Genomic DNA, 122,270 nt, shown 5'->3' on the forward strand with positions numbered 1-122,270 from the left:
TTATTCATCTCATATGCATACGTATATACTGTACTCTATATCATCGACTGTATCCTTATGTAATACATGTATCACTAGCCACTTTAACTATGCCACTTTGTTTACATACTCATCTCATATGTATATACTGTACTCGATACCATCTACTGTATCTTGCCTATGCTGCTCTGTACCATCACTCATTCATATATCCTTATGTACATATTCTTTATCCCCTTACACTGTGTAGAAGACAGTAGTTTTGGAATTGTTAGTTAGATTACTTGTTGGTTATTACTGCATTGTCGGAACTAGAAGCACAAGCATTTCGCTACACTCGCATTAACATCTGCTAACCATGTGTATGTGACAAATAAAATTTGATTTCATTTGATTTGCCCGTCGATCCAGAAGAAAAAGAACAATAGTGCAAATCCTGTCTCTAACAGATGGTTCACAAGTTAGAATATTTACTCAGAGAATTTAGCATGGTTAGAGTGAATAGAATGTCAATATGACCGTGGTCAAAGTGGTCGCTGCTTAATGGAACTCTGATACTGCTCTGCGGCCAGAACAGTGCTAACTTCAAAAAGCAACTGACAAGCTAACTAGTGGCTGCAGGTTCCTGTGTGATAACATTGGGTTTTTCTAAATTAAATCTGCAGAATACAAAACAAATTGGGTCTATGTAATTGATTTATAAAGCTAAACAGAATGAATTTCCATATCTACCCTCCCCGAAGACAATCGGTCTAGTTGATTGGTCCAAACTGTGGAAACGCCTCATAATGTTACTACCTCCCAATGCCGAAAATGGAAGAGATACAACCAAGAGCAGGGCAGTTTAAACTACCAACGGTCACAACAAACTTAGGTTCTTATTTCACTCAACACTCTTAAGTACAAGCATATTAAGGTTATAAAATGGTAGAGAAGAATCTAATGACTAGTTGAATGTGATTCATAATGACATAGGGCAATGAAAACTACGTTTAGACATTCATTTATTAGCACCCTCTTGAATTTACCAGTATTTCACTACATTCTAAAGCAGTGAGTGAACTCCTTTTATATTCATATTTCTAAAGGAAGTAGATGAAGAGCCAAAGTCGACTCTCAGTTCCTGGTAAGGTCAGGCGATTTTCTGTGGAACTAGGGCAAAGAGAGACGTGGAGGTGAGGACAAAGTTGGAGAAGAAACCTCAGAGGGGGGCTAGAGGTGTCCATCCCAACAATACTCAAACTGAGGTATTCTCATACACACATCCCTGCCCATGAAGGTTCTGGACTCAGGTTGGCCCACGATAACACCAATAGGAGGAACAGACTCAGTTCTTGCCTACCAACAGAGACTGATTGTTTATCCTAGAAATACAAGGTGACTCCGCCACATTGGAAGGTATAAATATATGCTTGTGTGAATTGTATGTGTGTTTTTGCAGCTGCAAAACCCAGTGTGGCGAATAAATCTATACTGAACCAAAACGATTTAACTGAGTTACAGTTCACGTAAGGAAATCAGTCAATTGAATTAAATTAATTTATGGATTTCACATGACTGGGAATAGCGATATGAATCTGTTGGTCAAAGTTACCTTAGAAAAAAGGTCAATGGATCAGAAAACCAGACAGTTTCTGGTGTGATCACCATTTGCCTCATGCAGTGTGACATCTCCTTTAAACAGAGTTGATTAGGCTGTTGATTGTGTCCTCTGGAATGTCATCCAACTCCTCTTCAACGGCTATGCGAAGTTGCTGGATATTGCCGGGAACTGGAACACGCTGTCGTACACATCGATCCAGAGCATCCCAAACATGCTTAATGGGTGACATGTCTGGTGAGTATGCGGGCCATGGAAGAACTGGGACATTTTCAGCTTCGAGGAATTGTGTACACATCTTTGCTACATGGAGCCGTGCATGCGACCGTGCATTATCATGCTGTCCTTGTGTTATGTAGAAATCTGGGAATCGTCTCTGGAAAGACAACAATGGCACATCATATGGACCAAAAGATTATCTGAATTACACAATGGGACAGTGACATTGAGAATCATGCAGCTACTTACATCATTGAAACCCATGTGCATCCCACAATCAAGCATAATATTTTTCCCCCAATCGAGACAAGGATGCAGCCGCGGCCAACATCTTGTCCAGCACCTGAGTAGGGGCAGATGGACAAGGTACAAACATCTCATCCATAATGTTACTGATTTCTTAAACGTGATGGCTACTGACCTTTAAGCTTGAAAGCCCAGAGCACATGCATCGGATAATCTGCACTACGAACCAAAATTAACAGTTATTGCATTTTAGTACACCAGAGGTACATTCATTTCCAATGGAACGGTGCATTTGCCTTGCAGCATTGCATTGCAGAGGCAGGTGCATTGCGTTCTGTGTGGTGCATACGTTGGATTTGTTGAATGTATGCGAAAACCTGCACTTGAATGTTGAACTTCTGTTGCACTTATCCAGATAATGCTGCGTACCATTTTGCGCAAGACACTGTAGGTGTGATCAAGGCGAAAGGAATGTAAACTGCATGTGCATCCAATGCATGCGTAAGGACCAAAGCTAGCGAGCTCTAGCCAGAGAGGAAGAGGCTTCAAGCTTCACGCCTCGATCACACCGACAGTGTTTTTGCGGAAAGTGGTACACAGCATCTGTATGTGTGCAAGAAAAGTTACACATTCACCTTCTGCTACCATTTCTGTCAAGCCATCTATGCATATGTTCAATACAGCCAATCTGTGCACCACACAAGACGTGCTGCAACTGCCTCTGCAACATTCAATTGGAAATGGATGTACTTCTGGTGTAACAAAATGCAATAACACTGTCGGTACTTAAGTAAAAAAAATATTTTAAAGTACTCGTTTTTTGGGGGGGTATTTATTATTGACTACTTTTACTTCACTACATTTCTGAAGAAAAGGTGTATATTGAACTTTTGTTGCACACATATATAGATTATGCAAAGTACTCTTTTGCGAAAAGACACTGCTGGCATGGTGTAACTGGATCCACAATTGGTCTTCTCCAGCAGGTTGCGTTTTTTTTCCGCACACCAAGTTTTTGTATGGAGCTCAATGAGAGTTGTTTGGATGTTAAATGACGAGACAAGAGTCTGAAAGATTAGTGGAATCTGTGTGGGTAGCTGGACAGGTAGGATGAATGACAGTGAAAGTGAACAGGTGGTCACGTGTCAGGACTGGATGAGACTGAGGCAGGAACTCCTTTAACCATAAAGTTGTATATTTACTGAGTAGTAAAAAAAAATGTATCCAATCAAATTCAAAATCAAAGATCAAAATCATATCATTCATTATTACCATAATTTAGGGAGTTCAACAGTCCAGTTCATTAAGAAGTCAATAGTAATCATCCGTGAGTCATTTAGGCTCGTAACTATTTATCATAAATCATGAAACACAAGCAGTGAATGGTTATTCAATCTATAATCCCCATTATCAGTTAGCAAACAATGACGTTTCTCATTTCACTCTTTCAATTGTCTTCGTGTACATATATTTAATTTCAATACATATGAACTATATCGATTGCATAATTGGCCTATGAGGATCCGTAGGGCCGTGATCATTGACAATTCACATTACACAATGTTTGAAGCGTGCGCTCCAAGCCGCGGTAATAACTATAAACAATAACTGATGGCCCATCTCCGGATCGCAGCAGATAGTTCAGATGAAGGTAACAGAGTCGGTGGACTTACGTGGATTAATGGACGCACAGAACTTCTGGATCAGATGGAATTAAGGAAGAGAAGGCAACGAGATCAGGCGATGGCAATTTCCTCCTTTTATGGAGTTGAGATCTGTCGGCCATTTCCACCTGACCTAATTAAAGCGCCCCTGGCCCAGCTGAGTAAATGGCAATGAATTAAAGGATTATTCCACCAACTCCATGGGCCTTTCTACAGAGTTATTGATGACAGTAACCAGTCTTGTTCGTGCCATCTTACACCCATAACAAGTGTCTAATTTAGTTTAAAAAAATATGGAATGGCTTATTTGCTCGAATATAACTTTTGTAACGATTTGGTTGTTAGGAGTGTACCGATATAAGTAGGACACGCCTCTCGTCGGCTAGAATGGTCCCACCTGATCTGTTTTTGAAGAAATGTATTTCCATTGTTAGAGCGGCCTCTGGGACTGCATGAAGCGAGACGGTGGATGGAAGAGCGCGCTTTGAAATGGAAAAGTGTTGCGGTAGCTTTTGATAAAGAATAACATCAAGCGTGATGCAGTGTTGAGCGCCACATCCCGAGGGGTTCGAGCTGATTGTGACAGACTGTTAAATGGCGTCCCTCGAGAAGACAATAACAATATGTATGTCAGAAGTGCAGTATAATCATAAGGAGAAGTATACTTGGATTACGGAGGAGGAATGGAGGTCTAAGAGAGAGAGGGGGAGTATGAGTCTGTTAAAAATGGCAGAAAAAAGGGAGATGGTTTGTTAAAATAGAATGGTAGAAAGCCTTCTTTCTTATTTCTCGCATGGAATAGACTTCATTCCTCAGCACAAGAATAGACTGATGAGTTTCAGAAGAAAGGTCTTTGTTTCTGGCCATTTTGAGCATGTAATCGAACCCACAAATGCTGATGCTCCAGATACTCAACTAGTCTAAAGAAGGCCAGTTTTATTGCTTCTTTAATCAGGACAACAGTTTTCAGCTATGATAACATAATTGTAAAGGGTTTTCTAATGATCAATTAGCCTTTTAAAATTATAAACTTGGATTAGCTAACACAATGTGCCATTGGAACAAAGGAGTGATGGTTGCTGATAATGGACCTCTGTATGCCCACCTGACTAGCACCATTAACCTGGACGGCTCTGACTTAGAATATGTGGACAACTACAAATACCTAGGTGTCTGGCTAGACTGTAAACTCTCCTTCCAGACTCATATTAAACATCTCCAATCCAAAATTAAATCTAGAATCGGCTTCCTATTTCGCAAACAAAGCCTCCTTCACTCACGCCGCCAAACATACCCTCGTAAAACTGACTATCCTATCGATCCTTGACTTCAGCGATGTCATTTACAAAATAGCTTCCAATACTCTACTCAGGAAACTGGATGCAATCTATCACAATGCCATCTTTTTTGTCACCAAAGCCCCTTATACCACCCACCACTGTGACCTGTATGCTCTAGTCGACTGGCCCTCGCTACATATTCGTCGCCACTGGCTCCACCCACTGGCTCCAGGTCATCTATAAATCTATGCTAGGTAAAGCTCCGCCTTATCTCAGCTCACTGGTCATGATAACAACACCGCCCTGTAGCACGCGCTCTAGCAGGTATATCTCACTGGTCATCCCCAAAGCCAGCCTTTCCTTCCAGTTCTCTGCTGCCAATGACTGGAACGAATTGCAAAAATTGCTGAAGCTGGAGACTTATATTTCCCTCACTAACTTTAAACATCAGCTATCTGAGCACTAACCGATCGCTGCAGCTGTACATTGCCCATCTGTAAATAGCCCACCCAATCTACCTACCTCATCCCCATATTGTTTTTATTTACTTTTCTGTTCTTTTGCACACCAGTATTTCTACTTGCACATCACCATCTGCTCATCTATCACCCCAGTGTTCATTTGCTAAATTGTAATTACTTCGCTACTATGGCCTATTTATTGCCTTACCTCCTCAAGCCATTTGCACACACTGTATATAGACTTTCTTTTTTCTATTGTGTTGTGTACGCTTGTTTATTCCATGTGTAACTTTGTGTTGTTTGTGTCGCACTGCTTTGCTTTATCTTGGCCAGGTGGCAGTTGTAAATGAGAACTTGTTCTAAACTAGCTTACCTGGTTAAATAAAGAATAACTAAAAATGTAGATATTCCATTAAAAAATCAGCTGTTTCCAGCTACAATAGTAATTTACAACATTAACAATGTATACACTCTATTTCTGATCAATTTGATGTTATTTTGATGGACAAAATTTGCTTTTCTTTCAAAAACAAGGACATTTCTAAGTGACCCCAAACTTTTGAACGGTGGTGTATGTTTCAGTAAGATTGGATTTTTAGCATTTATAGCAATGGTTATCAACTGTAATGCAAGGATGGAACATTAGTCGTAGAACATTGAGGTTGTGGTGGGAGCTGCCGAGAGGTATTTGGTCATGTGAGACTTCACATCAGAAGACTTACAGGGTGTGTTAATTGGTGGTCCCATCCTTTCAGGTTGTTGGCCTGAGGTAGGACTAAATATATTTAAATAGTGTAGTAGGGTGGTGTAATTTTGTATTTTTTTGTGAGTAGTGTTAGATGGTAGGGTATTTACTTATTTTTTCATTCAAAGTATAAGGGAGTTGTACTCCAGTCTAGCAGGTGGCGGTAATGCAACATTTTATTGGATGCCAACCGCTGTTAAACCTCAGCTAAGAAGTAGAGAGCGGCCACTAGAGTATCTGGTCAATATAAAATATTATCTGTGTTGTAGCAGATGTCTCTTTCGAATGAGTGTGAAATCAAAGACGGCTTAGAAACGCTGGTGGAATCACAGGCTATAGGAGAGTTAGCTAATCTAGCGGTAAACAACGTGCTCCAAAGTTCGTAGTTAGCTACATTTCTGTATTTTGAAGAATTTTCGATTTACCCAGTGGTGTCACTTATCTTAGGCATCCTGGCTGGGTGTTCAAACTAGAATGGGTCGAAAAGTAGCTGACTAGCTAGCTAATGTAGACTGATTTGCCAGCTAGTAGTTAACCCTAGCGGCTAAATTATGATGGACAAAGCTTTCCCTGCAAAAAAAGTATTTAGCTCGCTAGATGGCTGCAAAGCAGTTTTGTTTTAGAAAGATGGGTTAGCAGCGTGTGTTGTTGCTAGCTAGCAGTGGCCCTTACACCAAAGATGGTCTCATTAGCTTATCTGTGTTTATACTGTTTGTTCCAACGCGCTTTACCCATCATTATCGACACCAATTGACGAGGATGTGCAACTGCACTGTAGTACTCACGAACTTCGGACCTGCGCAGGGCCGTTCGCAGTGTTTTAGTCTTCAATAGCTTCATAAACCCCGCAAATTATTACAATTTCTCTTTTTTAAATGTGATTTTAATCCTAACCCTAAACACACTGCTAACCGTATACTTTGTTTTTTTATTGCATTTTTTGGCTGTGGAATCTGACTTTGTTGCTAGAAGCTAGTGGAAACCTAGCTAGTAACGTTACTTCCGTGGGACGACAGAGTTCGCAAGTACGATATTATCAGAATGCAGTTAATTTGTTAGCAATTCTAATAATAACAGGTTATTAAGGATGCCCACAGGTTGAATATAAAACATTCATATGAAGATCTGTATTAGCAAGTAAACAATATTGTAGAATTGCTGCACTCATTCATATCATTTTTCGACGTATAGTACTTCCGTGTAGCCATGGCCGATTCTGTAGCAGTAGAGGACCCGAAATTCACTTTACAAGAGGTTCTTGACACCTTTAAGTCATGCCTATCTGAAAACAAAGAAGTATTCCTCGAACATTATGTAGCAGGATGGCTTGGTCTTGTAAGGTAAGTCGTTTAAATCTATGCTAGCCTAGATTCTTAGCTAACTAGGTAGCCCTGGGCTAACATTAAACAAACAGCTGGCAAATCATTGAGTGCACATAATCTAGTTATATGTACTAAAAACAAATCTGCTATGTACATTACAGGGATTAACATTAAAGTTGGAATATTTAGTTGAAACAATAACAAAGCGTTACCCCACCTTTGTTTTGATAAAAAGCTGAGAGATTGGCCTGGAGAAATGTTACCACAATCAAATTCGTAGAAAGAGCTATTTATGCAAGGACTGACCATCCCTGATATCAAAATTATAGTTTGAACTATGTTTTGGGCCTATAGCTACAGTGTACAGTGTACAGTTCTTCAAGAATCAATGGGTATATATCGTAAATTAATTATATATTTACAAAAAAATGGATGTAGCAACTAAGGACTCTAGCTTTAAGTGTTGCCCTATTGCCTGGGGCAAGTGAAGGGAGTAGTCGCACAAGTTGAGCCTGCTCTGAGATTGCACCATTGTGCATGTTAATTTTTAAAAAGACAAAATTCCATTAGCCTAAAACTGATCTCTCTGGACCCTCACCATTGTTTAAGTGAAAGACAGACAATGTATGGTATTTGTAGACAGGTTGGTTGTAACAGACGGGGTTGGCGTAGACTTGATAACATGTAAACTGTATTTAGTCTCCAAATGTTTATTGAAAACACACATTTTGACAATGAGCAGTTGTTTCTCAAATATATCTTTACAGTTGTTGGTTAGCTGGCTAGCAAATTTGAGCCATATTGGCATATACATGACATCAGTCAAAACAAGACATGGTATCAATAATAAGCTACGAGCTGAAATGAGCCATCTACGATTTCCCACATGGCAGCTTTTTGTCATTGATGCTTGCTATCTGACCATTCAGAATCATAAGAACGCATGCCACATCAATGTGCACGCATCATTTTTGTGATGTCAGCCAACCCGGGCAAGTTGAGCCTGCACTGAGATTTTTTTTATTTACTGATAGCAACACAAATACAACATCCCAGTACTGATCTTAATGGTTCCTTGATGTCAACCCCTGAAATTATTCTGGTTGTCTCAATATGAGGATAGGAAACACTGTCACCACTGATAAATCCACTATAATTGAGAATTTCAATAAGCATTTTACTACGGCTGGCCATGCTTTCCACCTGACTACCCCTACCCCGGTCAACAGCACTGCACCCCCCACAGCAACTCACCCAAGCCTTCTCCCAAATCCAGTCAGCTAATGTTCTGAAAGAGCTGAACAATCTGGACACCTACAAATCAGCCGGGCTAGACAATCTGGACCCTTTCTTTCTAAAAATGATCTGCCGAAATTGTTGCAACCCCTATTTACTAGCCTGTTCAACCTCTCTTTCGTGTCTGAGATTCCCAAAGATTGGAAAGCAGCTGCGGTCATCCCCCTCTTCAAAGGGGGGGACACTCTTGACCAAAACTGCTACAGACCTATATCTATCCTACCCTGCCTTTCTAAGGTCCTCGAAAGCCAAGTCAACAAACAGATTACCGACCATTTCGAATCCCACCATACCTTCTATGCTATGCAATCTGGTTTCAGAGCTGGTCATGGGTGCACCTCAGCCACGCTCAAGGTCCTAAACGATATCTTAACCGCCATAGATAAGAAACAATACTGTGCAGCTGTATTCATTGACCTGGCCAAGGCTTTCGACTCTGTCAATCACCACATCCTCATCGGCAGACTCGATAGCCTTGGTTTCTCAAATGATTGCCTCGCCTGGTTCACCAACTACTTCTCTGATAGAGTTCAGTGTGTCAAGTCGGAGGGCCTGTTGTCCGGGCCTCTGGCAGTTTCTATGGGGGTACCACAGGGTTCAATTTTTGGACCGACTCTTCTCTGTATACATCAATGATGTTGCTCTTGCTGCTGGTGAGTCTCTGATCCACCTCTACGCAGATGACACCATTCTGTATACTTCTGGCCATTCTTTGGACTCTGTGTTAACAACCCTCCAGATGAGCTTCAATGCCATACAACTCTCCTTCCGTGGCCTCCAATTGCTCTTAAATACAAGTAAAACTATGTGCATGCTCTTCAACCAATCGCTGCCTGCACCTGCCCGCCCGTCCAACATCACTACTCTGGATGGTTCTGACTTAGAATATGTGGACAACTACAAATACCTAGGTGTCTGGTTAGACTGGTTAGTCCTTCCAGACTCACATCAAACATCTCCAATCCAAAGTTAAATCTAGAATTGGCTTAATATTTCGCAACAAAGCCTCCTTCACTCATGCTGCCAAACATACCCTTGTAAAACTGACCATCCTACCGATCCTCGACTTCGGCGACGTCATTTACAAAATAGCCTCCAATACCCTACTCAATAAATTGGATGCAGTCTATCACAGTGCCATCTGTTTTGTCACCAAAGCCCCATATACTACCCACCACTGCGACCTGTACGCTCTCGTTGGCTGGCCCTCGCTTCATACTTGTCGCCAAACCCAGTGGCTCCAGGTCATCTACAAGACCCTGCTAGGTGAAGTCCCCCCTTATCTCACCTCGCTGGTCACCATAGCAGCACCCACCTGTAGCACGCGCTCCAGCAGGTATATCTCTCTGGTCACTCCCAAAACCAATTCTTACTTTGGCCGCCTCTCCTTCCAGTTCTCTGCTGGAACGAACTGAAAAAATCTCTGAAACTGGAAACACTTATCCCCCTCACTAGCTTTAAGCACCAGCTGTCAGAGCAGCTCACAGATTACTGCACCTGTACATAGCCCATCTATAATTTAGCCCAAACAACTATTACTCCCCCTACTGTATTGATTTATTTTGTCCTTTGCACCCCATTATTTCTATCTCTACTTTGCACATTCTTCCAATGCAAATCTACGAATTTGTGTTTATTTATTTTTTTACTTGCTACATTGTATTTACTACGCCACCATGGCCTTTTTTGCCTTTACCTCCCTTATCTCACCTCATTTGCTCACATTGTATATAGACTTATTTTTCTACTGTATTATTGACTGTATGTTTGTTTTACTCCATGTGTAACTCTGTGTTGTTGTACCTGTCAAACTGCTTTGCTTTATCTTGGCCAGGTTGCAATTGTAAATGAGAACTTGTTCTCAACTTGCCTACCTGGTTAAATAAAGGTCAAATAAAAAAATATATAGAGCCATTTAGTATAATGAAATATTTGAAGACTCTTCCAATAAAAAAAACTTGTGTTGTATTAAATGTGTTTATTGTCCTTTGTATCCAGATTCATGAACAGCCTGGGGAGTGTGTTCTCCTTCATCGCCAAGGATGCTGTCAACAAGATCCAAATCCTGATCAACCATCTGAATGGTGAGAATGGGGCCCACTACGTCACCGTCCAGTCTATGGTCAAATACGAACTGGACAACCAACTGGTGGACCTGACTAAGAGAGGCAGCTTCCCCGAGTCCGGCTGCCGCACCCTTCTGAGGCTGCACCGTGCCCTGCGCTGGCTGGAGCTCTTTCTCGAACGGCTGCGCACCAGCACTGAGGAAAGCAAGACCTCTGTCATGTGCTCTGAGGCCTATAATGAGTCCCTCTCCCAACACCATGCATGGATCATCCGCAAGGCTGCCGGTACAGCTTTCTGGGCTCTCCCAGGGCGTGCTACGTTCTTTGATGTGATGAATGTAGGTACCCCAGAGCAGGTAGTGGCCATGCTAGGGGATGCCCTGCCGCTCATCTCTGAGGTGTACCAAGTGACAGAGGACCTCTATGCCCAGAACAATATATTGGACTTGCCCTAGTAGGCAGGAAGTACTGTAGTAGTAGTTGCCTGGTGGTCCCAGATCTGTGTGTGTCATCTTGCCAACTCCAATGGAATTGTTTATGTGAGTTGGCAAGACAGCATAAATAGATTGGAGACCACCAGGCTACTGTAGGCCTCGTAGTCCAACCAGCACATCAATGCTGGCAAGCCGTGCTGCTCTTTATTGTTTCTTGGTGACAATTTCTGGTGTATAGAGATGGGTGTATTTACTATATGTACATTACATTATTATGTAATAAGGCAGCATTACCCATATATTTATTTTTCATTAGAATTGTGAAATGGGATTTCAATGGCATTCAGTGCTGTTTTTGTGCAACACATCTCTTTGCATTTCAGTCTCTCCTTAATTTGTTTAAGCATGCATCAGTTTTTAGCGCTCAAAGTAGGTTTTGTATTACGGGAAGAGTATGATTTCATTGCAAATGCAATAGCATATTTTTAGGTTGTATGTCGGTCTTGTCTAATCTAAAGATATACATGTCCTTAATTGTCCCCCCACAATGAAATTGGGGAGGGGACAGTGGATCTGTCTCTGTCCGTTAGTACGTTCGTTCGTCACACGTGATATCTCGGACCGCACTGGCCCAATTTTGACAAATCGACAGCAATTTTGTGGAATGATGCGTCTTGCCATAGAAATCAGGCATTTACAAAATTACACTGATTATCCAGATGGCGTGTGACAAAGGAACTGCAGCCCATTGTTCAAATGGGTTAAATGGAAACTGAAAACCTGAGACTGACTGTAGGTCTATAACCTTTCACGTAGTCTTTATATTAACCCCTGCAGAATGAAGCATTTCTTGAAGTAAACTGATACACCAAGTGTACACTTTGACTCGGGAACAGGAGTGGAGAAATATGATTGGTTTAGTTCAGCATCTTGAGAGAATGCAAATGTGAAGTCTGTAGAGGTGCCATCTTTATCAGCATCATAAAAGCTGATGGATGTATATTTTATGTGGTTGAAATACTAAGTCGAATGGAAATCTTATCAGAAACATGTTGGGTTGTTTTCACAGCTTTCTATTTCCGTACAACTGGTTAAACTGATGTCATTTGGACATTCTGCACAGTAAATCTTTCCCATTTTCTTTGTTCTTGCATTTTCTCCCCGGTCCCTAAATGTCTTTGCTTTGTGAAAGAAGCAGAGATGACAGGGAGAACTTTACCGTTGTCAACTAAAGTCCCGAACGGGAGTTGTAGCGATGAGACAAGATAGTAGCTACTACAACAATTGGATACCACGAAATTGGGGAGAAAAAGGGGTAAAATTCAAAAAAAAAAAAAAATTCGGCACACAAAAAAATCCTCCACCTCCTGTCAAAAACGTATTCTGCGGTCTCTGTAGCCTACTATATTTGCTGCTTAGGGTCGGGTGCGGGCCTCAGATTTTCACTTTAACACACATAGCCAGTGGTTGCAGATGGGTTATTAGCAATTGTGGGTAGGTACGTAAACAGGTGAACAAACTTCTGAATCGTGCACCACTATCAGTGCCACTGGCTGATTTTTGAGGAAATTTGGGTGAATGATGAGTCTTTCCCAGTGGCGGTCAGTGCCGTTTAAGATGAGGGAGTACAAATGTTTTTCATGAGCATGGCCTTATTTCTATTACAGGATATTGGATGACTAATTCATATTCCATTCACCTAGTTCAATGTAACAGCGATAGGTTTAGACTACTACATGATACTCAAATTGTCCCTATACCATCATGAGGTTGCTACAACCTAGCCTATGAATGAAAGTTTACAAAGTAGGTGCACACAGGTCGAGAGACATAGGGTGTTATTATTAGTCCAACAGTTGCAAACGAGTTTCTATTGGACAAACTCAGGTATGTTTATCCCTGTTTGTTCCATTTGCTTCCATTTAAGAAACGTTTTTCAACAGAATTGGCTGAATGAATACACCCCTGATAATGTGTAAACACTTCACTTTCATAACAGCCACGTTGTATTCCTTCTCGCATCTCCTCCTCTCACCTCTTCTCTTTGTTGTGGACTTCAATGCACAACACATCAGCTGTATGTGACCAGGCGGAAAAATACCTTTCCAAGCCAAACCGCTACACACAGCCTACATCATTGTCACCATATTAGCTGAAGTAATGTCATAGTCTGCATAGATAATAGAACTAATGCGTTAGTAAACCCGCTAGAGTCAGGCAGTAACGCTACACTGTACGGTCAGTGAGCAGTTACGTCAACGAGGCCCCGATGGCAATAAATTAGTAATACCAAAAGCTTACCTTGGAGAAAAAATAATAAAAACAACTTGGAGGAGTTCCAGTGTTAGGTTGGAAAGTCATAGCCAGCTAGCTAACATAGCATCACTCTGTTTGAGCAGGGTGTTTCAGTAGGCTAAACTAGCCTGCTGCATTTGCTAGCTAAGTAAGTGATTCTGAAAGTGGGGAAAAATAACAATCTCTGTTTCTCTCTTGCTTCCCCTTAATTTGATCAAAACTGTTCCAACTATTGTCTTTCTCTCTCTTTGAGTTAATTACTCACCCATTGTATACCCTGCAGTGCTAGCTAGCTGTAGCTTATGCTTTCAGTACTAGATTAATTCTCTGATCCTTTGATTGGTTGGACAACATGTCAGTTCATGCTGCAAGAGCTCTGATAGGCTGGTGGACGTCCTCTGGGAGTTGTCATAATTACTGTGTAAATCTATGGAAGGGGATGAGAACCATGAGCCTCCTAGGTTTTGTACTGAAGTCAATGTACCCCGAGGAGCACGGAAGCTAGCTGTCCCCCGGCTACACCACGGTACTATCCTACAGAGTACTGTTGAGGCTACTGTAGACCTTTGCAAAATAATGTTTTAATCAATTATTTGGTGATGTGATTATATTTAGTATAGTTTAATCTAAAAATGATAACTTTTTAAATGTTTTACAATTTACATTTTTCTGAAATTCACTGAGGAGGATGGTCCTCCTGTTCATCCACTGAGGAGCCTCCTCTGGTTTTGCCTTATAAGTCTGTTATTTACACTGATTGGCCCAGGGGGGCTGCATCATTCCTGGTGGATGACATGTTTACTGTTGCCTTGTTTATTGTTTCAAATATGTACCACTTAATCTTACAGTTTTGCATTTTTTCTGTTGACTCTGAATGAAATTATAAATTAAACATGGACACCTGATAAGTCTAGACTGTCTTTGTTCTATTTCTGCAATGATTTATGTATCTTCATAATTGTGTCATGGTGTTATATAACCTAAGAATGAAGATGGATATTAGCGTTAAATCTGGTGCAATGTTTCAAATACAATTTGCATAATGCAAAACATCTCTGTCTGGAGTACAGTTCCAAAATTACAGGAACTTTCAATAAATTATCTGGTATTTCCAAAGTCTCGGTTGGAGGATTCCCTGAATCAGGAGGGAATAAACAGGAAATACGGAATCAGGATCGTCTACTCAGGATTTACGAGAACCAGGGAATTTATTGAAAGTTCCTGAAATCTTGCAACCCTAGTCTGGAGCAGTGTGATTAGAAATGGATAAGATACGACTGATGCTGCACGCTCCTTGACTTGCACCAGGGGGCAGCTTTGTTGCTGTGTGAGGCTAGCAGCGTTGTCAAGGTAACCATAGCTGTATCAGTAACTTGAGTTACGCTGCCTGCTGAAAAAGCTTGAAAACTTCCCTCGAGTGTTGACAAGCAAAAAAGAGACTGATCTATCAGCTGAAATGCAAGGTATGCTGCATATGCTTGTTAGTATTCTTATCGTGCACTATCTGTAATTCTAGTGGCAAGTATGTCCCCTCTTTGTCACCTACTTGGATCGTACAGCTTAGTTACCTAACGTTAATTTGGTAACGTTAAATGGTCAACAAGGAAATCAAATGGAAGACATTTTCTGTCATTGGCATGTCAAGATTAGTAATCTTTCAAGCTGGCCAGTGCTCTCAAAAAGGGTTAACAGCTACTGGGCATGAAGACTTTTGAGCCAACCCTGATGAGCAGACAGTAACAGAACTTTCAGCGGGGATGTAACAAAAGCCTGCACACCCAAAGGCTCTCAGCAAGAATGCCATTCACAGTGTGACTATGATGAGACAGAGAATGTCACAGAATAGCTATTACATTTATATTTCAGTTCTCTCTTATCTCCCATCTTTTAGAGTTGAGTCACATCTAAAACATTCGACTGCTGTGGAGAATGCATTTGACCAGGCCAAAGTCCTCGAAAGGGCGTAGTCGACCCAACCTGAGTCACACGCCAAACATGGATGTGGCTGACAGCTTCCACAACACACCACTGATACCGAAGCCTCCTTCAATGGGCTACGACAGGTCAGATCGTTGCCTCCGCTCCCGCTCTCAATCCCTCTTCAGGCAGAGCAGCCAGCTGAGCGTGAAACAAGACCCAGACTACCTAGATACTGTTCCCAAGGTACCCTCTCTTCCCTTCCCTTGGAACAAATACAAGCCCCTCCCCTCTATTGAGAAGAAGACGTCAGAGGAGGGTGTCTCTTTGAGGGGCATGGAGGAGAAGACATCCAAGCTCAGTCTGTCTGACAGCCTCATTGTCCAGGCTCGGCAAGGGCACGGGGAGCATCAGCTGTCCTCAGTGAGGACCCGAGCAGAATCCCGGAGCAACCCGGAGATAGGCAACGTGTCAGAGGTGCTTTGCAAGGTCTGCCCCACTCCCAACCTCAGCGTGATGGCCACAACCCCAGAGGCAGAAAGCCCACCATTATTCTCCCCTGGCACTCCTGATCCTTTGAGCTTACTCCTTGCCATCCGGGCTCCGTGTGGTAGGAGGTTTGAGTACCACTTCCTACCCACAGACACCCTACTGACGGTGCTTGCCAGTGCAGAGGCCAGGTATGAGGCCAGATATGAGCATGGTTATATTGAGATCGTGGATGGCTACGTTAAGAGTGTTGTGGATAGACCCCTCCGAAGGACATTCACAGACCTGAACATGACTTTGGCCCAATGTGGCATCTTAAATAGATCAGTACTGTGCATCTTTCAGGAGGATATGGACTCTGCCTGAACTCAAGATGGATGACACAGTATAACAAACATTAAAGTTATGACAAGTAGGCCTATATATTATATTAACAATGAAGCCATATGTTTTTAGAGGAAAGAGTGCTTGTTTCCATTGTAAAGAGGAGCTTAGGAAGGTGTGTTTTGCATTTAAGGTACAACAAAAAAACTAGCCTTTTCTCACAGCCACTGTGCCACAGAATAAGCCCAGACAGACATACTTTAGGTAAGTAATCTTTATTACATCCACCATTTAGAAATGACAAAACCAAAAAAAGTGCAGAAAGTATAAGAGAAGAGATTCAGCAGAGGCTATTTTAGCTTTCATAGCCAAGGTAAACTCTAAACTCTGTTTAGTTCAAGCAGTCCAAATATAAATCATATTCACTGGAGGTAGAAAATAAAACAATTCAATGGTGTTTTGCTCAATAAAGCTTTTCCTCTTGAAATAGATCTAATATTTATTCCTAACAATTTAGGTATATTCCATACAATATTATTTTACTTGGTAAAAGTGACCAACTTCTGTCAGGTGACAGAATAAGCTTGAATGTGACTGAACAAAACTTGTTTCCACTGAAACAACCTCCCGCAATAGAGATTTCAGAACCTATTGGGGAAAAAAATAAAATAGAGGGAGCAACTGCTCCAATACTTGCAGTATTACTACAATGGAATCTTTGGATTATTGTGAGGCACACATCTAAACAATCAAGAATGTATTTAGTGTTGTGATCCTGAAATGCTTTATATCACTTGAGGATTGTTAGTCTAGACTGATCATGAGTTGCCTGCCTTCTCATTAATAAGGAATGGACATTTCTCCAGTTGGGGTACTACTTCCCATTTGCTCAACTTCAAATCACATTACCTTCCACTAGTATTATTCTATAAGAAAAGGGTTTTTAAGACCAATCAGCACAGCAAACTTCACCCATTCTAACAATTGCAAAGTCTTGTTTGATTCAATATATTGTATATTGCTAACAATCAATGGCTACCTATACATGCCTCAGAGAGACTTCAAGATCTAGAGGGTAAAATATTAGTTTAGTGCAACCACTCAATAAAAAAAATATATATATATCTATATATAGCAACTGAACACCAACCATAATGCTAATAGTATCAATGAAGGTATCCTGCTTTGTCAGATGTTACTTTTCATTGCAGGTTATGAGAATTAGGTTAAGGTTAGGAAAAGGGTTAGGGTTCGCTAAAATACAAAAAAATTCAACTTTTGACATCCCTCCTAGCCATGACCTCTCTTTGGTATGAACTATTGTCCTGAAAATGCTTTGCATTTAAGGCATGGCTAACATCTGTAATTTAATGTAAACATTCAAATAAATCCTTAAAGTGACAAGTCCAAAAGCCCAAATGAGTTAGTCCAAACTGCATAAATAGTTGCATTAAATTATTAAGTGATCAAGGTTAGCAGCATCTAGTTGCTGATTTTCTCGATTTCATCAAGATCATCAGTGTCAAGCTTGTTGATCTTCTTATCTATGGAAAAAAAACAGGAAATTATTAGAACATTGTCTTATAGATCAAAATGTGCAACCTTGTGAAGACTTCTAGAAACAGAGTGACGTACTGAAATGTTCCTCGATTTGGTTGAGAATGTTCATGCTGTGTTTGCTGTCAATCATATTGACTGCAAGGCCCCTCTTGCCGAAACGTCCTGTGCGACCAATCCGGTGAAGGTATGTCTCGTTGTCAGCGTTTCCGTCTTTGTCCATGGGCAGGTCAAAATTTATCACCACAGAAACTTGCTCAACATCAATGCCTATCAATAGAAAAAGAGAGAAAAAACATGCCTGCCCTTAGGCCTATTCAATGTAAAAAATATATATATATAATTAAAAATGAATTAAACACTCATCCTCACCCTCCTACTTGGGATAAATGGTACCATTAATCTAGCTTTCAATGACAGTCTTTATACCTCTGGAGCATACGTTGGTGGTCACCAGGACTTTCTCCTTGCCCTCCCTGAAGCGTTCGATGATGGTCGCTCTCTGTTCCACAGTCATCTCCCCACTCAGCAGCGCCACCACATGGCCCTCCTTGGTCAGCTCTGCAGCCAGCCAGCCAGCTGTCCTTCGGGTCTAGAGGCAAAGAAGTCTACTTTATTTATTTACTTCATTAGTTTATGTACCGTATCAAATCAAATCCCTCAGAGAATTCCTTCAATCCTAGGATATGTTGAGGATACTCACGTGACAGAAGATCATAGCTTGGGCGATGGTGATGGCGCCGTAGATATTACAGAGTGCTGTAAACTTTTCCTCCTTGTCGCTGCAAAGCACGTAATACTGCTTGATGGTGTCCAGAGTCTCCTCTTCACGTTTCAGCTTGATGATGTTGGGGTCTGGCACAACCCTCTCAGCAAACTTCCACACAGAGTCCTCAAAGGTGGCAGAGAACAGCAGCATCTGACATTCCTTTGGCAACATTCTGAATGGGGGAAAGAAATGTCCTTAGATAACTGGACTGTTACGCTGTTATTGAGTCGAATAGCATCTGAAAATCATCAGCGGTCATTAAGAGCCCTTTTACAGGTGTCTGTAAACAAAGTTAAATGGCAGCACTCGTGATTACTGGCCTGCAAGACGAACTTGTCTCGCATCACTTAAGTTCTGCTAGATGAGAGTACTGTGCATTTACAACTTTCTATATGGAGAACTCACCTTTGGATCCGGATGCTCTGGTCCTGGTGACCCTGTGTGGCGATCATGACATCAGCCTCGTCCAGGACAAAGACGCTGATCTTCTTGGGATTGATGATCTTCAGTTTGGAGCACCAGTCCAAGACCGTGCCAGGTGTCCCGATGACAATCTGCTCCTGAAGCTTCGCCCCTCGGTCCACTGCTCAACACCCAGAGACAAACAGGACAGTTAATGATATTGTTACAATGATGCTTTTCATCAGCATCTTATATTTACAGAACATCAACTCTATAATACACGTGTGGCATTTTCTTCATTGACAGTTATGCTTTCGACATGAAATTTGTGAGAGCACTGGCAGTGACAGCATAGGCCTACCATTTCCCCAGTGAAATTAGGCACCCAAACATTACAGGTTGTATTCAAAATAAATACAAAGTAGGAATGTTTTGAGACTTACATTTATTGCCACGAATGGCATATGCCAATTTGACCTCAGGATAGAATTTCCCCATCTGCTCAATGACTTTACCAGTCTGCAAAGCTAGCTCGTACGTTGGGGCAATGCAAAGACACTGAGGGGGCAAAATAAGACGTTTCAGTAATAAGAGGCTTCCATCTACAAAATCAACAAAAGCAACACATTGTGATAGATGTTCTCTAAACTAAGACAATTTCCTGTAACTCTGATCTGTAGGTGCTCTTAATAAAACAACCCATAAACATCCACCTAAAGAGCAAACTCTTTCTGACCTTACTGATTACCTGACCTCTTGAGGTCTAACCTCTCTCATAGCCTGACTAATGCTAATGGACCATAGCATTGCTGAAGATGGAGATGCCACTCACCTGTGCCCATTTGTTAGTTGGGTCGACATGGCTGAGCATGGCCAGCACGAAGGCAGCTGTTTTACCTGTACCGGACTGTGATTGGGCAATCAGGTTCTGAGGTCTGGAACCAGAGGGATAATACACGCTGAAGAGAGATTAATGGGGGACTAAAAGAAGGTAGATTCCATTAATTTCACATAAAAAATGTAATCAAATAACTATATTACTGTGTACATTGACAATGGTTAACAACTAGCTTGACTACATCTGACTGAAAGTGGAAATGAAATGTGTAACCTCAGAACACACATCACAACAACACCTTCGTATGTCCAGAATATCTAGGCTATTTCCTCTGTTATTGATAAATGGGTACTCACGGCTCTGCCAGCATCATGGGCAGGGCATTCTCCTGGATCTTAGAGGGTCTGTTGAAGCCCATGTCATACACTCCCTTCAGCAGCTTATCTTTCCTGAGATGGATGTACAATCAAAAAAAAAAAAGAAGCATTGAGGCCACGAAAAGGACAACGTATAATAAAAAGGCTGACCAAACAACACCACACAATGCCACACAAAAAAAACAACAACAATGTTGCAGATCCTAACTCGGGTTGAAATGCACTGTATAATCTAGGCTTCGTGTGAGGTGTAAGCAATGGTGAATTTGAAATCAGATATCACTTACAGCCTCAGCTCTTCAAATGTCTTGACCGAGTAAAGAGGAGAGTTGGGATCCCTCTGAAGAACCTCTACTTGATTGGTAGTGTTCACAAGGCTGGTGTGGATCATCTTATTCAACAATGACTGGGCCGCTTTGTCCTCTAAAAAGACAAGAGTGACAGGTTAATGACCTGTCCGACGACACTAATTGAATGGAGACATGACAGGGAGATGAGAATAAACGCTAAGAATTCACACCTTTTTCCTCTCCTTCTACGTTGGTGCCATTCTCCACTTGCTTTGTGGTACCTGACAGAAAAACAAACTCATCACATAATTTTATCACAAAAATGAAATGGACAATACATGGAAGAATATCAAGAGCAAATGTTTGATTGGCATCAGTGGTTTTACCCTTTTTTGCCTTATTAGGTGCAGCATCACCTCCACCTCGAGGTAGAGATCTTATCACCAAGGAGCCGAACTGGTAAGAGAAAAAAAAAATGTTTTATTTGTACGCAAATATCTCGTCTCAGAATGAAAGCTTGCCCTCATAAAATCTTGGCAAGCAAGTGTCAAATTCTACCAACAACAAAGCCATGACAAACACAGCTACAGACAATGGCAGTGCTTTCAAAAGGTGTGTCAGTAAGTGGAACACCACCAGCACATGGTATGCTAAAGTAATAATTCGGCCACAAATTGCCCCAGTTGCAGTTGGCTGGGCTCGCAAACTAGCAGCATAAAGTTAGATACTTTTCGTAAAGCTGAGAATATAGCTGTCTAGCTAATTGTACCAAGCTAGCTAAACTTGCTAGCCTATACATTTAAACTTACTGAGTCAGTCGTAGCTTCCTGTTTATCGACAGCAAGGGCCCAGGAGTCAGTAGCCATGATGAACCTTTAATGTATATTATTTTAGACCAAGTTTCCGAAGTTTTAGCTACACAAACGATGCAATCAAGCTGAGCGTCGAAAGAGATGCTGCCTGCCAAGCCAAAGAAGCTACCGCTGAAGCGCACCGGCTCTAGCTAGCTCAGCTGCACTCATTCCGATGGAAACTCGGAAGTGGAATTCTGAGTTCCAATCAACTTTGTTTTACCCCAAAATGTGTTTGTGTAGGAGGTGGTTTAAAATTAGCAATACCACAGACTATATTGGAATAATACAATCTTTATCAGATAAGCAAGGTTGGCTATTTTTTACTTGTCAGTTTAAACTATTGTTTGTTAATCGTTAACATATCACAGCTATAAATGATATGTCATTTCTATCTAATTTGATATGGTTTATTCTTTTTGATTCATCATCTGGACCCAGACAATTTGAGTAGGAGGAGAAGAGACTATGGATGTCCTGATCGGTCCTAATGAAAGTGACCCAGCCAGGTAGGGACCTGACAGTCCACATCACTCTCTCTCTCTCTCTCTCTCTCTCTCTCTCTCTCTCTCACACACACACACACACACACACACACACACACACACACACACACACACACACACACACACACAGATTAAAAGAGGAAAGAGAGAGGGGGGTTATGGCCAGCATTATGCTAATTTAATTGAGGAGCGGATGCAGCTTCAGCCAATACCCTCCACCCACACAACCCCCTCCCTCATGCCAACCAAAATGTCTTTTAAGATGCCAGTAGAACTCTATATTGATTGTCATGGTTACCTCCTCAGTGGAAAAAAAATAATAGGTGGATCAGACTAACAGTGGCCACAATGCAGACAGCTAAACTCCCACTACCCACATTAGAATAAAAACATTATAGGCTTTCCAATAAACTAGAGACAGAGCACTTGTCAGTGATGGTGAGTGGGAAGGTTGATGCCTGCCCTGGGTGGAGGCAAGAGAGACATGCTTTATGCCCCCCCCCCCCCCCCCCCCCCCCCCCCACACTAGTCCTCCATGCCTGGTGCTGCATTTCATCTATCTAGTCTGATCCCCCAGCTATCAAAAAGGATCCATAAATGGGGTCTCGCATCATCGATTGCAGGGAAGGAGAGTAATGGTGCTGATGCTATAAATGCAAAGAGGAGAGGTAGTAGGGGAAAGGGATGCTAATCTGTTGCAAAGGACTGTCTGTCTCTCTCTTTCTCTCTCTCTCTCTCTCGCTCTCTCTCTCTCCGTTAGCGAAAGCCTCTAACTCCAGCCACAAGGAGGGAGGACAGCGACTGAGCTGAGAGATACTTTTTATAACCACATGTTGCTGTGCTATCTGAATTGCTGCCACGGTTGCTGCCTGTCAACTGTCCTTCTTTGATTTGTTTAGTCCCTCTGTGAAAAGCCAGAGCCATTTAATTAATAGTTTCTCTGCCCACCTGTGACAGCTGGCATTTCCTCTACGCCACATACTGTAGAGGCAAGAAAAAAAGGAGGGAAGAGAAATAGAAGGGAAAGGACATCTTTCATGAAAAGTGGGCATCCAAAAGACAGACATAATTTCACTCCCAGTTGACACAAATGAAAGGTAAGAAGACGTGTTGATATCAGATGATGTCAGTGATTGCATGACATGATGCTGCTTCCATTCTCTACATTCTAAATATGATTTGTTTATTTGAAAAGTTGCTAAATATTGTGCATGTATATTGTATAACGGCACTGATATTTTTTCAATTATATGAGTCTGCAATGAAATCGAGCAATAGCAATCAACAGGTGTTTTTTTCAGACCTGTTTCTTTGGAAAGCTGTTGTTATTGTGATGTTATTATGACTGTACTGTATTAAATGATGGCTTCTGGTATATTTATAGTGGATGAAATTAGGTTATGTTCGGATGAACCTTTCTGGAGATTTCAGGATGATTCATACGACAAGGAGGGGGGTCTCATGGGGTCTATCACTTGGACACAATCAATATCATGACCCGTCAGACTGAAAAAGGAAACTCCCATTAAAAGAGCAACGCTAATAGATTGCCTTATGACCACTGGACATAAATAATTGGCGCAAGTTTCTGGCATTATTGAAAGGGGATAGTTTTGTGCATAAGATAAATCGACTTAATTGTGAACATTTTATGTGAACATTCCCCCTCAATTTGAGTTCCTGTTCTCATATATATATATATATATATATATATATATATATATATATATATATATATATATATATATATATATATATATATATACACACTTTTTTCTATAGCCATGCTAAGCAATCATGGTGGGGGAAAAATAAGAAGAAAAACATATATATATATATATATATATATATATATATATATATATATATATATATATATATATATATATATATATATATATATATATATATATATATATATATATATATATATTTTTTTTTTTCTTCTTTTCCCCCCACCATGATTGCTTAGCATGGCTATAAAAAAAAGTGGATTCAGTTTATTAATCATGTTTGCATTATAACTGTACATCAATATGAGGCCATCTGATTTCACAATGGATTTCTGTGTTGTCATAGCTAAAACAGTTTACAGTCCGGTTATGCTGTTCAATTTGTTTTTAGAATAAAATGAGAATAATGGCATCAATGTACTGTGAGAGATTTTGAGTCTTACAGGAACAAGACACTGCATCTCTACAACATCAATATTAATAATATAATTAAATATAATACTATATCAATATTCCCAGCTTGTGCCCCTTAGGACACATGGTGGCATGGTTGACACTGATTGCAGAACAGAGCAGAGCAGAGCAGACGTGAGCAATGTTGATGCATCTGTCTGACCTTTTCCTTTTCAATAAATGACAATGCTGTGCCGGCCAGCCAAAACCTCCTTTTGATTAAGTAGTACGAGGAGGGGGAACGCATTTTGTCAATGAATTATGGATCCTGTAAAGTGTGGCTGCATTATGACAACAGACAGTGGTCTGGTCTGTTAAATGTTGTCATCTTATCGAGTCCAGGGAGCCAGGGAGAGCAACAATCTTGAGCTCCATCATGTAGATAATTAAGATCTTGAGGTTTCACAGAAAATACTCTTTGTCTGAAGAAGTAGGTAGAGTTGTTCACTATGTGGAGGTATTGTAGTCTGTGTAGTCTTATAGCCACTAATACTGGTATATTAGGCAGGCAGCCTCTCAGTTTCTATGGAAATTGCTTTCCTCACAACACCTCGCATAAAGCCAGTGTTAGACGCTCAGGCAATGGCTCTCTGGACAGACCCAGAACACCACATACAGTACCAGTCAAAAATGTGGAAAAACCTACTAATTCAAGGGTTTTTCTTTATTTTTACAATTTTCTACATTATAGAATAATAGTGAATACATCAAAACTATGAAATTACACATATGGAACCATGTAATAACCCAAAAAGTGTTAACCAACTCAAAATATATCTATTTTATTTTAGATTATTTTTTATTTTTGCCTTGATGATAGCTTTGCACACTCTTGGCATTCTCTCAACCAGCTTCACCTGGAATGCTTTTTCAACAGTCTTGAAGGAGTTCCCACATATGCTAAGCATTTGTTGGCTGCTTTTCCTTCACTCTGCGGTCCAACTCATCACAAACCATCTCAATTGGGTTGAGGTCGGGTGATTGTGGAGGCCAGGTCATCTGTAGAAGCACTCCCATCACTCTCCTTCTTGGTCAAATAGCATTTACACATCCTGGAAATGTGTGTTGGGTCATTGTCCTGTTGAAAAACAAATGATAGTCCTATTAAGCACCAGCCAGAAGGGATGGCATATTGCTGCAGAATGCTGTGGGAGCCATGCTGGTTAAGTGTGCCTTGAATTCTAAATAAATCATAGACAGTGTCACCAGCAAATCACCCCCACGCCATCACACCTCCTCCTCCATGCTTCACGGTGGGAACTACACATGCAGAGGTTATCTGTTCACCTACTCTGCGTCTCACAAAGACACAGCGGTTGGAACCAAAAATCTCAAATGTGGACTCATCAGACCAAAGGACAGATTTCCACCGGTCTAATGTAATTTGCTTGTGTTTTTTGGCCCAAGCAAGCATCTTCTTATTATTGTTGTCCTTCAGTAGTGGATTATTTGCAGCAATTCGACCATTAAGGCCTGCTTCACACAGTCTCCTCTGAACAGTTGATGTTGAGATGTGTCTCTGCGAAGCATTTATTTGGGCTGCAGTTTCTGAGGCTGGTAACTCTAATGAACTTATCCTCTGCAGCAGAGGTAACTCTGGATCTTCCTTTCCTGTGGCGGTCCTCATGAGAGCCAGTTTCATCATAGCGCTTGACAGTTTTTGTGAATGCACTTGAAGAAACTTTCAAAGTTCTTGAAATGTTGCTGACCTACATGTCTTAAAGTAATGATGCTCTGTTGTTTCTCTTTGCTTGTTTGAGCTGTTCTTGACATAATATAGACTTGGTCTTTTACCAAATAGGGCTATCTTCTGTATTCCACCCCTACCTTGTCACAACACAACTGATTGGCTAAAATGCATTAAGGAAAGGAAAGAAATTCCACAAATGAACTTTTAATTGAAATGTAATTCCTGGTTACTACCTCATGAAGCTGGTTGAGAGAATGCCAAGAGTGTACAAAGCTGTCATCAAGGCAAAGTGTGGCTAGTTTGAAAAATCTCAAATATATATTTATATAACACTTTTTTGGTTACTACATGATTCCATATGCGTTATTTCCTAGTTTATGTCATCACTATTATTCTACAATGTAGAAAACAAATCAAAGAAAAACAAAGAAAATCCCTTGAATGAGTAGGTGTGTCCAAACCTTTGACTGGTAATAAAGGTTGAGCTGCCATGTCACATGACATTTGCATGAAAATATTGGCCATAAGCATTGTCCACTTCTCATAGCCACGTCTCATCTCACACACTCATTCATGCAATATTCTACCAGACCAGTGCAACTTTGATGTTGATCCTCTGTTTGTTGAATGAGTCATGCTTTTTCTATAGTGGGAACTTGAAATGCGTCCTGAATATAACCTTGGACAAATGTGTTGTATTGTTTTTTGCTGCCTTTGCTTTACATGTAGATCAGAGACCTCCACTCATGTCATACTACAGTAAAAAACATGATCTCTCTATCTCTAATGTTTTTGTTTTCATTTTCAATCACTTTTGTAGTCTAAGCATGCATGTACTGAACTGATAGTTTTAATTTCCCTGTGGTTTTACTGTCTGGGCCTGCCTGCAGGGATGTAACGTTTTGGGCTCCTGAGTGGCGCAGCGGTCTAAGTCACCGGATCTCAGTGCTAGAGGCATCACTACAGACACCCTGGTTCGAATCCAGGCTGTATTACACCCGGCTGTGATTGGAAGTCCCATAGGGCGGCGCACAATTGGCCCAGCGTCGTCCGGGTTTGGACGGTGTACGCCGTCATTGTAAATAAGAATTAGTTCTTAACTGACTTGCCTAGTTAAAGAAAGTTTTAAATTATTTCAAAGGCATGAATAAGGCCCGCTCTGTTTTCTTTGATGTTATCGCTGGATAACAATACAAGGGAGAGGATATCAGAGCTTATAATGAAAACTGTTTGTTTGTATAGTTTTTTTAGTTTTTTATTTCTGAGTTATTAAAAATGTGTCTGAACAATTTGTTATTTACCCCCAGTCTATGATTGGTAATGAAAAGAAACTCAAACATAAAAGAAGCATCACCATGCCAGGCCTGATCAACAAGGAGAGACAGAATGCTCTGCCTCTCAGTGTCTCCGAGATCACTTCCTGTGTCAGAGGTTACACTCTAGCCCTGACAGCATCCATGACCTACAACAACTTCGAGGACCATCCTATTGAAGGTGAGGTCCTCATTTGTTAGCATATACAACAAAGTAAGATCATTACTACAAGTGATCATGAACATTCCCTGGGGGTCTTATACAAGTGTGCTTAAAATTATTATTCTGAATTTACTTCCCTTGTCTCCTAGGTAGCCTCTAGAGCTTCCACAATGTTTCTCAATGTAAACATTTACATAGGCACTGTCCAGGGGCTGTATTGACATAATTGCGTTAGTTTGACTTAATTACCTGTCTTCATTTGATGCAGGTATCTTCATTTACCCACTGGAAGAATGCTCTACCGTTGTGGGATTCGAGGCTATGATCTCCAGCCAAATAATAACAGTGCAAATCAAAGACAAGTCCAAGATGGATGACTGTTACTTTGATTGCTGCACTACAGCTAATGGAGCCCTTCAGAGTGGCAGTGGTAAGAATGTGTCTCACGCCATGTCACCTCTAAAGGTTAGGGGAATCGTCACACACTGTCATGAAGTGGTCAGTGGTTCTGTAGCCTGGCCACAGATCTCTTTGTGCCATCTTGCCAACTCCTATGGTCATTTGTGTGACAATGACAATTGGAGATGGTAAGACAGTCCAAACAGGGACCAGTCTAGTGGTTTTGGTTCCAACTACGTATCTAGAATATAATCCAGTGAATAATGATAATATTGCTCTGAAAAATACCAAACATTACCATTTATGTGAGTTGTTCTGCTATGGTATTCCAGGACAGATAGTGCTGGACGAGGACTTGGAGAGGATGGTGTTGGTGGTGAATCTGGGGGTCATCCCACCTCTGGAGACGGTCAACGTGCTGGTCAGCACCTCCTCTGAGCTGCCCACCTTGCCGGATGGGGGAATCCGTGTCACGTCACCCTCCGTGTGCACCCCGAGGGTCCAGAGGACCATCAACGAGGAGCAGGGACTCTCCCCTAACTTCCAGAACAGAACGTAAGAATGCTGTGACAATGTGTTATCATCATAACCACAACTGAATGTCAATGCTGTTTTGTTCAAATAAAAAATGTATAGTGCCATTTTGATCTTTAAAGAAAACTTGATCTTTATTTATTTTTTTCACCCCTTTTTCTGCCCAATTTTGTGGTATCCAATTGGTAGTTACAGTCTTGTAACTCTTGAAGTATCCCTTTGACTGTGAACTTAGAAGTTAAGTTATTCACAACCTCCCGATATTAGACATAAATTATTTTAAATGTTCTAGACAGAGAAAGAGCTGACTCGTGGACAAGACATTATATGATTTTGTATTGTGGTATTTTTGCACAGGAGGGACAGGCATAATTGTGCCCTGGGTCCACATGACCAGACACCCATAAATCCCCAGCTGTGCATGGCCCTGCTACTGGAGGAAGAGGCCATCAACTCCATCGACTATGAGTTTAGCTTCCAGCTGGAGATCAGAGCCCCCTATCTCCTTGCAGGTCAGAGACACAACACACAACCATCTACACATCGCAGTTCATTTGTATAATAATAAATGCAATTTATGTTCCTGACCAACAGTGACTTGCATACCGATATAGACATCCTTCCACTATGAGTAAAAAGCTACCTCCACACACAAACAGGATTTATTTGAGTATTTTTGTGATACACCACATGACCAAAAGTATGTGGACACCTGCTTGTCGAACATCTCATTCCAAAATCACGGGCATTAATATGGAGTTGGTCCCCCCATTGCTGCTATAACAGCCTCCACTCTTCTTGGAAAGCATTGGAACATTGCTGCGGGGACTTCCATTCAGCCATAAGAGCATTAGTGTGGTCAGGCACTGATGTTGGGCGATTAGACCTGGCTCGCAGTCAGCATTCCAATTCATCCCAAAGGGGTTTGATGGGGTTTCGGTCAGGGCTCTGTGCAGGCCAGTCAAGATCTTCCACACTGATCTTGACAAACCATTTCTGTATGGACCTCGCTTTGTGCACGGGGCCATTGTCATGCTGAAACAGGAAAGAGCCTTCCCCAAACTGTTGCCACAAAATTGGAAGCACAGAATCATCTAGAATGTCATTGTATGCTGTATCGTTAAGGTTTCCCTTCACTGGAACTAAGGGGCCTAGCCCGAACTATGAAAAATAGCCCCAGAGCATTATTCCTCCTCCACCAAACTTTACAGTTGGCACTATGCATTCTGGCAGGTAGCGTTCTCCTGGCATCCGCCAATCCCAGATTCGTCTGTCGGACTACCAGATGGGGAAGTGTGATTCACCACTCCAGAGAATGCGTTTCCACAGCGCCAGAGTCCAATGGTGGCAGCTTTACACCACTCCAGCTGACACTTGGCATTGCGCATGGTGATCTTAGGCTTGTGTGCGGCTGCTTGGCCATGGAAACCCATTTCATGAAGCTCCCGATGAACAGTTCTTGTGCTGACGTTGCTTCCAGAGGCAGTTTGGAACTCGGGAAGTGAGTGTTGCAAACAAGGACAGACGATTTCTACACGCTTCAGCACCCAGCAGTTCCGTTATGTGAGCTTGTTTGGCCTATCACTTTGTGACTGAGCCGTTGTTGCTCCTAGAGGTTTCCACTTCACAATAACAGCACTTACAGTTGACTGGGGCAGCTCTAGCTGGGCAGAAATATGAGAGAACTGACTTGTTGGAAATGTGGCATCCTATGACGGTGCCACGTTGAAAGTAACGGAGCTCTTCAGTAAGGCCATTCTACTGCCAATGTTTGTTTATGGAGATTGCATGGCTGTGTGCTCGATTTTATACACCTGTCAGCAACGGGTGTGGCTGAAATAGCCAAATCCACTAGTTTGAAGGGTGTCCACATACTTTTGTATATAGCTTATGTCTTTGTCAAGTGAAATCCCAGTGGATGCCACTGTTTATACTACACTGTAGATTCTACACTGTAGATGCTTTAGAGGTGTTTTTGTGCAGGTGTGGAGAGCCCCTCTCATGCGATCCGGGCCGACGCAGACCCCCTGGCCCGCTCAGCCACCAGCGTTGTCATCACCCTGGCTGACAAATACACCTACGACTGCCCTGTGGAGATCCTCATCTACCCCAGCGGTGGGTACTGCACTTTAGGAGACACACCATCCACCACCCACCACTCAGTCTGGTAGACACAACAATTACTCACTCCTCTTCAAAATACAGTATCACATACCCAGAATAGACCAGTGTTTACCTATCCTCGGTGTTAAATCATTGACTATCTGCAGCAAACCATTCATTTAGATAATGCCCTGTTATTTATATGAGGACAGTTAATCAGATCACATGGGGGGAATCATCAGCCTCTCTCTCTCTCTGCATATCTGTTCACCCTCAGCCCCTCCCCTCCATCGACCCTCCACCTTGTGCAAATGTATGAGCTATCCTCGGGCTTACCCATCCACCCACTCTCTCTCTCTCTCTGCATATCTGTTCACCCTCAGCCCCTCCACTCCATCCACCCTCCACCTTGTGCAAATGTATGAGCTGTCCTCGGGCTTACCCAGCCACCCACTCTCTCTCTTGCTCACTCTCACTCTCTGTCTCCCTTCCTTTCTCTCTCGCTCTCTCTATCTCTCCCCCCTCTTGCTCTCTTTCCCTGTCTATCTATCCTCTTCTGGTTGTCTTGACCTCTGCATGGACCAGTTGTCTCCCAGAGGCAATAATAAATCCCCAGATTTCTTATTCAACAGGCGCTAAGAGATGGCTTTGTCTACAAACAGACCTGGGGCCAGTTGCTCGCTGTGCAATTCAATTCAGCCCGATGTGGTGCTGGGATTTCAATCTCATCAAGGAAATTGCTGAGCTCAACCAAATGGATGGTACAGCGGTCTAACTGACTTGCCTAGTTAAATAAAGGTGAAACAAAAATCGAGCGATGAATGGAGTGCTTGCTGGTTTTTCGTCAGTATTGGTATAGCTAAATTAACTTGAATGATTTTGAAAAATTATTGTATGTTTTCAAAGAAAACGCCATTGATTTGGTAAACGGTCAATAAAAACAGCTCGCCGTAAAGTTCACTGCAGAGAGATGTTTTGAGAGATGCCTGTGGAGAGCAGAATTTGAGCAGGAAATAACAGTAATGACACTATCATTTTGACTCCGACATCATTAAAACTTGGAAATCTAAATCCAAGACGGACTTCTGTGACAGAAAAAATACGTACTATATCTAGCCACTATCTAGCTCATACTGAAACATGCTTCTTGTCTAGGTGATACCGTATCACATTAGTCTAATGGCCACAATCTCCTCTTTTGTCTAGATCCTCATCTGCCACATGTGCTGATTGAGGAGGGAGACATGACTCTGGAGGAGTACGATGATCACCTCGCGGGGAAGAGTGACTTCATCAAGGCCACCAAGAAGGACTCCAGCAATGAAAAGAAAGTGAGTGCTGCATCAGATCTGACATGCATCTTACACAGCAGCCTTAATGAGAGACAGAAACAGCTGTCAGAAAATGACTTTTAGATTAAACAGGCTTTGTAAAATGGCAAGATGCTGCTTATAATTAAAGAAGAAAAGTGTGTAGCATAATAAATATTCAAATATACTCATCAGACAATAAGACCTTCTGCAAATATTTGTATGTGTATTGATTTGGACCCCAGCAGCTACACTTCCTGGGGTCCAAACACATTAAGGCACATTGTCCCAAATACAATGCTTTTCGTTTTTGAAATATTTAGGACTAATGTATTCCTTGCCACCAGTTCTGAAACTAACTGCAGCTCATTGCTGCAGTCATTTCAGTTGCTGTAGTAGCTGAAGTGTATAGTGTTGAGTCATCTGCATACATTGACACATTGACTTTACTCAAAGCCAGTGGCATGTCATTAGTAAAGATTGAAAGAATAAGGGGCCTAGACAGATGCCCTGGGAAATTCCTGATTCAACCTGGATTATGTTGGATTTGCTTCCATTAAAGAACACCCTCTGTGCTCTGTTAGACAGGTAACTCTTTATCCACAATATAGCATGGTGTAACACATATGTTTTTCCAACACCTTCAGTGCTTGATTGTCTCCACCAATTCTGTCCCCAAATAATTAGATTTTCTGATTTTAAGCATTCAATTTAAAAAATATATATCTTTTTTGACTGTTGCTGGGTGTTATCATCCACCATCAGCACCGGCCTGTACCCTAGCTGCCCTAAGCTCTTTCCTGGCCCCTTACACTAAGTCTGAATTTGTCCTGCTAGGTGACCTAAACTGGGACATGCATAAACCACCTGACCAGGTCCTAAAGCAATGGGACTCCCTAAATCTTTCTCAGATTATTACCAATCCCAAAAGATATGACTCCAAACACCCAGAAAAGGCTACACTCCTTGATGTTATCCTCACAAATAATCCTGATAGGTATCAGTCGTGTGTTTTTTGTAATGACCTAAGTGATCACTGTTTTACAGCCTGTGTTCGTAATGGCTGCTCAGCAAAACGACCTGTCCTTATTTGTCATAGACGCCTGCTAAAAACCTTTAATGAGCAAGCCTTCCTTCATGACCTGGCCTCTGTAAATTTCTATAGAATCAGCTTAATCCCTTCTGTCGAAGACACTTGGAACTTATTTTTTAATATTTTCTGTGGTATTGTTAACGCCCCCATAAAGAAAATGTGTTATTAAAAACAGGTTCAGCCCCTGGATCGACCGTGATCTGGCAATGGTCTTCCTCCACCTCAAGAATTCCATTTGGTGAAAGGCTTGGCACACGCATAATCAGGCTGACTGGCTCTCATTCAGGAAAATGAGAAATAAGTGGACTCAGGCTATCCGGAAGGCCAAAGTTAGTTATTGAAGGAGCAGTTCTCGCTCTGTGGGTCTAAGAACATCTGGAAAATGGTTAAAGACCTGGAGAATAAACCCTCCTCCTCACAGCTGCCCATGTCCCTTAATGTTGATGTGGTTTTTACTGACAAGGATGGCTGTGCTCTTTTATCACCATTAAGTTATGAATCCTATTTGACTCAGCCATGCCTCCTTGCCCGTCCAACATTTCCTCATCTCCCACCCCTTCTAATGCGATTAGCCCTGATGCTCCTCCCTCTTTTTCCGCCTGCCCCGCTACAAAGTTGCTCCCTGCAGGTGGTCACTGAGTCTGAGGTGCTAAAAGAGCTTCTTAAACTTGACCCCCAAAAAACATCTGGGTCAGATGGTTAAGACCCTCTCTTCTTTAAGGTAGCAGCCCCTATCATCGCCAAGCCTATCTCTGACCTTTTTAACCTGTGTGACAATAATACTAGTATGAACTCGGACCCAGGCGCAGAGAAACACAGCAGGCAGAGGTAAGGGTAAATCCAGAACATTTACTAAGGTCTTCACAGAACGAAACAAAGCAATAGCACACTAATCAAAACATGAGACCTAAGCAAAGATCCCTGCCCACAGAGGAACCTAAATAGCCAGGCAACATGTGAACTGAGAATCAATCAACCACAGGTGAATCAAACACAGGGCAATCAACCACAGGTGAAACCAATAATAACAATCAGGGGAACCTGGACACAAGAAACAAAGTAAGGTGCCCTCCAGCGGTAACCTAAGGGAGCACACTCAAAAATGAAACAGAACTTTGACAACCTGTCTCTCCTCTCTGGGGAGGTTCCCATTGCTTGGAAGGCAGCCACATGAGTCCTTTATTTAAAGTGGGAGATAAAGCTGATCCTAACTGTTATAGGCCAATTTCTATTTTGCCCTGTTTATCAAAAGTGTTGGAAAAACTTTTCAATAATCAACTGACTGACTTTCTTGATGTCTATAGTATTCTCTCTGGTTTGCAATCTTTTTTCCGCTCAGGTTATGGATGTGTCACTGCAACCTTAATGGTGCCAAATGATTTCACCTTTGCCCTTGATTCTAAGCAATGTTGTGCTGCTATTTTAATTGACTTGGCCAAAGCTTTTGATACAGTAGACAATTCGGTTCTTGTGGGCCTGCTAAGGAGTTTGCTAACTATCTCTCTCAAAGAGTGCAGTGCATAAAGTCAGAACATCTGCTGTCTCAGCCACTGCCTGTCACCAAAGGAGTTCCCCAAGGCTCGATCCTAGGCCCCACGCTCTTCTCAATTTACATCTACAACATAGCTCAGGCAATAGGAAGCACTCTCATCCATTTATATGCAGAAGATACAGTCATACTCAGCTGGCACCTCCGCTGATTTTGGAGGTGCTCTAAAACAAAGTTTTCTCTACAACAAACGCTCTACAACAAAGTTTTCTTCGTGTTCATCAAGCTTTCGCTGGCCTTAACCTGCCCCTCTCCCCACCGGTGTGATTACTACCTCTGAGGGTTTAGAGCTTGAGGTAGTCACCTCATACAAGTACTCGGGAGTATGGCTAGACAGTACACTGTCTTTCTCTCAGCACATATCAAATCTGCAGGCTAATGTTCAATCTCTATCATATTTGCTCCTCTTTCACCCCAGCTGCCAAACTAACCCTGATTCAGATGACCATCCTACCCATGCTAGATTACAGAGATTTAATTTTTAGATCGGCAGGTAAGGGTGCTCTCGAGCTGCTAGATATTCTCTACCATTCGGCCATCAGATTTGCCACCTTATAGGACATCACTGCACTCTATACTCTGTAAACTGGTCATCTCTGTATACTTGTTCTGGTGGAGGCTTATTTATAAAACCCTCTTAGGCCTCACTCCCCCCTATCTGAGATACCTATTGCAGCCCTCATCCTCCAAATACAACACCCGTTCTGCCAGTCACATTCTGTTAAAGGTCCCCAAAGCACACACATCTCTGGGTCGCTCCTCTTTTCAGCTCTCTGCAGCTAGCGACTGGAACGAGCTGCAAAAAACTCTCAATCTCTTGATTCAAAGACTAAATCATGGACACTTACTGAAAGTTGTGGTTGCTTCGCCTGATGTTTTGTTGTTTCTACCTATTTGCCCTTTGTGCTGTTGTCTGTGCCCAATAATGTTTGTACCATGTTTTGTGCTGCTACCATATTGTACTGCTGCCATGTTGTGTTGCTATTATGCTGTGTTGTCATGTGTTGCTGCCATGCTATGTGGTTGTCTTAGGTCTCTCTTTATGTAGTGTTGTGGTATCTCTCTTGTCGTGATGTGTGTTTTGTCCTATATTTTTATTTTTAATCCCAGCCCCCGTCCCTGCAGGAGGCATTTTGCCTTTTGGTAGGCCATTGTAAAAAATAATTTACACTCCAGGACCTTGAGATGCTTCTTACGGAGCCAGTCCTTAGTTGCCCTGGCTGTGTGTTTTGGGTCGTTGTCATGCTGGAATCAGTTCTTTAAAAATACATTTTCAGAAGTTCCGAGCTAGCCTTCCTAATGTCGTTTGACCCCACATGGACTATGACAGCGTCAGCTCCCAGAATTTGTCGTAGAACGGTCGGAAGCAGCCCTGTAATGTCCTGTACTCGTGCTCCAGAATAGCACAGGGTTTTTGCCCCCATACCTTTTGCAAGTTTTGCATGATTCAGGTATTTTACATCATTCCTGTGTCCATTATTATTACATAAAAGTGTTTGATTTATTTCCACCTCTCTGAAATTATTGTTAAACCACATATGACACACATTGGAGCTACGGTATGTTATTTAAATGGTGAGTTTATACTTTTTCTTGAGGTGAAATCATGTGTCAGTACAGATTGTACCTTATTCTCCACATGTCAGAATGGCACAACAGTGGTAGACACACATACATCCTCAGTGACCAGTAGACCTAAACGGGAGGGAGAGAGAAAACACTTACGCCCTAAAATGGTGTGTGTGTGATTAAAAAGGCGTTACTATGGAAACAATGAATGGTCCTCAGCCTTCTGCTTGGATCTACCTGAAAGAACACATGCACCAGTTGATCGAGTGCCCTTTCTTTCTCAAATAATGTGTCTCTTAAAGAAAAGAAAATCCTTGAATTATGAAATATTTTTATTTAAAGAAGCATAGCTGTAATTCAGTTTATTAAAAACATTCCGCGTGGATAATATTTAACTGTTAGATCTATGTATTTCATGCACCTTTTTGCATTAAGGAAACAGCTGTGTTGTAGTTTAGCTTAAGGGAACATTGTTTTGTTAAGAGCTAGCTCTTTTTAATGCTGATCTTATCAGATGTGATTTGTAAGATAACTAACTATATTTAAAAACAAATGCATGTACAAAGTTATTCCAATATGTGGATATGGCTCTCATTCAAAGCTTGCATGATGTCATTTTGATCTCATTTTCTTTCGTTCACCCTTCTCTTACTGTATCCTGTTGACCATGTGTAGACTAGATCTCAAGCACTTCACTCACCATGTTATCCTCTGGTCACATGGCCATATGTAGGTGGATATCATTCGTAAGCGTCTCCACAAGGACATCCTTCACAACCCTGTGGTCATGCTCAACTTCTGCCCAGACCTCAAGTCCATGACCTCTGACCTGAGGAAGGTGCATGGAGAGTACATCTTCCTCATTGACCGCAGTGGGAGCATGAGCGGGGTCAACATCAGCCGTGTCAAGGTACTGTATGAGACTTCATAATAACCCATACATAACACATTCATAGGAAATGCATATAGTAAGCATAATTAACTACATTCTAAACTTGTTAATTCAGGGCAAAGAAAAATAAATTAATGAGAAAGGAATGATGTAGTATACTAATTAGGTGTCTTAAGTGCGGTTATACACAAATAGGTGTGCTATTAATGACTCAATGACTCACTGCTCATAGAAAGTAGTCTTTACAAAGATGGAGTGAAGCTGCCACACCTTTAAATGGAATGGTCAATGGAAACTCAGCCCAGCTCAGACTTTATTTCCAGTGCATCTGACCTGAATTACCTGAATGGGCCAGGCTGAGTGATGTTTGACTAACCTCTCTCAGTCTGTGATGCACTTCGGGCCAGGAGGGATGGGCCTCCTCTTCCTTTGACACTCTCTGATACCCCAAAGTCTGGCTTAAAGGCTGGTCAAATCGATGCAACCATTCCTCCTCTGTTTCTTTGAACAGCCAGAAACTCCCCTAAAATGCCAGGCCCCAATTTGATATCACCTTTGACTGAATATAAAGAGAATGAGAAATTTAAACATCTATTTGATACCACCTCTTAAAATACGGAGGGAAAAAGAGGAGGAGATTATGTGGTTGATCTCTAGTTTTCCGGAACAGAACCATTATTGTCAAATCTTGAGAACCAGTAAATCATTTTATTTTTAGCTCCAAAAATATGACTCATGTCTAGTATATAATTATGTAATTTGGTGAAGTTATAATGCTAGTGATAGGCTAAACACATTCCAATTCACATCATGTCATGATATTTCAGTTCTTCAAGCCAAGCCCCCTCCATTTCTACCCCTCTCTCTCGCTCTCTCCCCACCCGTGAAATTTCAGTCTCATTTCGTGCCTGCACCATTCAAACATGTAAACAACTATCTTACCCGATCCACAGCAAGCTGCTCTATCTGCAGTAATTGGGGAAGTAAATTAATGAGCTAAATGTAAAAACAAAGTTGATTTCAGAGGTTACTGCACAATACTAATACTGCACAATTTAAACACTTGCACCCAAATCCGCCCTTCCCTGATACATAAATGTAATGAATTTACTACAAACTTCCTGTATTATACATATGCTAAAATGTCTATTCTACTAAGCCATTTACTTTCTGTTCATATTCTTATCTTTTCTTATTTCTTATTGTTGTTTCATTATCAAGAAGGAACCTGTAAGTAAGCATTTTGTTGGACAGTGTATACCATGTGTATCCTGTACATACGACTAATAACACTTTAAACTTTAAACCGTTTGTAATAACTAGCCTGATGCCAGAGAAGACCGTGTTAGAGGAGCTGTAATCTGGTCGTACTGCTGCAGCCAAAAATGTTTTAACAATTTTCCTCATATAGGTAAAGAACACTTGCAGCAGGTGAACAAGGTTGATTGTTAGACAATGACTTAAAAATTGACTGCCTGGTCTGCCTGTCTTGTTTCTTTTCTTTTTGCTCTCTTCCTCACTCTTTCCCACTTTTCTCATTCTGCTCTTCTACCATGTCTGTTCTGTTTCCAGGATGCCATGGTGGTGATTCTGAAGAGCCTTGTGCCTGCCAGCCTCTTCAACATCATTGGCTTCGGCTCCACATTCAAAACACTGTTTACTACCAGTCAGAGCTATGATGAGGTATGAGGCTGACAGGACATGTAGTGTTTCTGCTTTCAGGTCAATATTAATTAACTGCATGTCATTGATAAAATCTCTATTAATTAGTAAGTCCTTAATCTCGTGGGCCAGATTTGACAACTACAGGTAATCAAAGTGTGAGTCAGAGACACATTTGTCTATTGAGAGATCACTTTATTGGTCAATTGCACACAATATCCAACCGAAATTTGACTTCCACTTTTAACCCAACCCATAGGAGAGGTGCAGGGGCTGCCACACTGGGCACCCGAAGTGCTGTTGTTTTGGGGTGTTAAGTGTCTTGCTCAAGGGCACAACTGCAGGCAATAGCGTCTAGAATTTGATACAAGCAACCCTCTGGTTGCCAGCTCACTTGCCACCAGATTTTTCCAGTCAGACCTGGGATTTGAACTGGCAACCCTCCGGTTGCAGGCTAGCCTTTCTAACTGCTAGACTATTAAATACTACTATGCTTTTTCTCTTGCTTTCTAAATTTTTCAGGAAACAGTAACCATGGCTTGTGAGTACATCAAGAAGATCCGAGCTGACATGGGCGGCACCAACATCCTGGCACCGCTCAAATGGATCCTGAGGCAACCAATGCACGCAGGTCATCCTCGCATGCTCTTCCTGCTCACGGACGGGGCTGTCAACAACACAGGGAAGGTCATCGAGCTGGTCCGCAGCCATGCCCGCTACACCAGGTAAACAGACAATCCACATATACCTGTCCTTCACTTCCTCTTCTTACAGGCACTGGGGGAATCAATCAGTATGCAAACCCATTTTACACCATGGTGTAAAGTGGTTTATGGGTATTGTTAAATTGCTGTTCGTTTTGCCCTAGCTGGAGGCTTCTAATCTAAACCCGTTACAAAGTGCCCCATTTGATACCACGTGTGAATCAGACGGCCTCGGGCACCACTTTAAGAGTTGTAATGGAATTGGACACAAGAACAATAGCAGCACAACACTAACTAGCACAGTAGTCATATTAAATCTGATTGAGCTTGCTAATGCATTATGCACAAAGCAAATAAACAACATACCATTCAGACATGTAATCAAGTTTAGGGGATTGGAGGGGGCGTTATTGCAAAACCTTCCCAGCTAGCACATTTGGTTCCTTGGAAGTTCACATTGGTTGTGGGAACGAAGCCGTTTCCTGACTGGTATCTTTCTTTAAATGATCTGAGAACAGAAGTGAAAATTTCACCTTTTCTGGGGATGTAAACTTTTAGAGAGGTTCTGAGAATGTTCTGGGAGGTTTTATTCATGAGAAATTATAGGTTTTTATTTTTAATTTTTAAATAACTTCCACTGAATATTTCATTAAGACAGCTAGCTTATTGTGGCTTAGCACAGATAGGACACATGGACATTTATTTCCTTAGGCAGTAATCATGCAAACATAATTCTTTTTTTATTGTGACAAGGCATCAGTAAGATTTGAGTCTATAATCTTCTGTTCTCTATCCATGGAATTAGTCCACTGCGCCACCAGGATGGAGCTAGCATGCGCTGTCTTTTTTTTTTTTTTTTTACACATGCAAAACTGTTAATTTTCTTCTATTCAAACAGGCCTCATTTCAAACGAATCAAGCACTCATTAAGATCAGGTGTGGCCAATAAGTGGGCTTGGCCAACACACCTGAACACACTTAACAAGGAAGAGGATAGAGAGTTTTGTTGATGCTGACAACGGAATGTATATCTTTTTAAATAACATTCTTAGAACGTTCTCTCAAAGTGTTCATGGATAGTTTTCTTAACATTCTCGGAACAACTGACCCTTCGCTAAGCCCCTCAAGAATTTGTCCAATGGATAAACTGTCGTCGAGTCCTACACCTCAGACAAGCTCAAGTTTAAAACATATGAAATTGAGTTTTCTTTAAAAAAATACATTGTTTAAATGGTTAAATAATTTAACAGTGCACCAGGGGTACTTGCTACTGATTCCTGAAATGCAGAGCCTGATGGAGTATTTTTCGAATCTGAAAATATACTTTTGTTACATTGTTTGCTAGCTCAGCTGGTTAGCCAGCTCTCAGTCTCATTGGCCACCAAATGTTGCTAATGCTAGCAAGCCACTTAATATAACTTGCTTTTTGAAATGTATATTAGCTAGCTAAGTTAGCCATGTTATTAATACAACTGCCATCTGCTGTCGACATCAAGATTTGAAAGCAGTAACTAGTTAGCTCCAAAAGTGGTTAGTAGCATTTCCTGCATGCTGACAGTGAATTGCTAATAACCCATACACAACCTTCCGACTATACAGTGCCTTCGGGAAGTATTCAAACCCCTTGACTTGTTCCACATTTTGTTACGTTACAGCCTTATTCTAAAATGTATTATATAAAATAAATAAAAATCCTCAGCAATCTACACAACACTCCATAATGACAGAGCAAAAACAGGTTTTTAGATTTTTGGGGGGATTGTATTACAAAAAAAGAATATATATATATATATATATATATATATATATATATATATATATACCTTATTTACATAAATATTCAGAACCTTTGCTATGAGACTCAAAATTGAGCTCAGGTGCATCCTGTTTCCATTGATTATCCTTGAGATGTGTCTAAAACTTGTTTGAACATTATTTCAATTAATTGTACATTATTTGGGAAGGCACACACCTGTCTATATAATGTCCCATAGTTTACAGTGCATGTCCAAGCAAAAACCATACCGTTAGGTCAAAGGAATTGTCCGTAGAGCTCAGAGACAGGATTGTGTCGAGGCACAGATCTGGGGAAGGGTACCAAAACATTTCTGCAGCATTGAAGGTCCCATAGAACACAGTGGCTTCCTTCAATCTTAAATGGAAGAAGTTTGGAACCACCAAGACTCTTCCTGGAGCTGTCTGCCCAGCCAAACTGAGCAATCACCCCGAAGGGCCTTGGTCAGAGAGGTGACCAAGAACCCAATGGTCATTCTGACATAGCTCATAGCTTCCTCTGTGGAGATGGGAGAACCCTCCAGAAGGACAACCATCTCTGCAGCACTCCACCAATCAGGCCTTAATGGTAGAGTGGCCAGACAGAAGCCACTCCTCAGTAAAAGCCAAATGACAGCCCGCTTGGTGTTTGCCAAAAGGCACCATGTGAGAAACAAGATTCTCTGGTCTGATGAAACCAAGATTGAACTCTTTGGCCTGAATGCCAAGCGTCACACCTGGAGGAGACCTGGCACCATCCCCCCGGTAAAGCATGGTGGTGGCAGCATCATGCTGTGGGGATGTGTTTCAGCGGCAGGGATTGGGAGACTAGTTAGGATCAAGGGAAAGATGAACGGAGCAAAGTGCAGAAACATCCTTGATGAAAACCTGCTCCAGAGCTTTCCGAAGGCACTATATGTGGTAAAGTGAAAATCTGAGGCCCACAAACAACCCTAACCTGATAATATAGAAAATGCATTCTAGGCTAGTCAGAGATGATGGAATAATTTGACAGGGGGTGCAGGATTATTTTTTGTTGTTGCCTGATTTGAGTTATTTCTGCTTATAATTTCCGACATTTTGGTAGGATGTTTGTTAGTCAACTTGTCTATAATTACAGTATATACATACAGCTTCTCTTCTGTCAGTAGGCCTGTATGTTGCCCTAGAAGACTGAATAAACCCTTACTTATCAGAATGTCATAAATCTATAGAATTAATTATTCAATCTAGTTGACTTCGGTAAAGTTTTCCATGTGATTTCTGCTTCTTTCTCTGTGCAAAGAAGTTTAGAGACCGGGGAGAAAAAAAAAAAAAAAGTTCTGTGCAAAATTTCCAAATCACATCTGTTTGACCTGTTGTAAGAAATAGAAAGCTATGAAAACGACCAAACAGCTATGAAAATTACCATATTTTATGTGGTTGAAATAGGCTACTATCAGCTTTTAAAGATAGCAACACTACAGATGGAACTGCATTCACATTCTCTCAAGATGCTGAAAGGAATAAATCATATTTCTCCACTCCTGTTCCCCAGTCAACATTTTGCCTACATTTGGTGTATCATTTTATTGCAAGAAATGCTTAATTCTGCATTAATATAAAGGTCATGTAAGATGTTATAGACCTGCAGTGTCCAGAGTTCAGTTTCCAATTAAGCCATCTAAACAGTAGGCTACAGTTTCCTTGAGGTGCCATACGCCTATTTGAAGTCAGTCTTGCGACTATCCAATTGGTATAGTATCCATAGTTTCCAAACATTACTTTTCTGGCCCTCCCTTTTCTTTATTTTCAACTTCGCATTTCGCAGCTTTTCGCTTATTGACTTGCGGAAATCACTCCTCCATTTCCTGGTTGCTAAAATTCTAATAGTCCCCTAATTTCAGTTTACGTGACAAAACAAGCAAGTATAGTGTAGAGAATCATTGTACCATCTAAACCATTGTGAAATATATTTTACATAACGAAAAATATTGTATTTTCAGCTGTTTGAAGCTGGTGTACAAAACCGAAAATAAAAGATGCAAAAACGAAACGTAAGAACGGGAAGCATAGAAATAGTGCACATAAAACAGATCTACTGCTTCTTCGACTTGCTTTCAATTAGAATGACCGATCTATAACACAAATGTTTATGTGAATTTGGTAAGGTCACTCACAAAGTTACATATATTGCAGCTTTAAATTCCAACATTGTTCTTTTCACCTCCATGGACAGACATTAACATTTACTGACCATCCCAAAAGCATTTGTCGATTAGCGTGTAGGCTGTTTGGCATTCATACAGTTTGGCCTATAAAGTTTAGGCTTATGCGCAAATGCCAGAGCATAAAATGATGAAATAAAAATGCCAATGTAGCCTATAGATATAAATTGCACAAGAATGATAGGCTACATTTATGGATTTAAGGTATTGTTTTCTCTTTATTCAACACGCCCGCCACCACCCGCCCTTAATCCACACAATATTTCATGGCCCTAAACCCGCCCCGCGCGGACTGCTGGTTATGAATCAACCCGCGCAACATTATTGGGTATGGTAAAGTCAAAGCAAATCACAGTGTCAACAAAGTCATATGGTAATATACTAATATTTTCAAACACTGCAACATCTGAACATGGGGAGATGCTCTGAACATGCCCCTGAAGAATCAAAACACCAGCTGTTGATAGACCAAGACCGCCAATAACACAATACTGTCTGCAGGGAATTGGTTATTGTTTCACTTTGGTTGTTGCATCTCCAATCCCAGTCCGCAGTCATCCTTTCTTGAACTACAACTGATGTAATTAACTTTAAATATTCCCCTTTTTAAAGGATGAATAACCCCTAGATGATTGGATTAGATACACAGTGGTCTGGCCAATCCGGCCGCCCGTCCAGAATCATTATTGCTCCACACTCACAAATCAGCACATCCCCGGTCAGTGGACAGCGAAAATACTAATGAACCTCTGCTACCAGGTTTGCATCACAAATGGCACCCTATTTCCTACATAGTGTCAAAAGTAGTGCACTATGGGCCCTGGTCAAAAGTAGTGCACTGTATAGGGAATAGGGTGCCATTTGGGACACAGACCACGTCAGACATGTAGTTATGCTAAAGGTTGCGCCTCCTTTTTAATCCCCGCTGTTTGCCCTCAACAACTATGCAGAGTGGCCATCACTGGTGCATCGGCTGATGCTGAGATGGAGATTGACATCTCTAATTTGTACTCAGTGTGACGTGTGAAATGAAATTGACAAACCTAATGGGGAAAACTGATAAGGAGACATGGCATTTGGCTGCATGATGATGAAAATTGACCATCAAATTGACCATCAACAGAGTCCGATCAACAGAGTCCGTCTCACTCTCAGTCCTCATCAGGCTAGTGATGGGTAGTTCTGCTCTTTTTACTGACTCTGATATTTTCGACTAATTTAGTCAAAAGAGTGAATCTTTAGACTAATTTCATTCATTTGACTCAATAATGGCCAGAGCCACTAGGACCCCCTATCCATTTTTATTTACCGACGAACGATGAACTGAAAACTCGAAAAGAGTCATGAATGATTCTACGAGCCTCTTGTTCACATGTACCGCATTCAAAACAACTGGGAACTCAGATCTGGGAGATCTCCTACTTCTGACTTCAGGGTTCAAGACAACTGGGAACTCAGATCTGGGAGATCTCCTACTTCTGACTTCAGGGTTCAAGACAACTGGGAACTCAGAAGAAAACAAGCTCCAACTGGGTAAATTTGTTTTGAAGGGTCATAAAACTCAGAATTCCTACTCGGATCTCTTTCATTGACTTTTCATTGATTCGTCCTCGTTTTTTTCAGAGTTCCCCGTTGTCTTGAAAGCACCAATGTTGGTCACCATAGGGGGTTTATTGGAGCTGTCATTTGTGACTGAGACTTGTAAACGTGTGCTTTAAACAATGTACATTTGTTGATTGCTAGGCATACAGATTCATATTTCTTGATACATTTGAATCGAGGTCTAGTTTGTGAACTACTCCTGGCGCAATACATTCATTGACTGCCTTGGGGGTGCCTGACGACACACTAAGTTCTTCCACTGCTCTGTCATTTGCTACATACTTCTCATTGCAGAGAATTAACTACATTGCGCATCATCTAGTTTTCTGCTGCTACAGTATGTGCAGCAAATTACATGGACTTATAAACCAAAAACTTTGTGGGGGAGGGGGGGGGGGGATGTAATATACCACCACAACTTTGAGCTACTGGACCATCTCAAGAGGTCTCTGTGAGGGAATAAATGTCTATGAGAAATAGGGTGTCTGACGCTTATGCGACTCCGATACCTACAGACATTTTCAGGTGGTCTTTCCAGGCCACTAAGCCACTGAGATGTGAATCTTGTTTTGGCAGGTGCTACACCTTCGGCATCGGTCAGAGTGCTTGCAGGAGACTGATGACAGGACTGGCAGCCGTTTCCAAAGGAACGGCAGAGTTCTTGGCAGAAGGGGAGAGACTGCAGCCCAAGGTCCTCATTTCCAATGACATGTTTATCCTCCTCTTTGCGACAACCAGCTATTCTGAATGTCATAGAGGAGGGCCATTATGCAGTGGATGCAAATTGTTCAGACAGAGTGCTCTCCACTGTTAGCAATTAACAATTCATTTTGTTGAATAAAACGGCCATTAGAATCAGTCTAATTCACAGCATATGTTATGTTTTAAAAGGGTCCTTTATTATTCCATTCTCATAGGCTTACAGGCTCTAGTCTTGTTTTCACAAAACAAATTGCATTGTACAGACGGAGGGAATGTCATAATTTCAGTAGACAATGCGATATTCTAGGAATCCACGTTTCACCTCTATAATGCTGGCACTCAAGGAAGGCAATGTCCTCTGCATCTCTGCCCGTACTCTCCCAGATCACTGAAACTCATAAGAATAACTTCAATAGATCTCTGTTTCTATTCTATTTCAACTGCATCTCTCTATCTGTATATTCTCCCAGATTATTAAATCGCTGAAGAAGACCATGGCCCCAGTGCTGAGTGACATAGCCATCGACTGGTTGTTCCCTGACACCAAGGAGGTGTTGCTCTCCCCAGTGGGCTCCACATTCCTGTTCCCTGGGGACTGTTTGATTGGCTACAGCGTGGTGTGCGACACCACGCGCTACCATCCCAATCCCAAATCTGTAAGTAGGCCTACACCTTGACATAAAGTGGCTATGTAATATGTATTCATATTTCTTAGTGTGATTAAGATAGTCTCCTCACTCCTGAACGAGAATCAAGCACATCATCTGTTTCCCTCTATTTCAATTCAATAGAACGTCTCTATGTTAAGTGATTCAAGTGAAGGATGTGGATTATTTTTTGAAGGCTAAAATATCCTCTCTGATGAAAGGTGTTGAAAAGCTATAGCTTGAAATGAATGTCTCGGTCAGCAACTATCAATTATACTCCCAAGTGGTGTAGAGATGCAGCACTCAGACATTTCTCTTTCAACTCTTCCGCCAGGATAAAAGGAGGCGATACAGTATGATGCATTCCAATGTGTCAGCTAGCTCAGTGTTTTACCACTCCCAAGAGGAGGACCCAGAGACGACTACAGGCTTCTCTGACGGTCCAGGAATGCACAGGGACATACACTCCAGCCTGCCGTTGGACTCCTATCTGGACTCCATGTCAGAAAGCAGCCCTGGCCCCACAGAACACAAAGCCATGGGTAAGAATCTAGAGGTCTGAGATCATCTCTTCCTTTCCACTGGTTCAAATGCCATTTTTGTTTAGTTGGTGCAATTCATGCGGTAACAATCACTTGGTCAGACATGATCACACATTCAGACATGAAAACGTGTATTTGTGCACACAAATGAATGTGATCTTTTCACAAACCCATAGGAATAGAGAGCAAAACGTCACCTAGAAGACGTGTGTATAGCACCAGCCAGATAGTGGAATACAACCAAAACATGAAGAAGACCTGCACTCCCAGTGACCCCAGCTCTGTAGAGGGGAAGAACCCACTGAGGAGAGCTAAGGTCCAGGAGCTGAATGGACAGACCAGCCCTGACTATGGAGCACAGTGGAAGACTGAATACCACGTGAGTGCAGTGTCTGTGATCTTGTGGCACTGCCAACAGATCTGGGTCTCGACCCTGGAGACTGCAGTTCGATTCCTATGTCCCCTCTTTCTACTGTGTCTCTGTCCTCATCTATCTCACACTCTACTTATAACCTGAAGAAAAATGACTATGAGGGGAATTGTTCAAAAAGAAAAACACGTATAGAAATCATTGGTTCATTGATTTCAATCTTCAAATAGAATCGTTTAAGTGACAATCCAATTTATTCTTTGTTCATAACCACACAAAAGCAATTTGAGAAACACCACAGAATACCTAAGACATTGGTGCAAAATTAATAGGCTTTCATGGTAAAAGTAAAAACCATTATTCTGGAAAATATAGTTTTTTACAGGTTGATCTTGCAGCATATGGCATTTTGTACACAAACATGGAAACCCCAAATTTCTTTCGGACAATTATATTGTTTTTTCGATAAGATATGCCAGGAAGTCAGTGTTGAAATTGCAGTGATGTTGGATGAGTAATAATGGCGTGGGAGAAAGCGATCTGACCCTGGGCTGAGTTGGAGTGTAATCACGAATACAAAAGAGGAATGTTCTCTCATCACTAATGAGGGCCACCATCATTTCATGAATGATAATGGACTGTCTGAAAGTTGCCCAGAGTGCATTGGCATAATGAGGCAAGGCTCACATGTCATTCCATGGTTTCTGCCCTTGTACAAATGATATACTTGGAATTTGACTTTGATCTGCATAGTATGATAGTTAATAGTGCACGCAAGACTTGGTTCTGAGTGCTGAAATTATTCATCTGCTTATTAAGACAAAACAGGTTTTATGGTCATCAACAAAAAGCGTATAAAGAAATATAAGCAACAGCAAACATTTTATACAAATTGACATCAGCTAATTCAAATTGTGGCATAATCCATGTCATAAAAGGCGTTGTCCTTGATTTAGTGCAGGTATTCCCAAGCAATGCCGTCGGGGGTACGCCAAATAAAAATTTGATGACATATTTTCTCTCCTGAGTAGCCTCGGTGTTCAGCGAAATAACAACACAATGTCAAATACAGGTAGGTAGCCTTGTCAAATAATTAACATCCAATCACATTAACCGTTACTCTCTCGCGGGAATTCCACTAACGGTCCGTATGAAGACAAACGTAGGTGCTGGTCATGTTGGTATTTTGAGTAAAAATACTGATGGCGCAAAAGCCATGACAGGGAGACATAGTAGAGTGGTAACCCGCGTGCAAGTAGTTGCTCCTGGGAAGCGCCTTGGGTACACTACAGCATGCACCGAGAGGCTCTTGCTGCTAATGGAATGCCTGACAGCTTGAAAGACATTTTGGACACTACAGTAAAAATTGTTAACTTTGTTAAAGCAAGGCCCCTAAACTCTCGTGTATTTTCTGCAATATGCAATGACGTATCCGAGTGATGTTTTTTATCGCCTGTGTAATGGGTCCTATGTGTAGTTGGTGTAGAGAGTCTGGCGCAGGACAGCAGATATGAGTAATCAACGTACTTTTACTCAAAATGTAAAATGTACAAAGTAACAAATACACACAAACCATGACAGACCGAAAATACAATAAACAATCACTCACAAAAACCCATGGGGGAACAGAGGGTTAAATAATGAAACAGTAATTGTGGGATTGAATCAGGTGTGTAAAACAAAGACAAAACAAATGGAAAATGAAAAGTGGATCGGCGGTGGATAGAAAGCCGGTGATGTCGATCGCCGAATGCCGCCCGAACAAGGAGAGGTGGCAGAGGTGACAGCGACTTCGGGGATGACTCAGAGGACGATGCGCAGGGCGATTCGGATGGAGACGATGGAAATCCCGCAGCAACGAAGGGTCCAGGACGTCCTCCACCGGCACCCAGCATCTCTCCTCCGGACCGTACCCCTCCCACTCTACGAGGTACTGAAGGCCCCTCGCCCAACACCTCGAGTCCAGGATAGCTCGAACAGCATATGCCGGGGCCCCTCGATGTCCAGAGGGGGCGGAGGAACCTCCCGCACCTTAGCTTCCTGGAGTGGACCAGCCACCACCGGCCTGAGGAGAGACACATGGAACGAGGGATTAATAAAATAATCTGGGGGAAGCTGTAACGTGTAGCATACCTCGTTCAGTCTCATCAGGACTTTAAATGTCCCCACAAACCGCTGACCCAGCTTCCGGCAGGGCAGGAGGAGGGGCAGGTTTCAGGTCGAGAGCCAGACCCGATCCTCCAGTGCGAACACCGGGGCCTCGCTGCAGTGGTGGTCAGCGCCCTCTTTTTGCCGCCTAACGGCCCGTTGTAGGTGCCCATGGGCGGCGTCCCAGGTCTCCTCCGAGTGCTTGAACAATTCCTCCACCGCAGGAGCTTCGATCTGGCTCTGATGCCACGGTGCCAGAACTGGCTGATACCCCAGTACTCACTGGAAAGGAGAGAGGTTAGTGGAGGAGTGGCGGAGTGAGTTTCGAGCCATCTCTGCCCAGGGGATGAATGCCGCCCACTCCCCCGGCCGGTCCTGACAATAGGTCCGCAGAAACCTACCCATATCCTGGTTTTCTCTCTCCACCTGCCCGTTACTCTCGGGTTGAAAACCTGAGGTGAGGCTGACCGAGACCGCCAGATGTTCCATGAACGCACTCCAGACCCTGGACGTGAACTGGGGACCTCGATCAGAGACTATGTCCTCAGGCACCCCGTTGTGCCGGAAGGCATGAGTGAACAGGGCCTCCGCAGTCTGTAGGGCCGTAGGGAGACCGGGCAAAGGGAGGAGACGGCATGTCTTAGAAAACCGATCCACAACGACCAGGATCGTGGTGTTGCCCTGTGAGGGAGGAAGAACCGTCAGGAAGTCCCCCGACAGGTGTGAACACGGCCGTTGTAATTTTCCTGCACACCGAGCAGGAGGAAACATAAACCTTCATGTCCTTGGCCAAGGTGGGCCACCTGTACTTCCCACAAAGGCAACACACCGTCCGCCCGATGCCAGGATGACCAGAGGAGGGTGACGTATGGGCCCAATAGATCAAACGGTCGCGGACAGCAGACGGAACGTACAGGCGCCCAGCTGGACATTGGGGGGGAGTGGGCTCTGTGCGTAACGCCCGCTCGATGTCCGCGTCCAGCTCCCGCACCACCGATGCCACCAGGCAAGAGGCCGGAAGGATGGGAGTGTGATCCATAGACCGCTCCTCTATGTCATACATCCGGGATAGTGTGCCTGCCTTAGCATTTTGGGAACCTGGTCTGTAGGATAGGGTGAAAACAAAACGGGTAAAGAACATAGCCCACCTTGCCTGGCGAGGGTTCAGTCTCCTCGGCGCCCGGATGTACTCCAGATTGCGGTGGTCAGTCCAGATGAGAAAAGGGTGTTTAGCACCCTCAAGCCAATGTCTCCATGCCTTCAGAGCCTTGACAACAGCCAACATCTCCCGGTGGGCCAACATCATAGTTTCGCTCCGCCGGGCTGAGCCTCTTTGAAAAGAAGGCACAGGAGCGGAGCTTTGGTGGCGTCCGGATCCGGATAAGCCAGCACGGGAGCAGAGGTAAACAGAGCCTTCAGGTGACCAAAAGCCCTGTCCGCCTCAGCCGACCACTGCAGCCGCACCTGTCCTCCCTTCAGCAGTGAGGTAATGGGAGCTGCTACCTGACCAAACTTCCGGTAGTAGTTGGCAAACCCTAAAAATCACTGCATTTCCTTCACCGTGGTGGGAGTCGGCCATTTACACACGGCTGAATTGCAATCACTCTCTACTCCACCCGACGTGGAAATGTGGTACCCTAAGAAGGAGACAGACTGTTGGAAGAACAAACATTTCTCAGCCTTGACGTACAGGTCATGCTCCAACAGTCGACCAAGCACCCTGCGCACCAGGGACACATGCTCGGCGCATGTAGCGGAGTACATCAGAATGTCATCAATATACACCACTACACCCTGCCCGCGCAGGTCCTGGAAAATCTTGTCAACAAAAACCTGGAAGACTGATGGAGCATTCATAAACCCGTACGGCATGACGAGGTACTCATAGTGCCCTGAGGTGGTACTAAATACCGTCTTCCACTCGTCCCCCTCCCGGATACGCACCAGGTTGTAAGCGCTCTTGAGAAGTGCGCCCTGTGCATTGACTCGATCGCACTGGCGATGAGAAGCAGCAGGTAGCTGTACCTCACAGTGATCTGATTGATCCCTCGATAGTCAATACACGGGCGCAGACCACCATCCTTCTTCTTCACAAAAAATAAACTCGAGGAGGTAGGTGAAGTGGAGGGCCGAATGTATACCTGCCCCAGGGATTTGGAGACATATGTTTCCATAGACACCGTCTCCTCCTGTGACAGAGGATACACGTGACTTCCTGGGAGGTGCTGCGCCCACAACGAGATTTATCGCACAATCCCCCTGTCGATGAGGTGGTCATTTAGTCGCCAAATCGGCATATCCTGAGGGGGTGTGCACGGTGGAGACCTGGTCTGGACTTTCCACCGTAGTCGCACCGATTGAAACCCCCACACACATCCCTGAGCACTCTCGTGACCACCCCTTGAACGCCCTGTTGCCACGAAATAGTGGGGTCATGATAGGCCAACCAGGGTAAGCCCAGCACCCCTAAACTATGAGCAAATGAACGGTCAATAAAATTCCCAGCTCTGCCTGAATCTACTAGTGCCTTATGCTGGGAATGCGGGGAAAAGTCAGGAAATTAAATAAACACATACAGTGCCTTGCGAAAGTATTCGGCCCCCTTGAACTTTTCGACCTTTTGCCACATTTCAGGCTTCAAACATAAAGATATAAAACTGTATTTTTTTGTGAAGAATCAACAACAAGTGGGACACAATCATGAAGTGGATCGACATGTATTGGATATTTCAAATGTTTTTAACAAATCAAAAACTGAAAAATTGGGCGTGCAAAATTATTCAGCCCCTTTACTTTCAGTGCAGCAAACTCTCTCCAGAAGTTCAGTGAGGATCTCTGAATGATCCAATGTTGACCTAAATGACTAATGATGATAAATACAATCCACCTGTGTGTAATCAAGTCTCCGTATAAATGCACCTGCACTGTGATAGTCTCAGAGGTCTGTTAAAAGCGCAGAGAGCATCATGAAGAACAAGGAACACACCAGGCAGGTCCGAGATACTGTTGTGAAGAAGTTTAAAGCCGGATTTGGATACAAAAAGATTTCCCAAGCTTTAAACATCCCAAGGAGCACTGTGCAAGCGATAATATTGAAATGGAAGGAGTATCAGACCACTGCAAATCTACCAAGACCTGGCCGTCCCTCTAAACTTTCAGCTCATACAAGGAGAAGACTGATCAGAGATGCAGCCAAGATGCAGCCCATGATCACTCTGGATGAACTGCAGAGATCTACAGCTGAGGTGGGAGACTCTGTCCATAGGACAACAATCAGTCGTATATTGCACAAATCTGGCCTTTATGGAAGAGTGGCAAGAAGAAAGCCATTTCTTAAAGATATCCATAAAAAGTGTTGTTTAAAGTTTGCCACAAGCCACCTGGGAGACACACCAAACATGTGGAAGAAGGTGCTCTGGTCAGATGAAACCAAAATTGAACTTTTTGGCAACAATGCAAAACGTTATGTTTGGCGTAAAAGCAACACAGCTGAACACACCATCAACACTGTCAAACATGGTGGTGGCAGCATCATGGTTTGGGCCTGCTTTTCTTCAGCAGGGACAGGGAAGATGGTTAAAATTGATGGGAAGATGGATGGAGCCAAATACAGGACCATTCTGGAAGAACCTGATGGAGTCTGCAAAAGACCTGAGACTGGGACGGAGATTTGTCTTCCAACAAGACAATGATCCAAAACATAAAGCAAAATCTACAATGGAATGGTTCAAAAATAAACATATCCAGGTGTTAGAATGGCCAAGTCAAAGTCCAGACCTGAATCCAATCGAGAATCTGTGGAAAGAACTGAAAACTGCTGTTCACAAATGCTCTCCATCCAACCTCACTGAGCTCGAGCTGTTTTGCAAGGAGGAATGGGAAAAAATGTCAGTCTCTCGATGTGCAAAACTGATAGAGACATACCCCAAGCGACTTACAGCTGTAATCGCAGCAAAAAAATGGCGCTACAAAGTATTAACTTAAGGGGGCTGAATAATTTTGCACGCCCAATTTTTCAGTTTTTGATTTGTTAAAAAAGTTTGAAATATCCAATAAATGTCGTTCCACTTCATGATTGTGTCCCACTTGTTGTTGATTCTTCACAAAAAAATACAGTTTTATATCTTTATGTTTGAAGCCTGAAATGTGGCAAAAGGTCGCAAAGTTCAAGGGGGCCGAATACTTTCGCAAGGCACTGTACATGTGAGCAACAGGGGGCTCTGGGTGAGCCTGGTGCCAACTCACTTGGGGTGACACGATAGTGCCCTGCCTGCTGCCTCGACTCTCTGAGGAACCCCTCCAGCACCGACCAGCAGTGTGCCCTCTGCGGCCACAGATGCTGCAGGGAATGGCCCCTCCTCCGGTCGCCCTAAGTGCAGCACCTCCCAGCTCCATGGGCGTCGGAGCGGAGGTGCTGGGGGATGGAACTGACAGGTCCCAATCCGGACGTCCACAGGCAGTCAGCAGGTTGTCCAGCCGGATGGACAGGTCCACCAGCTGGTCCAATGTGAGGGTGGTGTATCGGCAGGCCAACTCCCGATGGACGTCCTCGCACAGACTGCACCTGTAGTGATCGATCAGGGCCCTATCGTTCCATCCCGCGCTGGCCGCAGGGACCGGAAGTCCAAGGTTAATCTTGCGCGCTCCTCGTCCCCTGCCTCAGGTGGAACGAACACTGCCCGAAAGCGGCGGGTGAACTCTGCGTAATGATAACGCCGCATCTCCCTCACACCATACGGCGTTGGCCCACTCCAGGGCTTTGCCTGAGAGGCAGGAGATGAGGGCGGACACACTCGCACGTCCTGAAGGAGCCAGGTGGACGGTCGCCAGGCATCCGGCAGCCGTCCCATCATACTCCCTCGGGAGCGCGAGACGAATCCCGCTGGGACCAGGGGAAAGAGGGGTGGACAGTGGGACCTGTTGTAGTGGGGCTGGTGGAGGCGCTGAAAAACCTCCTCTCTCTAAACGATCCATAGTCTGCAGCACGCGATCCATGGCAGTGCCCAGACGTTGCAACATGGTCGCGTACTGCTGAACACGCTCCTCCACTGGAACAGGGAGGGCGTCTGCTCCTGCTGACTCCATTCTTCGGCTGAGTGATTCTGTAATGGGTCCTATGTGTAGCTGGTGTAGAGAGTCTAGCGCAGGACAGCAGATATGAGTAATCAATGTACTTTTACTCAAAATGTCAAATATTTTATTTATTTATTTTTATTTCACCTTTATTTAACCAGGTAGGCAAGTTGAGAACAAGTTCTCATTTACAATTGCGACCTGGCCAAGATAAAGCAAAGCAGTTCGACACATACAACGACACAGAGTTACACATGGAGTAAAACAAACATACAGTCAATAATACAGTATAAACAAGTCTATATACGATGTGAGCAAATGAGGTGAGATGGGAGGTAAAGGCAAAAAGGCCATGGTGGCAAAGTAGATACAATATAGCAAGTAAAACACTGGAATGGTAGATTTGCAACGGGAGAATGTGCAAAGTAGAAATAAAAATAATGGGGGTGCAAAGGAGCAAAATAAATACATAAATAAAATACAGTAGGGAAAGAGGTAGTTGTTTGGGCTAAATTATAGGTGGGCTATGTACAGGTGCAGTAATCTGTGAGCTGCTCTGACAGTTGGTGCTTAAAGCTAGTGAGGGAGATAAGTGTTTCCAGTTTCAGAGATTTTTGTAGTTCGTTCCAGTCATTGGCAGCAGAGAACTGGAAGGAGAGGCGGCCAAAGAAAGAATTGGTTTTGGGGGTGACTAGAGAGATATACCTGCTGGAGCGTGTGCTACAGGTGGGAGATGCAATGGTGACCAGCGAGCTGAGATAAGGGGAGACTTTACCTAGCAGGGTCTTGTAGATGACATGGAGCCAGTGGGTTTGGCGACGAGTATGAAGCGAGGGCCAGCCAACGAGAGCGTACAGGTCGCAATGGTGGGTAGTATATGGGGCTTTGGTGACAAAACGGATTGCACTGTGATAGACTGCATCCAATTTGTTGAGTAGGGTATTGGAGGCTATTTTGTAAATGACATCGCCAAAGTCGAGGATTGGTAGGATGGTCAGTTTTACAAGGGTATGTTTGGCAGCATGAGTGAAGGATGCTTTGTTGCGAAATAGGAAGCCAATTCTAGATTTAACTTTGGATTGGAGATGTTTGATATGGGTCTGGAAGGAGAGTTTACAGTCTAACCAGACACCTAAGTATTTGTAGTTGTCCACGTATTCTAAGTCGGAGCCGTCCAGAGTAGTAATGTTGGACAGGCGGGTAGGTACAGGTAGCGATCGGTTGAAGAGCATGCATTTAGTTTTACTTGTATTTAAGAGCAATTGGAGGCCACGGAAGGAGAGTTGTATGGCATTGAAGCTTGCCTGGAGGGTTGTTAACACAGTATCCAAAGAAGGGCCAGAAGTATACAGAATGGTGTCGTCTGCATAGAGGTGGATCAGAGACTCACCAGCAGCAAGAGCGACCTCATTGATGTATACAGAGAAGAGAGTCGGTCCAAGAATTGAACCCTGTGGCACCCCCATAGAGACTGCCAGAGGTCCGGACAGCAGACCCTCCGATTTGACACACTGAACTCTATCAGAGAAGTAGTTGGTGAACCAGGCGAGGCAATCATTTGAGAAACCAAGGCTGTCGAGTCTGCCGATGAGGATGTGGTGATTGACAGACTCTAAAGCCTTGGCCAGATCAATGAATACGGCTGCACAGTAATGTTTCTTATCGATGGCGGTTAAGATATCATTTAGGACCTTGAGCGTGGCTGAGGTGCACCCATGACCAGCTCTGAAACCAGATTGCATAGCAGAGAAGGTATGGTGAGATTCGAAATGGTCGGTAATCTGTTTGTTGACTTGGCTTTCGAAGACCTTAGAAAGGCATGGTAGGATAGATATAGGTCTGTAGCAGTTTGGGTCAAGAGTGTCCCCCCCTTTGAAGAGGGGGATGACCGCAGCTGCTTTCCAATCTTTGGGAATCTCAGACGACACGAAAGAGAGGTTGAACAGGCTAGTAATAGAGGTGGCAACAATTTTGGCAGATAATTTTAGAAAGAAAGGGTCCAGATTGTCTAGCCCGGCTGATTTGTAGGGGTCCAGATTTTGCAGCTCATTCAGAACATCAGATGAGCAGATTTGGGAGAAGGAGAAATGGGGAAGGCTTGGGCGAGTTGTTGTGGGGGGTGCAGTGCTGTTGACCGGGGTAGGAGTAGCCAGGTGGAAAGCATGGCCAGCCGTAGAAAAATGCTTATTGAAATTCTCAATTATGGTGGATTTATCAGTGGTGACAGTGTTATATACAAATATACAAAGTAACAAATACACGCACACCATGACAGACCGAAAATACAATAAACAATCACTCACAAAACCCATGGGGGAACAGAGGGTTAAATAATGAAACAGTAATTGTGGGATTGAAATCAGGTGTGTAAAACAAAGAAAAAACAAATGGAAAATGAAAGTGGATCGGCCATGGCTAGAAAGCCGGTGACGTCGACTGCCGAACGCCACTCGAACAAGGAGAGGGACCGACTTCGGTGGAAGTCGTGACAGCCTGAATGATCTGAATCTAGGATTACAAGGACTTTCCGCAACTATATTCAATGTGCGGGACAAAATTGAGGCTATGATTAAGAAGTTGGAGCTCTTCTGTCTGCATTAACAAGGACAACACACAGCTCTTTGTCACTTCCGACGAGCTGGGTTGTGACAAAAACTCACACTCATTCTTATGTTTAATTAATGTATTGTATAGTGTGTGTGGCAGGATTACAATGATGGCAAAAAAACAACATTTGAGAGTGCGCTGACCTTGGTGCTAGTAGAGGGGGTACGCAGCTGGAGGTTGAATGTTTGAAGGGGTACGGGACTATAAAAAGTTTTGGAACCACTGTAATCAGTGGAATGGGCAAAAACACGTTGCTCTGATGACTGAGTCTATCATTACTGCATGCACAATGCCATCACTGTAATGGTCCTTATTAACACTTAAGTGAGCTTCTTGCCTGAATGGGCATGGTCGCAATTAGTCTATGGTCGGTTCACATTCGTGGGGAGTAAGTCAGTGAATGTATTGCAATTATTCTGGACTTAAATTAACATTGTAATAAAGTTTAATAACATCTTTGGTCATAGTATTTAGCTAAACATGTACCTTTATGTTTAACCCCTGACAGCCACAGCTAGTGAACCTGTGTGCCACATCTGCCACGGGTTCCAGGGAGCGCCCTACCAACGGCGCTTCTCACACACCCTCCCCCCATCTGGAGTGGGCTCCTCAAGAGGCGGATCCAGAGCAGGCCCAGCCCCCCGGCTCCAACCTGCAGGCCGAAACCACCAGGAGCAGGGCTGACCCAGAGCACGCTCCAGGAGGAACCAGGAGCACCGGTTGGGAGGACTGCTCCTCCTCCACTGACCCTTCTGTCGGCAGCTTAGGAGACGCAGGTGCTTCCACAACCACAGCCCTCCCACTCACCCTAACATTGAGAAATAGTAGACACACTAATCGATCAAATAACTGATATCCCAGACAAGACGTCTAACTTCTCATTGTTGTGTTACCAGACTGCTACCCCAATCAGCTGTGTGAGATAGAAACCCCCCAGGAGCTTCCAGCCACGACAGATCTGAACACCACCCCAGACTGTCAAGAGGTGGTGAAGGGGGACTGTAAGGCCGTGGTGTCGGGCCTGCTCTGCGGGAAGCCAGTCAAGTGGGAGGTGACCTTTGACATAAACCCCTACCTGAAGGGCAGAGAGCGGGAAGAGAAAGTTCACGAGGAACTGTGGAACGAAACGTTCCATCATCTGGCTGGACGTTCCATTATTCAGGATTTTGAAAACATGGCAGATAAGGAGTGTGAGATTGAGCATGGTGCGTAAGACATGGGTAATATCTCATTGCTCAAATGTGACCGGATTCAGGATCGGGGTGATTGATGTGATTTCCTACATCACAGTAGGGGTGTTAAATGTAAAAAATATATTATTATTTTTTGTTGTTGCAGAAATGCCTTCTTGAACATGTTAACTTTCATATGCCTTAACTACAAACTTGTATGGGATCTGTAAATATGAAGAAAAAAATCTCAAAATGAGTTTAGCCCAGTCGAAAGCACTGAGCTATATAGGGAGAAAGGCAGGATCCATGATTGGCTGAGATAAGGGAGGGTGATAACAGAGAGACTACATTCTGGAGGAGAATGTCATGCTGACTCATGCGTTTACATATGAATTCTTAGAGATGGGTGGGTCTAAGGCTGAAGTTGTGAACATTGCTAAATGGTAGTAAAAATAATTGAATGGCATTTTTCTCCTACTTATCTCCAAAGTTATATAACATATTGTAGCACGTCACCAAGTTCAATAACAAAACATACACCAGTAGCACAACTAGAATGCAAATGGGAAGTTATTAGGGATATTTTTACACTGGGGAAGAAGTGGGAATTCACCAATTACTTCACAGTCCACAGGGCCATCCCAATAAGTAATACTTCAGTGTTTCCAGCGCCCACTTGATCGCTACACAGTCTTTCTCCACAGTGGAATATCTTTGTTTCCGCGGCAACATCTTCCGGCCAATGTACATGACTGTGATAGGATGGCATCCACCCCTGTTTCGGACACATCGGTCTGTACCACCAGTGGTTTGGAGAAGTCCGGTGTCACCAGCACGGGTCCAGAACACAGTGCTCCCTTTAGGTCCTGGAAGGCTTTCTCCGTCTCCTCGGTCCACATCACCTGGGCTGGTAGATGGCTCCTGGTCAGTTCTGTCAGGGGGCTGGCTAGGGAGGCAAAGTGTGGAATAAGTCTCCGGTAGTAACTAGTCAACCCCGCAAACGTGCGTACCTGCTTCTTTGTGAAGGGGCGCCTCCACTTTCTTCACCTGGGGTTTGACACATCCCCTCCCGATCATGTACCCCAGGTACTCAGCCTCCCGCAAGCCGAGCCAATATTTATTTGGGTTCGCTGTTAGCCCTGCCTCCCGTAAGGCCTGCAATACCACACTCACTTGGTTTAGATGTGTCTCCCACTCGCTCCCCTGGATCACAATATCGTTAATGTATGCCGCCGCGTACTACCAATGGGGTCGGAGAACCCAGTCCATCAACCTCTTGAAGGTGGCCGGGGGCCCGTGCAGCTTCTTATAATGGAACAGTCCGTCCAGGGTGACAAAAGCAGTTTTCTCCCATGCCTCGAGAGCTAAGGGCACCTGCCAATAACCCTTTGTCAGGTCGAGCATGCTTTTAAATCGGGCAGTCCCTAGCCGTTCGATTAATTCATCAATTCAGGGCATGGGGTGGGCGTTGGACATTGAGATTTAATTTACCTTTCTAAAATCATTACAGAATCGAAAGGTGCCGTCTGGTTTCGGCACCAACACAATGGGGCTGCACCACTCACTATTTGACTCTTCGATTATATCAGCTTCCAACATCGTTTTTACCTCGGTCCTGACAGCCTCTCTCCTTGCTTCCGGTAGGGTCTCAACTTCACCTTTTTCCTGGGTTTGGTGATGATGCTGTGCTGTACCAGATCGGTGTATCCTGGTTCACTGGAGAACACATCTTGGTTCCGGCCGACCAACTCCCTCAGCTCCTGCTTCTGGGCATGGCTCAGCTGCTTCCCCATTGGCACCTCCATCGGCTCAGTCTCTGTGGTAGCCTTTATCCGGAAAATAGAGTACATCACATGCATTCCATTTCTTTCGCAAATTCACATAGTAAATCTGGGTCAGATGCCTACGTACCGGCTGTCTGACCCTATAGTTAACTGCACCCACCTTCTCAATGACATTGTATGGCATGCTCCATCGGGCCAAAAACATACATTCTGCTGTGTTGACAAACACTTGGTCTCCTGGCTGAAAGTCCCTTCGTTGTGCTCCTCTGTTGTACACCCGCGCTTGGGCCTCCATCATATGTTCCCGTACCAGGGGCCACAGGGTTGCCATCCGGTTGCTGTTCCCAGGCTTCTTTAGCCACGTCCAGCAGTCCTCGGGGGTTATCTCCCGTACAGGAGTTCAAAGGGAGAGAATCCTGTTGAAGCTAGGAGCACTTCTCAGATTGAGAACATCAGGTAGGGTAGCAGCTGGTCCCAATTCTTTCCGTCAGCCTCCATCAACTTCTTTTTCATCTGCTTCAGGGTTTGATTGAATCTTTCCACCAATCCATCTGTCTGAGGGTGATACACTGAGGTGAGCAACTGGGTTATTTTCATTAGCTTGCATAGATTCTTCATGATCCGTGACATGAACGGGGAGCCCTGGTCGGTCAATCTCTCGTCAGGAATGCCTACCCGGGAGAACAGCATGACCAACTCACATGCAATTCCCTTGGTGGCCATGGTGCGCAGGAGAATGGCTTCTGGGTACCTGGTGCATAATTCAGAATCACCCGAATGTATTGGTGCCTTCAGTTGCTCTTCTGGTTGAGGTCCCACCAGGTCCATTGCAGCCCTGCTGAAAGGAACTGAAATAATGGGTAGGGCTATTAAGGGACTGGGAAAATGGGGTTTTGGCACCACCTGTGGGCACTCTGTGCAACTACAGCAGTATTCTTCCACTGCTTTCTTCACTCCTGGCCAGTAAAATCATGCCTTGATCCTGTCTAAGGTCTTCTCCACCCCTAGGTGAGCCCCAAGAAGATGTGAGTGTGCCAACTTCAGGACAGATGTTACAAAGGGACGAGGCACCAACAACAACTCCAGACATTCATCATTCTTCTTCACGGCCTGATATAGCAACTTCTTTATAGAGAAATGGGGGTAGGTTATTTGACTTACCCCCTCCACGGGCTTTCTGTCCACCACGGTCACCTGCTGGAGAGCACTGGCCAAGTTGGGATCCTCCAGTTGGGCCGTGCCGAACCGGCCCGCTAGAGAGGCGGGCTCTGGTGCCAACTCATGGTCCATTGGGAACATGTCTTCCAGACTCGCCACCTCTCCCTCCAGTCTGGCTTACAAAGCCACCTGTTGGCCTTCCACCAGTACTACCAGCTGATCTGCGTGTTAGCTTGGCTGGCTAACTATTTAGCTTCGAACGGGAGAGAGCGTATCAGTTTATCTATGACCACTTTCGATGGTCGTGAGCGTCAGGGGTTTAGCAGTTAGCCTGCTCTTGGCCAACCCAATTAGATCATGCATTTGTGATCGGCGGGATGCTGTAAGATCATACGCCCAATCATGGAATCTTTGTGTCCTGCTAATCAAGGTGTAACCATACCGGTGCAGGATTTCCTTTTTCAGCACCCTGTAATGCATCACCTGGTCAACCGTCAGATCCTGATAGGTCTTCTGTGTCGCGCCCGACAGGAAGGGTGCAGGTAGGCTGGCCCATTGCTCATGGGGCCATTTCTCCTTAGCCGCCGTCCTCTCGAAAGCATGTAGGTAAGCCTCAATGTCAACAGCCTCTGTCAGCTTCAGTATAAACCTACTGGGTTTGGGACGAGAGACTGCTGCGCCTGCCGCTATGCCGGCCTGGGCGGCTGTCAGCTGGCTGAGTTCAGCTTGCAGGAGAGCATTCAAATCAAATCAAAATGTTTTATATAACCCTTTGTACATCAGCTGATATCTCAGTGCTGTACAGAAACCCAGCCTAAAACCCCAAACAGCAAGCAATGCAGGTGTAGAAGCACGGTGGCTAGGAAAAACTCCCTAGAAAGGCCAAAACCTAGGAAGAAACCTAGAGAGGAACCAGGCTATGTGGGGTGGCCAGTCCTCTTCTGGCTGTGCCGGGTGGAGATTATAACAGAACATGGCCAAGATGTTCAAATGTTCATAAATGACCAGCATGGTCAAATAATAATAAGGCAGAACAGTTGAAACTGGAGCAGCAGCATGGCCAGGTGGACTGGGGACAGCAAGGAGTCATCATGTCAGGTAGTCCTGAGGCATGGTCCTAGGGCTCAGATCCTCCGAGAGAGAGAAAGAAAGAGAGAAAGAGAGAGAGGACACTTAAATTCACACAGGACACCGAATAGGACAGGAGAAGTACTCCAGATATAACAAACTGACCCTAGCCCCCCGACACACTACTGCAGCATAAATACTGGAGGCTGAGACAGGAGGGGTCAGGAGACACTGTGGCCCAATCCGAGGACACCCCCGGACAGGGCCAAACAGGAAGGACATTCTGGTGACGCTGTTCCGCCAGCAGCTCCTGATGCATAGCCTGCTGTGCTATGTTCGCCTCCACTAGCTGTTTCACCAAGTCTTCCATTGTGCTTTGTGTCTGTTTCGTTATTGAGCTTGGTTTGGCCTCTCCACATTCTCCACCATATGTAGCACGCTCAAGGGTGTGGGGTTTCCACATCACCAAGTTCAATAACAAAACATACACCAGTAGCACAACTAGAATGCAAATGGGAAGTTCTTAGGGATTTTTGTACACTGGGGAAGAAGGGGGAATTCACCAATTACTTCACAGTCCACAAGCCATTCTCGTTGTCTGTTCCGTTCTCCAGGGGTAATCCTAAAACTCGGGTCCTCAGCCAATGCAGTACACAAGTGGGGTAATCCGACAGTCCAGGTCACAACGGGTAGTCTCACAGATATTATTCTCTCTTCTCCCACTCTGACCCTTTGTGCAGGCTGCTTCCTCCTTTATCCCCAAGCAATCCCTGGCTTAACGATCTACAGCCTTGTCTATTTGGGGCAGGAAGTCCATATAAGGCTCGGGGGTGGAGCCAGTGGGCTGCAAGATATCTCCCCTCAATAACCACTCACCTCTCCCTGCCGTCTGCCACAACGTTTATCACATTTCCCCTAACTGCAGTGTATGATACACCATTTTGAAGCTCTGAATCTGTAGAAAAAGCTAACCTTGAAAATTTGACACAACCTGAATTCAGTCATAAATGGTATCCTTCGGAGTGATTGTCTTTTATTGTTTTGTTTTGGTAATAGTTTACTCCTTCAAATCAGTTTTATAATGGAATTTATGTAAATCAAAGATGATAAGGTGTTAACAGGTTAATAACATGTTATTTTCCAGGTTCTGGCAGAAGATGCCAGTTGTATGCCATCCACACCAGCAAGGCCTGTAACATTCTCAGTAAATACACTGCATTTGTCCCTGTTGATCTGGACACTAATGAATATCTACAGACCTTAATCGACTACATCAACCCAGGTGAGACACTCCTGTTCATTTTTATTTAACCAGGTAGGCCAGTTGAGAACAAGTTCTCATTTACAACTGTGACCTGGCCAAGATAAAGCAGAGCAGTGCGACAAAAACAACAACACAGAGTTAAAGCTGAAGCTCGTCTGGAGGTTTGTTAACATAGTGTCCAAAGAAGGGCCAGATGTAAACCGAATGGTGTCGTCTGTGCAGAGGTGGATCAGAGAATCACCAGCAGCAAGAGCGACATCATTGATATTTACAGAGAAAAGAGTCTGCCCGAGAATTGAACCCTTTGGCCTCCCCATATAGACTGCCAGAGGTCCGGACAATAGGCCCCCTGATTTGACACACTGAACTCTGTCTGAGAAGTAGTTGGTGAAACGGGCAAGGCAGTCATTTGAGAAACCAAGGCTATTGAGTCTGCCGATAAGAATGCGATGATTGACAGAGTTGAAAGCCTTGGCCAGGTCGATGAAGACGGCTGCACAGTACGGTCTTTTATCGATGGCGGTTATGATATCATTTAGGACCTTGAGCATGGCTGAGGTGCCCCCATGACCAGCTCAGAAACCAGATTGCGTAGTGGAGAAGGTACGTGGGATTCAAAATGGTCGGTGATCTGTTTGTTAACTTGTCTTTTGAAGATTTTAGAAATGCAGAGCAGGATGGATATAGGTCTAACAGTTTGGGTCTAGAGCGTCTCCCCCTTTGAAGAGGGGGATGACCGCGGCAGCTTTCCAATCTTTGGGGATCTCAGACGATACGAAAGAGAGGTTGAACAGGCTAGTAATAGGGTTTGCAACAATTTCGTTTGATAATTTCAGAAAGAGAGGGTCCAGATTGTCTAGCCCAGCTGATTTGTAGGGATACAGAATTTGCGGAACATTTTTCGGAACATCAGCTGGGATGGGGGGGGGGGGGGGGGGTTCAGAGCTGTTGGCCGAGGTAGGGGTAGCCGTAGAAAATGCTTATTGAAATTAGCGATTATCGTAGATTTATCGGTGGTGACAGTGTTTCCTAGCCTCAGTGCAGTGGGCAGCTGGGAGGAGTTGCTCTTATTCTCCATGGAGAAAGTTATTCTCCAAAACTTTTTAGAATTCTTGGTATGCATACGTTCACATTGAATGGATGGGAGTTTTTTTAATGCTTATTTTAACCATTGACTCTTCTTCAGACCTTTATTAAAAATCAAGGTAACTTTGTCCTTTAATACCACAAATGTGAACAGTTCTAAGACTGCTGTCATCCTTTAGGTTAGGAAATACACTGTGTCTCTGTTGGGTGTTTCAGGTGAGGGTCTGAAGTGGGGCTCTCGCTCGGGGAGCAGGAAGAACCAGGTTTACTCCATCGGACTGGGCCGCTCCCAGTCTGGCTGCATGTCAGAGGAGGCTGAGGACGGGCATCTGCACCCCAGTAAGACCTTTACCGTACTACATATTAGAAGAATGTGTGAAAATGTGTGACAGGTGATAGTTTGAAGAGGTCATACACCTGCCAAACAGACAGATCTGACAGGTTTTTAGTCATTTCTATATGAAAAGCTTCATTCCAAAACGCTATTTTCAGAAATGTTGAAATTAGCTTTTATTGTTTAAAGAAGTTATGAAATAGGTTGTGTGTTTTTTGACTATCTAATTGTGGCATGGGGTTGTGCAATGACAGACATGTATTTGTTCGAAATCTATCAATTGATGGTTTCATTTCAGAGGGACAAATAATCGTGTTTTTAGGCAAAACGCTATATATCCGCCTCACTCTCAGAAAAACAAGTAGTACTGCTAGGTTTCAGTCAAATGTAACAAATAACTACATTCAATTTAAAAAAACTGTACAAAGAATACATCTGTGAACAATATTTTTGAATCAATACAGTAATGTGAGATCTGTATGTAAAACATTTACATTTTATATTTGAGTAATTAAGCAGATGATCTTATCCAGAGCAACTTACAGTTAGTGCATTCATATTAACATAGCTAGGTGAGACAACCACATACCACAGTCAAATGAATGAATATGCTTTGAGTGTTTTACCTGTGTAGTATACTATTCATGTTGTCCACAGTGAAACTTTTCAAATGACATTGACCTATCTTTTTGCTGGGTTTTAGGTGTGGAAGATGGGGCCTCTCCATGCAGCACCCCCTCATCCTCTGGCTGGGAAAGAAGCAGCTTTACAAATGGTGAGTTTTTATCTGGCCTGTTTTGCTTTCATGGAAAATCACTGGCTCGCAAATAATATTAATGTCTTCATTAAAAAGCCCATTTGTTTTCTTATGGTCTACATTGATAGCGTCTAAACATGCACGCTCACACACACACACACACACACACACACACACACACACACACACACACACACACACACACACACACACACACACAGATAGATAGATTGTGTTTGTCCTCTGCTGTGGCATCCAACCTTCTGTGGGTGTCTTATCTGTGTACTGTGTGGTGGTGTCATGTGGAGTGTAGTCGTGATGCTCAGGGTAGAGAGGAGAGAGAGCTAAATGGAAAACTAACTTGACTGATTGTCTTTCTCTCTCTGTCTCTCTCAGCCCCCCAGAGGAGCCCGTCTGTGACCTCAGACCAATCACAGAAGTTGGTGGAGAGCCTCTTCTCAGCCAGGTGGGTGATGGAGAGGGCCAGGGTGGAGAATAAAATACTAACTAGACTGCTAGTGCTGTCTCATTGCCAACTGATAGTTGTTACTTCCGGTTACTCTATAGTCTGAGGGCACCTGCTAGATCTAGTGACTCGAGCTAGGACTGACCCCATTTAGTCGACTGGTTGATTGTTTGGTCGATAGGCGGTTGGTTGACCAATATTTTTTTAGTAGAGCAGTGGCAAATGGAGTGCGTTTGGAAAGTATTCAGACCCTTTGACGTTTTCCACATTTTGTTACGTTACAGCCTTATTCTAAAATGTATGAAATAGTTTTTCCCCCTCATGACAAAGCGAAAACAGGTTTACATATTTTTGCACATTAGTATTCAGAGAATGATGAGGGAAACATTTTAATTTAATCAATTTTAGAATAAGTCTGTAACATAACAACATTTGGGAAAAAAAACATTTTGGCTCATGAGACACCGGTCTGATTCACGCCTGTCTGAGTGGACTAATCCATTGAATAGGCCATATGGATGGCACACCAGTATCACCAGTAGTATATTTAGCCTATCATTAATTTCCATCATTTCTCATCTACAATGTTTGTTTGGTTAAGGTCATTTCTGTTAATACATTCAATATATTAACTGATACAGTCTTACTAGGCTACACGTGTTTTTGCTTATTTCATTCCATTTACGAGTTGTTCATTTATTAATTGTCTTTTTCTTGGAGCGCTCCTGTCAATTTTGAGTAAGGACACCCATCTGATTACGTGTAGAAGTAGGCCTAGGCTACCTGGCCTGGGCGCAAATGTAGGCCTATAAATGTGCCCATTTTGGGATCTGCTACTATCTCTGATTGTCATAACTCACCATTACTGTGGAGCTTCCCAAGGTATTTTTTTTATTTTGCCTCAAACAGCAAGTAAACAAAGTCTGTTTTTACATCCATTGAGAGTTCCTCAACATAGCCTATTTAAAAATCTTTCCAGATTTCTCCCTTTCGATAACCACTCAGCATGAAAGGGGACAAAATGTCATGTGTTATTTTTTCTTTAACTAGAAATGCAAATTGATTTCTGATTCGAATAATATTATTTGACAGATCATACACGTAAAGTTAGCTAGTGAGCCAGAAAGCTAACATTCGTTGGCTAACTAACAGAACGCTTTAACTTGCAATAAAAATGACTTTCTGACTAAATTAGAAACGTTTATCTGAAAATGTAGCTAGACTCTTACCTGTATACATGGATGAACATTTCACGGCAGACTGGAACCATTTAACTATGCTTTATTTGTAGCTACATCTTGTTTGGCCGATTGTTGTGTCAAGTCACTCCGGTTCACACTGACCGTGGCGTGTGCAGAAAGTAGTCCATCACTTTTTCCAACTGAACTGTTGATAGCACCTGCTAAATTCAGGGCATCAATGTTGTCGAGAAAACTTTTGTAGTTCTCGATGGCTAACGTTTAATTTTTTTGAAATGGCGCGGTAGAAAGGACTAGCAACACATACTGAACAGCTCACGTTACAAACAGAAGCATGCTACATGGCAGACCAATCCAAACTCATCTCCCGGCATGTCCAGCCCATTCAGCCAATCATGGCTAGCGGTAAAATTCCTGTCTTTTTCCGTGACTTAACCAACTAGGCTCGGAATTTCAAAAATGTATTTATATTTATGGATGGAATACAAGTTTGTTATTAAGGCACATGAAAGTTCAGATGTTTCAGAAGGCATTTCTACCCAAAAAAAACATTTTGATAAGAAAATAAATGTTTATGTTCACATCCCTCTCCTCTGAAGTAGTGACGTGCGACATTTGCCTAGTTTCCTTAAACAAATCACATATATGGAAAAGTACACGTTTTAACATTTTGTAAGATTAGTTTTAGTTGGGGACATCCCTACTTCGAGTACATTGTTTTTTGTGTGATGTAATGTCACCTTTCTCCATTTCATCCTCATCTCACCCAGTCTTATCTCTCAGGCACACATTACCACTCAGTCGCCTTTTTCCGCTATGCATCATTTGTGCATTTCCCAGTGTTGGAAAAATGTCCCTTTCCCCTCCATTCTCAAAAGGAAAACAATTTCACTTATGTTGAACTATAGGTATGTGCTGAGAATGGCAGGGTTATGCTAGGAGCAGGAAATAAGGGCTGCGTATGCTTCGTTATGTCACAGAGAAAATCCAGTGTATGTATTTGTGCTTACAAATGGCAATGAATGAAACTTGAAGTTGATCTTGAGATGCTGCATCTCTCTCCTGTCCTCTACAGGCTGACTCTCAGCCGGACAAGACTCCTGACCCGGGCTGCCAGGGGCTTCATGTTTGGCTCACACAGCAAAACCAGCAACTCTGTAGGGGAGAGCGAGAATGAAAAAAAAGACTACATTCCTCTGGTGCGTGGTCAGTGGTGACAAAACGCCACCTTTTTGAAAATATAAATGTTTATCTTTTTACACCCTACATCTCCCTCTCTCTGGTACAGGTGTCCTTACAGTTGGCGTGTGGTGCGTTCTGCCTGGACAGCGCTCTGTGTGAGGCCATCAATGTGCACATGGACAAGCTGAAGTGGACATCTCCCTTCACCAGCCACCGGGTCAGTCTGAGTCACCACGTCTCCCACTCAGCCAGTTGCCGCTCAGACAGCAGCACTGCAGAGGACAGCCACAAGTCCACCTCTCCGTCTCCATTTGAGAGCTCAGCTAAGGTAACAGAGACCAGCCTGGCGGGCCACCACCAGACTGGAGACCTGGCTGTCAGCAGCCACAGCCAGACGGGCCACAGCCCCTCACACCTGGCCAGGAGTCTCCGGATGGAGGGTGGGCCAGGATCTTCTCTTTTCTTCCTGGGCGGCCCCTCCACCCCTACCACCTACGCCGAGCCCCCTCTCTACCCTCATTCCCTGACTGACGGGGGATGGGGCTCGGAGTCAGAGAGTGTGGAAACCCCCCCAGCAGCGCCCCTTGGGTCTGAGAAGAGGCTGGATACGGAGGGCATGGTGTGGGCCACGGCTGTAGCCCTGGCCTGGCTGGAGCACAGCTCGGCCAGCTACTTCATAGAGTGGGAGCTGATAGCAGCTAAGGCTAGCATGTGGCTCAGTGCCCAGAGCATCCCTGAAGGAAAGGACTTAGCCTCGGTCAAGTCTGCTGCCAACCAGCTCTTTATCATCCTCAGACACTGGGACGAGAACCTGCAGCTCAACATGCTCTGCTACAACCCCAACAGTGTCTGAAACTGATTGCATCGCATGCACCGTCCTTCACCCCGACATATCCAACTATGCTAACTGACAAACGCTTTACAAACAAAAAAATTGTATTTGCTGTTCTGATGATTTTGTAAGTGAGGTTGTTGTGAGCATTGTGTAGTTGGATTAATCATGTTGTGATAACTTCTAAACATGTCAGAAGCTTCTCAGAGGCATGCTTGTTGTCTCCATGTGGATGGATATAGACCATGCATTCACTAGCTATGGGTCAGTGAAAGAAATCCGAAGTGTTTGCGTAAACATGCTGTAAAGTTACTTGCTGACTGTTTACATATTTGAGAGAAAATATATGTTTTGTTTGTGTTTAATATGTCCATCATATTGATGTCCAATGATGAGAGAATCTGCCAAAACAATACCAATTATTAATATTGCATCTAATGTGTTTGATCGTCACCATCATTTCAAAACCCATATTGTGATAAAAAAATGAGCCTGGTAGCAGATCTGTTTGTGCCGTTTTGCCAACTTTGCGAACTCTTCTTCTCATGTTTAATGTGTTTTTATTGTATTTTCATCAGCCATAAGTGCCTAACAATGATCCAACACAAACAACGATGGCTTATCTGGAATACATATTTGGATGTTTTGCTGATGTCATGCATTGTCCATTCGTCAACATGTTGTTTGAAATACTGTATCAATTGTGTTTCCTTGTAAGAAAATGCTCAGCATGTTTTCTTTGTCGATGTTTTCGTAGTTCTGAATAATTTGATATAACCGTTTTCCTTGGTCCTTGTTATCTTTTACAAGGCATTGTACTTTGCTCTCATATTTACTCATAAACTTGTGTTGTTTTACTCAGGTAATATTATTTTCCTCAGGCTTTGACATTGCATCCATCCCGCTGCATGGAAACCAGGTGTTTGTGTTTTAAAAGATGTATCAACAGTTGGAGCAAAGCAATTCCCCCACAGTCAACCTATTCTGCTGCATTTGGCTGTCGGAGATGAGATCTATGGTGTGTCTTAAATGTCTCCCTATTCCCTTTATAGTGCACTATTTTTGACCAGGGCTCTGGTCAAAAGTATCTCACTGCATAGGGGATAAGGTGCCATTTGGGACGCATCTCTAGAAATGTCATAATGTAATTGTGATCTGTATAAGCTTATAGTGGTTGTGGTGGCTGGCTTTACTTGTGAGAAGTTGTATTTTTCATGTTTCGAGGTCAAATATACTCTACATGACCAAAAGTATGTGGACACCTCCTTGTCAAACATTTCATTCCAAAATCATGGGCATTAATATGGAGTCGGTCCCCCCTTTGCTGCTATAACAGCTTTCACTGTTCTGGGAAGGCTTTCCACTAGATCATTGCTGCAGAGACTTGCTTCCATTCAGCCACAAGAGCATTAGTGAGGTCGGACACTGATGTTGGGCAATTAGGCCTGGCTTGCAATCTGCTTTCCAATTAATCTCAAAGGTATTCGTTGGAGTTGAGGTCAGGGCTCTGTGCAGGCCAGTCAAGTTCTTGTACACGGCATTGTCATGCTGAAACAGGAAAGGGCCTTCCCCAAACTGTTGCCACAAAATTGGAAGCACAGAATCGTCTAGAATGTCATTGTATGACGTATCGTTAAGATTTCCCTTCACTGGAACTAAATGGGCCTAGCCCGAACCATGAAAAACAGCCCCAGACCATTATTCCTCCTCCACCAAAATTGAGTTTGCACTATGGTAGCATTCTCCTGGCATCCGCCAAACCCAGATTCGTCCATCGAACTGCCAGATGGTGAAGCGTGATTCATCACTCCAGAGAACGCGTTCCCACTGCAGACAATATTTATGTGTTACGCGCTTCAGCACTTGGCGGTCCCGTTCTGTGAGCTTGTGTGGCCTACCACTTCGCGGCTGAGCCGTTGTTGCTCCTAGACTTTTCCACTTCACCATAACAGCACTTACTGTTGACCGGGGCAGCTCTAGCAGGGCAGAAATTTGACGAACTGACTTGTTGGAAAGGTGGCATCCTATGACGGTGCCACATTGAAAGTCACTGAGCTCTTAGGCCATTCTACTGACAATGTTTGTCTATGGAGATTGCATGGCTGTGTGCTCAATTTTATCCACCTGTCAGCAATGGGTGTTGCTGAAATAGCCGAATCCACTCATTTGAAAAGGTGTCCACATACTTTTATAAATATGTAGTGTACCTCGCCATTGCTGCTGTGTGTTTTGAAAAGATTGTTGACTGTTTGTTTGGGGGCTGCATGTAATAAAATGTGTTTACTCATAAAGCCGTAAAAGTTTGTATTGAGATAAAGCAAAAACTATTAGTCCCATTGGTCACACAAACAATATAACGAACGTTACCCTGAATGGTGCAGTAGTGGTTTATGTCCAGTTTTATGTTCAGTTAATGACGTTTGGCATTTAAAAATAATTGCACCGAAAGGCAGTACAGTCGTGGACAAAAGTTTTGAGAATGACACAAATATTAATTTTCACAAAGTCTGCTGCCTCAGTTTGTATGATAGCAATTTGCATATACTCCAGAATGTTATGAAGAGGGATCAGTTGAATTGCAATTAATTGCAAAGTCCCTCTTTGCGATGCAAATTAACTGAATCCCCCAAAAACATTTCCACTGCATTTCAGCCCTGCCACAAAAGGACCAGCTGACATCATGTCAGTAATTCTCTCGTTAACACAGGTGTGAGTGTTGACGAGGACAAGGCTGGAGATCACTCTGTCATGCTGATTGAGTTTGAATAACAGACTGGAAGCTTCAAAAGGAGGGTGGTGCTTGGAATCTTTGTTCTTCCTCTGTCAACCATGGTTGCCTGGAAGGAAACACGTGCCGTCATCATTGCTTTGCACAAAAAGGGCTTCACAGTCAAGGATATTGCTGCCAGTAAGATTGCACATAAATCAACCATTTATCGGATCATCAAGAACTTCAAGGAGAGTGGTTCAATTGTTGTGAAGAAGGCTTCAGGGCGCCCAAGAAAGTTCAGCAAGTGCCAGGACCGTCTCCTAAAGATGATTCAGCTGCGGGATCGGGGCACCACCAGTACAGAGCTTGCTCAGGAATGGCAGCAGGCAGGTGTGAGTGCATCTGCACGCACAGTGAGGCGAAGACTTTTGGAGGATGGCCTGGTGTCAAGAAGGCCAGCAAAGAAGCCACTTCTCTCCCGGAAAAACATCAGAGACAGACTAATATTCTGCAAAAGGTACAGTGATTTGACTGCTGAGGACTGGGGTAAAGTCATTTTCTCTGATGAATTCCCTTTCCAATTGTTTGTGGAAAAAATATTGTCCAGAGAAGACAAGGTGAGCGCTACCATCAGTCCTGTGTCATGCCAACAGTAAAGCATCCTGAGACCATTCATGTGTGGGGTTGCTTCTCAGCCAAGGGAGTGGGCTCACTCACAATTTTGCCTAAGAACACAGCCATGAATATAGAATGGTACCAACACATCCTCCGAGAGCAACTTCTCCCAACCATCCAGGAACAGCTTGGTGACGAACAATGCCTTTTCCAGCATGATGGAGCACCTTGCCATAAGATCAAAAGTGATTACTAAGTGGCTCTGGGGAACAAAACATCGATATTTTGGGTCCATGGCCAGGAAACTCCCCAGACATTAATCCCATTGAGAACTTGTGGTCAATCCTCAAGAGGCGAGTGGACAAACAACAACCCACAAATTCTGACAAACTCCAAGCATTGATTATGCAAGAATGGGCTGCCATCAGTCAGGATGTGGCCCAGAAGTTAATTGACAGCATTCCAGGGTGGATTGCAGAGGTCTTGACAAAGAAGGGTCAACACTGCAAATATTGACTCTTTGCATCAACTTCATGTAATTGTCAATAAAAGCCTTTAACACATATGAAATGCTTGTAATTATACTTCAGTATTCCATAGTAACATCTGATAAAAAATATTTAAAGACACTGAAACAGCAAACTTTGTGGAAATTCATATTTGTGTAATTCTCAAAACTTTTGGGTCACGACTACTATTCATAGTCAGTGGATGTTGCGCCACAATTTGAAAACTATGTACACTGAATAAAAATATAAACGCAACGCGCAACAATTTCAAAGTTGTTACTGTTACAGTTCATATAAGGAAATCTGTCAATTCAAATAAATCCATTAGGCCCTAATCTATGGCTTTTCTATGACTGGGAATACAGATAACTTTCAAACAAAAGTATGGGCGTGTACCAGAAAACCAGTCAGTATCTGGTGTGACCACCAATTGCCTCATGCAATTCACATAGAATTGATCAGGCTGTTGATTATGGCCTGTGGAATGTTGTACCGATCCTTTTCAATGGCTGTGCAAAGTTGCCGGATATTGATGGGGAACTAGACCACGTTGACGTACACGTAGATCCAGAGCATCTCAAACATGCACAATTGATGATATGCCTGGTGAGTATGCAGGCCATGGAAGAACTGGGACATTTTCAGCTTCCAGGAATTCTGTACAGATCCTTGCCACATGGGGCTGTGCATTATCATGCTGAAGCATGAGGTGATCCATAAAATGCAAATGTTTTCATTGTTCATAGCTTATGCCTGCCCACACCATAACCCCACTGCCACCATGGGGCACTCTGTTCACAACATTGACATAAGCAAACCACTCGCCCACACAACACAATACACGCTGTCAGCCATCTGCCCGGTACAGTTGAAACCGAGATTCATCCAGGAAGAGCACACTTCTCCAGTGGCCATCAAAGGTGATTATTTCCCACTGAAGTCGGTGAGGATGATGAGCACGCAGATGAGCTTCCCTGAGATGGTTTCTAACAGTTTGTGCAGAAATACTTTGGTTGTGCAAACCCACAGTTTCATCAGCTGTCCTGTTGGCTGTCTCAGACAAGCCCGCAGGTGAAGAAGCTGGATGTGGTGGTCCCGAGCTGGCGTGGTTACACGTGGTCTGCTGTTGTGAGGCCGGTTGGACGTACTGCCAAATTCTCGAAAATTACATTGGAGGCGGCTTATGGTAGAGAAATTAACATTTAATTTTCAGGCAACAGCTCTGGTGGACATTCCTGCAGTTAGCATGCCAATTGCACGTTCCCTAAAAACTTGAGAAATCTGTGGCATTGTGTTGTGTGACACAACTGCACATTTTAGAGTGGCCTTTTATTGTCCCCAGCACAAGATGCCCCTGTGTAATGATCATGTTTAATCAGCTTCTTGATATGCCACACCTGTCAGGTGGATAGATTATCTTGGCAAAGTAGAAATGGTCACTAACAGGGATGTAAAGAAGCGTTTATATTTTTGTTCAGTATAGTTAAAATGCGAAGTTCTCTCATGCAACTGTATAGAATGTCTATACCAAAAGGCCACTATGTTCACTGAAATGAAAATATGTTTTCATATTTTACAGGATCACTCACTAACGACTGCTTGTCAACTCGGTCAGGTAAGCTAGACCTGACTCTTTAACAACAAGTGTAGGAAGGAGCCATGACTTGAGAAAATCAAAGAGCTCATTAGGATAACAACCCATTGGGCAAAAACGATTTGAATCAATGTTGTTTCCACGTCATTTCAACCCCAGAAATCTATGTACTGAAGTTGAATCAACGTGGAAAACTGATTGGATTTGCAAAAAGTCATCAACGTAAGGAAATTTCGTCTTTTGACCTCGTGCAATTTTTGGTTGATTTCATGTTGAATTCACATTAGTTGAAAACTCAACCAAATGTCAATCAAAACTAGACGTTGACCTGACGTCTGTGCCCAGTGGAAAGGATCTGGTCATGCTACCAACACCACGACCTGGTGAAGCACATACCTCTACATAGAGAGAGAGGTGAAGGTAGGGGGAGCGAGAGCGGGGGGAGAGAGAGGGATAGCGATAGAAAGAGAGGGATAGATGGAGGTAGACGGGAGAGAGAGTGTGGGAGAGAGAAAGAGAATGGGAGAGAGATATGGAGAGAGAGAGAGAGCGTGAATAAAGATGAAGCAAGGCTCATTAGTGTAAAGACAGGCGATGCAACAGAAGTCCATCTTGACCATTTCTTTATGAAGATCAAACACAGAGCTACAGCTGGTCCTGTTGCTGGTACACATGGTACACACTACACGCTGCTTTGAAGAGCTACCCTCCAAAGCCAGTGCAGGGGATGGAAATGTGCCCTTCAATTTGAGATATCTACTGCAGCCCTCATCCTCCACATACAACACCCGTTCTGCCAGTCACATTCTGTTGAAGGTCCCCAAAGCACACACACACCTGGGTCACTCGTCTTTTAAGTTCGCTGCTGCTAGCGACTGGAACAAGCTGCAACAAACAGTCAAACTGGACAGTTTTATCTCAATCTCTTTATTCAAAGACTCAATCATGGACATTCTTACTGACAGTTGTGGCTGCTTTGCATGATATATTGTTGTCTCTACTTTCTTGCCCCTTGTGCTGTTGTCTGTGCCCAATACTGTTTGTACCCTGTTTTGTGCTGCTACCATGTTGTGCTGCTTCCATGTGGTGTTGCTACCATGTTGTTGTCATGTTGGGTTGCTACCATGTTGTTGTCATGTGTTGCTGCCATGATATGTTGTTGTCTTATGACTCTCTTTATGTAGTGTTGTGTTGTCTCTCTTGTCGTGATGTGTGTTTTGTCCCAAATTTTTTTACATTTTGTATTTTTTAATCCCAGCTCCTTTCCCCGCAGGAGGCCTTTTGCCTTTTGGTAGGCTGTCATTGTAAATAAGAATTTGTTCTTAACTGACTTGCCTAGTTGAATAAAGGTTCAATACATTTTTGTACATTTTAGTCATTTAGCCCTCATCTCAAGCCCTCATCCAGAAAAAGTGCGAGTGTAAGTTCAGAAAAGGTTGGGGTGAGGAGGGTTTGCAGGCGGTGCTGTGGTTTTATTTAAGATACTCTTTGAAGAGGTAGGGTTTGGGATTTTTTCAGAAGAAGGGCAGGGACCCTGCTAACCTAGCTTCAGGCGGAAGCTGGTTCCACCATTGGGGTACCAGGATAGAGAAGAGTTTGGACTGGGCTGAGCGGGAGCTGCACTCCTGCAAAGGTGGGGGTGGCCAAGAGACCAAAGATGTCAGAACGGAGTGCTTGGGTTGGGATGTAGGTAGTGTGGAAGGACCACCAGAGGGCAGGCTGCTCCCACGGACAGTAGCCCAGCCCGGCATGTGAGTCAAGGTGATCAGAGGCAGTTAAGCACAGCTGACAGTACTAATGAGCTATTCTCTTTCCCCGACAAGAGAGAGGAGGGAACCGTCAGAGAGGGGAGAAAAGAGTGTTTGTTTCTACAAAGGAGAGGACATACCTTTCAGAAGGGAGAAGGGGACACACCACCTCTTGGGGATGGTCACCATGGATCCGGACGACCACCTGAAGGGAGCTCTCCACGGACTGATCGTGAAGGCGGTGACACACCCGTGATTTATGTTATAGTTTAAAGATACTCACCTGTGTTCCTTGTTCTTGTGAAGATGTGTGTTTTCCTTGGGATATCATCCTTGGGATATCATCCTTTATTGTGTTGAAGTGTTTGAGAAGGGAAAAAAAATACCTCAATAGAGAACTTGGTTTAACTAATAAAACCTGCTCCTGAATCGTTTATTCCACCTTTCCGCTGTAGAGCAACCTCCAAGTACTTGGTCCGCTCACAGTAGGGAAGTTCAGTTCCTCTTGCTGCTCCGCAGGCAAGTACCATGGTCTTGAAGTGGATGCGAGCTTCGACTGGAAGCCAGTGGCATGTGCAGAGGAGCGGGGTGACATGGGAGAACTTGAGAAGGTTGAACACCAGGCGGGCTACAATGTTCTGAGAGATTTGCAGGGGTTTAATGGCACAAAGTGGGGAGCCCAGCCAACAGCAAGTTGCAGTAGTCCAGGATTAGGACCTGTGCCGGCTTCCTGTATGAGATAGGGTCATACTCTACGGATGTTGTAGAGCGGGGTACTCATTTCTTACCCTATGAAGTCTGTAGCCAACTGGTTTTCTGTTCTACCTGATACTTAATTGCACATAGAGTTGAGTTTGAGGTTTGTAGGGAACTAACCTGCAGGAGAGAGTCACTGTTTTGATGTTTGCAGAGAACGACAGGGTGTTGTCAGGGTCACGTCAAGGTTATTTGCACTCTGGGAGGGGTACACCGTGGAGTTGTCAACTGTGATGGAGAGGTCTTGGAGCGGGTAGGCCTTTCCCTGGAGGAAGAGCATCTCTGTCTTGTTGAGCTTGAGGTGGTGTTCCGACATCCAAGCTAAGATATCTGCCAGGCATGCAGATATAGTGTCGCCGTCGGGGGGGTGGGGGGGGGAGTAGTTGAGTGTCATCCGCATAGCAATGATAGGATAGACCATGTGAGGGTATGACAGAGCCAAGTGACTTGTTGTAACGAGAGGAGAGGGCCTAGAATCGAGAGTGCGAGTATGTGGTGCAGACACAGATCCTCTCCACGTCACCTGATAGGAGCGGCCTGCCAGGTAGGATGCAATCCAAGAGAGTGCAGAGCCTGAGACGCCCAGTCCTGAGAGGGTGGAGAGAAGGAACTGATGGTTCACTGTGTCAAAGGCAGAGGATAGATCTTGGAGGATGAGGAGAAAGAGAGAGTCAGCTTTGGCAGTGTGGAAAGCCCCAGTAACAAAGAATAGATCAGTCTTGGTTGAGTGACCCATCTTGAAACCTAACTGGTTAGGGTCAAGAAGATCGTTCTGAGAGAGATGGTGAGAGAGTTGGTCATAGACAGCGCAATCGAGTGTTTTGCAAAGAAAATAACAGGTACTGGTCTGTAGTTTTTGACATCAGAGGAGTCGAGTGTTGGTTTCTTAAGGAGGGGAGCAACTCTGCCATTTTGAAGTCACAGGGGATGCAGCCACTGGTCAGAAATGAGTTAATGGGGGATGTGAGGAATGGAGAAGGTCTCCAGAGATGGTCTGGAGAAGGGAGGAAGGGATGGGGTTGAGTTTAGCTTTCTTCCATTTTCGCTCGGCTTACCGCAGCCCTGTTCTGTAAGCTCGCAAAGAGTCACTCAGACACGGAGCAGGAAGGGAGAGCCGGCCGGGAGGAAAGGGGACAGTGTCATAGGATGCGGTCATAGGATGCGGAATGGGAGGAGAGTAGGGTCGAAGAAGCAGAATCAGGAGACGGGAGGTAGAAGGATTTAGCAGAAGGGAGAGATGATAGGATAGAAGAGGCCAGAACAGTGGGAGAGAGAGAGCAAAGATTGCAATGGCTCATGACCATCTGGGTAGGGGCTGAGTGGCTAGGGTTGGAGGAGACGGGGACAGAAAAGGAAACAACGTAGTGATTTGAGACCTGGAGTGGGGTTGCAGTGAGATCGTAAAGATGAGGTCAAGAGTATTGCCTGCCTTGTGAGTGGACTGGGAAAGGGTGAGGTCAAAGGAGGCAAAATAGTTAGAAATAAATGAATCGAAGGCAGCAGTCGGGAGGTTGAAGTCTCCATGTACAAAGAGCATTGAGCCATCATCAGGAAAATGAGCTCGAAAGGCAACCTCAGCAACCCTTCAACTATGATGGAGTGAGACAGGATTTTTCTGCAAGCCACAGACAGTGGCACCAGGGATTGCCATGAAATTAGATTGTGCTCTTTCATTCTCTGACATTAGTGTGCCAAGAGTGTGCAAAGCTGACATCAAGGCAAAGGGTGGCTACTTTGAAGAATCTAAAATATATTTTGATTTGTATAACACTTTTTTTTGGTTATTACATGATTCCATATGGGTTATTTCATAGTTTGGATGTCTTCACTATTATTCTACAATGTAGGAAATTGTCAAAATAAAGAAAAAACATGGAATGAGTAGGTGTGTCCAAACTTTTGACTGGTAGTGTATATATATTCTTCAAAGAACTTTGAGGATCTTAGAACTCTTGTTGAACCCTTATTTTTTATTAGATTTTTTAGTGTAGCCCCCCTCCGTTATGCATATTATTATTATTATTAATGACAACAATAACACACTATAATTTTAGTGGCAAAAAAATGAAATATGAGGTAAACTCCCAGCAGAGCCCCAAGTCCAATGGGTATATCCTCTGGCGTGTTGATGTTAATGTGTTGATGTTCTCCATATTCATAGCCAGAATGATTTTGCAGTGCATGATGATAGAACAGGTTTCCTGTTATCAAAAAGAAAGGAGGACCAAGGCACTCTTCATATAATGAATTAAAATGCCTTTATTTGTATGGCATGTTCAATAGAAACGTATTATCTTCTTCCAAAAGTCCACAAGAATATTGAAAACCACCCCAGGCAGACCAGTCATTAGTGGCAATGAAAGTCTGACAGAACCCATCTCTAAGTACACTGAATACTTTATTAAGCCTTTTCTGACGTCACTCCCAGTCTATCTTCAAGATACCACAGACGTGTTGAACAAAATGAAGGAATTGAACAATATAGGTACAGCTTCCTTTTTAGTCCCCATGGATGTGGAGTCTCTATACACCACCATTGAGCATGAACAAGGATTGGCAGCAATGCACCATTTTGAGTACCCGACCTGAGACTGAGATGCCTCCTCCAGAATTCATTGTCTCACTGACTGAATGGACTCTTAATAATAACATCTTTGTCTTTCAGGACCATATTTTTAAACAGGTTAAAGGGTGTGCCATGGGAGCTTGCTACAGCCCTTCCTACACTGGTTTGTACTTAGGTAAATGGGTAAATGACTTCATTTTGGATCCTTCTAATAACCATTTTTTTGACCGGATTATATGGTGGGGACGCTATATTGATGATGTTTGCCTGTTCTGGTCCGGCTCAGAAGATGAACTTATTTCCTTCCACCAATACCTTAACAGTATTAACCCTAACATCAAACTAACTATGGAGTACAGCAAGGATAATTCATTTTTTGGACCTTGACATCAGTAAAAAAGGACAAAGATTGTTTGCACACATCAATCCTTAGGAAGCCTACAGATGGTAATACCATTCTAAGGGCAGACAGATTTCACCCCAAAAGGCTAAAAGAGAACATTCTATATGGCCAATTCCAAAGAGTCCGCAGAATTTTCGATCAGGAAACAGACTGCAGTGTAAAATCTGCTGAATTGGAGAATCGCTTCTTGAATAGGGGCTAGGTCCTGAAAGATGCAGGTACTTGACAGAGAGACCTTGTTGCGAAGGGGAGAGCCTTGTGGTACATCAGAGAGTGTACTTTGTTAGAAAATACAGCACTGAAGCAGAGAAAATTAAAATGATCATTCAAAATAATTGGGGGAATCATCCAAAGTGATACGCTACTACGCCAAGTCTTTCCTGAGCCACCAGTCATAAGCTTTAAGAGATGTCCTACCCTAAATGACAAATTAGTCCAGAGTTATCTTCCGGGTGACTCTCAAAACACTTAGCTAGACCCCAAACCCAAGGGCTCTTTTAAATGCAACCATTGCAACCATTGCAGAAATATTGCACAGAATAAGTATTTTGTTGACACAGCTTCTAAAATGGAGTATCACGTCAAGCATTTCATTAACTGCAAAACCACTCATGTCATCTACAGATTGGAATGTCCACAGTGCAAGGTGTTCTACATTGGACAGACAAAGAGACGCCTTCAAGAACGCTTAGTGGAACACAAGTATGCCATATGGGTAGGCAATGAAGACTACCCCATGGCAACTACAAGTCCTACAAGTCCTTACACCATGGCAACCCTGCCTCCCTACAACCTATGGGTATTGATCATGTTCCGGCCTCTCTTAGAAAAGGGGACTGTCTTAAACAGTTAAACCAAAGGGAACGTTTTGGGATTTACAAACTACAGGCCACTAAGTACCCTGGTTTAAATGAAGATATGGATTTCTCACCTTTTCTGTAGAGTTGTGATAGGTCTTTTTGCTGTCATCTAGTGGACATTTTGCTCTTTTGCCCTCAGCTATGTTCAGACTGTTGTTGTCTATGTTTGCTGTGTACTATGGAATATATTGCTTTCCTTTTCTTGGTAAATCAAATCCAATTTTATTTGTTACATACACATGGTTAGCAGATGTTAATGCGAGTGAAGCGAAATGCTTGTGCTTCTAGTTCAGACAATGCAGTAATAACCAACGAGTAATCTAACCTAACAATTCCAAAACTACTACCTTATACACACAAGTGTAAAGGGATAAGAATATGTGCATAAAGATAGATGAATGAGTGATGGTACAGAACGGCAAGATGCAGTAGATGGTATCGAGTACAGTATATACATATGAGATGAGTAATGTAGGGCATGTAAACAAAGTGGCATAGTTTAAAGTGGCTAGTGATACATGTATTACATAAAGATGCAGTAGATGATATAGAGTACAGTATATACATATACATATGAGATGAGTAATGTAGGGTATGTAAACATTATATTAAGTAGCATTGTGTAAAGTGGCTAGTGATGTATTTTTACATCAATTTCCATTGTTAAAGTGGCTGGAGTTGAGTCAGTGTGTTGGCAGCAGCCACTCAATGTTAGTGGTGGCTTTTTAACAGTCATATTTAAGGTTAGAACTACCTTTCTAGGCGTTCTGATGCTTCTAGCTTGGAGTAAAACATTTTGATAACATGTCTACAGTATTTCACTTTTTAATGTGTATAATGTGTATAATATTACTTACTAGGTGTTGTCCAATCAATTTTCTAATTAGGGCTGATTGGAAAAAGCTGTTCAAAAGAGGACATTGTATTATCATTTCTTTGTACTCCCTGACTTTGTCTCTATTGAACAAATTAAGGCATTGTAATTAATTATATGAAGAGTGCCTTGGTCCTCCTTTCTTTTTGATAACCAATTTACCCCTTTTACCAAAGAACACCTTCTGTCTACCAAAATCTACTATTGTGTACCTTAGCAGCCCTTCCCTTCCTCCTCCTTTTTTCCCTACAGGTTTCCTGTTATATTCATCAGGGGTATAGGGAGGGTGAAGTCTGTGAATCCAAATGTTTTTAATTGTACATATTTTGAACAAAACATGCACATGACATTGTTTTTTGTGGTAAATGTGAATATAAATAACTGTTTTGATTATGGTTTTCCTACACATACCTTGTCCATAATGTAGAGGCCTATGGGATGTTCATCGAAGAGGTAAGGGAGGAGGATGGTACATGTGATCTGCATAACATACCAATTGACAGTATACCTACAGACACAGACACAAAAGTGAGCAGTTCAGTCATCTGCAACCAATACAGCTAGCCTCCAACATATTCTTAGAGCATTGTCACGTTCTGACTTTAGTTCCTTTGTGATGTCTTTGTGTTAGGATGGTCAGGGTGTGAGTTGGGTGGACAGTCTATGTTCTTTTTTCTATGATTTGGTATTTCTGTGTTTGGCTTGGTATGGTTCTCAATCAGAGGCAGCTGTCAATCGTTGTCCCTGATTGAGAACCATACTTAGGCAGCCTGTTTTCACCCTTGAGTTGTGGGTGATTATATTTTCTGTTTTGTGTCTGCACCAGACAGAACTGTTTCGGTTTCATTTCGGTCTCTTTGTTGTTTTATTATTTAGTGTTCTGAGTTATAATAAATATCATGAACACTTACCATGCTGCGCATTGGTCCCCGATCCTTCCTACTACTCCTCCTCGTCAACCGTTATAAGCATACATATTCTTAATAAACTTTTGGGGACAATTTTCAGTGCCAATAACCCTAAGGTTTTTGTGGAGACATGGGATCAGAGCGTGAAAAGAGCACAGAAAGTCAACCAAATCTGTTTATTTTACATCCATTGCGAATGACAACAGTTCCTCTCTCAATGTGAAAAATCTTTCCAACGCTCGCCCTTGATAACCACCACGCATCAGTGTGAAATAGAACATATGTCTACAGTACTTCCCACGGAGGCTTGGTGGTTACTGAGGGGGAGTGTTGGAAAGATTTTTCGCATTGAGAGAGGAACTGTTGTTATTCACAATAGATGTAAAAAAACACACAAAAAACAGACTTTCTGTGTAATGAAAAGAAAATAACAGAAAACAGCATCAGGAAGTGTCCGGCACGAGTGATGACTGCTCACCTCCAACGCTTGGAAGAGCACTTTGGGACGGACCTACTTCCCAATCCTTTTGACTGTGATCCTGGCTCAGTTGACATGGTAAGTGAAATCGAACAGTTGATTGAGCTGTCATGTGACCGAATGATGCATACAACGCATTCACACGTCACTATGATGGAGTTTTGGTTCCTAAAAGGCTCTGCATGGTTGGTCTGACATCTGCAATGGCTGTACAGCGTTTACTGCAAAGCGGCCTCTGCAGAAGTCAGAGTAAACATATTTTTTGCACTTTGCAGAGCTACCATCAACCAATCATTTCAAGGTGGAGCTATACAGAGCCCTGTGCATTGTTACAAAATTTGAGAGGTGAAAGACAATGCAGTAACGGAGCTTGATTTGGTCACCGCATGCCCCCGGAGGCTCCGCAATTGCATCACACTCTCCATACAAAGCCTCCGACCACATTTTCGGATGAAGCATAAATTGGCTTTGACTCAAAGGGAATACCCTGCCAACTCCCTTTGAGCATTAATGCAGCATTCAAAACAACTGGGAACTCGGACCTGGGAACTCAGAAGTCACCGACTTCTGACTTCAGTGCGTTCAAGACAACTAGGATCTTGGAAAGAAACAAGCTCCGATAGTCATAGGGTTGTGGCGGTCAAGAAGGTGATTGTCAAGCAAATAACTGCCGATCACACGGGAATTGACCATTAATTAACATAAACCTATTTGGCATCTCCCGGCTTCCAAGGCATAGCCTACAAGCCACTGATTGAGGCCTTTGGAACATCTACAGTTTAAAAAGTCTAATATATCCATGTAATATAAGGTACACCTTCACAATAAATCCATTATTTATTTTAGACAGGTCTAAAGAAACATGATATGAAGAAAATGTAGTCTATTTCAGAAGAACAGAATAGCATACTCTGAGTTGTGGTATGTTAGGCCCTGATCTGGCAATTCCATATGGCTGTGGGCTACACTAGTTCATTTAGGAGACACGATTTGCTTAGAATTCCATGGCATTATTTTACACTATTTTATAGTATGAAGAATACAATTGAACATAGCTGAATAAAATAAAATGTGTGCACATGAGGCTATTCTGTGTTGAACAGTTAACAAAGAGTTAACTCAGTTATGTATGTAACTTTAGTTGTGATACAAATGTTGGGCTATATGTTTTGATTTGCAATACATTCTAAGGCTACATGATGCGACTCTAATGATAATTTGAAAAAAGTTGCATGAAAGGCATGAGCTCTGCTTTCTTTTTTTTTGCGCAGGCTGTACACACTTCATCAGTCTCTCATTCACAATTTTACAAGCACTTGATAATGCTCTGAATTACCTGACTGCAACCCGTTTGTGTGCCAGTAATGCACCCTAAAAAAATCCATGTTTTTTTGTGGCCAGTGGCCGTTGTGCCCGTGGGCTGAATGTACTAATTATAATTCTCTTCTCCCGCTGCATGCAGAAGCACCTCTCACTCACATGGCTCTATGGTTGGGTCTTTCTCACAAGCTACAAGTGAAGACAGACATATTGGGGATGCAACTGCATGTATCCTTATCTAATTCCGAGGAGCATATTGAAGATATTGGAAGAATTGTCCACATTTAATTTTCGTCAGTCAACAAGATGAGTAGGCCCAACGAACAGCAAAAACACTAGCCTATGTCAATCTACTATCCTCCATGTTGAGACACTATTAGACTATTTATTTAGATGACAAGCGCAACAATGCGCACACGGCAGTAGGCTATGAGCGTGACAGTTCCATTAGAAGGAAAATACCATCCACAAAAGTGACCACCAAAAGTCACCCAAGTCATAGACTGTTCTCTTTGCTACCGCACGGCAAGCGGTGCCGGAGCGCCAAGTCTAGGTCCAAAAGGCTCTTTAACAGCTTACACCCCCAAGCCATAAGAATGCTGAACAATGAGTCAAATGGCCACCCAGACTATTTGCATTGACCCCCCCCCCTCCCACCTTTGTTTTTACACTGCTGCTACTCACTGTTTATTATCTATGCAAAGTCACTTTACAAATTACTTCGACTAAATGACTAAATCAACTGTGTATAGCCTCATTATTGTTATTATGTTGTGTTCCTTCTTTTGTTGTTGTTGTTTTTTACTTAGTTTATTTAGTAAATGTTTTCTTAATTCTATTTTCTTAAAAAAACATAGTCGGTTAAGGACTTGTAAGTAAGCATTACACGCTAAGGTCTACACCTGTTGTATTCGGCGCATGTGACAAATAAATTAGCCTTGATTTGAAATGTGATTATCAATGTAATTATTTTATTATAAAGGTCCATTTTTATTGTGAAAATGATCTTCCCCAAACTTGAAAATCATGTGCTGCGCATGTATGCCAGTTAGGCTAAGAACTTATTTGGCAACTTTAGTTGTGATACAAACCTTATCAATTTTTATGGAATGGTCTGCCTACCCATGTAAGAGACGCAGACTCGGTCTCAACCTTTAAGTCTTTACTGAAGACTCATCTCTTTAGTGTGTCATATGATTGAGTGTAGTCTGGCCCAGGAGTGTGAAGGTGAACGAAAAAGCTCTGGAGCAACGAACTGCTCTTGCTGTCTCTGCCTGGCCGGTTCCCCTCTTTCCACTGGGATTCTCTGCCTCTAACCCTATTACTAGGGGCTGAGTCACTGGCTTACTGGGGCTCTCTCATACCGTCCCTAGGAGGGGTGCGTCACTTGAGTGGGTTGAGTCACTGAAGACAACCCCCTTGGGTTGTGACGTGGCAGAGATCTTTGTGGGCTATACTCGGCCTTGTCTCAGGATGGTAAGTTGGTGGTTGAAGATATCCCTCTAGTGGTGTGGGGGCTGTGCTTTGGCAAAGTGGGTGGGGTTATATCCTTCCTGTTTGGCCCTGTCCGGGGGTATCAACGGATGGGGCCACAGTGTCTCCTGACCCCTCCTGTCTCAGCCTCCAGTATTTATGCTGCAGTAGTTTATGTGTCGGGGGTCTAGGGTCAGTTTGTTATATCTGGAGTACTTCTCCTGTCTTATCCAGTGTCCTGTGTGAATTTAAGTATGCTCTCTCTAATTCTCTCTTTCTCTCTTTCTTTCTCTCTCTCGGAGGACCTGAGCCCCAGGACCATGCCTCAGGACTACCTGTCATGATGACTCCTTGCTGTCCCCAGTCCACCTGGCCGTGCTGCTGCTCCAGTTTCAACTGTTCTGCCTGCGGCTATGGAATCCTGACCTGTTCACCGGATGTGCTACCTGTACCAGACCTGCTGTTTTCAACTCTCTAGAGACAGCAGAAGTGGTAGAGATAGTCTTAATGATCAGCTATGAAAAGCCAACTGACATTTACTCCTGAGGGGCTGACTTGCTGCACCCTCGACAACTACTGTGATTATTATTATTTGCCCATGCTGGTCATTTATGAACATTTGAACATCTTGGCCATGTTCTGTTATAATCTCCACCCGGCACAGCCAGAAGAGGACTGGCCACCCCTCATAGCCTGGTTCCTCTCTAGGTTTCTTCCTAGGTTTTGGCCTTTCTAGGGAGTTTTTCCTAGCCACCGTGCTTCTACACCTGCATTGCTTGCTGTTTGGGGTTTTAGGCTGGGTTTCTGTACAGCACTTTGAGATATCAGCTGATGTACGAAGGGCTATATTAAATACATTTGATTTGATTTGAAGAGCATTAGTGAGGTCGAGCAATGATGTTGGGCGTTTAGACTTGGCTCGCAGTCAGCATTCCAATTCATCCCAAAGGTGTTCGATGGGGTTGAGGCTAAAACTCCCTGCAAGCCACCAAGTATTGGCGTTTGAGGGGAAATGGCAAACTAAAATGCTGCGCAAGCCACCAAACAATTATAGTGAGAAGGACCCTTCAAAAAAGTAAGCCAACACCATTGGTATTCTAGTTGTACCAAGAATTGACATGATGTTGTCCAATATTTTACTGCAGAGAATCTTGAGCCTTCGTTCTCCAGGGATGGGTCATGTGGGAGACAGCGGTCTCCTTCTCCCTCACCAAAGCGCTGCAAAGGCTCAGACCTTATTTCTATGCCGGAAGCAAGTATGACACTTCCTTTTTAAACCATTTTGAATGATATTCAAATTAGGCTGTGACATTAGGAAGTGAACAAATGTAAAACTACTTTGTTTCAGAAATTTAAAAAACGGTGACCTTTTTAAAGGACAGTCGCCCGAGTCCGGAAGATTTATTAAAGATGGAAGAGCAGCTAATGGGGAATGATTTTCAAAATATTTGGTGAGAAATTAAATGTTTTATTGGTATGAGTTGAATGACATATTGCCATGTAGTACTGGATGGGAAAATCCTGTCCCCGTGTAATGCATTATTTTCCTTTTGTAAAATTACAGATCTCTCAGAGCTGGGGGGAGACATCCCAGACTGGGAGAAGAGAGCAATGCACCAGTAAACTATTACCATATTTGTCTCACTTTTAAATGAGGTCATGGTGTGTTGCTTGTAAAGTACATATTTTGTGTTCTATATAGAACCCTGACAAATGGCCTCATGTCAGTGAGGAATATGAATGGAAACAAGGGCCGGCCTTTGAGGACTCCACCTTTTGCATCGTCATTATAGGTACAGTGGAGTCCAAGTCATGACATTTGGATACCTTTTCTATCTAATATTGGCTTGTACATCTATTTTGGGGTGCAATAAATTGATTTAAACCGTTCTTGACGTTGACAAAAATAAATAGCATAACAGTTTTGACATGGATAAAGGTTTACACAATGCTGTTCCAAGTTACTGCTCTCATTGTGTTACACGGAATGACAATAGCCAACAGTAGTATAGACCCTATGTCTGGAAAATACATTTTGCACCATGAGAAGAATTGGAGTGGGCATACGCTACATGGCCAAGTATATGGACACCTGCTTGTCGAACATCTCATTCCAATATCATGGGCATTTAATATGGAGTTAGTGTCCCCTAGGCTGCTATAACAGCCTCCACTCTTCTGGGAAGGCTTCCAACTAGATGTTGGAACATTGCTGCGGGGACTTGCTTCCATTCAGCCACGAGCATTAGTGAGGTCAGGCACTGATGTCGGGCGACTATGCCTGGCTCGCAGTTGGCGTGGGGTTGAGATCAGAGCTCTGTTCAGGCCAGTCAAGTTCTCCCACAACGATCTTGACAAATCATTTCTGTATGGACCTTGCTTTGTGCACAGGGGCATTGTCCTTCTGAAACAAGAAAGGGCCTTCCCCAAACTGTGTGTGGCTGAAATAGCCATGTAGAATGTCATTGTACGCTGTAGCATTAACATTTCCCTTCACTGGAAATAAGGGGCCGAGCCCAAATCATGAAAAACAGCCCCAGACCATTATTCCTCCTCCACCAAACTTTACAGTTGGCACTATGCATTGGGGCAGGTAGCGTCTACCTGGCATCTGCCAAACACAGATTCGTCCATCGGACTGCCAGATGGTGAAATGTGATTCAGCACTTCAGAGAACACATTTCCACTGTTCCAGAGTTTTACACCACTCCAGCCAATGCTTGGCATTGCGAATGGCAATCTTAGTCTTGTGTGCGGCTGGTCAGCCATGGAAACCCATTTCATGAAGCTCCTGATGAACAGTTATTGTGCTGATGTTGCTTCCAGAGGCAGTTTGGAACTCGTTGTGAGTATTGCAACCGAGGACAGACAATTTTTACACGCTTCAGCACACGGCGATCCCGTGCTGTGAGCTTGTGTGGCCTACCACTTCATGGTTGAGCCGTTGTTGCTCCTAGACTTTCCACTTCACCATAACAGCACTTACAGTTGACCGAGGCAGCTCTAGCAGGGCAGAAATTTGACAAACTTACTTTTTGGAAAGGTGGCATCCTATGACAGTGGAGTACGGGCCATTCTACTGCCAATGTTTTTGTATTGAGATTGCATGGCTGTGTGCTCGATTGTATACACCTGTCAGCAACTGGTGTGGCTAAAATAGCCAAATCCACAAATTTTAAGGGGTGTCCACGTACTTTTGGCCATGTGTATGTCGGATGGTCCAATGTGCATTTCTGATTGTCATGTTTGTTTGAGGGCTGTCTATATCTGCCCTTGCATGGAATAGTCAGAACAGAAGTGTCTCAGTGGTAAAAAAAAACTTTAAAAAACAAATTGGCATACATATTGTTTGGAACCTGGAATGACAGACCTCAAGAATATCTTTGAATATTGTGTATGCACTCTTTTCAATGAACAAAATAGGGCAAAAGAGGGCACTGAACATTTGTAATGTACAGTTGGCTAGGAGCTAGAAACAGTTTTGAAACAGTAATAAATTGTGAAATTGAGTTCTCTACTGTGTTTTTCTTTACCCTGGCTGACCCTGAGTCTCTCGCACTATCCTACAACCAAACAAGCCATTTACCACATATAACCATTATAGCTACCCTGAGACCCTTTTTGTTCACAGCACTCTCCATCAGAGGAGGTATTAACTGACAGTGGTGCTCTCTGAGGACCCCAGACTATTCTCAGGTAATCAAGCTGGATGAACCTAATGGCCCTCCTCTCACTGGTAATCCTTTTATGATGACCTAAAAGTGCACATCACAGCTACTTGGGCAACTTCACTGATTCACTCCCTCCTTGAAGACCTCCTATTGTTTTTACCATCTCAGTGTGGCTCGGTGTTGTACCTAGACCAACCTTATATTTGAATAGAAATGTTCTGTTTAATGCAGAAACACCCTTCGGTGTCTCTCTCACTACTACGGTGTTAAAGATTGTTACAGAACAAAAGATTCACTTGAATATCCACTACTGCTCCAGTAATCGTTGTAGCCTTTCAAAGCTACTATTACACGGCCCAATCGGTCTGACAGAGGTGCAGAGTAACTACACACCGGTGAATTCAATTAGCAAGCAGGCAAGGCCCAGGTCTCAAGGAGAAAGACAAAGGTATAATCTGGGCTAGTAGAAAATATAGTACAGAGACGGGTATGCGTACTAGTATCGTTACGGTATAGGTTACAATCGTAAATGACCAGCGATGATTAGTATCCTGATTTGTATCTGCAATTATTGTATATAGCTGCATTAGCTTTGAATTGGGGGCATATTTAATGACAACGGATATAACTCCTATTTAGAATGGTGTCTATCCTTACCGCTATAGGAGGGGCAATATTATAAATGATCACGAGGTTGATAAAAGCGGAACCATTTTCGTGTATAATTAATCAATTATATTTCTCATTTTCCTCATGGTTGATTTGTATTATCTTATGTAGGCAGGTGGACTGGTTGCTTCCACGAATACATAATACACTTCATTTGTTTTCATAAAACAAACAACATTGTCAGTGCTCAGTGTGTTTGTCTCAATAGCTCTGTTTGGCCAGTAGGAAATGCCAGGCGCAATAGATAGATCATTTGAAATCATAGTTTGGGATGTAAGGGCGACATCAATGATATTCAGCTAGATACAGAAGAGCCCACTATGAGCAACTCTACCATATATTACAGTGATTCCACCTGGCACACATAATCCATGACGTATATTTGAACCCAGTATCATGTCATGGACATATTTGTTATTCCAGCACTGTACGCCTGATTCAATTAATCAAGAGCTTGATGATTAGGTCCGTTGGCTACTTGAATCAGGAGTGCTTGTGTTGGAATAGAACACATTTGTGGAATGACGAGGGCTCCCCAAGGAATAGGCCCCAACTGAAGGGAGTCAACATGTCATTTTGAAAGATCGTCCTTAACTGACGTGATTGAGGAACAAAACACACAACGCTTAATCAAAACAACACCTCACTTTCAAACATCTAATATGCAGCCCATAGTAAATGTGCACTATTAATCAGAAGGACTTGAAGTGTGTGTGTTACAGAGTAAGAAGATGGGAAAAGAAAAACTCACAATCCCTGTTTTATACTGAAGGTACATGTTACCGATGAAAAGATCTGCTGAATTATTTGTGTCTGCAATGGAGCCATTTACCAACATTATAGGATGTAGACTCATTTATCTGGAAGCTTGTTTCTCAGGTTTCAATTCACAGCACATGACAGTAGATTAAAATGCTTCACCAGCATGGTCTCACATTGCTTTTCAGATGATCAGGATGCTGCGTTTCTCCATCTTACAGGAGCATGTCAATATAATGAGTGAATTAATTACTGATAAAAATTTGAGACATACGACAGGGCAATGAGGCAATTGTGCTGTGTTTACACAGGCAGCCCAATTTGTCTCTTTTGCCACTAATTAACCAATCAAAACAGATCTTTTGCAAATAATTTGGCAAAAGTTCAGAATTGAGCTGCCTGTGTAAATGCAGCCTTAGTGATCCATACTGTTGAAAAACAGTGCACACCATGCATTACATTGTGTGAGACTTTAGCCTTACACTGTCTGGTTGTTGGCTTAATTGAAGTTTCTAACTCCTGCTGATATCATTAAAATGTGATAGGAATCATCATGTTAGACACCCTGGGGTACAGCAATTTCCTCAGGAAACTGTGATAACACATGGCGGCACTCTTGGTATGACAACTGTGAGCTGAGAAAACGTAACACATAACACACACCACACAGACTGCCAGCACCAGGTCAGTTGCCTTGGCAACTGCTGGAAGCCTCCAGCTCCGTCTCCCAGTGCAGTTGTTGCTTCAATGTTGAGACTAGGTAGGATTTATTTTTATAGATCTGCACCATGATGCATCTCTATGGACTGCTGTGTGGAGCTAGACCTTGTAATTACTTGTGTTTGCTCAGTGTGTGTGTGCGTGTGTGTGGTGGTGGTGGGGGGTGGACGTTAAGGTGTTATGATATAATGGACTATTATATTGCATATCTGTCTACATATCACCACAGACCAATGTTGGTACTAAAACCGCGCTCAGTGAGCTGTATACCGACAGGAAAACGCTCATCCAGAGGTACAAAGCTCTCCCTCGCCCTCCATTTGGCAAATCTGACCATAATTCTATCCTCCTGATTCCAGTTTACAAACAAAAATTTAAGCAGGAAGCACCAGTGACTCGGTCTACAAAAAAAGTGGTCAGATGAAGCAGATGCTAAGCTACAGGACTGTTTTGCTAACACAGACTGGAATATGTTCCGGGATTCTTGCGATGGCATTGAGGAGTACACCACATCAGTCACTGGCTTTATCAATAAGTGCATTGACGACTTTGTCCCCACAGAGCCTGTACGTACATACCCCAACCAGAAGCCATAGATTACAGGCAACATTCGCACTGAGCTAAATGGTAGAGCTGACGCTTTGAAGGAGCGGGACTCTAACCCGGAAGCTTATAAGAAATCCCGCTATGCCCTTCGACGAACCATCAAACAGGCAAAGCGTCAATACAGGACTAAGATCGAAACGTATTACACCGGCTCCAACGCTTGTCGGATGTGGCAGGGCTTGCAAACTATTATAGACTACAAAGGGAAGCACAATCGAGATCATGCTCAGGGCCACAAGCCTACCAGACGAGCTAAATAACTTCTATACTCGCTTCGAGGCAAGTAACACTGAAACATTCATGAGAGCATCAGCTGTTCCGAACGACTGTTTGATTACGCTCTCCGCAGCCTTCAAACTGGTCAACACTCACAAGGTCGCAGGAACAGACGGATTACCAGGGCGTGTACTCCGAGCATGTGCTGACCAATTGGCAAGTGTCTTCACTGACATTTTCAACCTCTCCCTCTCTGAGTCTGTAATACCAACATGTTTCAAGCAGACCACCAAAGTCCCTGGGCCCAAGAACACTAAGGTAACCTGCCTAAATGACTACCGACCCGTAGCACTCACGTCTGTAGTCATGAAAGGCTTTAAAAGGGCTGGCCATGGCTCACATCAACACAACATTCCCAGAAACCCTAGACTCACTCCAATGTGCATACTGCACAAAACAGATGATGCAATCTCCATTGCCCTCAAAGCTCATTACTAAGCTAAGGACCATGGGATTAAACACCTCCCTCTGCAACTGGATCCTGGACATCCTGACGGGCTGCCCCCAGGTTATAAGGGTAGGTAACAACACATCCGCCACGCTGATTCTCAACACGGGGGCCCCTCAGGGGTGAGTGCTCAGTCCCCTACTGTAGTCCCTGTTCACTCATGACTGCATGACCAGGCATGATTCCAACACCATCATTAAGTTTGCTGATGACACAACAGTGGTAGGCCTGATCACTGACAACGAGGCGACAGCATATAGGGAGGAGGTCAGAGACATGACTGTGTGGTGCAAGGACAACAACCTCTCCCTCAACGTGATCAAGACAAAGGAGATGATTGTGGACTACAGGAAAAGGAGGATCGAGCACACCCCGGTTCTCATTGACGGGGCTGTAGTGGAGCAGGTCGAGAGCTTCAAGTTCCTTGGCGTCCACATCACCAACAAACTAACATGGTCCAAGCACACCAAGACAGTTGTGAAGAGGGCACGATAAAACCTATTCCCCCTCAGGAGACTGAAAAGATTTGGCATGGGTCCTCAGGTCTCAAAAGGTTATTCAGATGCACCATCGAGAGCATCTTGACGGTTTGCATCACTGTCTGGTATGGCTACTGCTTGGCCTCCGACCGTAGATCTCTAGAGAGGGTAGTACTGGGGCCAAGTTTCCTGCCATCCATGACCTCTATACCAGGCGGTATTAGAGGAAGGCCCTAAAAATGCTCAAGGACCCCAGCCACCCTAGTCATAGACTGTTCTCTCTATGCTACCGCAAGGCAAGCGGTACCAGAGCACCAAGTCTAGGTCCAAGAGGCTCCTAAGCAGCTTCCACCCCCAAGCCATAAGACTCCTGAACAGCTAATCAAATGGCTACCCAGAGCATTTAGCATCAATCTATAGTATGCGTGGGCATAACTTTTCAAGCTGACATAGCAAAAAATCATCTGATGTATAGGAACGTTGCATATTCCATTAAGTTTGAAAATTCACACACCAGTCCTATTTGAACTGGGCATACTGTAACCACTGAAAAGGTCACCAAGCTGTACCAAATGAGGAGGGGAATGGTGCTCATTAACTCTAATAGAGAACTGTACTGCATCTGCCCTTTGCCCGTGAAAAGCGCAATAACTGTAGCCAGGCCCTTGAACCCAGTATTGCTTACAGTTACATGGCATCTTATATAACTTCCACTGAGCCACTACTGTCCTGGTGACAGTCACTCAGCAGCAAGGACATCTGATCCTCCGTTATGTAAACCATGTCTGTGGAGCAAAAAAGAAAGAAAAGAAAGAAAATACATGATACGAAAGAAAAGAAAGGGAGAATAATCATACTACCCTTTCCTGATGGTGTGCCTCCTGCCTGTGTTTGGGTGGTTTTCCCTGGATCTTTTCAATAACCCTGTCCGACTGTGACATTAGCATCCGCTGCCACTCAATGAGATGGCTTGTCGCTCTCTGGGCTCGAGCGGAGGTTATGTTGAGTCTCTGTTGGTATATATTGAATAGTAAATGTTCACATCAAACCTAGTCCCCATTGTCTGCCAGCTGAGCATTTGAACCTTTGATAAATTGACAGGCAGGGATTGTGTTTGTAGCAAACCATGAAAGAGGAAGGTTTTCAATTTAAACTCATATTGGAAAATGCTTCAGAAGAGCTATAAGCAACACAATACAGTGCATTCGGAAAGTATTCAGACCCCTTGACCTTTTCCACATTTTGTTACATTAAAGCCTTGATTATATTGTTTTTCTCAATATACATACAATACCCCATAATGACAAAGCAAAAACAGGTTTAGACATTTTTGCAAATATCATATCACATTTACATAAGTTTTCACACCATTTAATCAGTACTTTGTTGAAGCACCTTTGGCAGTGATTACTGCCTCAAGTCTTCTTGGTTATGACGCTAAGCTTGGAATTCAGGCCAAAGAGTTCAATCTTGGTGTCATCAGACAAGAGAATCTTGTTTATCATGGTCTGAGAGTTCTTTAGGTGCCTTTGGCAAACTCCAAGAGGGCTGTCATGTGCCTTTTACTGAGGATTGGCTTCCGTCTGACCACTCTACCATAAAGGTCTGATTGGTGGAGTGATGCAGAGATGGTTGTCCTTCTGGAAGATTCTCCCATCTCCACAGAGGAACTCTAGAGCTCTGTCAGAGTGACCTTGGGTTCTTGGTCACATCCCTGACCAAGGCCCTTCTCCCCCAATTGCTCTGTATGACTGGGAAGCCAGCTCTAGGAAGAGTCTTGATGATTCCAAACTTCTTTCATTTAAAAATGATGGAGGCCACTGTGTTCTTCAGGACCTTCAATAGTGAAGAACATTTTTGGTACCCTTCCCAAGATCTGTGCCTCAACACAGTCTCGGAGCTCTACGGACAATTCCTTCGACCTTATGGCTTGGTTTTTGCAAGTTGTAGAAACAACTCAAGGATGATCAATAGAATATTTATGTAAATAAGGTAGTTCTGTTATTTTATTCGCTTTGTCATTATGGGGTATTGTGTGTAGATTGATGAGGGAAATGTTTTATTGAATCCATTTTAGAATAAGGCACTGTATATACAAAAGTATGTGGACACCCCTTCAAATTAGTGTTTCCGGCTATTTCAGTCACACACAGATTGGGGAAGGCCTTTTCCTGTTTCAGCATGACAATGCCCCCTTGCACAAAGCATGGTCCATATAGAAATGGTTTGTCGAGATCAGTGTGGAAGAACTTGACTGGCCTGCACAGAGCCCTGACCTCAACCCCATTGAACACCTTTGGGATGAATTGGAACACCGACTGTGAGCCAGGCCTAATCGTCCAACATAAGTGCCTGACCTAACTAATGCTTGTGGCTGAAGCAAGTCCCTGCAGCAATGTTCCAACATCTAGTGGAAAGCCTTCCAATTAAAGTGGGGGCTGTTATAGCAGCAAAGGGGGGGCACTAACTCCATATTAATGCGCATGATTTTGGAAGGAGATGTTCGACGAGGAGCTGTCCACATACATTTGGTGATGTAGTGTATCACTGAGAATAAATTAATGTGCTGGCATCATCTGAGATGTTTGGAACAGTTGTGACCTGTTGTGACCCTAGGACAGCACAATACTATCAAATGTGTTGACTGTTACAATCACAAAAACATGATTTTTAATTTTTTTATTTCACCTTTATTTAACCAGGTAGGTTAAATACCTTTTTTATTTCACCTTTATTTAACCAGTTGAGAACAAGTTCTCATTTACAACTGCGACCTGGCCAAGATAAAGCAAAGCAGTGTGACAAAAACAACAACACAGAGTTACACATGGGATAAACAATCGTACAGTCAATAACACAATAGAAAATCTGTGTACAGCATGTGCAAATCAAGTAAGGAGGTAAGGCAATAAATAGGCCATAGTGGCGAAGGAATAACAATTTAGCAATTAACACTGGAGTGATAGATGCACAGATGAGGATGTGCAAGTATAAATACTGGTGTGCAAAAGAGCAGACATTTTTAAAAACAAATATGGGGATGAGGTAGGTAGTTGGTTGGATGGGCTATTTACAGATGGGCTGTGTACAGTTGCAGCGAATTGTAAGCTCCTCTGACAGCCAATGTTTGAAGTTAGTGAGGGAGATATGTCTCCAACTTAAGTGATTTTTGCAATTCGTTCCAGTCATTGGCAGCAGAGAACTGGAAAGAAAGGTGTTGGCTTTGGGGATTACCATAGAAATATACCGGCTGGAGTGCGTGCTACGGGTGGGTGTTGCTATGGTGACCAGTGAGCTGAGATAAGGCAGAGCTTCACCTAGCAAAGACTTATAGATGACATGGAGCCAGTGGGTTTGGCAACGACTATGTAGCGAGGACCAGCCAACGAGAGCATACATGTTGCAATGGTGGTTAGTATATGGGGCTTTGGTGACTAAATGGATGGCACTGTGATAGACTGCATCCAATTTGCTAAGTAGGATGTTGGAGGCTATTTTGTAAATGACATCGCCAAAGTCATTCTAGTTGTTTGTTGTTTCATAGGTAGCAGCTGCCTGATACAAAAATACATTTTCACATTAGAATGAGCCGGCAGTTCAGAGCAATGGCATAAGTACAACTAGGAACAGCAACAAGTGCATGATTAATACAAATGGTATTCCTTCAATTGTAATTCTGTAAAAAACAAGTGGTTCAGTATTTCATCACTGCAAAAAGGTAGGGTGACCACGTCTCGGATTGTGCGGGACAGTGTTGCATTTTGTCCCTTCGCCCCGCAACCAAACAATCATATCCCGCATTTTATCAACAAATTCAAACACCACCAATTTAGAAAGGTTGATTTGTCCCGTATTTCAGTCAGACATTCCAACCTGTCTTGCAGTCATGTTGTGCTTATGAAAAAAAAATTATATATAAGGATGTGGTAGCCTAAGCTTACTGGTGATGCTAAACACTTCTCCAATCATTGTTGAGATCTGATGTCACAGGCCTATCATCAACCAATCAAATTGCTCAAGTACTTTTTGTGGGGTCTACATCTCAAGCTAAACTTGGAGGAAAAGTTGCTGAGGATTACAATACCATAACACTCCAAATGGTTTATTTGTTGAGCAAGGAGGGTAGGGTAGGCCTATATTTGATCTTCCAACCATCTTTTGGGTTATTTTAGACACCAGCAGTTGTTCTTTTTGTTGGGTCTTTCAGCTCATCATCTATTCTGTCATCTTCAATGACAACTGCGGATAAGAGAACGCAATTGTGAGAATTCAGTCAGATTCTGATTCAGGATGCAGGCAAGCATCAACTACGAGATGGTGGATTTCTACTCAGCCTTTATCTATTCATGGGAAAGTTAATTTTACATGCTGTGTCCAGTAATGCCACTGGTAAATATGAACACATTTTCCAATAAGAGGCCGACTGTATTTTTGGACACACACACTAGGCCTTTGTCCTATTTCCAAAAGTGTTTATTGCCTTTACTGTAATGATTTAGAGATGTCCTATGGCTGACAATAGTCTCTCACCTCTTTCACTTCTCCCAATCTGTCAGAGTTGAGGTGTTTTTTTTAGTCTGTGAAGTAGGCTACAATAGAAGTTGTTGGCATCCTGCAAGGAGACCGGTGATGGAGACCTGTCGCCATCAGCACCATAATGAGTTTTTCTCATTGTAAGGCAATACTTTCCGACATGTCTTCACAATAAAAGCTTAGTCAATAATCGATACTGAAAGACGTCAGTGAAAAAGATGACTTGATAATCAACTGAACATTATACTGTAGCCTATGATATCGCTTGCATAAAACACATTTTATCCAAAATGTTCCGTCCTCTTTACAAATAAATGAGTATTTTATCGATGGAATAGTCATTTACAGAATAAAAGACTGATGGAGAGAAATGCAAATAGTGTAGGAGAGCGATGCAAAACAATCCCTAGCAGAATTGGCAGAAGATCCGTCACCGACTGAGGTAGCTTTTTCCTGGTGCATTCACTTGCCTCGTCACGACACGCTCGTGATATTGTATTTATTCTTTACTTTCTCGGTTCAATGGACATCCCGTAACAGTCAACACTTCATGAATAAGTTATTAACACCATTGTGAATTGCTCCTTCTTTTATGATAACTTACTGATTGTCACTTAAAAAACTTGATACTTTATCGAATGTTTTTAATTTGCAAATACCTTTATTTTGTACATGATTTCTGTGCCTTTTCTGCTTAGAGCAAATGCAATGGTTTATCTAAATCATAAAATACGATGTACTCTTTCTTCCCTGTTGAAAAGGTATGCAAGGCAGACATCACCCTCTCCTGGCAGCCATAAACATTTACATAAATGTGTGTGGATAGTATAGGGCCAACAGATTTGTAAAATAGGTTGAGGATATATTTATTTTGTTTGTCTTTATTTACTCAAAATCGCTTTGATGTGTGCTTTGGAGAAACATTGAGGTGAAAACATTCAAGTTCTGAGTTGATTCTACAACTAAGAAGGATCCTGGATATGACATGTTTTCATTTCAACTGACATAACTCAAATCAAGCTACAAGTCAGCTTGATCTTTCAATTAAAAGCAAAGCAAAGAAAACAGAAAAATAAGCCGACAATCCTTTTTTCAGTGACATTAGATCAGTCCATTTACAATGGCCATCCAAATGGCATTGTCCATTAGCTGTTATAAAGAGGCACTACCCTCTCTATCGTCGCCCTGCAGATAGGGCACTTCTTTGGCTTTGGCAGTGCCTGGTAGCACCGGTCACAAGCACAGACATGCCCACACTCCAGGAACACACAGGAACGCTCCTGGCTCAAACACACTGTACAGGCACTAGGGGAAACACTGGCCTCCTCCACATTCAGCTCCCTTAACCGCTTCCTCTGCTGCTCCTTGAATTCCTCCAGAACATTCTTCTTCTTCCTCCTCTGTGTATGGTAAGCCCACTGCTTCCACAGGATGAAGAAGAGCGTTGTGGAAGCAACTACACCAAACATCATAGTCAGGATCCTCCAGAACCTGACTGTGCTCTGCTGCTTCTCCACCAGGGAGTCATAGTCCAGTCGGCTGAGGAAGTACCTCAGGCCCTGCTTGGGAGGCTGGAGCTTCACCAGGTTGTTGTCCAGCACCAGCTCCCCGACCCCGGTTACACTCTCCCCCAGACGTAACATTTCCTCCATCTCGTGGATACCTAAGATAATAATAACATACCATTTATGATAGAATTTTATTGATTGATTTATTGGATAAAAGTATATCAATCACAAAGTACATTACATTATTCAAATGACTGATTCCTCACGAAACCAGGACAAAAAAAGACCATGATTTTGGAGATTTTCACAAAATAATCCATAGAATAGTCCTTTGGAGGAAGAATTGTTGACACATGACGTTTGTATCTAAAAGCATAAAGTTGGCACATTTGACATTTTGGCCTTACCCAGGGATTTCTGCTATGTTAAAAGTTATGGTCCAGAGAAATTGGCATAGTAGGCAATGTAACCAATCACAGGCCTCATTTTACTTACTTGTAACATTGCACATCCTGCAAACCACCAGCAGAGAGCAACCATTTTGAATACAGTTTCCCATTCGGTCATTTTATCTAATTGGATCACAACCAGTGGTGTAGTGGTGCCTGGAGAAATGGGAATACTCCAATTTGGCACAAAAAAAAATCCCAAACGGCCCAACCGGCGAAGGAAAGGCGCCCTGTTCAAAACTTATGACAAACAGTGACAGACTCTGAATGATCTAAAATAATAAATCCCTTATTCATACCCCTTGACTTATTCCACATTTTGTTGTGTTACAGGCAGAATTCAAAATGGATTAAAAAAATGTTTTCCCTCACCCATCTACACACAATACCCCATAATGACAGTGAAAACATGTTTTTTGAAATTGTTGGGTTATTTATTGAAAATTAAATACAGAAATATCTAATTTACATAAGTATTCACACCCCTGAGTCAATACTTTCTGGGTAAGTGTATGCGCTTTCCACACCTGGATTGTGCAATATTTGCCCATTAATCTTTTTTAAACTTCTTCATGCTCAAATTGGTTATTGATCATTGCTAGACTGTAACTTGGCCACTCAGGAACATTCACTGTCTTCTTGGTAAACAACTCCAGTGTAGATTTGGCCTTGTGTTTTAAGTTATTTTCCTGCTGAAAGGTAAATTCATCTCCCAGTGTCTAGTGGAAAGCAGACAGGCGGGTAAAGATGTCTATTTCACCAGCCACGTTGGCGGGTTGTCAGGGCTCTACAGTGCAGGCATTTCACTTGTGAATAAAAATAGTAAAGTATGATCACATTTATAGTAAAATAAATGCAACAGTAGCTGTTTTCATAGTACTTTCACCGTTTTGCTTCATAGCTGGTAAATTAATCGCACAAAGTCAAAGAACTACGAATCCTATATACTGTAGCCTATTCCACCTCGCACTGCAAACACTGCCTGGCTGGGGGCTGTACGCACCTGAAGAGCTGATTGAAAGACACCTTTTTAGAAGTGCTGTGCACACAGACATAAAATATGCTCTAATTCACTTGAAATAAAAAGTCTACTAAAGTGAGACTATCCTTGCGTTTCTTGGCTATTTACATTGTTTTGTTCACAAGCGAGGTTGTTTTATACGTTTGCGTTTCAACTGCTAGGGAAGAGAAAACCACTTCTACTAGTCAGACTCAATATCACAGGCACAAACATGACTCGACTCTCGCTACCAAGGTAACCTTCCGCCCTTAAAGGGGGCAGGTGAACATTTTTGTCTCGTGTGATATTTTGGTTAAAATACTGTTTGTATTATTCAATATACCACATTAGTTACTTACTAGTAATACATGTATTGTTTTAAAAACATTACAAAGCATGCTCATCTGGTTTTTTGTGTGTTTTGTTGGTGTAATTTTAGTGGTTTCAAAAATATTTTGATTGGTAAAAAATCTGAGTGGCTGGTAGATTTTTAAATCTACCTGCCACAGCGGTTCGTAGACCAAAAAGTACATTTTATGCCCTGGTACTCAGAAATGTGTTGAACTGGATTTGCCCCAAACATAACATTGTATTCAGGACAGAAAGTTAATTGTTTCGCCACATTTTTTGCAGTATTACTTTAGTGCCTTGTTGCAAACAGGATACATGTTTTGGAATATTTAAATTCTGTACAGGCTTCCTTCTTTTCACTCTGTCAATTAGGTTAGTATTATGGAGTAAGTACAATGTTGTTGATCCATCCTCAGTTCTCATATTACAACCATTAAACGCTATAACTGTTTTAAAGTCACCATTGGCCTCATGGTGAATTCCCTGAGTAGTTTCCTTCCTCTCTGGCAACTGAGTTAGGAAGGACGCCTGTAACTTTTTAGTGACTGGGTGTATTGATACACCATGCAAAGTGTATAACTTCACCATGCTCAAAGGGCTATTCGATGTCTGCATTTTATATTGTTACCCATCTACCAGTAGGTGCCCTTTGCGAAGCATTGGAAAACCTCCCTGGTCTCCGACTACCGAACCGTAGCACTCACGTCTATAGCCATGAAGTGCTTTGAAAGGCTGGTCATGGCTCACATAAACACCATTATCCCAGAAACTCTAGACCCACTTCAATTTGCATACCACCCCATCAGATACACAGATGATGCAATCTCAATTGCACTCCACACTGCCCTTTCCCACCTGGACAAATGGAACAGCTATGTGAGAATTCTATTCATTGACTACAGCTCAGCGTTCAACATCATAGTACCCTCAAAGATCATCACTAAGCTAAGGACCCTGGGACTAAACACCTCCCTCTGCAACTGGATCCTGAACCTCCTGACAGGCCGCCCCGTCGATCAAGTCCCTGAGCTGACAAGTAAAAAATCTGTCATTCTGCCCCTGAACAAGGCAGTTAACCCACTGTTCCTAGGCCATCATTGTAAATAAGAATTTGTTCTTGCCTAGTTAAAAAAAAAGAAAAAAATGCAGATGACAACAGTGGTAGGCCTGATCAACGACAACGATGAGATAGCCTATAGGGAGGTCAGAGACCTGACCGTGTGGTGCCAAGACAAAAACATCTCCCACAATGTGATCAAGACAAAGGAGATGATAGTGGACTACAGGAAAAAAGAGGACCGAGCACGCCCCCATTCTCATTGACGGGGCTGTAGTGTAGCAGGTTGAGAGCTTCAAGTTCCTTGGTGTCCACATCACCAACAAACTAACATGGTCCAAGCACACCAAGACAGTTGTGAAGAGGGCATGACAAAACCTATTCCCCCTCAGGAGATTTGGCATGGGTTTTCAGATACTCAAACGGTTCTACAGCTGCACCATCAAGAGCATGGTTGCATCACTGCCTAGTATGGCAACTGCTCGGCCTCCGACCACAAAGCACTACAGAGGGTAGTGCGTACGGCCCAGTACATCACTGGGGCCAAGTTTCCTGCCATCTAGAACCTCTATATCAGGCGGTGTCAGGGGAAGACCCTAAAAATTGTCAAAGACTCCTGCCAACCTAGTAATAGACTGTTCTCTTTGCTACCGAACGACAAGCGGTACCAGAGCGCCAAGTCTAGGTCAAAGAGGCTCTTAAACAGCCTCTACCCCCAAGCCATAAGACTCCTGAACATCTAATCAAATGGTTATCCAGCCTATTTGAATATCGAAACTAATATTGAAAAAGTGTGTTCACCCTCCACTACACCACTGATCATAACTCTAAAAGCTGCAGCGATTCCAATCTGGAACTTAGATATGCCTGTAGGGTGTGTAATGTTCATCAATATATTGAAACTTTTGCCTAATCAAAAATGGTACATTTTCAATTAAATGAAATCGAGATACTGCTTGCTCTGTAGTAAAGCTTCATGACCCATTTTTTGCTTTGTAGCACCTACAGATTAAACATTATGGAGTCCTGAAGGAGGCCTGGGTCTAAAATGGCATACATATATTAACTTTGCTTTGATTAATTATTTCAAAATTATGCTTTTAGATACAAATGTCAAATATATATCAAACACCCTTCTTCCCAAGGACCATTCCATGGATTACATTTATTGAAATAGTTAAGTAAGTAATCACTCAGTAGTGAGTGGAATTTTCCCTGTATGGGTGGCCCCAGCGGGAATTGAACCCACAACCCTGGTGTTGCAAAGACCATGCTCTACCAACTGAGCCACACAGGACCACACCTTTAGGGCGCTCCCCGCTGATGAAGTGGCCGATGACGTTGGTCAGGGACTGGGCAGTGGGGTGAAAGTTCTCATAGGTGGTCTCCAGGTCCAGCTCCGAGGAGTCCAGGGGACGGATGACCCGAATGGTGGCTGCCACAGCCTCGTCGTGGGACACCAGGTCAAAGGGCACCGTGTTGGTACGCTGGTGGATGACCTTTTCACTCTCGTTCCTGACAGGTATAAAATATTAGATACCTACAGAGATGTGTATCCACAAAAAGATGCAGTATAGAGTATGTTTTTCATCATCAAGTTTGTTTGTTTTTATTTTTTTTAAATACTTTTAAAAAAGGTACCATATTTATTGATTCATTCTAGGAGGTATCATAAGCAGAACAAAAGTTAGCCATTACTAGGCCATTGTCAGTGTGTGAAAGTGTCTCCACACACAAAAAAATAAATCCACACAAATTGAGCCTCCTAACAGTAAGAGAGGGTGCAAAATATTATAACACTTTAGTGTACTTTAGCACTTACCAGAGATGAGTGGTGCGATTCCACACCATCTTCTTCTCCTTTAGAGTTAACCTCTCGATGACCCCTTTGCAGTTGTCCACAAACTGGCTGTTCAAGGTTTCTTTCACAGATCTCACAACACCTTCAATAACAGCGTACGGGACACATTTTCCTGGTGCTTCTGTCAGGATGTTCTTCATATCCTGATCAATAGACACTTTCTTGGCTCCCTGTAAAACATAAATGATATTGAATAACAATCAAAAACCTCAAATGTTCATTGTCAATGCAGTTATAGTCACTGTGATTAAGTTAAATCGTTTCCTGGTCAACTGCAATGTTATAAAAACACTGTCTGAACTATTGATAACGTTACATTGGATTTCTGGGCCCAGTGGTGTGCTCTGATAAGTTGCAAACAAAATATTTTAAACCACCTTCAATGTGTCGCTTGCCAATGTTTAGCCTAACTACTAAACATGCTACTAACAGATTTAAAGAGATAAGGGTAGATAAGATAGATGAGGCAAGGCTGCAATGTAATTACCTTTAATCTTGCTACTGTTGTTGTCCTCCTCCAGTACACAGAGTAGAAGACTGCAGTAAGTGCTGAGCTGGTGGCTAATAGCAGAAATTGGGCTGTGGAGGGTTTCCCACTAGTATCCATCCTGTGATCTTCTGTTTGATTTTAAACAACAAAGAGTATGTCAAAGAACACAAGAGCAAGGTGTATGGATCCACATCTGGGCCATAAATCAGATGACAACTGTTGCCCTGCCATTGACAGTCTATAAGGCTATGGTCATGTGATTCAATGTGTTAGTTGGACCTTATGGAATGTATGAATGCCATGGAATTACAGTATTATTTTTGTCAGCCTAAAAACCCATTCTTACAGAGATTTGACTGCCACCTAGCTATTATTAGCTAACCCTGGAGTTCTCTCTTTTGGGCTAGTCAAAATCAACTTGGGTTGATGAGTGACTTTCTGGAGGCGAGTGACCATTTCAAATACTAATGATAACGTTGTCGCCAAAATTCAACATTTGGTATCATGCAATTATACAAAATCGATTGACTAAACAGGTTTGTTGACATTACTCTAGCTACCTAATTAGTTAGCTACTGTAGTTAATGTTACCTAACATAACTAGTTAGGTCCCGGCTCTGTAATTTAGCCCTGCACTGACGTAGTTAAGCTAGCTAGTTGTAAACACATATTTCTCATCAAGCTAATTTTAATAGACTGGCTACTTTTATATTTAAAAACTATTGATTTAATTCCAAGATTAGCTAAATAAAGCCACATCGAATTGCTAGTTTGGGCTCACCCTCCACTTCCTTACATAGTAATATTTTTATTTTATTTTTTATTTTGTGTTCTACTTCTTCTTCGATGAGGTTTAACGGCGGTTGGCATCCAATAAATGTTGCATTACTGCCACCTACTATACTGGAGTATAACTCCCTTATACAATGCTTTTATATATATATTTGTTGTGTGTGTGTGTGTGTTTATATATATATATATATATATATATATATACATACACAACAAATACCTTACCATCTAACACTACACTCACAATAAAAATTCGAAATAATAATAAATACCATACTCCACTATTTAAATCTATTTAGTCCTACTTCAGGCCAACAACCTGAAAGGATGGGACCACCACTTAACACATCCTGTGCCTCTTCTGATGTCAAGTCTTGCACACCCAAATGCCTCTCTGCAGCTGCCACCACAACCTCTATTTTCTGCGACTTACATTCCATCTCTGCATTACAGTTAATAACCATTGCTATAAATGCCAAAAATCCAATCTTACTGAAACATATATCACTTGTTGGTTTATCCCTCTGTACTGGTACAGATCTCCTACTCACACCACTCATCTCAGGATCCCTCCCCCTTGACCCATCTTCCTCTACTTTCTTCACTGCCTCTGCACTACTCTAACCCTGGAAACATCAACCTGCCTTTTTCGCACGGGACATGCTGATCCTTGATATCTGATCCTTGGGGGGTTCCATCCTTTTTCAATTCAAAATAAAGGCAGTTCAATGTGGCCATTTGACCAGCAGGGAGCAGTGTTCAATCATTTATCAATTGAAAAGCACAGCACAGATTCGTTTTTATCTATGTTTATGGGGCCTGTGATAAAACATTAGATTATATCACGTTTAGAGCGGTTATCAATGTTAGAATGGTCAATAAGAACCATTGATTTCATGACAAATAATATTGTGTAGCCCAAATGAAACATATCTTCACAAAAATGTGATTCACAAAAAGGTTTTTTTACATTAAAAAAATAAAATCTTCACATTTTCAAACAGTACATTTATATTTTCTAACGGGGCTATACATTTGGGTGAGTTTTTTTCCTCGTCTGCCAAAAATAAAATGAAACCATCTAACGTTAGTGTTTTGCGAAATAACGACACAATGTCAAATACAGGTAGCCTAGTCAAATAATACTCATCCAATCACATTAACCGCTACTTACTCTCTCGCGGGAAACTTTCACTCATGCGCAGACATTTACAAACGAAACATGACCATTTGAAAAATAAGCCACATGAGTTTTTTGAGCGAATAAAGAATAAAGACGAGTTTCGAGTAGTAACAAATGTATAAAAGCAACAGATACCACTAATAAGTGGCTAGAAGCGTCATATATGGTGAGCTACCGAGTAGCTAGGCCAGGCCAGGCAAGGCCCATACTATTGTGGAGGACTTAATTCCCCCCCCAAAAAAATACTATACAGACAATTCCTTCATCAAACAACACTGTTTCACGACGCATCAGTGACATGGTAGGAGATGTTTTGAAACAATTAAATTATATGCCTTACAGCTGGATGAGTCAACATAAGTGTTGGGCCTGGCACAGCTCGTGGTATATGTCCGTTACGTTTATGTGGGGTCAATTAAGGGAAACATCCTCTTCTGCAAACCACAGGAAACCATTACAACGTGAGAGGATTATTTTTTTTTTAAGTACTAGACAGCTTTGTGACATGAAATGGACTGGTGGTCAAGATGTGTTGTTATCTGTACTGAAGGCTCAAAAGCCATGACAGGGACACATAGTGGAGTGGTAACGCACATGCAAGCAATTGCTCCTGACTTCTGCATTACGCAATGATATGGGCAGCGACCATGTAGCGTTTTTACAACATACAGAAATGTGCATTTTATTGTGTGAGAGACATTAGTACATGCAGCTACAGGAAACAAGGTGGGAGTTTAAGGAATTTTGTGAACATCACTGCACTTTCAAATCAAATAACATTTTATTGATCACATACTGTACACATGTTTAGCAGATGTTATTGCGGGTGTAGCAAAATGCTTGTGTTTCTAGCTCCAACAAGTGCAATAATATCTAAAAAGTCATAACAATTCCACAACCATACACACAATACGCACACATCTAAAGGAATGGAATTAAGACTATATAAATATTTGGACGAGCAATGTCAGATCGGCATTCTGCCTTACCAATCAAAAAGGCAGTAACTGCACATTTGGTCGAAGATGAGTTAATGTCAATTTTGCTACATTACTGCTTAATCATGTGGATTAAGCAGATTAAATTACTGCTTAATCATGTGGACAAGTATCCTGCCTCTATTGTATTGTGTTTTGGAGAAAATGGGGGTCATGTTAGCAGTAACTGCATCAAGTTACTGTGAAACCAAGGTAAATAAAAGCCATTTTTCTCAGTTCCACACTATGAGCAGTTACTGCGTTTTTGCTTGGTAGGGCAGCATAGACTAAAATACAGTAGAATATAATACAGTATATACATATGAGATGAGTAATGCAAAATATGTAAACATTATTAAAAAGTGACTAGTGTTCCATTATTAAAGTGGCCAGTGATTTCAAGTGATTTTGCCAATGTTTTCTGTTTCCTCTTTCTCATGTAAAGATGTTGGCCTATATAAATGGGTAGGGGAGCCCATTGCAATTTGCTGAACAAACCAAAGAAGATAATACAAAAAGACTTGATATCAAACTGGGACACATCACAACTTGATCTCGTTCATAAATCTGACAATTAATCTTAATGGTTGTACAGTCGTCTCAAATAAAACTGTGAAGGACCTCGGCGTTACTCTGGACCCTGATCTCTCTTTTGAAGAACATATCAAGACCATTTCAAGGACAGCTTTTTTCCATCTACGTAACATTGCAAAAATCAGGAACTTTCTGTCCAAAAATGATGCAGAAAAATTAATCCATGCTTTTGTCACTTCCAGGTTAGACTACTGCAATGCTCTACTTTCCGGCTACCCGGATAAAGCACTAAATAAACTTCAGTTAGTGCTAAATACGGCTGCTAGAATCCTGACTAGAACCAAAAAATTTGATCATATTACTCCAGTGCTAGCCTCTCTACACTGGCTTCCTGTCAAAGCAAGGGCTGATTTCAAGGTTTTACTGCTAACCTACAAAGCATTACATGGGCTTGCTCCTATCTATCTCTCTGATTTGGTCCTGCCGTACATACCTACACGTACGCTACGGTCACAAGACGCAGGCCTCCTAATTGTCCCTAGAATTTTTAAGCAAACAGCTGGAGGCAGGGCTTTCTCCTATAGAGCTCCATTTTTATGGAACGGTCTGCCTACCCATGTCAGAGACGCAAACTCGGTCTCAACCTTTAAGTCTCTACTGAAGACTCATCTCTTCAGTGGGTCATATGATTGAGTGTAGTCTGGCCCAGGAGTGGGAGGGTGAACGGAAAGGCTCTGGAGCAACGAACCACCCTTGCTGTCTCTGCCTGGCCGGTTCCCCTCTTTCCACTGGGATTCTCTGCCTCTAACCCTATTACAGGGGCTGAGTCACTGGCTTTACTGGGGCTCTCTCATGCCGTCCCTGGAGGAGGTGCGTCACCTGAGTGGGTTGAGTCACTGATGTGGTCATCCTGTCTGGGTTGGCCCCCCCCCTTAAGTTGTGCCGTGGCGGAGGTCTTTGTGGGCTATACTCAGCCTTGTCTCAGGATGGTAAGTTGGTGGTTGAAGATATCCCTCTAGTGGTGTGGGGGCTGTGCTTTGGCAAAGTGGGTGGGGTTATATCCTTCCTGTTTGGCCCTGTCCGGGGGTGTCCTCGGAGTGGGCCACAGTGTCTCCTGACCCCTCCTGTCTCAGCCTCCAGTATTTATGCTGCAGTAGTTTATGTGTCGGGGGGCTAGGGTCAGTTTGTTATATCTGGAGTACTTCTCCTGTCCTATTCGGTGTCCTGTGTGAATCTAAGTGTGCGTTCTCTAATTCTCTCCTTCTCTCTTTCTCTCTCTCGGAGGACCTGAGCCCTAGGACCATGCCCCAGGACTACCTGACATGATGACTCCTTGCTGTCCCCAGTCCACCTGGCTGTGCTGCTGCTCCAGTTTCAACTGTTCTGCCTTATTATTATTCGACCATGCTGATCATTTATGAACATTTGAACATCTTGGCCATGTTCTGTTATAATCTCCACCCGGCACAGCCAGAAGAGGACTGGCCATCCCACATATGCTCTCTCTAATTCTCTCTTTCTTTCTCTCTCTCGGAGGACCTGAGCCCTAGGACCATGCCCCAGGAATACCTGACATGATGACTCCTTGCTGTCCCCAGTCCACCTGACTGTGCTGCTGCTCCAGTTTCAACTATTCTGCCTTATTATTATTCGACCATGCTGGTCATTTATGAACATTTGAACATCTTGACCATGTTTTGTTATAATCTCCACCCGGCACAGCCAGAAGAGGACTGGCCACCCCACATAGCCTGGTTCCTCTCTAGGTTTCTTCCTAGGTTTTGGCCTTTCTAGGGAGTTTTTCCTAGCCACCGTGCTTCTTCACCTGCATTGCTTGCTGTTTGGGGTTTTAGGCTGGGTTTCTGTACAGCACTTTGAGATATCAGCTGATGTACGAAGGGCTATATAAAATAAATTTGATTGATTGATTGATAAAGGACAATGAACAATGATGCAATGGAGAAGTGCAGAGAAGCAATAAAGATGTAGAGCATTCAATTATTCAGGGTGAAATATGGTAAGTGCCAGCATGCAGCAGTGAGAAAAGCAGGCTTCAGTTCAGAACCATTCAATTGAGCCTGTTGTGCATAAATCCACCAACTTACTCTCACTTCATCCAGCCCCACAGCAGCCACCATTCTCTTCTCTCTCACTAGATCTGTTTCCCAAATGGCACCCTATTCCCTACATAGTGCATTACTTTTGACCAGAGCCCATTGTGTCCTGGTCAAAAGTAGTGCACTATAAGGCATAGGGTTCCATTTGGGACGCACCCTACACATTTTTTGGGGCAATCATAATGAGTACAGGATTAGCATAAAATCTCTCTGCTTCGTCAGCTGGTTTTCCACACTCAACAGTCATAGCCAATTTGATATTTAGTTACAGGGTTACAGGCAGGGGCATGTGGGACTTGGTTTCCTAAAAATTATTTGTGGTCAAATAACTAATGCAATGAAATCCGGTAGACACAAGATGTGACAAGGATGCAACATCTACAAACAATGTGTGACAATGATGCTAAATGTACAATGCATAGGCCTGTCGTGTACTTCCCTTCAACATTTGGGATGAATGTGGATTTATATATTTGTATCACTGTATGCCTGTGCTAATTGGGTGTAGCACAGAGATTCGATATAAATAACATCTAATGACCTTCATGGGGGCAGGATTACATGTGCATGCTCCTACATACAGTTGCTAGTGAAAGTCTACACATCCCTTACCCATTCTTCACAATTTGTTGCCTGAAAAAATGTTATTAAAATGTATTAATTAGGTATGTCTTCACACCCCAGAGTTAATACTTGGTGGAAGCAGCCATTACAGCTGTGAATCCTTTTGAATAAGATTCTACTAACCTTTGTCACGACTCCCACCGAAGGTGGCTCCTCTTCCTGTTCGGGGGGCTATTTAAGCCGGTGATGCCCGCCTGCTTTTGTGCAACACGAAGGCCGACGCGCTGTCCCATCTCTATGACACCGAGGATCGGCCCATCGATCCTACTCCCATCCTTCCAGCTTCAAGGCTGGTGGCACCGGTGGTATGGGAGGTAGACGCGGACATCGAGCGGGCTTTACGGTTGGAACCTGCGCCTCCACATTGTCCTACAGGTCTTAAGTACGTACCGCTTGGTGTCCGTGATCAATTGATTCGGTGGGCTCACACGCTACCCTCTTCGGGTCATCCTGGTGTGGCGAGGACAGTGCAGGGTCTTAGGGGGAAGTACTGGTGGCCCACCTTAGTTAAGAACGTGAGGTTCCATGTCTCTTCCTGTTCGGTGTGTGCTCAGAGTAAGGCTCCTAGGCACCTGCCTAGAGGGAAGTTACAGCCCCTCCCCGTTCCACAACGGCCGTGGTCTCATCTGTCGGTGGACTTTCTTACCGATCTTCCCCCGTCTCAGGGGAACACCACGATCCTGGTCGTTGTGGATCGGTTTTCTAAGTCCTGCCGTCTCCTCCCATTGCCCGGTCTCCCTACGGCCCTACAGACTGCGGAGGCCCTATTTACCCACGTCTTCCAGCACTACGGGGTGCCTGAGGACATAGTTTCTGATCGGGGTCCCCAGTTCACGTACTGAGTTTGGAGGGCGTTTATGGAGTGTCTGGGGGTCTCGGTCAGCCTGACCTTGGGTTATCACCCCGAGAGTAATGGGCAGGTGGAGAGAGTGAACCAGGAGGTGGGTAGGTTTCTGCGGTCGTATTGCCAGGACCGGCCAGGAGAATGGGCGAGGTACATCCCATGGGCCGAGGTGGCTCAGAACTCACTCCGCCACTCCTCCACGAACATGTCACCGTTTCAATGCGTGTTGTGCTACCAGATGGTCCTGGCACCGTGGCATCAGAGTCAGACCGAGGCTCCTGCAGTGGAGGTGTGGGTGCAGCCCTCTAAGGAGACCTGGAGGACCGTCCAGGAATCCCTTAAGCAAGCTGGTGGACGGCAGAAGAGGAACGCTGACCGCCACCACAGTGAGGCCCCCGTGTTCGCACTGGGGGACAGGGTCTGGCTCCCGACCCGAAACCTGCCCCTCCGCCTGCCCTGCCGAAAGCTGGGGCCGCAGTGTGTGGGGCCATTTAAAGTCCTGAGGAGGATAAACGAGGTGTGTTATAGATTACAACTCCCTTCTTACTATCGTATTAACCCCTCATTTCAGGTGTCTCTCCTCAGGCCGGTGGTAGCTGGTAGGGGACCAGGAAGGTGAGGAGCCGGAGGTCCCTCCGCCCCCTCTGGACATCGAGGGGTCCCCAGCGTACACAGTACGTGCTGTTCTGGACTCTAGACCCCGGGTGAGGGGCCTGCAGTACCTCGTGGACTGGGAGGGGTACGGTCCGGTGGAGAGGTGCTGGGTACTGGTGGGGGACATCTTGGATGTCTCCGTCACTGTTGAGGGATCACCATGCGCCTCGCCCTCCGGGTCGCCCTCGAGGCCGGCGTCGGGGGGGGGTACTGTCACAACTCCTGGTTGTCCTTTACCCTCTGTTCCCTGCGCCTGACTCCACACCCACTACTCATAGAAGTGCGTTACAACCTTGTACAACTCTTTGGGCAACATATCAATTGTTTTTGTCAAAATTACTCAAGCTCAGTGCATTTGGTTAGGAATCATTGATGGACAACAATATTTAATGCTTGTCACTGACTTTCAAGCAGATTTAGGTCAGGACTGAGACTGCTAGACTATTCATGAACACTCAACACCTATTGGAAAGCCATTCTGGTGGGTCTTAAACATTAGAATGTGTAATTGTTCCTCTGAAAAAAAAAAAACTATCGGAGGGTTAGGTTTTCAGAAGACGATGACAGGTTTTCCTGTCCTTTGCTCCTTTAATACTTATTTTGATCCAGACATACTCCCCAGCCCCTTCCAGTAACAAGCATAGACATAGCACGATGCTGCCACCACAGTACTCATCTTATTCACATCTTTAACGGCTGCCAATGGTGCTTCCACCAAGTAGTAATTATGGCAGTGCCGCTGGAAAACGAATGGCGAAGCGAGATTTGCCCCGGCACTTTTCAGTCAGGTGTGGCAGCGCCACACCACTTTTTATTTTATTGAACTAAATCAAGAGGGCAAAGTGCGTTTCTTTTGGCCGATTTGCCTCATGATTTGTCAACTCTCCCACCATTTCTCTGTCCTTCACATAGGAGTGCTGCTGCAGGCTTTGTGAGTGTCTTGACCAATCAGATTCATGGAAATTGCAGGTCATGCGGGCCGGGCTGGGCACAACGCACAATGCTGAACGCACACTCTCCACTTACCTCCGGTATTTACTCAGCAAGAGTGATAACGTCACTCCAGACACAAGTAAAAAGTCTTAAACGTAAATGTCGCAGCCTACAGTATACTGCCACACCCTGATCTGTTTCACCTGTCTTTGTGCTTGTCTCCAACCCCTTCCAGGTGTCACCCATCTTCCCCAGTGTACTGATACCTATGTTCTCTGTTTGTCTATTGCCAGTTCGTTTTGTTTCATCAAGCCTTCCAGCGGTTTTTCCCGTGCTCCTGTTGTATCTCTAGTTCCTGTTTTCTAGCTTTCCTGGTTTTTGACCATTCTGCTTGCCTTGACCCTGAGCCTGCATGTCGTTCTGTACCTTGTTATACCACCCTGGATTACTGACCCGCCTGCCCTGACCCTGCCTGCCGTTCTGTACCTTTCGGACTCTGCTCTGGACTACTGACCTCTGCCTGCCCTTGACCTGTCATTTGCCTACCCCTGTTTATGTAAAACTTTTGTTACATCCAAACTGTCTTCTGGGTCTTCTCCTGACCCTTGACATATACACCGAAATATTAGCGATCTGACATGCTGTATTGTATGGAAACTCTGGTACTCCCTGTATATAGCTCCATCCGTATTTTATTTTATTCCTCTCGTGTTACAATTTCCAACTCTGCATTGTTGGGAAGGGCTAATAAGCAGGCATTTCACTGTAAAATCTGCACCAGTTGTATTCGGCTCATGTGACAAATAAAATGTGACTTGATAATAAGGCTATTTTTTAGTCTGATCAACTGTAGGCCACTAACAGCGGCTGCATAGTCTAGCCTACTATGTACCCTGTCCCTCTGGCCAGGTAAAACAACGCAGTAACATTTTGTTTGTGAGAAAATGTGAACGGGATCAAATTTGGTTTATATTCAAACTTGGGCTGACTAGGCTACCTAGACTTAATTAATTAACACAATAGCTGACAGATTGATTCATTTTTTTATTAGGCCTACAGTTGAATAGGGCAGGACTAGCCTACACGATGCAAACCTGCATAAAGCAAGCTAGGCCCTGTGGGACCTGTGGTACCACATCTTAATAATGCTAAATATGTGCTAATATATGTGAAATTCAACAATTATTTTGATATCATTTCTCAAAGGAGAAATACATTTTTGATATAGATAATTTAAACAAAAAAACAATAATTTACATTTGTCACGGCAGATTTAATTTGTCACCAGCCAGGATCTCCTCCCATGTGTAGCAACCCTTGCCATCCAAAACGTCATCCCATGTCCAGGAATCCTGACATTGCTGCCTCTCCTGCTGCCGCTGCCTCTCCAGCTGCCGCTGCCTCTCCAGCTGCCGCTGCCTCTTCCTCTCCAGCTGCCGCTGCCTCTTCCTCTCCAGCTGCCGCTGCCTCTTCCTCTCCTGCTGCCGCTGCCTCTTCCTCTCCTGCTGCCGCTGCCTCTTCCTCTCCTGCTGCCGCTGCCTCTTCCTCTCCTGCTGCCGCTGCCTCTTCCTCTCCTGCTGCCTCTTCCTCTCCTGCTGCCGCTGCCTCTCCTGCTGCCGCTGCCTCTCCTGCTGCCGCTGCCTCTCCTGCTGCCGCTGCCTCTCCTGCTGCCGCTGCTTCTCCTGCTGCACTTTGGGTCGACGATATTCCGCAGGCTTAGCCCAGGGTCCTCTCCCCTCTAGGATTTCCTCCCACGTCCAGGAGTCGTGTCCTCGGCCGCTGTTGCTGCTGCCCGTTACCATGCCGCTTGGTCCTTGGTTGGTGGGTGATTATGTCACGGCAGATTTCCTCCTCTTCCTCAGAAGAGGTGAAACAAGGATCGGACCAATATGCAGCGTGGTAGGTGTCCATGTTTTAATAGTGAAAACTGAACATGAACACAAATACAAAATAACAACGTTAACTGGCAACTTAACCGTCCCATGACTCACAGACACAGGAAACAATCACCCACAAAATACCCAAAGAACATGGCTGCCTAAATATGGTTCCCAATCAGAGACAACGAAAAACACCTGCCTCTAATTGAGAACCAATCTAGGCAGCCATAGACTTACATAAACACCTAGACTAGACAAAACACATAAATCCCCTATGTCACACCCTGACCTAAGCAAAATAATAAAGAAAACAAAGATAACTAAGGCCAGGGCATGACACACGTCCTGATCTTAGTTCCTTTTTTATGTCTCTATTTTAGTTTGGTCAGGGCGTGAGTTGGGGTGGGCATTCTATGTTTTCTATCTCTAAGTATTTGGCCTGGTACGGTTCCCAATCAGAGGCAGCTGGAAATCGTTGTCTCTGATTGAGAACCATACTTTAGGTAGCCTGTTTTCCCATTATGAGTTGTGGGTGATTATTTTCTGTTTTGTGTGTGTGTGTGTGTGTGTGTGTGTGTGTGTGTGTGTGTGTGTGTGTGTGTGTGTGTGTGTGTGTGTGTGTGTGTGTGTGTGTGTGTGTGTGTGTGTGTGTGTGTGTGTGTGTGTGTGTGTGTGTGTGTGTGTGTGTGTGTGTGTGTGATTTTCTGTTTAGTTTTGTGTGTGTGTGTGATTTTCTGTTTAGTGTTGTGTGTGTGTGTGTGTGATTATTTTCTGTTTAGTGTTGTGTGTGATTATTTTCTGTTTAGTGTTGTGTGTGATTATTTTCTGTTTAGTGTTGTGTATGATTATTTTCTGTTTAGTGTTGTGTGTGATTATTTTCTGTTTAGTGTTGTGTGTGATTATTTTCTGTTTAGTGTTGTGTGTGATTATTTTCTGTTTAGTGTTGTGTGTGATTATTTTCTGTTTAGTGTTGTGTGTGATTATTTTCTGTTTAGTGTTGTGTGTGATTATTTTCTGTTTAGTGTTGTGTGTGATTATTTTCTGTTTAGTGTTGTGTGTGATTATTTTCTGTTTAGTGTTGTGTGTGTGATTATTTTCTGTTTAGTGTTGTGTGTGTGATTATTTTCTGTTTAGTGTTGTGTGTGATTATTTTCTGTTTAGTGTTGTGTGTGATTATTTTCTGTTTAGTGTTGTGTGTGATTATTTTCTGTTTAGTGTTGTGTGTGATTATTTTCTGTTTAGTGTTGTGTGTGATTATTTTCTGTTTAGTGTTGTGTGTGATTATTTTCTGTTTAGTGTTGTGTGTGAGTACCTGACAGAACTGTTGCGTTTTGTTCTATTTTTGTTTTGCTTCAGTGTTCTGGTTTTAATAAACAACATGGACACTTACCACGCTGCGCATTGGTCCGATATTTCCTACTCCTCAGAAGGAGGAGAATCGTTATAACATTTTTGATATCAACGATTAAAATGTTTTGTATCGATAATTAAACATTTGAAATAAAAAAAAATCTTATTGATATAAAAAATTGATTTCTCCATTGAATCCTATGGGGAATTAATTTATTAAATATATATAATAAAAACATTCAGACTGAATCAGGCTTTGAGATCATTCAACTTTTAAATGTATCTATGCAAGTCAGTTAAGAACTAATTCTTATTTACAATGATGGCTTACCCCGGCCAAACCCTGATGTTGGGCCAATTGTGCGCCGCAATAAGGGACTCCCAATCATGGCCGGATGTGATACAGCCTGGATTCAAACCAGAGACTGTAGTGACGCCTCTTTTACTGAGATGCAGTGCCTTAGACCGCTGCGCCACTCGGGATCCCCAAATACAAGAGAGGTGTAGCATATCCTCTTCCATATCAACTGAAAAAGGGAACCAAACATGCCTGAGGTCTTTATCTCAATATTAGTCACCTTGATGCAGTGATGTAGCTCCAGGCCTGGATGTGTAGCCTGCTTACTTGTTTTGATTGGGAATTATGTACATGCTCATCTGGTAGTCAAGTAGATTGGTGCATTCCCCAGTCTTTTCATGCTGTCAATTCTGAGAATCTACAATATTATTCAAATCTAGCAGCTCTTTCTACCAACTCTTTCATCAAAATGTGCAAAGTAAATATGTGTGGCGAGGAATGTTACAGAAATTGTAACGGATTCTCTGTTTTCTTCATCCCACATCGGTATGAATGGTATGGTATTTCCCTCGGTTTCGTTAAAAGGGGGATAAGGATCTGTAACACAGATTCAACATACAATACCATGGATGAATTATGATGCTCTGAGCATGAGTCAGTGTGATGGTGATGCCTGTTACTTCTATTACAGTATCATAACTACTTTACCCTTTTCCTACTAGCACTGACTTTGCTGATCATTTTGTTATTGAGGAAAAATGTACCGTGATATGTGGTTGTGTCACCTAGCTATCTTAAGATGAATGCACTAATTGTAAGTCGCTCTGGATAAGAGTGTCTGCTAAATGAATCCAATTTATGTGTAATGTAAAATGAAGATTGGCTACATAAAAATTGATTATTGATGATATTACAACGAGAAACATGTCATATCTGATTATGGAGCAGAGCTGGAGATTTTCCCTGTAACTTGTAAACACCCTTAGAAAGAACTAAGGACTCAGTACTTTTTCTTTCTTCTGCACTTATTATAATGGCTTTGGAGTGTTTCTTTAACATCGACCCTGTTATTTCTCCTGCATATAAAAGCATTTGATAAAGCATGTGATCAAACAGAAACCACATCACTCAGACATTCAAATCAGATGGCATTCTGGGTAGGTACAGTATGTGCTGAATGTTAAAAGCCTGGAGGGTTGCCTTTGAGGATTACACCAAACAAAAGCAGCACCGGATGAGTAATGAAGCTATTTGGCCAGGCTTGTGTTATGGCAGGTTTTCATTTTCTCTTCCTGTCTGTCCTTTAGAAAACGTCAAACGTGAAGCGCGTTTATAATACACATGCAGAACGCAGAATTACACAATGCAAATGATGCTGAATCATTCCAACAGAGGTGCCATTAATCTAGCCACTGTCATGTGTTTCCATAAGCAGTGGGTTTAGGGAAATGTTTTACATCTAAAGAAGGAGCATTTAAGGATTCTGATTATGAAGCTGTACGTTTGGGATAGAATTGAGCATACTGCATGGAACTTGTTCAGAACATCCTCTGTATACTGTACGGAACATACTGTACGGAACATTTGTATTAAAGTAGGCTACAGCTGAGCTGTATTTATTGCTCATAAGGCTCTTGGGTTCAGGATATATTGAACACAAATCAATTACTATTTGTGCAGGGAGTCAGATGTTTCTGTGAAGGTTCTCTGTAAATGTCATGTTTGGTAACCTTCGCATAAGTTCTAAAAGATGATGCCTCAACTCAAAAGCGTTCCAATTTTAATATATTATACTTAGGTGGTTGCTTATATTTGTCCTACTTCACACATGTACAAGTGTGTATTGATACACCACATTACCAAAAGGATTTGCACGTCGAACATCTCATTCCAAACTTATGGGCATTAATATGGAGTTGGTCCCCCTTTTGTTGCTATAACAGCCCCCACTCTTCTGGGAAGGCTTTCCACTAGATGTTAGAAAATTGCTGAGGGGACTTACTTCCATTCAACCACAAGAGCATGAGTGAGGTCGGACACTGATGTTTGATGATTAGGCCTGGCTCGCAGTCGGTGTTCGAATTCATCCCAAAGGTGTTAGATGGGATTGAGGTCAGGGCTCTGTGCAGGCCAGTTAAGTTCTTCCACAACGGTCTCGACAAACCACTTCTGTATGGACCTCTCTTTGTGCACAGGGGAATTGTCATCCTGAAACAGGAAAGGTCTTTCTCCAAACTGTTGCCACAAAGTTGGAAGCACAGAAAATCTGTTTTTCATCCATATACAGTATGGTGGTTGAAATGTTGTTGAATTTCCTATTTGATTAGACCTTGTTTCAATATTGATAGTAAAACGCTATGTTGAAATCAACGTCATTGTTTCAACATCATGCCATCAACCTAAATAAAGTATATTGAAATAAAATCTGACGCCACAGTCCCTGCCTGAACAGTGACTCCTACATGATGGGTAATGCACTTAAGTGAGAACTAGTCTACCATCCAGATGCCTACCTCTAGGTACCCTGTTTAGCTTTGGAAACAAGCTGTATTCGTTTCTGCTGAGCTATCATGCCAACACGCATGCTACTGATCAGCTTCCATACTCATTCGCGTCGCTATGCTCTACCTTAACACTGAATAGTTGAAAGTAACGTCTCAAACTTGTTTTGCATAAGCTATGTGAAAGTAAATTCAGAATGAGGTTGTGTTTATGTAGGCTACATTCAACGTAGTACATTGACAGCTGATTTGCCCAAAGGACACCTTCATTTCAACGTGTAGCTTAGCAATGCTATCATTCATTCGTGATTGATCTTTAGATGTTTAGAAATTGTTACCATTAGCCCTATAAATAGGATGCCAAATTCATGATATTCACTTTTCCCTTTAGATAGTGTTTTATAAATATGTTGTTCATAATAAATATATATATAGATAAGACAATATCCAAATGTAAATGTTTAGATTATTAATATCATACGTTTGGTCTTCTATTTTTAGGGCTAAGTTGCCATATGACGTTTTGTGGTTTACAAATTTACATTAAAGTGAAAAGAGTGTCTTGTCAAACTATTCGCGACGTCACCTGACCTGATTGCCTTATTAGTATGGGTAGCCTATGATAATTAACGCAGAGCACAACCAATTTCAAGCCCTGTGGAGAAGACAATCATTGTCACCTATACATGCAAATGGTATTCAGTTTGAATGTTTGTTGGACAACTGCAATTTGTCTTATCATAAACGGTCAATTCTAAATTCTGACATTTTAAACCAGTGTAGATGGTTACACCTCCTCCAGTGTTACAACAATTGATTCTTTGAAAAGGGTGCCTGGAAACCCAACGTTGAACTGCATTGAATTCTGCGTCAGGCAGAAATGAGCTTTTGAATCAGGAAAGTTTCCTCTCACGACCTCTACAAGCCAGAATGTTGAATAAAATGACATTTTAACGTACTTTACCGGTTGTCCGTGTGGTTGGCCCTTTTGGCGGTAGGCATGCGAGAATATATCCACAGGAAAGTATAATAACATCCACTTTTCAAAGCGCTGGTAGTGTGCTCAGATTTCTATCACCTGAAGTATGCGCACAAGATGAAAATACATCCAGGAGACGCATGCATAACTGCCGAGCTCGTGCACTGGTTTGCATGGTTCAGGTGGTAGGCATCTAAATGCACTACCAGCGCTTTGAAACGTTGATGTAATTATACTTTCCTGTGGCTATATTGTCTCACATTCCTATTAGGGTAGGTACTGTATGTCACTTTTTATAGGAGCATAGAGTTTAGATTAATTCGTGTTTTCTTTTTGCCATGGTAAATCTGGTATCGTTTTATCACAATACTGGTACGGTATAATTAGTGGATTTGGCTATTTCAGCCACACCCTTTGCTGACGGGTGTATAAAATCAAGCACACAGCCATGCAATCTCCTTAGACAAACATTGGCAGTAGAATGGCCTTATTGAAGAGCTCAGTTACTGTAAGTGCTGTTATTGTGAAGTGGAAACATTCTGTAGAAACAATGGAGAAAAAAAAAACTCACTACCAAGTTCCAAACTGCCTTTGGAAGAAACGTTAGCACAATAACTGTTTGTTGGGAGCTTCCCAAAATGGATTTACATGGCCGAGTAGCTGCACACAAGCCTAAGATCACCATGGCTGGAGTGGTGTAAAGCTCACCGCCATTGGACTCTGGAGCAGTGGAAACGCATTCTCTGGAGTGATGTATCACACTTCACCATCTGGCAGTTCGACGGACGAATCTGGCGGATGCTAGAAGAACGCTACCAGCCCCAATGCATAGTGCCCACTGTAAAGTTTGGTGAAAGAGGAAAAATGGTCTTTGTCTGTTTTTCAATGTTCGGGCTAAGTTCCAGTGAAGGGAAATCTTAACGCTACAGCATACAATGACATTCTAGATGATTCTGTGGTTCCAACTTTGAGGCAACAGTTTTGGGAAGGCCCTTTCTTGTTTCAGCATGACAATGCCCCCGTGCACAAAACGAGGTCCATACAGAAATGGTTTGTCAAGATCAGTGGGAATTTGACTGGCCTGCACAGAGCCCTGACGTCAACCCCATCGAACACCTTTGGGATGAATTGGATCGCCAACTGCGAGCAAGGCTTAATCGCCCAACATCAGTGCTCAACCTCACTAATGCGCTTGTGGCTGAATGGAAAGAAGTCCCCACAATGTTCCAACATCTAGTGGAAAGCCTTCCCAGAAGAGTAGAGGCTGTTATAGCAGCAAAGGGGGGACCAACTCCATATTAATGTCCATGATTTTGTAATGATATGTTCGACGAGCAGTTGTCCACATACTTTTGGTTGGTTATGTAGTATATCGTGAAAATCTTAATTCTGACAGCCAAATGGATCAACCACACAGACAACCGGTAAAGTACGCTAAAATATAATTTTATTCAACATTTTGGCTTATAGGAGGTCCTGAGACCTGAGGTACACATTTCTGCCCAATGTACAGTAGAATTCAACATTGGATTTCCAGGTAAACTGAAAGATTGTTTGATAGTGATAAGATTAAGCGGTCGTCTGATAGTGTGTGATGCAGGATCTTCTCAAACTGCAACAAATGGTGGTATGTGTGAAGCTGGTATTTTGAGCTAATGAAAACAACCTCACCATGAGTGCAGTAAGTCATTTATTGGTAATTCTCAGAGAAGAGGGGCTTAATGTTCCGGAAGATGCACGCACACAAATGTAATTACATCAGTATTCACACCCCTGAGTCAATCATTTGTAGAAGCTCCTTTGGTGGTGATTACAGCTGTGATACTTTTTAGGTAAGTCCCTAAAA

General features: G+C 43.1%; 5 protein-coding genes across 9 annotated transcripts; 3 read left to right on the forward strand and 2 right to left on the reverse strand.

The window, feature by feature from the left end:
* The first annotated feature begins 6,437 nt into the window (after positions 1–6,437).
* On the forward strand, positions 6,438–14,518 carry LOC110492073 (ceramide-1-phosphate transfer protein). 3 transcript variants are annotated; one of them, XM_021566072.3, is made up of 3 exons: positions 6,438–7,219; positions 7,386–7,534; positions 10,811–14,518. In XM_021566072.3, exons 2-3 carry the CDS (start codon positions 7,401–7,403, stop codon positions 11,331–11,333), a joined length of 657 nt encoding a protein of 218 aa, XP_021421747.1. In that variant the 5' UTR covers positions 6,438–7,219; positions 7,386–7,400; the 3' UTR covers positions 11,334–14,518. The 3 variants fall into 3 exon arrangements, with proteins under 3 accessions (XP_021421747.1, XP_090059038.1, XP_090059036.1); XM_090202912.1 differs by lacking the exon at positions 7,386–7,534 and having other exon boundaries at positions 6,438–6,579; XM_090202910.1 differs by lacking the exon at positions 7,386–7,534 and having other exon boundaries at positions 6,928–7,219.
* Positions 13,800–16,824, forward strand: LOC110492075 (UBX domain-containing protein 10). Its single transcript, XM_036946981.2, has one exon. It carries the CDS (start codon positions 15,537–15,539, stop codon positions 16,377–16,379), a length of 843 nt encoding a protein of 280 aa, XP_036802876.2. The 5' UTR covers positions 13,800–15,536; the 3' UTR covers positions 16,380–16,824.
* Positions 16,597–21,649, reverse strand: LOC110492074 (ATP-dependent RNA helicase DDX19A). Of its 2 annotated transcripts, none has more exons than XM_021566074.3 (12): positions 21,380–21,649; positions 20,957–21,026; positions 20,801–20,851; positions 20,568–20,703; positions 20,260–20,352; positions 19,898–20,000; positions 19,509–19,623; positions 19,069–19,246; positions 18,598–18,835; positions 18,324–18,486; positions 17,973–18,164; positions 16,597–17,881 (listed from the first exon to the last, which is right to left on the reverse strand). In XM_021566074.3, exons 1-12 carry the CDS (start codon positions 21,434–21,436, stop codon positions 17,820–17,822), a joined length of 1,458 nt encoding a protein of 485 aa, XP_021421749.1. In that variant the 5' UTR covers positions 21,437–21,649; the 3' UTR covers positions 16,597–17,819. The 2 variants fall into 2 exon arrangements, with proteins under 2 accessions (XP_021421749.1, XP_021421748.1); XM_021566073.3 differs by having other exon boundaries at positions 19,898–20,024; positions 21,380–21,614.
* A 1,055-nt stretch (positions 21,650–22,704) lies between these two features.
* Positions 22,705–71,358, forward strand: LOC110491065 (von Willebrand factor A domain-containing protein 5B1-like). Its single transcript, XM_036946982.2, has 22 exons — positions 22,705–23,024; positions 27,111–27,297; positions 27,548–27,709; positions 28,011–28,233; positions 28,570–28,724; positions 30,196–30,327; positions 31,522–31,646; positions 36,570–36,746; positions 38,301–38,411; positions 38,913–39,115; positions 45,253–45,367; positions 45,849–46,034; positions 46,360–46,567; positions 46,744–46,946; positions 57,274–57,541; positions 57,662–57,970; positions 63,092–63,229; positions 64,514–64,636; positions 65,335–65,406; positions 65,785–65,854; positions 68,129–68,252; positions 68,342–71,358. The coding sequence occupies exons 2-22, from the start codon at positions 27,114–27,116 to the stop codon at positions 69,086–69,088; spliced, it is 4,035 nt and encodes a 1,344-aa protein (XP_036802877.2). The 5' UTR covers positions 22,705–23,024; positions 27,111–27,113; the 3' UTR covers positions 69,089–71,358.
* A 27,325-nt stretch (positions 71,359–98,683) lies between these two features.
* LOC110492076 (mitochondrial ubiquitin ligase activator of NFKB 1) lies at positions 98,684–105,642 on the reverse strand. 2 transcript variants are annotated; one of them, XM_090202914.1, is made up of 5 exons: positions 105,555–105,642; positions 104,756–104,886; positions 104,230–104,438; positions 103,711–103,922; positions 98,684–99,705 (listed from the first exon to the last, which is right to left on the reverse strand). In XM_090202914.1, exons 2-5 carry the CDS (start codon positions 104,873–104,875, stop codon positions 99,188–99,190), a joined length of 1,059 nt encoding a protein of 352 aa, XP_090059040.1. In that variant the 5' UTR covers positions 104,876–104,886; positions 105,555–105,642; the 3' UTR covers positions 98,684–99,187. The 2 variants fall into 2 exon arrangements, with proteins under 2 accessions (XP_090059040.1, XP_090059039.1); XM_090202913.1 differs by having other exon boundaries at positions 105,540–105,631.
* Between the last annotated feature and the right edge of the window lie 16,628 nt (positions 105,643–122,270).

The sequence above is a fragment of the Oncorhynchus mykiss genome, chromosome 16 (genome assembly GCF_057628025.1).
Source record: "Oncorhynchus mykiss isolate SJ-2025 chromosome 16, ASM5762802v1, whole genome shotgun sequence".
NCBI lineage: Eukaryota > Metazoa > Chordata > Actinopteri > Salmoniformes > Salmonidae > Oncorhynchus > Oncorhynchus mykiss.

Excerpts from the sequence above, each read along its gene's own strand:
- LOC110491065 (XM_036946982.2), top strand. The coding sequence starts at position 27,114 with ATGATTGGTAATGAAAAGAAACTCAAACATAAAAGAAGCATCACCATG. Across the intron at positions 45,368-45,848 it reads GGGAGAGACTGCAGCCCAAG|ATTATTAAATCGCTGAAGAA; the intron begins GTCCTCATTTCC and ends ATATTCTCCCAG. Across the intron at positions 46,947-57,273 it reads AGTGGAAGACTGAATACCAC|CCACAGCTAGTGAACCTGTG; the intron begins GTGAGTGCAGTG and ends AACCCCTGACAG.
- LOC110492073 (XM_021566072.3), top strand. The coding sequence starts at position 7,401 with ATGGCCGATTCTGTAGCAGTAGAGGACCCGAAATTCACTTTACAAGAG. Across the intron at positions 7,535-10,810 it reads GGATGGCTTGGTCTTGTAAG|ATTCATGAACAGCCTGGGGA; the intron begins GTAAGTCGTTTA and ends CTTTGTATCCAG.
- LOC110492076 (XM_090202914.1), bottom strand. The coding sequence starts at position 104,875 with ATGGATACTAGTGGGAAACCCTCCACAGCCCAATTTCTGCTATTAGCC. Across the intron at positions 104,439-104,755 it reads CAACAGTAGCAAGATTAAAG|GGAGCCAAGAAAGTGTCTAT; the intron begins GTAATTACATTG and ends TATGTTTTACAG. Across the intron at positions 103,923-104,229 it reads AATCGCACCACTCATCTCTG|GAACGAGAGTGAAAAGGTCA; the intron begins GTAAGTGCTAAA and ends TATACCTGTCAG.
- LOC110492074 (XM_021566073.3), bottom strand. The coding sequence starts at position 21,436 with ATGGCTACTGACTCCTGGGCCCTTGCTGTCGATAAACAGGAAGCTACG. Across the intron at positions 18,487-18,597 it reads AAGCTATGATCTTCTGTCAC|ACCCGAAGGACAGCTGGCTG; the intron begins GTGAGTATCCTC and ends CTTTGCCTCTAG. Across the intron at positions 17,882-17,972 it reads CCAAATCGAGGAACATTTCA|ATAAGAAGATCAACAAGCTT; the intron begins GTACGTCACTCT and ends TTTTTTCCATAG.
- LOC110492075 (XM_036946981.2), top strand. The coding sequence starts at position 15,537 with ATGCATTTGACCAGGCCAAAGTCCTCGAAAGGGCGTAGTCGACCCAAC.